This window comes from Squalius cephalus, assembly GCF_949319135.1.
Source record: "Squalius cephalus genome assembly, chromosome: 6".
Classification (NCBI taxonomy): Eukaryota; Metazoa; Chordata; class Actinopteri; order Cypriniformes; family Leuciscidae; genus Squalius; species Squalius cephalus.
The window spans coordinates 27,543,346-27,687,524 of record NC_137127.1 but is presented as its reverse complement, the minus strand read 5'-3'; the positions used below and the strand labels follow the sequence as shown (position 1 = coordinate 27,687,524).

The following is a 144,179-nucleotide window of genomic DNA, read 5'->3' as shown; positions in this document are numbered from 1 at the left end:
GTTTTCATTTACGCTTCTGAAGTTTTCGTTTACGCTCCCAGAGTTTTCGTTCGCCGTTCTGACACATTTCTCTCGTGGGGGCGGGGCTAGTAGCAGTGTGTTCTCATTGGTTACTGAGCTTTTGATTGACAGCTTCGTGACCTGGAAGTGAAGACGTCAGTGGTGTGTTTATGTGTGGATGTGAGCGTCTGTAATCGCAGCTTTCTATTTCATTTTAGTGATATTAAGTTTATATCTGTATTTATTTGCTGCTACACTATATTGTTGAGATGATCTCTTATAGAAGGAATAGTACAGACGAATGATATTTATCATTAGTCATCATCGCTATATCAGGAGGATACTGGATAACGTTAGCCTATTCGTGGTAAGTCTGAATTTTTTTTTTTTTTAAATACTATACTAATACTATTTATAATACAGTACTGGCTTTTTTCAGGTGGAGAGGCATTTTAGAGCTCAGTGAGAGCCCATAACATTATACAGCTGAGCTGTGTTGTCTTGATTTAACTGTTAGCCCAATCATTACATGACTTGTTTATCTACATTCGGTTACAGTCTTCGATTAGATCATATTTGCTTCGATTAGATCATATTTGCTTCGATTAGATCATATTTCCCCCCAGCCACCCCAAACAACATTGAGCTAGAGTACTGTACAGTATCTGTACTGTATCAGTCAATGACCGATGCCATAGGACCAGGGTGCTGTCAATCACTGCCTGATTCAACTTTGGCAATGTAAAGCCTTTTTTACCATGCCAATAAAGCTATTTAAACCTGAATTTCTCAATTGCTGATTAATTTGCGATGCAAAGTTTTTGAAAGAGGAGAGACACGACTTGACCACAGAACACGTCTCTGTTCGTAATATGTAAACACTCAATTATTTTGAAGTATCACCCTGGTTGCAATATTTATTCAAATTACTTTTGTGTGATAAAGATGACTGATAAAGCTATTATATGTATATGCAGTGACGGACTGGCCATTGGGCAATGTGGGCAAATGCCACTGCGGCCGCCTGGTCTCATCACTTGTTGTGGCCGCATCACAAACAAATAAATAGGCTAAATAAAGCGAGGAAGCGGCCGCCTATTGGCGCAATGGCTGCAAGCGGCAGCACCACCAGCGGCTCGCTCGCCGCTCATCACAACTTGTGGCGCACAACCATATAAAAAGGCTAAATAAATAAAAAAAGCGGAGATGCGGCCGCCTTTTGGCGGATTGGCCGCCCGCAACCGGCAGCACAGCCAGCGGCTCGCTCGGCGCTCATCACAACCATATAAAAAGGCTAAATAAATAAATAAAGCGGAGATGCGGCCGCCTTTTGGCGGATTGGCCGCCCGCAACCGGCAGCAAAAAGCGTCTGCCAAATGCATAAATATAAATGTAAATGTAAATATGAATAAAATAATAATAAATTAAGCGGAGCTGCAGGCGGCCACAAAAAAACAAGGAAAAAAGAAAACAAACAAACACCACGGCCTATCTCTGAAAAATAATAGCCCTATGAACTAAATAATAATAATGACTTTTTATTTATATTTTTCCTGTGAAGGACAAATAGCCTAAATGTATGTAATCTCTCTATTTATAAGGTATTTTGAATGTTTTTAGTCAGTGGAATTTCTCGCGATCATTGACCTGATGAGATGATAGATAATGACAAGTGAATGATGGGTAATGAGAGCATATCAACAACACGGAGTGAAAGAAAATGGATCGAGGAATGAGAAAACGGCGAGTAGAAAAGGGTGGAGCAGAAAAAAAGAGAGAGAAGAAGCGTAAGGCTTTATTGGCTGAAAGTGGGAAAAGCGCCAATATTGTGGAGTTATTTGCTAAAAAGCCTGTGCCCAGCAATGAGCCCGGTGGGACTCCTAGCTGCTCTGCAGCTGTTGCCGCTAGCAGCATGAGTGAAGGTGACATGGTGCCAGACGAGAGTGGGAGCCGGTCTGAAGAGGAAAAGAAAGAGGAGGAATTAGTGGAGGAAGAACAGTCACCAGCAAACACTGTAGGCCAAGAAATGGATGCTGCAGTTACACCTGCACCTGCTATTGCAAGTACAAGCAGAGCAACAGCTGCTCCAGTGACAGAGGTGATCCAGGAGGATGAATATAATTATTTTGAACGCCCAAAATTCACCACACTTGAATTTTTTTTCAAGTTTCATCCAAAACAGCCTTCTGATGCACAGGAATCTGTCAAGAAATGCTACAGCCATAAAGATGGATCCCAAAGAAAATGGGTGAGTTATGATGCTGAAAACCCCTCATTATTTTGTGCAGTTTGTATGGCATTTTCTAAAAAGACAGACACAAATGCCTTTATTCAAGGATGTAAGGATTGGAGACATACATCAGTGGCTCAACAGTCATGAAAACACACATATTCATCTAGAATGTGTGAATGCTTACCTTTCATGGTTAAATAAGGCAGACATTCCTAACCTGCTGGATTCAAATATGATGTCAGCTCACCGAGAACAGGTGCGCAAGAGGCGACAAGTCCTAGAGCGTGTCATTGATGTGGTAAAACTGATAGGAAAACGCGCACTCAGTTACCGTGGAAGTAAAAATGAGGCAGCTCACTCATTAGCAGACATGTCTGTGGATCATGGGAACTTTCTTGAAATTGTTCTGCTTCTTAGCAAATATGACAGCTGTTTGCAGCAGCATGTTCAAGACTGCATCCAAAAAAGCCAATCAAGCAAAGGAAGAGGCTCACTAGTGACATTAATGTCCAAAACTACTGTATGTTCAGTTGTGGAGGCTATCCGGCAACTCATCAAGGAAAGAATTGCGACTGAAGTAATCCAGGCTGAAATGTACACTGTACAGATAGACACAACTCAAGATATAACCTCAAAAGATCAGTGCAGTGTTGTAGTTCGCTACGTAACAGACAGCAGCATTCAGGAGAAGCTCCTTGCAGTTGTTGAATGCAAGTCATCAACAGGGGAGGATTTTCTTAAAGTGCTCAAGGAGACGTTGGCCACTTGCAAAATTGATGTGAAGAACTGCATTGGAAACTCAACGGATGGGGCTGCAAATATGCAGGGGCAATACAGGGGGTTCTCTGCCTGGCTGTCAAAAGAAGTCCCAACCCAAATGCACATATGGTGTTATGCCCATGTTCTAAACCTGGTTATGTCTGAAACCACAGGGGTTGTGATAACAGCAGCATCATTATTTGGGTTGATTAATGAGATTGCAGTGTTTCTTCGTGACTCATATCAGAGAATGAATGTTTGGGAAGGTGTAAGTCAGGACCCCCAACACAGAAGAATTTCCCTGATTGGGGAAACAAGATGGTCTTCAAAGGATGCTGCATTAAAGAAGATCTTTGGATCCTTTGCCCAGCCAAAGAATGCTTTGTATGTGGACTTAGTTGAAACATTGTCCAAAATTCAGGACAATTCACAGTTTAAGCCAGCTGTACGTGTAAAAGCACATGCCTTCATTGAGTCACTCCTCAAATATGAGACAGTTCTCACTGCACAGTTGTTCCTGCGTGTTTTCACACTCACATCGCCTTTGTCAAAGTATCTCCAAACCAATGCCATGGATCTCTTGACTGCCCATCGCATGGTGACAGAAACACACCACAAACTTAAAGACTTTGTCAGAGACTTTGACACAGTGAAAGACGCAGCAGACAATTTTGTGAAATGGGCTAATGGTGGATTCCAAAATGTGGATTCTGAGATGGAAGTGCAGGCTTCACTGCCATCAAAACGGATGAAAAAAAGAAAAACAATGCCAGGAGAGTCTACCGATGAAGAAAACACAACTGAAGACTCACTGACAGCTTACAGGATCAATGTTCACAACATCATTCTTGATACAGTCTCTGAATGTATGCACCGCCGCTTCCTGCAGCACGGGAAACTTTATGCTGACTTATCACTACTTGATCCGCTTCATTTTCCAGAAATAAATTCAAATGGACTCCCTCATAATGCACTTGAGGACATAAGTAAATGCCTCATTCCATTTGATGAAGATGCAACAGTTGAACATTTACAGTCTGAGTTGTGCAGTCTGGCCCTCCACTGGAACACTATTAAAAAGTCCCCTCTCAGTGAGTACACAACCAGAGAGTCACAGTCTCTTACCTCTGAGGAAGAAGACAATCAGGAGGACATGGAGGAAATTGATCTAGTTAGCAAAAGATGCACAGCCTGCAGGAACTGTGCTGTGTGTTGCTACTTCCTCCTCCAGCAGCTGAAGTTTTTTTCACATGCATACCACAAAATACAGTTGGCCTACAAATTTTTGTTGACCCTGTCCTGCACACAAGTGGCATGTGAAAGAAGCTTCTCGACACTGAAGTTCATCAAGAGTCGTCTAAGGAGCAGAATGCGAGAGGAAAATTTGGAAGCCTTCATGTTGATGGCAACAGAGAAGGAGATCCTCATGAGACTGGATACAGATGATGTGATTGACAGAGTGGCAGAGAAAAACAAATTATTGCGCAACCTGCTACTGTAACCACATGAAGGTAAAACATTTATTTTTCATGTCTTGGTTAAGCTATTATATTATGTTCTGTTGGAGTGTGTTGTTTGTGTAATGTTATGTTTCTTTGTTGGTTGCAGATGACTTGAGAAGACAAATGTGGCCTCTCTGCTAAAATTGCCAGGGCCTCTTTTTGGTGCCAGTCCGCCACTGTGTATATGAGTAACAAATTGCTTTTTCTGTGTCCATTTGACTAATAATAATGAAAAAAAGTGCACTTCAAATGAACATTTCTTTGACAAATGTTAAATCTTTAATAGTCTTTAATAATAAATATATGTCCACATTAAAAACTTAATACATGCAAGTAATTATGACTGAAAACATCCAGCAACTAGGGAATACACATCCATATGTTTATATATAGGGCAATACAGCCATCTACTGGTTACACAACAGTATTACAGATGATAAATGCCGCTTGACTCCGAGGTAAATATTTAGTACTGTAAAATCCCTTAAATATATATATAATAAATATTTTAAGTCTGCAACTTGTTACTGTATGGGGAGTTCAAAGCAGTTTGTATTGTTAGTTTATAATACATTTCTTCTCTCATTTTCCAGGGAGTGGAGCAACTTTTCCATAAACAAAATTCTGATGCTGACACAGAGGATGGAGTGATAGTACCAGAGATCCACTGTCCCTGTCAGACAATAATCTTACTTTGTTCAGACACATCACCTTTGAATGACTGGGATCTTGATCTTCAGACACCTGATTTATTTTAATATAAACTAGCAAATATTTCAATTTCCTCTAGATTAAAACAAACATAGTTCGCAAGTACACAAGAGGTGTAACTTTATTCTTATTAATCTATGCTGATCTTGGATTAGCATACCAATAGCATATGAATGTTGAGGGGATAGTTCACCCAAAAATACAATTCTCACTTATTTTACTCACCCTCATACTGTCCCAGATGCATTTTACTTTCTTTCTACAGATAAACACGAATTAAGATTGTAAGGAAAGTAATCCATCTCTGCGAGTCCTAAAGACGCTTTAAAAACCACACACAGTGAGCATGACGGTAATCCATGCGACCTCAGTGGATGAATCAATGTCTTCTGAAGTCAAACAATAGGCTAGATAAAATAATAATAATGTAAACTGTTTTAACTATTAAAAATCTTACAGGGGTTACAATCTACTTGTATTATATGGACTCAAGATGGATTATTTCCTTAAAACTCTGTCTATGTTTATATGAAGAAGAAAGTCATATACATCTGGGATGGCATGAAGGTGAGTAAATGATGAGAGAATGCTCATGTTTTGGGTGGACTATCCTTGCACTGCTTGTGTCCAGTCACTGCTTTGTTACTTGTACTGCAACAGGAACTGCTCAAAGAATCATTGCAACATTTAAAATGTATTCTGTATTTGTAATTGTGCATTTTGTATAGTAATGTATATCATGAGAATACTGTGCATTACATGTATATTATGCAGTTAATGTTTTGTGGATTCTGGTCTTTCCTGTCACAACATAATTGCATCCAAGACCTTCACTTCGATACTCGTGTATATGCTTTAGTGACAATAAAGAATGTACCCCAATGTACCCCATCTACCCCTAGTCCGGTCTGGATGACCCCAACCTCGACCACCCCTGGACTCACCAGCGTGCAGTGGATGTCTTTCCCCTCCCTCACCTGTTCAGCCCCCACAGTGGTTACCTGGACAAGCCCTTGATGCCGATAGATAGTCACAGGGTATGGCTGCACGTTTCTTGATATAGAATTCTTAATAATATAGAATTCATAGACAATTGGAAAAGTTTTTGGGGCAAACCTGACCTGTTGAAAAGAGATGGTATTCATCCATCCTGGGATGATGCTGCTCTTCTCTCTTATCATTTGGCTCATAGTCTTAGAGATAAAAAAAATATGACAAATTGGGCACCAGGTCAGGAAGCAGACAGACTGGCTTAACTGACCGTCTGCTAGCGGCCTCGCGTCACCAAGGTCAGATAAATCCCATCACATAAAGCCTCTTTCACCTAGATATCATCATATAGAGACTGTGTCTGTTCCCCGAATTTGGAAATCCAAAAAACGTCCAAACCCATCTAAGGTTAAAAATTTAATTGATGTTCAACAAATAAAAAACAGATATAATACAGATGAGCAAATGATAAAGCTTGGGTTGCTGAATATTCGATCCCTTACTCCAAAAGCACTTGTTAATGATATGATTTCAGATAATAACCTAGATGTAATCGTTTGGTTTTAGCCAGGTTTCTGTCAAACACAGCACATTACTTAGAATGAGTCAACCCCACAAGATTACTGTTATAAACATGAACCTCGTCTGAAACGCAAAGGAGGAGGTGTTGCTGTAATTTATAGTAATATTTTCAAAACCACTAAGAAATCAAGTTTTTAATATACTTCTTTTGAAGTGTTGGTGCTAAATGTAAAAATATAGTGTAAACGATAAATCATGTTTGAGATTTGTGCTGGCTACTGTATACAGGCCACCAGGGCACCATAAAAATTTTATCAAATAATTTGCTGACTTTCTATCAGAATTAATATTGACTGCAGATAAAGTACTAATTGTTGGTGATTTTAATATACACATAGATAATGTAAAGGATGCACTGGGATTGGCATTTAAAGACATTGTAAACTCTATTGGAGTTAGACAACACGTGTCAGGACCTACTCATTGTCGTAATCATACTCTAGATCTAATATTATCACATGGAATAGATGTTGATGCCGTTGAAATTCTGCAGCAGAGCGATGACATCTCAGATCATTAACTAGTCTCATTTAAATTACATTTAGCCAATGCTGCAAAGCCAACTCCATGTTATAAATATGTTAGACCTATCACTTCTGCCACTAAAGATTGCTTTATCAATAATCTTCCTCATCAGTTTCATCATCTCAGCATCCCGGATAGCTTAGAAGAACTTGATATTGCAACAGAAACTTTTAACTCTCTCTTTTCCAGCACTTTAGACACAGTTGCTCCGTTGCGCTTAAAGAAGATTAAAGAAAATAGTCCAATGCTGTGGTACAACGAGCACACTCAGGCCTTAAGAGAGCAGCCAGAAAAATGGAGCGCAACTGGAAGAAAACAAAACTAGAGGTATTTCGGATTTCATGGAAGGAGATCTCGATTACTTACAGAGAGGCTTTAAAAGCTGCTAGATCTGCTTATTTTTCAACCCTATTAGAAGAAAATAAACATAATCCTAGGTATTTATTTGAAACAGTGGCTAAACTAACGAAAAATAAAGCTTCAAACCCAGAAGTTTCCAAGCAGCACAGCAGTAATGACTTTATGAACTTCTTTCACTTATAAGATTGATAATATCAGGGACAAAATTATAACTGTGCAACCGTCTACTACAGTATCGCATCAGGGAGTGCATTCCCAGCTAGCAAAAATTGTGCGGGCCGAAAGCGGCCCGATTAAGGCTAAAACAATCGGCCAATCCTCGGCATGAATCTAGGTCCGATTGCTCTGCGAGCGCTCGGTTTTAACGCGGCCCGATTAAGGCTAAAGACACTCGGCCGAGCGCTCGGTTTTAACGCGGCCCGATTGCGGAAACCCGAGTGAGAGGACGTAAGCTCGCCTCCAATCCCGTTCCTTATTTGGGCTTATTTGAACTTTGAACTATGATTTCCATTCATATCAGGTTAATACTAAAATTGCTTAGCAGCCGTTATTTATGCAAGATAAACAAAGTAAAACAGCACAAGGAAGACAGGTTTCATGTTTAATGCATTTTTTATTGGACCACACTACAAAAATAGGATAAACACTTTTTAATAACAGATTTGAATAGAATATAAATAATATCACAGCATTAATGTAGAATCAAGGAGTTCAAATACCATTTTCCAATATCAACATTTTTAACTTTGAAACATTTAATTCTGGCCCACTGCATTTGAGTTGTCTACGCACACACACTTTTTAATAACAGATTTGAATTGAAAAGAATAGAATAGAACAGAATAGAATAGAAATAATATCACAGCATTAATGTAGAATCAAGGAGTTCAAATACCATTTTCCAATATCAACATTTTCACTTTGAAACATTTAATTCTGGCCCACTGCGTTTTTGAGTAGTCTACGCACACACTTTTTAATAACAGATTTGAATTGAAAAGAATAGAATAGAAATAATATCACAGCATTAATGTAGAATCAAGGAGTTCAAATACCATTTTCCAATATCAACATTTTTAACTTTGAAACATTTAATTCTGGCCCACCGCGATTTTTGAGTTGTCTACGTTGTCTGCCTGTTCGCCCTCTGGCTTCGGCCAGCGTCCCTATCAGAGGCTAGCCACAGCCACCTGGTGATGAGCAGCTCTGTTTCCTCTTCTGTAGAATCTTTGGTCAGGGCATTCCGGCGGACTGCATCTGAGAAAAACACAAGATAGAAGAGAGCAGCATGACCACGTGATGTTACTCAGCAACCACCAAAACTTAATTTGGATGCAGGGCTCTACACTTGCATTTCTTTTTAATTTAAAAAGTTTAGGAGCACAGTCAAAAATTTAGGAGCACCTTCTGATCAATGACAAATTAACCTACCCATTAAAAGGCGATATTTGATAAAATGACTTGCCGGGGCATTTTTTTTTTTAAAAGCGCATATTCTTAACTAAATCACAGCCTTTGTGATTTCATGATAGCACTATGCTATATTATGATTGTAAATGGTTTTAAATAGATCGCGTAGCCTTAGAAAACGGTGTAATAATGTTATTCATGGATTCTCGTCTGTGGAATGCGCCACTTCCGGTATTTTGCCGGTTACTCAACACGGGTAAATTGCAATTGAGGATTTTTTTTAAATCGAGTGCTCAACTTTAATCGAGGAATCGTTGCAGCTCTAGTTTCAATGGAGGGTGCACCCATAGAACCTGATCAGGTCAGTCGCACTGGTGCTCCTAAATACTTTGTCACCGTCACAGCCAGTAAATAAATAAATAGGTTGCACTGTAGAGCCCTGGGATGTCACCACAGAGCAGTTATCCAGCACTGACACTCACCCAGAACCACACTTTTAATGAGTCTCGCCAGCGAAGTGTTCATTGCTCTTTTCAGGACCCGCCCCACAGTGTCTTTAAGAGTCATGCCTCCGACCATTCCAAGGAGAACAGTCTGAAACAAAGACATGTACCTCATTAGTTATTTAAGGAATATAGCATGAGTGAGAGTGGGGACTGACTTTTAGGAATGATCTGATTAATGCATAATTTAACTCACCAAATTCTTCTTCTCCTCTGGATTCTTTAACGTCTCCTCCAAACATTGTAGCTCCTCAATAGTTGAAAGTGGGAACCCAAAATGTGTTGGGTCTGGCGTGAAGTCTGGAACTGCTGGAGATTTGTAGGAGCTGCATCAGGATGAGCAACTGCTGCTCTCTGATAGAATCAAGCTGGATGAGGATCTCCTTAGCAATTGCTGTAAGACACAAGAAAAAGCAGGCATAACAGATTAGTAGCAAAACATTGTACGTAGATCAGAGTAAACTGAGAGAGATCACTTTGTAGAATTCCTACCTGTAGGCACAGCCTCCTGAGAAGACCTGTCTTTTGTGTCTTCCATGGTGTTGCTTTCCATGGTTGTGTTGACATTTCTGCCTTTATAACTGAGGGGATTATAATCAGAGGAAGGTTAAGTTTAAAATAAAAATGTTGAATGTAATATATTTTTCTCCTGGTCCTTATTTTAAATAGGTCATAAAAAATATCAATATTATCGACTGATATGAAACACTTACATCATGATACAGTTTTCAGTCATATCGCCCAGCCCTAGGGTAGCTAATAAACTTTTCAAACCTGTCTGTACAGACCGCATTTAGCCAAAGGTAATGTTGATGTTAGCTATAAAGTGCGATTTCAGTTTGCGCCATAAAAGTACAACTAGAGGCCAATTCACACCGCAGACAAACACCAGCAAACACCAACAAAAAAAAGTCACCAACAAAAGTTGGTCGTTGTATTCAGAATGTTATGAAAAATAAGTGTCATGTTCACACTGCCCCAACAGACACCGACAAACTCAAGCACCCACGGAAAAACACGAGATATTCATTCATTTTAACCAATACAAGTAAAAGATTGCAGCTTTCAGACACAACTTTCTTCTCGTTTTATATTGTTAAATGTCGAGAGTGCATCTGTTACAGGCCCCTGTGCAAAAGGCCATTAAATGCACTTCACGACGTCATACACAGCGTTCACAAAATGGCGGACGGTCTGCACATAGATCTTCACAACCCAGAACATTAATACACAAAATATTTGCAGCATGAACATATGTTGTGTATCATACCTGTAAAACCAGGAGCAAACGTGTCAGCGTAATCATAATCCCCAGCAACTGTGAGGTCGCCGGCGCAGGCGCAGCTGCTCCTCTACCGTTATAAGAGTCCTCAGTTCATTTTCATAATAAGAGTCCCGATCTCACTCAGCAACAGACATGACCCAGCTTTCAGCAGACCAAAGTCCCACATCATTCCTCTATTTACATAAGTAAAATAAATATTTTCTTACAGGATCAAAATGTGCACATACTTTAGGACAAAACGTGTTTGTTGGCGTTTGTCTGTGCGGTATGAATTGGCCTTAAGCCAGCTAACATTTGTTCCACTTTATTTTCTTCCACAGATCAAAGACTGTGCTCGTAAATATTATTCACGTAAATTGCATTCAATAAAAATGGTGTCTAGCCTAGCAACTAATTCTTTGCCAACTAGCAGAACGAAAATATGAGCTGCTAGCGCAAAAACAGCGCAGCTAACGTTAGTCAATGTTAGCTTTGTTCGCGCCATAAAAGCTTTCATATTACCCCCATTTGCACTACTTTACTCAGACAAAAATTTTATATTGTTGTCCTAATTAATAGAATTCGAGTTCTGAATTCTTTCTTTTCGTTTCATCTAGGGAAGCACTGTCAAATGAACATGAACAAAGTTTAAACGGATCGATAATAATCAACATTTAATCAGCAACAGTTTGAAATATGTAGGTCGACGTAACTCGATTGAAAGCTCGGCGTGAAATGTTGATGCTTTTTAAGGAAATTGAACACAACTTACCTCAAGTTCACTGTAATGACGCAGGATCGAAAAGGGATGATTTTAAGTCAGGCGTTGAGTTTTATCTCACCGAAAGTTGTGCACACGTCTTGCGTGCTGACGCTCGCTGCAGCAACTGTTGAAATCGGCTTCATACCGGTAAACGCATCTGAGCCGAGCGCCCAGAGTTTAACCGTCACTGCTGGTAAACATTTGAAATAGCCAGTAAAATGAATTTTAGACTCAGTGTTAATTTTAGACTACCCAACTACTCAGCCGATGCGCGACTGCAATCACCGTGACTGTGCGAGTGATGTCAAGCGGCCATGCATTTTTAAAATACACGTAAAGAATCTTCATGACAACTAAATATTTTTGCTATGGTTATAAATATTAAAAATTGCTCTGTGCAAAATGACTCTATCATTATTATTATTTACCGCAGATATTTTGTTTTGGACAACGACATTCGACGAGTATAACATCCTAAGATACAGTCAGGAATTTACGTCAATTTTAAAATAATTTTTATGTTAATTATTGCTACATTAAAACCATCCTTGATTTAACCTAAGCCGAGTCATTTCCAGAAGTTGTCCAGATCATACAGCAGAGCCGAGTTACCAGTTACGGTGAACATGAATCGGCCCAGTGCTTTACAGCCGTAACAAAAATGCATGTGCCAGAGCGAGCTGCGGGCCACAATCGGCCCGGTTAACACACGCCGATGCCGAGTCTGAGCCGCAGGCGCCGCGGGGCAGCCGAGCTCGGGCCGATTATACATGCTATCTGGGTTTTAGTCTCCCTGAGGAAAAATTTGATTAATTTATTGCTATAGGAGAGGAAGAATTTTGCAAACTCATTAATTCATCTAAATCGACAACATGTATGTTAGACCCTATACCAACTAAGCTACTGAAAGAGATGCTCCCAGAGATCATAGATCCTCTTCTTAATATCATTAATTTGTCTTTGTCTCTAGGATACCTACCAAAAACCTTTAAGCTGGCTATGGTTAAACCGCTTGTTAAAAAAACGCAACTTGATCCTACAGAATTAGTCAATTACAGGCCGATCTCGAATCTACCCTTTCTGTCAAAGATACTAGAAAAAGCAGTATCCTCACAAATGTGTTCCTTTCTTGAAAGAAATGATATCTGCGAGGATTTTCAGTCCGGATTTAGACCGTAACATAGTACCGAGACAGCTCTCGTTAGAGTCACAAATGATTTGCTCTGATCCGATCGTGGTTGTATCTCTCTATTAGTGTTACTCGATCTTAGTGCTGCATTTGACACCATTGACCACAACATTCTTTTAAATAGACTAGAAAACTATGTTGGCATTAGTGGAATTGCACTAGCATGGTTTAAATCATACTTATCTGACCGTTATCAGTTTGTAGCAGTAAATGAAGAGATGTCTTATCAATCACAAGTTCAGTATGGCGTACCACAAGGCTCAGTACTAGGACCGTTGCGGTTCACTCTGTACATGCTACCCTTAGGAGATATCATTAGGAAACATGGAATTAGCTTTCACTGTTATGCTGATGATAGTCAGCTGTATATTTCTTCAAAACCTAACGAAACTTACCAATTCACAAAATTAACGGAATGCATAGCTGATATAAAAAATTGGATGACTCGTAATTTCCTACTTCTAAATTCTGAAAAAACAGATTCTAATTATTGGACAAAACTTCCTCACGTAATCTAGAATACTGTCTAACACTTGATGGCTGCTCTGTTAAGTCTTCGTCGCTGGTTAGGAACCTGGGTGTGCTCTTTGATACCAATCTTTCATTTTAAAGTCACGTGTCTAGTAACTGTAAAACCGCATTTTTCCATCTTAAAAATATATCTAAATTACGCCATATGCTCTCATTGACAAATGCAGAACAATTAGTTCATGCGTTCATGACCTCATGGCTAGATTATTGTAATGCTCTACTGGGTGGTTGCCCTGCACGCTTAATAAACAAACTACAGCTAGTTCAAAACGCAGCAGCTCGAGTTCTTACCAGAACCAGGAAGTATGACCATATTAGCCCGGTTCTGTCAACACTGCATTGGCTGCCTATTAAACATAGCATACATTTAAAAATATTGCTGATTACTTACAAAGCACGAAATGTTTTAGCTCCGCAGTACACGCATTATAGTCAAAGTGTGTAACTGTAACCCCACCATCCAGCTTGGAGCTCTTAACGCATTATAGTCCTTCACGTCTATTGTGATCTCAAAATTCCGGCCAGTTAATAATACCTAGAATATCAAAATCGACTGCTGGCGGTAGATCCTTTTCCTATTTAGCATCAAAACTTTGGAACAGTCTTCCTAACATTGTCCAGGAAGCAGACACACTCTGTCAGTTCAAAGCTAGACATATCTCTTTGACCTAGCATTCACATAATACATTATAGACTTCTATAATTCAATGTTAGGCTGCATAGATTAGGTCAGCCGGAACCGGGAACACTTCCCATAAATCCTGATGTACTCGTTACATCATAAGAATGGCATCTACGCTAATTTTAGTGTCTTTCTTTATCCCGAGGTTTTCCTGCATCCTGCCAGATCCAAGCCGTATCCAGATCTGACGAAGGACCTTCGCCTGGACCCGATGACAACGCAGTGCTGAAGTGCCAACTAGTCTCTCCCTATGGAGGATCCCTTTACCACTCTACAGATAAAGCATTGTCGGGAAAATTCGTTTTGCGTACCTACCCCGAAGTGACAAAATAAAATAAAATTCTGTATCAAAATTTATAAGGAAAAACCAGTACTTTGTTTAGGCTTGGTTTGTAGGGAATTACAAACCTGCACACATATATTCAAACGCACATAACTATAGAACCAATTCTTAATGTGCATGTGAACACCATCAGCGTTTATCACAGGTTCACGTTTAAAGTCTGTGTAGAGAGAATTGTGTCGTCTTAGCAGCCCCAAATTTAATAAATGATCGTTGCGACGGAAGCGAATCAATCAAAACTAACTTTAGCTGGAAAATAACTTTATTAAAGAACCGCTATAAAGCCAAAATAATCTCTGTTACTTTAAATTATACGTTTATCTCTGTAAAGCTGCTTTGAAACAATCTACATTGTTAAAAGCGCTATATATATGAAGATGACTTGACGTTTCGCACCCTCACTGGGACACGGCCCTGGTGCACTGTGGCAAGGGTGCGGGCTACCTCAATGTTTGAACTCCCACCATGCGGCCCCACGACCACGCAGTCATCCAGTCCATACGTTCGGGCTGGTAGTTTGGCCCAAATCAGTGCCTCACTGCAACCAGGGATGGTGATGAGAGAGAGGTTAGAGTGCGACATCCATCAAACTGACAGTTTTATGACCCTTAAGCCCCGCCCCCTTTTTGACGTGGGAATTTTCCCACGCTAGCCCCGCCCCCTTCTACCCCCCTCCCTCCCACCTCCGGACAGGTCACGTGACCGTGAGAATTTTCCCACGGTTGCTCCTCCCTTATGGGCGTGAACAGAACCAGGGAGATATTATAAATTAAATTATATATTAAATTATATATTTAATAATATAAAACGTTGTATAAAAGTTAAAATACACATGTGTTCTCACACATTTGTAAAACACATTAGTTGCACATTAAAAACTGTTAAAATGTCAATGACAAAAGTTTAATTTGCATTTTCTTAAAGATATCAAAATGTAAAAAAGCTATCAAACATTAAAACATATCAACCATTATGTTAAAAATCACAATATTAAAAAAACAAGTATTAAAAACTGACTTTGTTGAAAGAAGAACAAAAGTTTTTTTATCCGTCTCCAAAGGCTTAGAGCTTTTAACTCCAAAATCCGAAAAAAGCGAATAGTTCTATTTTCTAACATACATTTAAAGAAAAAGCTGTACTTTCACAATTACATTGTGTTTAAAGGTGTATAAAACATTGTTTAAAGTTTAAATTATATTTTCTTAAAGATATCAAATGTGTTAGTATTAAAACATCTAAAACAACATTTTATGTTAAAACATAAACCGTGGGAAATTTTCCCAAGATCCACATTAAAACATCTAAAACAACATGTATTAAAATTATACCGAGCAAATAGTTCTATTTTCTAATACATTTGAAGAAAAGTTGTACAATCACAATTACAAGAAAAAGCTGTACTTTCACAATTACATTGTTTAAAGGTGTATAAAACATTGTTTAAAGTTTAAATTATATTTTCTTAAAAGATATCAAAATGTGTTAGTATTAAAACACCTAAAACAACATTTTAAAGATGTTAAAAGTTTAAATTATATTTTCGTAAAGATATCAAAATGTGTTAGTATTAAAACATCTAAAACAACATTTTAAAGATGTTAAAACATTAATGAAAAAAGTTTAAATTATATTTTCTTAAAGATATCAAAATGTGTTAGTATTAAAACATCTAAAACAACATTTTATGTTAAAACATAAATGTTAAAACATTGAAAAAGCAATATTCAGCTCCGGACCGTGGGAATTTCCCATGGTCCCCTTCCCTACAAACATCCCCACCCCTCCCCACTTCTGTATTGTTTAACAGATAACATTATGACAATGTATATTAAAACTTTAAGAAATGTACAATAAAGACAACTTTGTTGAAAGAAGAACAAAAGTTTTTTATCCGTCTCCAAAGGCTTAGAGCTTTTAACTCCAAAATCCGAAAAAACGAATAGTTCTATTTTCTAACATACATTTAAAGAAAAAGCTGTACTTTCACAATTACATTGTGTTTAAAGGTGTATAAAACATTGTTTAAAGTTTAAATTATATTTTCGTAAAGATATCAAAATGTGTTAGCATTAAAACGTCTAAAACAACATTTTAAAGATGTTAAACATTAATGAAATAAGTTAAAATTGCATTTTTCTCTAAAAGAGTTATTAAAAATGAGTTAAGATGTTAAAAATCAATAATTTACAGAAAAGTAAGTGCATCCATCCATACAGTATTTGTAAAACTGTTACATAAAACACAAACTAGTTTAAAAAGTGTCTCAAACACATAATATTAAAACCACACCATGTTAAAAATCACAGTATCTAAAAATACTAATCCTTACGTTTTTGTAAATCCGTTTGTTGAAAGAGAGCCAAAAGGTATATCCGATGGTATTTACCACATCAAATGTATATCCAGAAGGTATATCCAAGACCAAAGGTTTATCCAACAACAAGGATATATCCATGACCAGAGGTATATCCAAATATATATCCAAAAGGTATATCCAAGACCAGAGGTTTATCCAACATTAAGGGTATATCCGGAACCATAGGTTTAGAGATTTTATTTACAAAAGTTACAAAGTCTCGTGAGGAGTTCAGCAAAAAGCGTCCACACGGTTACATCCCAAAAGTTAGACTGACCTCTGTGACATCTGCCCTGTAGCCACAGGTAGACCACTCCCACCCTAGACCCCTCCCACCCCTAGAGACCACCCACCCCTAGAGACCTCCCACCCCTAGACCCCTCCCACACCTAGACCCCCTCCTACATCAAGATCCCTCCCAAGCCAACTATGTTTTGCTTTAATTAAAAAAGAGTTTTGTTTTCCGCAATCATTTAAAAACTTTTTAAAAACAATGTATGTATAAAGTTAAAATACAACGGTTTAGTATTCGTACGTTTACAACGTTATCTGAAAAAGCTAGAATTAATAGCTAGATTTTAGTTAAAAATACATAGGTGTAGGCTAGTATTTAAAACGCTAGGCCTATCAGAAAAATGTAGACAATAATGTCTTCTTACGTATACAGATTTTAAACCCTGTTAAAAACAAAAAAGTCAACGTTAAATAATTTAAAACAAGTTATAGAATGTCTTTCACGAACAACTTTTAAAGATGCCAGAAAAATGGTAAATTATGTTTCAAACGTGAACAACATATCAAACAACAACAGTTAAAAAATAATACATAAAGTGAATAGTTTTAAGAAAAACTTTTTAACATTACAATTCGCTATAAACTTTTGTATAGATCTTAGCTAAAATAGATCTTTCACTGTCTCGCAAAGCATCCTTGCGCTCCGAAAGCACAACACGAATGAGAAATCGGTCTGTGAAGCGAGTCTCCGCCCACCTAAAAACTTTGCCAATGCAAATACACGTGTAGAGGTATAGCTACAGATTTAAATCTTGGTAAAAAAGGCTTAATCAAAACAACATTTTAAATTTTTGTACATTTAATTTAATTTAGTTATTAATCCGGTATTAGATCTTTCTAGCCTAATATTGTTTGATGTGTTATGCCTAGATAACGAAACATAGTCCATACATGTTGTGTTCGAGAAAAGTAATATTGATGTAATCTTTGTGAGATCATACCCACAAACACAGAACTTTGTGTTGGATGCTCGACTTTACTAAAAGAAAATATTATGGAAGTCATTTTCAAACTGTAATTATACCATATTTTATGTATTAATAGTATGGATCCATTGGGGTTTAATGTTTTAATGTTTGTTTGTTTGTTATTAACTAATACCTTTTTTAACTAAAACACTTCAACATCCTCCACAAATTAAAGAAACATATGAGGTAAGGCTAGTCTCAGACCCCAGATAAACAGATAATGGAATGTTCACAAGTAGGAGTTATTCTCCTACTTCGTATGTGTGTAAATAGTTGCGCTTATGGACTAACTTTAAAAAATCATCTTTATACACGAATCACGTGTGTCCAAACATTTGTGTAAGATTCAAAAGACCAAATCACTAGGGGAGACAACAAAGACACCCTATCGTGAAAAGTGACCGTTCAGCACAGTGTCCGAACTTAAATGACATATACATTAACGGGCCAGAACGTGACACAGACTCCACCCACTAACACGCCTCTCAAAGGTGAGAGGTCTGTTGCGATTTAAAGGTGTGCGTAAAAAAATGACGCCGATGGTTACATCACGTGGGAATTCCCTCCCACAGTGTGACAGAGTTTAAAAAGGAACTCAAGCACTACTAGAGATGCTTCTGATTTTGCATACCAGACAACCTGCAATGGCTACTGCGGCACCGAAAACACCTGAGAGAAGGATTACTGATGCTATGGAGGATTTGACTTTAGCACCACGAAAAAAACGGGAAACCCATGGGCCATGTTTAACGCGATTTCTTCACGAGCCTGCAGATTCTGTGAAATATACTTTTCACTTGTCTGAAGGACGTGCGTGTACATATGATTATGACAAAATCAACAGAGAAGTCAGATTTTTTAACGTGGATAACAATGAGAGATTCACCATGAATTCAACGGATGATCCAGCATTAAAATTCACTGAAAGAGATTGGTTTTTATTCTACTCAAAAGTATGGCCAGATTTACAGGAAGGTAAGGACACGCCCCTTTTTATTGGTGAGTGGGCAGGATTAACAATGGGTACTAGATACCGAATTCTGGCTGACCAGGTAAATAAACATTCGGACGACTATGTTTATATTCTGTGTAGCGACTTTGGAACGTACCCAGAATTCACCTGGCCGATATCTGAAAAAGATCATTTAAAATTATATGATCTGAAATTCATGTTCCAATGGAAGGATCTACCTGTGATGGCTGAGATTTTTTCCAAGATCAATCAGTTTTTCCAGTGGACCAGCGCGTATGAGCGTTACAGCAACATTAAAGTGAAGCTCTTGCATCCCGAGTGGGAGGTCCCGTGTAGGCGGGGCTCCCAGATAACACCTCCCACGATCTACAAACATTAAGAAACTACTCTCTGGACTAGCCGATTCATTCAAACGTATCGTGACTCAAGGAGGTGACTCTTCTTCATCATCATTCCAACCCCTGGGAGCTACGACGGATACGTACCAAAAGGATTACCGGATGCAGTAAATGGATTACCTATTATGACAAATGGATTACCTCAGAAAAGCGTCGATTGGCTAAATAAATTCTGTACTGAACTTGGATATCACAAACTGGTGTTCCTTACAAGGTATGGAGTTGGAAACACCTGCCACAGTGGCCGAGACCCCAGACACGTCTGTCGATGAGACGGTCGGATGCCATGGAACTCACAGGTCACCGGATTATCAAGTCTATTTTGCGTGTCATTCTAGAAATTTATTTTTTTGTGTGGATAATAGACTATATAATTTGTCAATGTAACCTGCTTTTTTAAAAAATACACGTATAAATTTGCCTTTTGTTTGGACAATATATAATATGTCCTTGAGTGTTTTGTAAAATGATTAAAAATGTTTGTAAAATGATTTTATATTTTAGGTGAATGCATCATGGAGAAGAATTTGAAATGTCTGTGAAATTAAATTTTGTTTGTTTGTGATATAATTCATATTATACATGTTTTTAACTTTCTACTTCTTACATTTTTGTTGTTTGGAAATGTTTTGTAACTTATGTAGTGAAAAATGTTTGTGACTTTTATATTGTGAAATAAAAATGTTTCTGACTTTTATATTCTAAAATAAAATAATGTACAACTTTGTAACATGATTGATTCTTATTGATTGAAATCTCATAGCGCCTACATGGCAGAACTAATAAAGATATTTGACTATCCTTCGGATTCTGGTGCTTATAAAGATAGATTAAAACAGACTGTGTTACAGGAATATGGCGTAAGATTATCAGATCTGTCTGTATACATGCATTCTCTAAAGAGAACGTCAATTTTAAATATATTCTAACTATTATTGATATTTTTCTTGAAATGTGGCTGTACGAGGTGTTACGAAATAAATCCACACCTGAAGTAGCTAAGAACTTTTTTAATATAGCCTACCTGTAAAGTTACAAACAGATAGGGTTCAGAGTTTTTAATAAACACATATCTTCCTAGTGTTGCACATACATGGCAATATGTCTATCTTTTTCAAAACATAGTCTCAAAATCAATTATTGTATTTTCGTTGTGTGAATCAGATTTAAGAACGCACAACGACTCAGACTACACTTGTATGGTTTTATTTTACCATAGGAAATCGTCACCCTATAAACCCTATAACATTTTTGAACAGAATTTTACATTTTACTTTTGTCGGGTACTTGTGATTTTTTATGTGAATTGTAACAGAAGACATTTATCTGAGACAATCAGAGCATTTTGTTTTGTTCAATGTAAATAATAATAATAAAAACATATTCAGAGTAGTGATCATCGTCATTTATTAAAGAAGACAGTTGTAATTTCATTGTGTTAAAATACATCAGTCTTATAGCATTTCATTCATTATGTAAAATGTTAAAACACCATTGAAATAAGTTAACACTAGAACTGCCGGAATTCCATAACAACTAGAACGACCATAGACCAATTTTGAGCCTGCATCACACCGACTCCACATGACTGTGACGTATGCCAACAAAGTACCGCGAGAGCTGCACTGCTATGGTTTCAGGGTTGAACCAGAGAATGTCTAATAGGAAGAGAATTGGCACTCTCTGCTTACTTCCGGTTTCTGGACTGGCTGCAGTTCCGTTAGAATTCCACTGGAGGTGATCACGGGCGAGATGCATGCTGGTTAGTAAACAACCATGATGTATTGTTCTCTTTTAAAAGGTTTGATTTTAATAAAACACTGATATTATGTTTTATGTGTATACGTTATGTGGTAATATTCCCAAACTATCTCAGTGCGATCTCTATGGGTTATGCAATGTAATTTTTATAAAAAAAAAAATAAAAAAAAAAAAAAAAAAAAAAAAAAACTGATAAACATGTATTTGGAATGGAATTAAATAAGTAGGCTACTTTCGGTGTCTTGTTGGCTCACAACACTATCAATGCTGCGGAGTTATCTACATTGGTTGATGTTCCCGGTGTGTCGGCCTACGAGGACATAACCCCATCTTCCACCCCTGAACAGTATGCCTACGGACAATCAGATCAGGAACCAACGTGCAGCTACGGGCCTATAACTTCTACCGAGCGCATGAATTTCCGTGTATCCGGACGAGGCGTGAAACGGCTACGAGATGTTTACGGAGAATATGATTCGATTAATGATAGCCAATTACACTATCCTGACGAGGGTACGTTATATTTAGGGTATTTATTTTTGTCTTATCATAATATTTTTATTCATTGAATTTTAAAATAATAAATGTTATTTTCCAGAACAAAGCATTCCTGTAGACCTACTGTCCACGTCTGATTACCATGGGGCTTCTGGAGATGCTTATAGAAAACGGATCGCGGGTTCACATTACCTGTGTTCCAGTCCCAGTGTAAACTCATCGGAATATACCGGTAAGTCGCTATACATTTATTGTATTTTATCTATTAAACATTTCATTTAATAAATTATTTTTATGTTTGATCCTAGAACAAAATTACGCCGAAAGAGAATTGGAAATATTCCTGGATTCCCAAGCAGCCGTGTTGTGTCAAGTCAGCGATTCTGTGTCGGAATCGTCAAACTCCGATGAGGATAACTCTGTACGGAACGATACCCCATTATTCAACGAACGAGATCTTCACAGACTGAGTTATGATACATTACGCAGTATCAATAGAAATGTTTTGGGTATTTTAGGTAACGTAGCACAACCATTAACCTACCAGCATATGGAGGAGATTACATCAGAATCGCAAAGAGACGTCGTAACGATTCTTCATAGAATTTTAGATCACCAAAATCAACACACGAATGAGTTAAGGAACAGTGTTGAATTTTTTGGGATCTGCCACGGGCAATTATTGGACGAAAACAGACAATTACGGAATGAGCTATTAAGCGTTCATCAGGAGATTGAACAGGTGAGAAGCGATCAACAAATGTTAACAATTGCATTGTCATTCATTTCTGAAAATCTAAACGTTGTTCAAAGAATATTGAGAGAATTACATGGTCCTTTTATGAGAAGGTAAATTTCGTTTTTTTTTTTAATTTGATTGTTGTTATTTTTAAAACAAACTCATTTGATTGATGTTATTTTCCATATGATTTCTGTACATGTTACGTGTATGTGTAACTGTATTTCTATTACATTTGTTATGTGTAAACATTAGTTGGTAATATTAGACTACTTGTGATGTACATACATTTTAAATATAACAAATCCAAACACACATTCTAAAGGTCGTACTCTTTTAGTGGAAAAGTATTATTGAAATGTTATTTACACTTGTCACCATGTGTTCAGTTATTTTCAGTTCTAGGAGCTTGTTGAGTTTTACGTGTTCCTAATTGTCACCGCTTGCCACTCCATCTGTTGGATTATTGTGAATAAACTTTGTGGTGGAATATATTTGTCTACCTTCCAGTTTGTCAGTTATAACAAAAAGAAAAGTTGGTTCTTTTAAGAATTCCTGGTAACATTTATTATAAGGTGACAAATTTATACGTTACTACATTTACTTAATAGTAATAACAGTAAATTACGTTACAAGTAACTAACCATAAGTCAAACCCTAACCGTAACTATATAACAGTTACAATTAATATTAAGCAATACAAGATTATATTGCTTTAGGCATAACACATCAAACAATATTAGGCTAGAAAGATCAAATACCGGATTAATAACTAAATTAAATTAAATGTACAAAAATTTAAAATGTTGTTTTGATTAAGCCTTTTTTACCAAGATTTAAATCTGTAGCTATACCTCTACACATGTGTATTTGCATTGGCAAAGTTTTTAGGTGGGCGGAGACTCGCTTCACAGACCGATTTCTCATTCGTGTTGTGCTTTCGGAGCGCAAGGATGCTTTGCGAGACAGTGAAAGATCTATTTTAGCTAAGATCTATACAAAACTTTATAGCGAATTGTAATGTTAAAAAGTTTTGCTTAAAACTATTCACTTTATGTATTATTTTTTAACTGTTGTTGTTTGATATGTTGTTCACGTTTGAAACATAATTTACCATTTTTCTGGCATCTTTAAAAGTTGTTCGTGAAAGACATTCTATAACTTGTTTTAAATTATTTAACGTTGACTTTTTTTGTTTTTAACAGGGTTTAAAATCTGTATACGTAAGACATTATTGTCTACATTTTTCTGATAGGCCTAGCGTTTTAAATACTAGCCTACACCTATGTATTTTTAACTAAAATCTAGCTATTAGTTCTAGCTTTTTCAGATAACGTTGTAAACGTACGAATACTAAACCGTTGTATTTTAACTTTATACATGCATTGTTTTTAAAAAGTTTTTAAATGATTGCGGAAAACAAAACTCTTTTTTAATTAAAGCAAAACATAGTTGGCTTGGGAGGGATCTTGATGTAGGAGGGGGTCTAGGTGTGGGAGGGGTCTAGGGGTGGGTGGTCTCTAGGGGTGGGAGGGGTCTAGGGTGGGAGTGGTCTACCTGTGGCTACAGTGCAGATGTCACAGAGGTCAGTCTAACTTTTGGGATGTAACCGTGTGGACGCTTTTTGCTGAACTCCTCACGAGACTTTGTAACTTTTGTAAATAAAATCTCTAAACCTATGGTTCCGGATATACCCTTAATGTTGGATAAAACAATGTTTTATACACCTTTAAACACAATGTAATTGTGAAAGTACAGCTTTTTCTTTAAATGTATGTTAGAAAATAGAACTATTCGTTTTTTCGGATTTTGGAGTTAAAAGCTCTAAGCCTTTGGAGACGGATAAAAAACTTTTGTTCTTCTTTCAACAAAGTTGTCTTTATTGTACATTTCTTAAAGTTTTAATATACATTGTCATAATGTTATCTGTTAAACAATACAGAAGTGGGGAGGGGTGGGGATGTTTGTAGGGAAGGGGACCATGGGAAATTCCCACGGTCCGGAGCTGAATATTGCTTTTTCAATGTTTTAACATTTATGTTTTAACATAAAATGTTGTTTTAGATGTTTTAATACTAACACATTTTGATATCTTTACGAAAATATAATTTAAACTTTTAACATCTTTAAAATGTTGTTTTAGGTGTTTTAATACTAACACATTTTGATATCTTTAAGAAAATATAATTTAAACTTTAAACAATGTTTTATACACCTTTAAACACAATGTAATTGTGAAAGTACAGCTTTTTCTTGTAATTGTGATTGTACAACTTTTCTTCAAATGTATTAGAAAATAGAACTATTTGCTCGGTATAATTTTAATACATGTTGTTTTAGATGTTTTAATGTGGATCTTGGGAAAATTTCCCACGGTTTATGTTTTAACATAAAATGTTGTTTTAGATGTTTTAATACTAACACATTTTGATATCTTTAAGAAAATATAATTTAAACTTTAAACAATGTTTTATACACCTTTAAACACAATGTAATTGTGAAAGTACAGCTTTTTCTTTAAATGTATGTTAGAAAATAGAACTATTCGCTTTTTTCGGATTTTGGAGTTAAAAGCTCTAAGCCTTTGGAGACGGATAAAAAACTTTTGTTCTTCTTTCAACAAAGTCAGTTTTTAATACTTGTTTTTTAATATTGTGATTTTTAACATAATGGTTGATATGTTTTAATGTTTGATAGCTTTTTTACATTTTGATATCTTTAAGAAAATGCAAATTAAACTTTTGTCATTGACATTTTAAAGTTTTTAATGTGCAACTAATGTGTTTTACAAATGTGTGAGAACACATGTGTATTTTATTTTAACTTTATACAATGTTTTATATTATTAAATATATAATTTAATATATAATTTAATTTATAATATATCCCTGGTTCTGTTCACACCCATATGGGAGGAGCAAGCGTGGGAATATTCTCACGGTCACGTGACCTGTCCGGAGGTGGGAGGGAGGGGGTAGAAAGGGGCGGGGCTAGCGTGGGAAAATTCCCACGGTCAAAAAGGGGGCGGGGCTTAAGGGTCATAAAACTGTCAGTTTGATGGATGTCGCACTCTAACCTCTCTCTGTGATGGCATAGCGACATGCTGTCAATCCGATGGCAGTCAGCTAAGACCGGCTTCCACTTCTTGTCTTCCAGAGTTCTTGCGCGGTGGGTCCCAGTTGGGCAGATATCTGGAAATAGATCTTTCTAATGCACGACCACCCCAACCTACTACCCTGAGGAGCAGACCACACCCACCAATACGGTTCAGAGGCCCACAAAATAATTTAAAACAAAGAATTTATTGAAGTCGAACAATTAAGAGCATCTCTAAAAGCAAGGCAGTCGCCCTTTGCCACGGTGTGTCTCTGGGCCTGGCTTTAGTCAGAAGTTCCCTCCACACTCCCCCACTAAGAAGGTGCCACTACCCGGCTGGAAGAGTCCCCCCCGGCAGATGAACTGGAAAGGTGAAACAAGAGGTTACTTCGGTGCAGCCCTGGCTGCCAATGGTTGAATTGCAATGATTCACTAGCACACTACATTGGCTATTACCTGGCGGTAAGGTGTGCCGGACTCGCTCCCAGGTACTTCAGCTGGCCGCTCGGTCTGACACGGCCCCGTCAATGAGGCCTGGGGAAATCCACTGCAAATGTGGAACACACTTTGAAAGAAAACACCACAACACACCAAGGTTCAAGTGAGACTTCACCACAATAAAAAAAAAAAAAAAAAAAAAAAAAAAAAAAAACTTCACACCAACAGTCAGCAGGCAGTTGACTCAGGACAGTGGCAGGCAGGAGGCGACGTTGGCGGTGCTGGAGTGCGATATTCAGTCGGGTACACACCAGGGGTGAGGCAAGCTGGATGGTGGGGTTACAGTTACACACTTGGAGCAAAAAGCTGGAGGCCTCAAGCTGTAATGCAAACTGGTAATGGCAAGGTACAATGATGCAAAGGCTTTATAGGACAATGCAACAGCACTCATGGAAGTTGGCTACGACACAGGCAAGGCAGCAATGAAGCACATCCAGTATGGAAGTCTCTAGAATAATACAATGGGGCTGGTGGGTCGCTGGCTACAACACAGGCAAGGCAGCAATAATGCACATCCAGTATGGAAGTCACTAGAATACTACAGTGGGGCTGGTGGGTCATTGGCTACAACACAGGCAAGGCAGCAATAATGCACATCCAGTATGGAAGTCACTAGAATACTACAGTGGGGCTGGTGGGTCGTTGACTACAACACAGGCGATCTGTCTATACTGGACATATACTAATTAACAAGACTTTGATCACAATAAACGAGGGGGGAGACAAGAGACGGGCAAGCACTGGCGGTATATATCAAATGTTCTTCAATTCAAACAGTCACATTAAGTGGGAGTGTTTACTTAGCTTGCAGTAGCCCCAAGTGATTCCTCGTCTCATCAGATGCGGTCGTCCACAGCCCAAGGCAATCCGGATCCCAATTCACTCGTGGTTGTTGTCAACTCCTCATTACAAGCTCTAAAGTTGCGTCTCCAGTGTATCCAGGCAGCACTATTCCTCGATAGGTAATCTGGAGCTCACCACAAATCCACGTCTCACCCCCACAAGGTCTGCCTGAAGACTAAAAGTCACAAGCTTAAAAACACATTGTCCATGCCTTGTTTACCAACCACCAAAACCCACACATTCCCGCTGCACACCTGTACATAGTTAACGATAAGGACATTAAGCGCAAATGCCAGCTTTGTATGGTCCATCTGTTAACGCCTCCTCCTTATGGGAAACAAACCACGGAATATTAGTTCCGCCATACTATGTGCCATCACCTGGGGACACTAACAGTGTTGCTCCATTTATAAATACCCACCTTCCACAACACAGCAGCAGCATGGCTACAAGAACTACCAGGACCAGCTACGCAGGAGCATCCAGCTGTTTCCACTACTCCGTTATTTTGTAACATAACTCACGCAATGTGATTGGGTTTATTTATAGTCTGACTCGGCTCTACTTCCGCTTTTAAGAATGTGAACTGCTAAAGAATGTGATAGAAGAATGTGATACAACAAAATGCATATATTTAATGTTACCACATGACTTAATATTTTAAAGCATTTTATGTCCATAGGAATGACAATTGTCACAAAACTGATGGAGACAAGACAGGTAAGTAGCAAACAGGTATCTTTTACTTGCAGGTATCAAAGAAGTAGCAGGAGAGATGAATGGGTGAGTATCAAGCAGTCTGATAGTTTGGTGAAACTTAGCTTGCTGGTGATTAAGTACTTTGTTTTGCAGATGCAGCGGATGACAGATGAGGAAGTGGATAAGTACCATGGAAGAAGGCTGCAAGAGGCTGGTGCAGAAAGACGGAGACAATGAAGACAGGTCGGTATTTCAGGTGAGTAGAACTGGTAGGGAGTCTGTGAGCGTTGGATGCAACAATGAGACTGAAGTGTGGATAGTGACTGCTTATAAAGGGAGTGCTAGTGATTAAATGCAGGTGCAGAGAATCAGTATTCCAGTGATTGTAAACGACAGGGTGAAGCTGAGTGATTCAATGTGTATAGAGTGGCTGGTGATGTGGTGGATCCTGTGAAACATATCACATATATCCTATGAGAATCTTTGATTTCTCTTTTTAATCAAATCAAGCGATTCTGACAAACAATCTTTACTCCTCATTTATTTATTACATCAAGCGTAAATTACATTTGATAATTCTGACAATATATATTAATATGTACATTTTAAAACTACTCACTTCAACATGCAAACTTTTTAGTTTCACAGGGATTAACATGTAAAAGATGTAAATGTAAATTGCTTGTTTACAGAGGTGAACATATAACATATTAATATATAATATATAAATATTAATAGTGATATAGTCAAATTTATATGTGTAGCGCTTTTCACAATACATATCGTTTCAAAGCAGCTTTAAAGTTGTATTGTTATGGCCTTAAAGCTTTAAAATGAAACAGTTTTTAGGCTGGGTGATATGACAATTTATGTTGATGATAAAGTTCTACCATTTGGAATTTAGCTATATTTTATCTATTAATTGTGAAGCATATAAATCAGTGCCACTTTAAGTGAGTAGGACTATGTGAAATTACTCACATCAGAGAGCAGCAGATAAGTTTTGATGGAATATGGCAGTCAAATGTGTCGAATAAATATAATAATATACCCAACCCAATAAAATAGTTTTAAATAGGAAGTCATCATTTTACATCACAATAATGCAAAACTATTTATTTTGTGTTTCTCTTCCCATTATGGCTTTTTTAGTGTTTCTCTCTGGATGTAAAAGTATGATATAGCACTTTGGAGCAAATATGGCCACCAGTAATCCAAAACTAGAAGCTAAAATGGCAAAAATCTCCACAGCCACTGCATATTTCCCTGGTGAGCTCACATATGCTGGAACAAACGCAATCCACACGGCACAGAAGACCAACATGCTAAAAGTGATGAACTTTGCTTCATTAAAATTATCTGGAAGATTTCTCGCCAGGAAGGCTAACATGAAGCTTACTGCTGCCAACAGTCCAATGTATCCCAGCAACATAGAAAAACCAGCCACTGAGCCAATAGCACATTCATAGACTATTATAGAGCGGATATAGTAACTATTTTTATGGGGTGTTGGAGAGGCAGTTGATAGCCAGGCTGCACATATCACGACCTGGATGGCTGTTAGGATCAGAACTGTGCATCTTTGTTGAGCTGCTCCAAACCATTTCATTGCACCTTTTCCTTCTGGCCGAGATGACTTAAACACCGCTATTACCACAATAGTCTTGACCAGGATGCTGGAAATGCACAGGACAAAGCTTATGCCAAACACAGCATGCCTTAATTGACATGTCCACAACTGCGGCTGGCCAATGAACAGCAGTACACATAGAAAACACAGTTTGAGTGACAACAGCAGCAAGAAGCTGAGCTCTGAATTGTTGGCGCGTACTATGGGAGTGTTACGGTGATGAGTAAAGACAATCATCACAAGAGCGCAGATGCAGGTGCCAAGCAGAGATGCAGTGGTCAGAGAGATGCCCAGAGGTTCCTCATAAGACAGAAACTCCACTTCTTTAGGGACACACTGATCCTTATCTGTATTGGACCAGAACTCATCTGGGCACACTGTGCACTCAATAGCATCTATAGGTGAGAATAAGAGAGAAGGTGAGAATTTAAGAAAAAATTTACATTTAAATTTTGCCAACAATAATCTGCTCACCTGTTGTATTAGAAATATCTCCATCTCCGCATGGCAGGCAGTCAAAACAGCAGACAGGAAGACCCTTTTGTGTGGCTCGTCTGGTTCCTGGTGGGCAGCTCTCACTGCACACAGACTGTGGGGCCTGAAAGAGACATCATCAGTTATGTCTTTTACACAATGAAAAGCTTGGCATTTCAATTAATATATTCTCATTTGTTTTACAGCTTTGACAATAATTTAAACTATGTCTGCAAAAAAGATAACATTAACATGCAATGTTAATTTACTTTTTTTGTCTCAAAGTTCCAGTATATTGCATCATCCTCCAGTGTGAGCACCATCCCTGTTTCTGGCCAATCATTTACAACACCGACTGTGTAGATACTTATTGATCCATCTGTCTTCGGCTGCCAGTTCAACACATCATAGATGGCCAAAGCATCTCCATTCTCATCAAATGACACATGATCCCCAAAGCCTGTGGTGAAGTTCACTTTCTGTAGGTAGTGGACCAGCTGTACAGATTGTGGATATGAAGGTTATTTGTTGCGCTTTTTTATTTTTGTGTCTAGTTGTAAAGATGTAAATCACTGTAGAGCTGCTTTGAAACAATCTGTATTGCATAAAGCACAATATAAATAAAGGTGACTTGACTTGATTTGACTAGTTCTTCTTCTATGTAAATCTGCGCTATATATTTGAGTCTTACCTGCCAGGGTTTCAAGTGTGTTATGTCAGCACAACTGTTCCCACTGAATGGTCCTCTCCCCTCTTCACACTGCATCAGGTTATGAAGCGCATGTGCTAGGGCATAAACTGCTTTATACACATTATAAGCTGCTCTCAACTCTGAAACATCAGTGTATGTTGTGTCTGTAATGCTCAGATCCTCCTGTCCTGTACACACTGTTTTCACTTGATCTCCATCTGTCTCTTTACCCCCTGTTTCAAAACTGCAACCAAACATGTTCTCCCAGAAGATCCTCAACATATTATTTATTGGATCATTTTTTGGACGAAGACATAACAGAAAGTCATAAAGCCCCTCGATCTCCCCACGTCTGATGGCAATGCCCAGTGTGCCCCCCAGGAAGGGCAGGAAACGTGGTGTGTGAAATACAGGTGAAGTGACCCAAGATTCACTCGCAATCCACTGTCTGCCTGTCATGTTCTGCAACACCACCTCATCCATCAAAGGTATCACTAAGGATGAAGGGGCGATAACAACCACCACTCTAGTTGTAGAGGCCTGAATTACTCCCAGTACACGTTGAATATCTCTGTGGTTGTTATCATAGGGTAAAATTTCAGAAAAAGCAACACAATGTCCAAACAGTTGCATTTCCTGCTGAAAGGACTGAGCAGCGTAGATGCCGTAGTCATCGTCACTGTAGAGAAGACCAACCCAGGTCCATCCAAAATGCCTCAAGATCTGAACCATAGCCCGTACCTGGAAGGCATCACTAGGGATCGTTCTGAAGAAAGAGGGGTACTTTTTCTTGTCACTCAAACAGGAGCAGGTGGCGTAGTGACTAACCTAATCAGGGGACATGGAGAGGGAGGACAAGGTGTTTGTGATGTGAATTTGTGATGATCAACATAAAAATGATCAGTGCCTTTATAATATTTGTAACACAAGCAGATGAGGCAGGACACACACACACACACACACACACACATACATACATGCATACATTATATATATACTGTATATATACATTGCCGTTCAAAAGTTTGGGATCTTTAATATTTTTTATGTTTTTATAAACATGTTTTTTATGTATCTTATGCTCACCAAGGCTGCATTTATTTGATTAAAAATACAACAACAAAACAAAACAGACAAACAAGACAAAACAAACAGAACAGAATAAAACAAAACAAAAAACAAAACAGTAATATTGTGAAATATTATTACAATTTAAAATAACCGTTTTGTAGAGGGGTGGGGGTGGGGGGGGTGGGGGGTAAAATAAATCAATACTTTTATTCAGCAAGGATGCATTAAATTGATCAAAAGTTACAGTAAAGATATTTATAATGTTACAAAATATTATTTTTCAAATAAATGAATTAGAGCTTTCTATTCATCAAAGAATCCTGAAAAAATATTTTCACAACTGTTTTCAACATTGATAATAATAATGAATGTTTTCTGAGCATCAAATTAGCATATTATGATGATTTCTGAAGGATCATGTGACGCCGAAGACTGGAGAAATGATGTTGAAAATTCAGCTTTGCATCACAGGAATAAATCTGTTAAAAATATATTCAAATAGAAAACAGTTATTGTAAATTGTAATAATAAACAATAGTATGTTTTATTATTATTATTATTATTATCAAATAAATGCAGCCTAGGTGAGCATAAATACAAATAAAACATTTAAAAGTCTTACCAATCCCAAACTTTGAACGGCAGTATGTATGTATGTATGTATTTATATATATATTATACATACTTTATTATTTTTATTTTTTTTTATTTTATTTTTTAATTTAGTTTTTTCATCCCATCTTACTATAGGTACTCGAAACAGCCCCAGAACACTGGAAATTGCAATGGATGGAGTTGAACTAGGATCCCCCACCACTCCAATAACCGGCGGAGGGCCATTGCAGTTTAGGCTGGAGAAGGACTCCTCTGTCCCACTAGCCAGGGATATGGCAGCCCGGAACGCCATTCCTAGCATCACACAGTTGTCATAAAGATGGTAACCAAGAGTGATATTAGGCAACAGATTGGGATTCTTATTGATCTCATTTATTGCAAAAGCCATAGTCTCTGCATGCTGAAAGCTTTCCATATTAAATCTAAGAAAAAAGCAAGATAAATGTTAACATTTAATTAGATTAAAAATAGATAAATAAATGACAAATTAATAGAATCATTAATACACAGTAAATACATCAGAGTTCACACTCATGGATCTCTTCTATGGTGCACACTTGGTTAAATATACAGTTGTTTTAATAGATATTTTTGTCAAGAAAGCATTACTGCTGTCAAAAAGTCATTTGAGCATATTAACATTCATATTTCTTCTTCTTCTTCTTCTTCTTCTTATTATTATTATTATTCTAGTATTATTGTTGTAATTATGTAAAAAATGTTTCTTATTTTATATTTATGCTGTCTGTCTGACTCACATTTCACAGTATGGTGGTTCTGGCTCTGTTCTGAAGCTCAGATCTGGGAACACTGTGAAAAAGTGAACCTCAAATAGTCCTCCAAGTATAACATCTCCATCCTGGTACATGCTGTTCAACTTGAAGTGTCCCTGGATCTGGCAGGTATCTGATCTAAGGACTGAAGCTGCAGTGATACAGTTAAAGAGTAAGTACATAGAAATATACAAAGTGATCCACATTTCTCTCTCTTTCTGAGCCACTTACCCTCTCAGCTTGTATGGGTTGTTCCTTTAAAAGAGCAGGCGGTGCCAAGTGGTCATCACTGGAAATCAGGACGTCACCTTAAGAGCCAATCACCAATAAATCCATTGTGTCACTGCAGCTGCTGTTAGAAGCTCTGGTTCCCATAGAAACAGTCAGTGTTCTGAGATGCACACTTAGGACTGCACATGCATATGGGCTGATCTAGCCTGAAAAATACTCTTTTTAATGGTATTTGAGCATAAGAAACAATATATATTTAATACTTATTTAATATGAATGGGGACAGTTTGTGCCAGATTTTGCTGCTATGTTATAAGTGTCACTGGCCCACTGGTGGGCCCACAGCCATTACATATTTAAAACAGTAATTTCCTATACTAAACCTAAACTAATATTGACAAACTATATATCATTTGAAAGCTTACAATCTCTAGTTATCATGATTTTCAATTTACAAAATAAATTACAGAGGAGCAGTATTTTATCAATTTGCAACCAGAACATTTTCATACTCCTAAGGCATGTTCAGACCTTTATTTTGAAATGAACATGAAACATCAAAAATCATGAAAGATTGATAGAAACCTCGTTTGTTTTCATGCCAAGAGTTCATATAGAGATAACATCCATTAAATTATTTTAGAAAAAAAGGTCTGAAAATGTTTTGAATATAAAAAAAATAATAATAATAGATTCACCATTTGTGATGCGGCGGCGAGCTATAATGTACCTGAGTGTTCTTTTTATAAGAGGTTGAATTCATATCCACATCTGCCAAACTTCCCATACTTCTGAATAGGATGTCTACTTCATAAATTGTATGAAAATAATGGAAATATATATTTCAGATCACTCAAACCATATGGAAATGGCGGCGCCCTTATATGGTCAGTAATGGAGCTTGGCTGTCATCTGGTGAAAAAGTTTGGTACTGCGCCCAAACAAAATCTTACTGAAAGCAAATTTTTTGAGATATCAACCTACAATTTAGAACACAACTTTGTGTTGGGGGCTTACACTTAAGGGGTTAAACGTGAGTTCAGCAAGCAGTTTGAGGATTCAGGATTTCCCCATTCAAATAGATAGAACTTGGTCTTGGGTGCCAAAAGTAGCTGCCCGAAGGTGTCGAAAGTATGGCCGCAGAGTGAACAGACTTTTCTTGAAAAGGACTTTGCTTTAGCTAAGCAGCATGTCATGGCACTACATAAATATTATTGTGCTTGGCTCGTTTTAATCGAACTCACTTGCTCTAAATATCGATGTGTGATTTTTTGTACTTACTAATGTTCCTCAATGTAAATTCACAAACAGCACGAGTGAATTAAGAATAATCTCTCTCAGACATGCACTCACTGTCACATGTCTTCCTCATCTGTCTCTGCACTACACTCCCCAGAATCCTCCTTGGCGCACACCTGCACTCACTCTTCTCTAAGTAGTAATCACCGTCACCTGGATCCCATCACCAGCTCACCTTTAAATTCAGCACTCAGTCACTCACTCTTGGTCTGGTCTCGTCAATACATGTCTATTCATGACACACAGACTCTCTACTTCACCTACCTGCATACTTACCGTCGATCCCGATCTTCTTCAGCCTGTCTTCAGTCCATCTTCAGAGAATCTTCATCATCTGCATCTGCAAGATAAAGAGAGACTTTGTTATCATTCAGTTAAGCTTCATCCAATTATCTACTTCCTGTTTACTCACCTTTCATGCTGTGTCCGATCCATTCTGCTATTAAAATATCAAACTTACCATCTTGCCTGCTTCGTTTGTACGATACCTGACACTCACATTGAGCTGTGTGTAAGTAAGAAATAATTTGGCTGTCCTTAAGAATAAAAGGATTAAGTCTCCAATACCTAGTTGGGTTTAAAGGGCCCTGCAATTTTAAATGTAAGAAAACAGCAGCAGTGTCTGATATTATAATATTTCCAGTGGTGCTGTGATCAATGATTTGTAATAACCTCTTAGAAAAAAAAAAAAAAAAGTCTATCCTTATATGACAACAATGATGTTTAGAAAAGAAAGAAAATTCTTTGTCAGCAGGATGTTGCACCCACCACACATCCACATAATCTAAATCCTCAAATAAATAATTAATGGATTTGCCTGAAATGAGGGAGCCGTAGTACCTGAAGGGAATTTGTCCATAAGTCGGTTCAACTGACAATTAAAATCTCCCGCCACAACAGAACGAGTGACATAATAATTTGCCACATAAAGTCACATTGATGACCAGGGGGAAAATATGCATTCATATTGGCAATTTCTACCTCGTACAACATAGAAAAACATGACTGGTGCTCAACTGTTGCAACTTAATATGTTCTTTATCATCAAGATGAGTTTCTTATAGAAGGGCCAGGGGCAGAGTGGCAATTGGGAGAGTCGGGACTTTTCCCGGTGGGCCGGTAGTGTTTTGATTCCGCGAGGGTCTGATAATAGTTATACATTGCAAGTTCTTAGCAACACCATCCGGTCAAACTGTGCAGCCTCTCTGCTAAACCCGTATGGCGGGCCGCATCAACATTGCAGCAACGCGCCGCAAATGAAGAAAATACATGCAGATAGAAAAACACCCGCAAATTAAGAAAACATCTTCATCAGTTTCACAACACATGTGTGCTCCAAATACTCAAAACACATCCAAATACAGAAACGCGCTGCAAAGGTTCACAACACAACCAAAAACAGAAACGCACTGCAAATAGCACAGAACACAACAGAAATGTTTCCAGGGGACCCCAATCAGTGACGAACACGGATGAGACATGCTTATTGCTCAATGTCTACTTTTTTTTTTTGTCTTGTTTTTTTTTTTTCTTGCAAAACATACAGAGATGACATGTTTATGACATACAACTATACAATATACACAATGTTTTAGAGTTAACAAAGAGCTGAAAAATAAAAATATAGAGAAAAGGAACATGAGGGTAAGATAATCTATAGCCTACATCAGTAACATTGTACACATTTTTGTAATGTTATGTTTAAATAAGTTTCATAGGTAAGAAATGTTGTTAGGTAATGTAGGGTCCAAAGATGAGACAGCAATTGTTAAAGTTGAGACACTCACACACATATAAATAATGCATATTATAAAAACTTTTTTGTATAAAATGTTTTGCAACAGTTATGTTAACAATAATAAGACATTTCTGTATTAAGAACAGCTATTCAGCTGATGGACGCCGTGCTGCGTCGTCATGGAAACATCCCAGGTGAAAATAATTAGGAAATTACGTTGGCTGAATGTGAAATCGCCCCCTAAACCCTCATTCACTAATCCCTACGTTAGTCCACTAATACAGTTCACTTGAAGCATATGTAAAAACAAATATTGCATCACAATAAGTGTAATTGTGATTGTCAAAACATTTGGTAACTAAATAGAATTTTATGAAGTTTAGTGACAACATGTTACAATGTTTACATTGTACAATGACTGGTAGGATACAGTTTTTATTATTGCTTGACAAAAATTTCAAGATTTCAATTCCATTCTTGTGATTTGATTCCGATTTTGATTCAATATTGACTAATTTGGATACATGTTTATTTTACATTTTATTTAAAAAAAAATCTCACCTAATGCTGTAAACGTAGAGGACCCAATCTGCTGGTATTATTAAAGGTTGAAAATAACAAATTAAATTAAATATAATGCAGTTTTTGTTATAATAACAATTATTTAATGACATAAGTAAAAATATAATAAATATGTAATATAGTGCTCAGCAAAATCTCCTCTCTAGCTATTTTTTCTATTCAATTAACATGATATGGTCATTAAATGGCTTTCCTGAGCTAAATGTAACGTTATGTGTTCTCCTGCTGTTACATTGACCTCTTTCCGTGGTTGAAAAACACTAATTGGTCGATATTATGTATACTTTCGGTAAGTTGTACTGCATCTTTAAATAAAAAAGTAACAGATGATCGATTCACGTGCACTTGAACTGAGGCGCTCAGCGATCTGTCACGTTACATTTACAAGCGCCAAACGTATTTTTGTCTGAATTTCGTAATAGAATTGACGGAATCTAAGAGCTGAGAATTAGTTTAATATTAAAAGTACCTCTTTGCTCCGCAATTTTTCTGTGCGTGAGAAAATGGATGTGTGGCGTGAGAGCGTGTGAAAAGTGTCAATTGCGTGAGTCTCACGCTCAATGCGTGAGAGTTGGCAGCCCTGCAAGGATTGCAAACACTGGTTTCCTACCACTGCCTAAACACCTTGGAAACAGATTTGAGGTATTAATGAATGTAGATGTGGAATCCCCAAACGCGATGAATGTGATCAAACAAAGATCGAATCAGCCAGTAGCTAACACTGATGCTAACTGGCGCTCAAGGTCGAGCAGACAGCAGCACTCAGCTCAGAGCACAGCCGAGTACAGGACTCTGATAGTAGGTGCGTTTCCATTACAGATTTGCACAAAACTTTTGCGTTTTTTTTCTAAATGTCGACAAAAAACTATTGCGAAATGACGGTGTTTCCATTAACCGATGTTATACGACTAAAACTTCATTTTTTCCTCTAGTGATAAGTAAAATCATTCCAAACACCATTCCAAACCTACCCACACAGATGTTGGTAGGTTATTTACTATATCCCAGCCACTGCACTAGCCATTATTATTAATCGAAGGAGATGTATGTGTGTTTTCCAAGCATTAATGGTAAGGAACGACCCTTATTATACTTGTGAGTGGCACATATGAGGTGTTTCTGGGTGTTTCTCCCTCATATCTGCTTCGAGGTCTTGATTGTGGCATTTATTTGAGGTTTAGAATCCATTATTCCTGTAATTCTTTTGTCTTATATGTATTTAATAAAGAACTCTGTCTCGTATTCTGTCCAAACATACCGCGCCATCTACATCAGGTGACCTGTAAATGCGCAAAAACTGTTTCTATTGCAGTTGTGCGAAATATTTATTTTTCAAATTGCCTGAAAAACCACCACATGCGAGCGTAAAAACTTTTTTGCGATAAATGGGAGTTTTTGCGAAATTGCCATGTTTCCATTGGGCATATTTTCAATTCGCAATTTCAATTTGCGCAATTTGAAGGGTAATGGAAACGCAGCTAGTGGGTGACTCCATAATCAGAAACATTAGGAGCAGGGATACAACTACGTGCTGCCTTCCACAAGCAACAACTTCTGATGAAACAGGGAACTTCAGAACATTCTGATGAAACATAAGACTGCAAATCGACTCATCATTCATGTAGAGAAGAATGATATTTATAAAGAGCAGTCAGAACTCCTTAATAAGGATTTCAATTAACTTTTTGAAACAATTAAAAAACTGAAAGTTAAGACATTCATCAGTGGACCACTCCCAGCAAAAGGAACACACAGGTTTTCATGGTTGCTTGGGCTTAATACATGGCTGCAAAAAACCTGCAATGTAAAAGGAGTGAACTTCATTGACAACTTCAATCCTTTCTGGAGTCAGAGACAACTGTTTCAACCTGATGGCCACCACCCAAACAAACTTGGTTCAAGAGTGCTAAACGACAATATCTACTTCTCCCTCCATCATCCTTCTGCAGTGTGTGCCAATTTACTCAATCTGAACGGCACACACACACCTGGACACAGTATGAATGACCACAGGACTTCACTTCAGCACCTGAATAGACATGCGGTTGACATATCGCACAAGGACAATGATAACACCATGAAGCCACAACAACCTCTGCTCCCGGACACAATCTCAGCTGAGCCCTGCTCACAGAGCTCACCCCAGACAGACTGTGACATATTATAACTGCTCCAAGATTCGGCACCCAAGGACAACTTCCTGGAAAACCAGGACAACATATCAAATCCTCCAATAACACCAGAGCAACAGCCCCTCTCACCAGACATATTATCCCTCTCTCCAGCATCTCCACTTCTGTGCTTCTCAGAGAAAATTGAAGAACTGGTGTATGCTGGAACCAAACTGTCCCACTCTTTTGCTGTGAGCCCTCAGATATCAACCAAAAAGCGTCAGGCCCCGCAAACACCAAAGCCTGCGGGCCCTGCTCGCCCTCCCCCTCCTCCTGTGAGAGCTCTTCGGCCTCTGCCACAACGCCAGGGCCCACACCCTCCTCCATCTGCTCGAGGTGAACCAAAAACAACTGATACCAGCTCTCAGTGATATGTGTCAGGTCCCCGCTATGATAACAGTAACTTTCTCAGTAAAAAATGTTTACAAAACAAGCAGGAACCCAGTGTGCCTGTATCTTTCTCTATTGCTGTTCTATTACATGATAGAAAGTCTAAGGCCTTCAATAGCCGTACAGCAAACCAGCTAATCTGGTGCCTATTGTTGGAAAGTTTTCTTTCATCGAAGCAGAGACCAGGAGACAGTTGGAATCGCGTTCAACAGAAGTTATTCTTTATTGAGAACTCCGCTGTACGTGGCTGCAGTACTTCCAACATTATCTAACTAAGGGAACTTTACATGGTATCTTATAGGCATTTTAGGAGGAGGGACTTTTGAAGGTGGAGACAAATTCAAACAAAGCATGTAACAGGTTTAGGTAACACCCTAGACTGAGGGTCTGGCCAATCTCAATCCAATCAGCATAACCATTCAAACGCATATGTGCTAATCCAATCAGCCCAACGATTCAATGTCTGGGCTGTGGCTCTGAGTGAAACTGGGACTCCAGAGCCATTAAAGACAATAAGGAGAAAACAGGAATTGCAACTTTGCTGAGCAGAAGCATTATCTCAACCTTAAACGCTAAATACAATATTCTTTACCGTGATGTTATGTATGGAAGCATATTTGAAATAGATTTAAAATTTGTAACCCTTCAGTCCCCCGTTTGAGAGTTCTTTAAAAAACTCTCACAAAATATACAAATTTAGACACTTAAAAGTTCATTCTTGTAACTTGAAAAAGTTACAGGCACAAGCAGGTTCTGTGTTGTTCATCTGTAATTGCATGCTGACACAGAAACATAACATGCAACTAGGGTCCGTGAAGTCCTTACGAGTAATAGTCTTTTCTGGTTGAAAACTGTTATTTCCTTGTGCTGGACGTGAGTCATTTGTTGGTTGACACACTTGATACCAACAGGTTTCCGAACCATGAAGAGTTATCTTCAGTCATATGGTGTAAAGATCAAGAATGTCTTGTTGTAGTTTGTTCAAGTTCTCTGATGGATGACTGAAGTTCCCGTAGGTCTCTGCGTTGTGTATTTTTTTCTTTTTCTTTTGTGATAGTTCGTTCAGCAGTTGTCGTCTTGAGGTTGTGGCTTCATATGCAGGTGTGACGGTCGTGGCACATGGGTCTCGGGACAAGTGTTTATCTGCACAGAGTAAGAAAGAAAAACAAGAGACGACAGAGCAGTATTTGTTCAAACACTAGGGATGTATCGTTTTGTATCGTGTATCGAGTCTGCTGTTGTTGTTTCATTCTTTCCCTATTTCTTAATAGGCTCCAAAAGTGGCTCCAGCATTCCGGAGCCCAAAAGGCATACACTTGAACTGGTAGAGGCCCATAGGTGTTATCACAGCCGTCTTGGCCTTACTGTCTTCGGACATGGCGACCTGCCAATATCCAGACTTCAAGTCAAGAAAAAGGCTGCACCATGCATAGACTCCAGTATCTCGTGGATAATAGGCATAGGGTAGGCATCTGGATGGGTTTTGGCATTGAGGTGCCTAAAATCCACACAAAATCGAAGGGAGTCATCTGGCTTCTTGACTAATACCACCGGAGCACCCCAGGCGGACTGTGACGGCTCAATAATGCCATCCTTGAGCATCTGCTCCACATGGTCAGCAATAATCTGCCGCTTAAAAGGCGAAACCCTGTATGCCCTGCAGCGAACAGGCACCTCGTCAGTGGTAAAGATACGATGTTCTTCAACCCTGGTCTTGCCCAGTGTCCCAGAACACACCCTCGGCCAGGCCTGGAACAGTTCTCTAATCTCTGAAGATTGGTCTGGAAAAGCAGAAGACACCACTCCCAATGGTGGTAATGGCCTCAAAGCCCCCGGGAAAGGAACAGCCACATATAGGCTGGCATTGGAACTAGTTTCAGGTTCCTGCATCAACATTTCCTCCAGCGGGTGAGACAGAAAGGGATGGAAATTATAGCCCCTGGGTCCTTTCACCCCATAAGTGTGGTCTCCCATATTAATGATGGTAGAGGTTTTTCTGAGGAAATCCAAACCAAGAATGATAGGGAAAGCCAAGTGGTTGTCAGCCATGACAAATATCTCCAGCGTCCATATCACCTCATGCCAGACGTACACCATCTGTGTCTTCCCCACAGCACCATAAGTCTTCCCATCGGCCAAGGCAAAGTTTTGATTGTCACTCGGCTTCAGTCGCTCACCATCGCGAGCCAGCTCCAGCCAGAGACTCTGCCGCATAAGTGAGTAAGTACATCCTGTGTCAAACACCGCATGACACTGCCTTCCCCTCACTTCTATTGGAACATGGAGGAGCACCATTGGAGATTTCCGTCCTAGCTGCACTACTGTCACCACATCAGCAGGTTTCTTGAACTCTTTAGCAGGTCCCTTGTCCTGGGTCTTCCTTAAGCCCTTTTCCTTGGCCTTTTGCTGGTCCACTTTCCCCCAGTATTCTTTAGACGATGTACAGTCTTTCTCCACCAAGGTGCCAGTCTGAACCAACTGGTCCATGTTTGTTACCGTACCCCGGAGACAACCAGCTATTCGAGGGTTGCAGTTATTAAGGATTTTGCGCACCAACTCGGTTTCTGTGATGTCTGGCTTCCACCGCAAACAGAGAGCACGGTAATCGTAAGCAAAATATCTCAGACACTGATCAGGCAACTGGACCATGTCCCTGAGCTTTTCTTCTACCTCTGTGAGGTAATCAGGGGGGAGAAAGGCATCCATAAAGGCTTTCTTAAACTCAGACCAGTTGTTCACCCTGTGTTTCGCCACCATCCACCAGCTATGTACTGGCCCTTTAAGAGTGTTAGATAGGGTGCCTATTAGCTCTGCATCAGACAATGGCCGTACTGCAAAGAATGTTTCGCAGCGATCAACAAAGTTGAGAACATCGGCCACCTCCCTAGATCCACTAAATGAAGGAAATTCCATCTGAATAGCTGGTCGTGAATAAACCACAGGTGGTCTGATGTCTTGACTACATGAAACACCCAACGAAGGTGAAATACTGGTGCTTGGCATGAAAGACTGTATAGGTGGATGAGAAAGTGCTCCATTGAATGGTGTCTGAAGCGGTGCACCAGGTGGAACTGGTGGGCACGGAATGAACACCCGAGCATAAGGATTTGAAGACTGATCAATATTGTCAGAACCAGCCGCCATGTCAGGAGCTGTCATGTTGTTAAGCCGAGATGGAGCTGCAGTTTGTGTGATAGCACTGGATGAAGCTTGGGCAGGAGTAGAGCGGCTATGGGGTGGAAGAAGAGTAACTCCTGTGCGTGGAAGAGACCTAGGGAGAGCAACACAGCTGGCTCGCTTCAGATGTTCATATTCTGCTTTCCACTTTTCATCGCCTTTGCAAGCAATCCACTAATTTTTCCTCAAACTGTTTTAATGTTGATATCATGCATTGCTCAAGCACCTCAACACTTCTGTTAACATAACTCCTTATGCCCACTTCTCTGTTCAATGCACTATTAATCGAATCTCTAAAGTCAGTCTCAAGTGTATTTAATCTGTCCATGACTGATCCCAAATCATTGGTAATAGTAGTAAGAACAGGAAGTGTGAGATAAGATGTGTCTCCCTCATCTCCAATGCTTTGTTCATTCTCTTCTGGATCTGAGATATAAAGTGAACTAATCAGGGATGTTACTTCCCCCACAGGATTTCTCCTAGTGACCCATGCATCTCCCCTTGCTTCATGGTGCTGTTCACTAGCCCCATGCTCTGACGTAGGTGTAGAGGCCCTGGTGTCATGCTCAGATATTTCATCCTGGACTTCATCAAGCTCCACAAGTTGTGCAACTCTTATTTCTGGCACGTCTGTCATTTTTTTTTTATCTTTTTTTTTTTTTTTTTTTGTGCTTAAATGCAAAATTAAACAGAGTATAATATGTGCAAAGATTGCTCAGGGGAAGTATTCAGCAAATATTCAAAATATAATTAATATATATATACCAGTAAACAATATTCACATAGCTCTGGTAATAAAGCAAAATCAACAAAATTACATTTCATTCCCCGTACGGGCCACCATCTGTAACAGTCCGCCCTCAACTATTCTTTTTAAACAGCAGTGTTACTATAAACGCACAAGGAGATTCTTTGGAATGAATACAATAATGGCGAATATCACCAAAACTTCAATACTGTCACCTACATCAATGCTTTCTCTAACATATAAATTAGCACGAGCAGATGTATGATAGTGAATAAGTCACACAGCATAAAAGATAACAATAATATTCAGACGGCGCTGAACACCCTAAACATAAAACACACAAAACAGATCAATTGAATGACGCGCTGAGCGCAGTATATTATAATGAAACAATTATCCCGTGCACTCACCACCTTCAAACATCCCGTACAGGAAAAATAAGTAAAAAAAATGTCCGGGTTGCCTCATGAGCTCGCTACAGTCTTTCCAACCGGGAAACGTTTAGTCCATTAGTCCATGGGAATGATCCTCGATCGGAACGAGACAAAAAAGTAATCCACACACACACCAAAAAAGGAAAGAATTAGTCCGTGAGAATAATCCGTTTGCCAGAGATGTGTACACGAGTGAAACATCCAGGTGGTTGAATAATTTTCTGTCCTCTCTCCACCATTAAAGCAGTCTCTTAAAGTAACGTTTGAAAATGCCATCAAACCATAAGGAACAAGCTTTAAATATTATAGCTGCAGCAAACATTGCTGGCGCCATGAATTCAAACACACCTCCGGCCCTTCCTGATTCACCCTCCATTCATAAGCTTAGGCACGCCTTCATAGTAAGTGCGGGCGGCCGAGCCTTAAAGAGACATCCCCTCTTACCAACGTACACAGTGGAAGCTAAGCATATCACACAGGAATACACAGGAGTATCATTCATCATACATAAACATTAGGTGAACCAATATAATACCTCCTGAGCAATCATAAGCATTTCTGTTTTCAAAGGAACACTTAAATTAATGTGACAGTGTCACAGATCCCCCCCCCCCCTAGCTGGAGGCTGAACCCCAAAGTAGGGCTTCAGATTGACCACATTAATCGTGTCCATCTTTTTGTTTTGGTCATTCCACTGTACATGGTAATTGATGGGGCCTAATTTTCTCATCACAGTGGCTGGACCCGACCACTTAGGCGCAAGCTTCGATGAGAAGTTTTCTGAGGCTTTAGAGAGTGGGTGAGTGCGGACCCAGACCAGGTCTCCCGGCAGGAGTTGTGCACTTCTCCTGTGGGTATTGTAATACCTGGCTTGTCTAGACTGACACACCCCAACTCTCTTCTTGACTTGATCATTCATTTGTTTCTGTCTTTCCAGTAGGGTGTATGGTAACTGTTGTGGAGTAGGAGGGGAACTAATGAGTCTTTCCAGTGGGCCTTTCAGGGACCTTCCGAGCGCCAGCTCTGCAGGTGTTTGGCCCGTGGTCTCATGATAGGCGGCATTGATGGCAAAACGGAATTCCCTGATCCACTGATCCCAGTTCTTATGTTGGTTCCCCACGTATGATGCAATCATCGTCTTGATGGACCGATTGGACCTCTCAGTAAGGTTAGCTTGGGGGTGATAACTAGTGGTAAATTTCTGCGTTACTCCCCAGGTCTTACAGAGGTTAGCCATTTCATGGCCAGTGAACTGCGGCCCCCGGTCAGACACCAACTCCCGAGGAACACCAAAGCGGGTGAAGATTTCATCCTTCAGAATTGACACAATGCGGTGTGCCTTGCCATCTTTTAATGGAAACATCTCCACCCACTTTGTGAAGTAATCCACAAGGACAAGAAGGACGGTGTTGCCTTTTTTACTCCGGGGAAATGGCCCCATGAGGTCAATCCCTAGCTTTGCCCAGGGTTCTTCCACAGGAGTAGCCTGCATGAGGCCAGCTGGCTTTTGATTTCCAGCCTTATAGACCTGGGAGATGGCACAAACCTTGACGTGGTTCCAAACGTCCTTTCGAATGGATGGCCACCAGGCGACCTCAAAGATCCTCAAGAGTGTTTTCAGCCTACCCAGATGCCCGCTCAGAGGATGATCGTGAAAGTAGGTCAGAAAGACCGGTACAAGAGACTTTGGAGCGACCAGCTGATATTTATCACCTCCTTCTTTTACAGGTGACCGTCGATACAGAAGGCCTTGCAGCTTTGTAAATCCTATCCGGCCAGGCATACTCAGAGCATCCGCCCCTTGGACCAGATCGGTGACCTCTGAATCTTTTTCCTGAGCTTCCCTTATTTCAGACAGAGAGGAAGGCAGATCAGAAGAAACATAGGCATTTGCTGCAGCATAAACGGCAGTTGAAGAAGGAGGTGTGACTGCTCGGGACAGGGCATCAGGCACAAGGTTATGTAGTCTTTTCCTATACTGGACTCTAAACTGAAACTGTTGAAGCCGCAGGATCCAGCGAGTCAGGCGAGAGCAGGTCTTCGGACAATTGAAGGCCCAGGTCAGGGCAGCATGGTCAGTGTATATGGTGAACTCAGCCCCCTCAAGATAGTGCTTCCACTTTTCAACCGCCCAAACGACAGCAAGACACTCCTTTTCAGAGGTAGAGTAATTACACTCTGACCCACGTATCATTAATTTAAGTGTTCCTTTGAAAACAGAAATGCTTATGATTGCTCAGGAGGTATTATATTGGTTCACCTAATGTTTATGTATGATGAATGATACTCCTGTGTATTCCTGTGTGATATGCTTAGCTTCCACTGTGTACGTTGGTAAGAGGGGATGTCTCTTTAAGGCTCGGCCGCCCGCACTTACTATGAAGGCGTGCCTAAGCTTATGAATGGAGGGTGAATCAGGAAGGGCCGGAGGTGTGTTTGAATTCATGGCGCCAGCAATGTTTGCTGCAGCTATAATATTTAAAGCTTGTTCCTTATGGTTTGATGGCATTTTCAAACGTTACTTTAAGAGACTGCTTTAATGGTGGAGAGAGGACAGAAAATTATTCAACCACCTGGATTTTTCACTCGTGTACACATCTCTGGCAAACGGATTATTCTCACGGACTAATTCTTTCCTTTTTTGGTGTGTGTGTGGATTACTTTTTTGTCTCGTTCCGATCGAGGATCATTCCCATGGACTAATGGACTAAACGTTTCCCGGTTGGAAAGACTGTAGCGAGCTCATGAGGCAACCCGGACATTTTTTTTTACTTATTTTTCCTGTACGGGGTGTTTGAAGGTGGTGAGTGCACGGGATAATTGTTTCATTATAATATACTGCGCTCAGCGCGTCATTCAATTGATCTGTTTTGTGTGTTTTATGTTTAGGGTGTTCAGCGCCGTCTGAATATTATTGTTATCTTTTATGCTGTGTGACTTATTCACTATCATACATCTGCTCGTGCTAATTTATATGTTAGAGAAAGCATTGATGTAGGTGACAGTATTGAAGTTTTGGTGATATTCGCCATTATTGTATTCATTCCAAAGAATCTCCTTGTGCATTTATAGTAACACTGCTGTTTAAAAAGAATAGTTGAGGGCGGACTGTTACATGTGTCCGTCCAGGAGATTGGTTTGCAGCGGTAGACCTGAAGGATGCGTACTTTCACGTCTCCATCCTGCTGCGACATAGGCCATTCCTGAGGTTCGCGTTCGAGGGTCGGGCGTATCAGTACAAAGTCCTACCCTTTGGACTGTCTCTGTCCCCCCGCGTCTTTATGAAGCTCGCGGAGGCGGCCATTTCTCCCTTGAGAGAACAGGGCCTTTGTTTCCTCAACTACCTCGACGACTTGCTGATACTGGCTCAGTCGCGGGAACAGTTGTGCGAACACAGAGACTTGCTGCTCCAGCATATCAGTCTATTGGGTCTTCAGGTCAACTGGGAAAAGAGCAAGCTCACCCCTGGGCAGAGCATCTCTTTTCTCGGTATAGAGTTGGACTCGGTCAAACAGAGGGCACGTCTAACGGAGGATCGTGCCCAGTCTATGCTGAACTGCTTGGATACGTTCAAGAGCAGGAAGGTGGTTCCACTGAAATACTTTCAGAGGCGATTTCTCGATCTTGACGGAAAACCTTCCAACCTTGGTCAGACGCTGTGTTTCTCCGGTCCGGTGTGTCCATGATACAAGCGTCCAGGCATGCGGTGGTGTTCACAGATGCCTCCAAGACAGGTTGGGAGGCCACGCACGACGGGTATGCAGTAGCAGGACGCTGGACAGGTCCTCAGCTGCATTGGCATATCAATTGCCTCGAGTTGTTAGCGGAACTACTTGCTTTGAGACGCCTCAAAACGCTGCTGCTCGGCAAGCATGTACTGGTCAGATCGGACAATACCACGACCGTGTCGTACATCAACAAGCAAGGTGGTGCACGTTCACGTCATCTGACACAACTCGTCCGTCTCCTCCTTTGGTGGAGTCAGAAGCATCTGAGGTCGCTTCGTGCCATTCATATTCCAGGTCTGCTCAATCGTGCCGCCGACAGGCTCTCACGACAGCAAATAAAGCCTACGGAATGGCCACCCCCAGTCGGTTCAGCTGATCTGGAATTGTTTCGGGGCCGCACAGGTAGACCTGTTTGCCTCTCCAGAAACGACCCACTGCCAGTTGTTTTATTCACTTACCAAGGACTCTCTCGGTGTGGATGCACTGGCACACAGCTGGCCGACGGGTCTACGCAAGTATGCGTTTCCCCCGGTGAGCCTAATTCCACAGTTACTGTGCAGAGTCAGGGAGGAAGAGGAGCAGGTCTTGCTAGTTGCCCCTTATTGGCCCAACCGGACCTGGTTCTCCGAACTCATACTCCTCTCTTCAGCCCCTCCCTGGCCCATCCCCCTGAGGGAGGACCTTCTCTCTCAGGGGCAGGGCACCATTTGGCACCCACGTCCAGACCTGTGGAGACTCCAGGTCTGGTCCCTGGACGGGAAGTGTAGGTTCTGAGGGGTCTACCACAAGCTGTCATAGACACTATCACCTCTGCTAGAGCCCCCTCCACGAGACTGGCTTATGCATCGAGGTGGAACCTGTTCATCGATTGGTGTTCTTCTCACGGAGAAACCCCCCGAGTTTGTTCGATCGGATCGGTGCTTTCTTTCCTGCAAGAGGGGTTGGAGCAAGGGCGTCTCCCTCCACCCTCAAAGTGTATGTTGCCTCTATTGCCGCACATCACGATGTAGTTGGTGAGAAAGCCCTGGGGAAGCACGATCTGATCGTCAGGTTCCTTAAGGGAGCAAGGAGGTTGAACCCTCCTCGCATCTGTAGCATATGGACAAACTCACGATGACTTCTCATTTTTAAAATTCAGAACTGCCTTTTAACCATTAACCTCTTAGGTGTAAATTACAGCATAGCGCCAGGAGTCTGGACTGAATTGATCTCTTTTGACACGTTTGTTACCTAGTAAAACTGAACAGAAACCACCTCCAAGCTCCTCGCTTGCACTTTCAAAGATCCGTTATCTGTTCTCCCTCTCTCTCTCTGTGAGGAAGAACTCCAGGTGGCCCCAGAAGATCTCCGGAATGCCATTCCACACACACAAACTCCTTTGTATCTAACACAGAATATAAATAATTCTGAAATGTATATCCCTGTATGCATTAATGTTATTCCTTTATATTGACATAGTTGTGATTTTATAGTGTGTAGCTTTGAAGTGTATTTTAAAAAAATGTTCCCCAATAGAACCATTGTCCTGTAACCCAACCTCTGGCTAGATCGATAAGAGTTTACAACCAAAAGGAATATGCAGAGGACCGGCAACAGCTCATTCAGTTTCTCTTTGAGGATTTTATATAAACCATGTAATCCTATATATTCTATACCACTTGAGAAATATATATATATATATATATATATATATATATATATATATATATATATATATATATGTGTGTGTATCTAATTTTCCCATCTAATGACTTTCCTGCTATGTGGTTTTGCCTTTGTGTTCATGTAAAGTTTTAGATCAATGTTTTAGACCCGGTTATATACTATGGTTAGACAAATCATATGTGTTCCATGTTTTAGTCTCCATAAAGTCCAATCTTCGTTCCCCATTTGTTAATGTACATCACATTTTGGGTTAACTTTATTCCTAGCTTGTTAGTTATGGAATTATTCTTGTGCCAATAATAATGAACATAGCTTTTCAAGAAACTAATGAAAATATAAATTGAAACGTTTCGGTTACTAACGTAACCTCTGTTCTCTCTAGAAGAGGGAACGAGTATTGCGTAAGTAGCTTACGCTGCGGGAAAGTCTTCTTTCTCGAGATACTGAAGCCAAAAATTATCCTTAATTTTTAATAATCTTGTCAACGCAGTGCGGCAGCCTGCAGACCTAGGGCAGGCTTACTAGCGTGCCCATTGGCTGCCCTGCGGCAACTGCAGCAGCCTACCGCTGAGCCCTTGGCGTGACGTCACGACCAATGAGCGCGCTTGGCGCGCTTAATGCGTCACAGCCCGCAAAAGGGGGTGTGGCTTAGCGTATATAAGCAGGGCTCAGAGGCTGCTTCACTGGTTTCTGTCGCATGAAGCGAATGAGCTCGTGGCGCGAGCACGGCGGGTTACGCAATACTCGTTCCCTCTTCTAGAGAGAACAGAGGTTACGTTAGTAACCGAAACGTTCTCTTACGAGAGGACCTGCCCGCGTCCAGCAGCTCTTGAAGGAAATACAATACTTGCGATACCCCACATGTCTGTGGATCGAGCCCCTTGGCAGTGCACCATTTGTTAAACACCGACCATTTTGACGTGTAGAGCCGCCTCGTAGAGGGGGCTCTGGATTGTATGATTGTGTTCATGACCCCTTTTGGCAGATCAACGTGTAATCGTTGAGGCTCCATGCATGCAGAGACCAGCGCTCTGGATGGGGATGCCAGATCGAGCCGCGGGCTTGAGAGAGAAGGTCTCTCCTCACCGGTATCGGCCAGGGGACTGAGTCTGCCAGCTGTATCAGTTCCGGGAACCAAGCTTGGTTCTCCCAGTATGGGGCTATGAGGAGCACTGTGTGGCGCGCTTCCCTGACTCTCTTGATGACCTGAGGCAGCAGAGAGACCGGGGGAAAAGCATATAGCGGGCCGCTGGGCCAGGTCTGGGCCAGCGCGTCCTCGTTCTTCGAGAAGAACTCTGGGCAGTGAGCGTTGTCTTTTGACGCAAAAAGGTCGACTTTCGCTTTGCCGAAACGGCGCCACAGTGACTGGACTGTTTGGGGGTGTAGAGACCACTCCCCAGAGGGAACGTTGTCCCTGGACAGTCTGTCGGGGCCCTCGTTCAGGTGGCCAGGCACATGCGCGGCTCTCAGTGAGCGCAGAGAGTGCTGAGCCCACACGAGGAGGCGTTCCGCCAGGGTGCAGAGCGTCTTTGATCTGACACCGCCCTGGCGATTCACATAGGCCACTACCGATGTATTGTCCGTGCGGACTAGAACATGGTGACCGTGGAGGAATGGGAGGAAGTGTTTGAGCGCTTTCTCGACCGCGAGCATCTCTAGACAGTTTATGTTTAGGAGATTCTCCTGGTCTGACCAGCGGCCACAGACCGGTCTGCCTTCGAAGAGCGCTCCCCAACCTAGGTTGGAAGCGTCTGTCGAGACAACTTTCCGGTGTGAGATCACCCCCATAGTCACTCCTGTGTGATACCATTTGGCTGCCAGCCAGGGCTGCAGGGCTGAGATGCAGCCCTGATTCACTCTGACTCGCGAGCCGCCGGCCGCCCAGGCTCGGTGGGGCACGCGCGCTTTCAGCCAGCGTTGAAGCGGGCGCATGCGCAGTAAGCCCAGCTGGAGCACTGCCGCAGCTGAGGCCATATGCCCCAGGATACGCTGGAATGCCCTCAGCGGAACCCGGCTGCCTATTTGGAAGGATGCGGCGAGGTGACGGATGCGACGCGCGCGTTGCTCCGACAATCTGGCCGTCATAGCCACAGAGTCCAGTTCTATTCCAAGAAAGGAAATTGACTGACGGGGCGATAGCGAGCTCTTGGTCCAGATGACCGAGAGACCCAGACCTTCCAGATGGCTGAGAAGCGCTGTTCTGTGAGACACAAGTTCCGTCTCTGACTGCGCTAGAATAAGCCAATCGTCCAGATAGTTCAGTATTCGCATTCCCTGTCTTCTCAGGGGAGCGCGAGCCGTGTCCATGCATTTCGTAAATGTACGGGGTGCTAAAGACAAGGCCGAACGGCAGGACTGTGTATTGATATACTCGACCGTCGAAGGCGAATCTCAAGAATGGCCTGTGACGGGGAGTTATCTGGATCTGAAAGTACGCGTCCTTCAGATCGAGAGAGATAAACCAGTCTCCTGGGCGAATCTGCGCGAGGATTTGTCTGGTTGTAATCATTGTGAACGTCCGTCTCATGAGGGCTTTGTTCAGATGTCTCAGATCTAAAATAGGTCTTAAAGCTCCGTCCTTCTTGGGTACGAGGAAGTAACGGCTGTAAAAGCCCGACTCGCTCAGAGAAGGATGAACCTGTTCTATAGCCCCTTTGCGCAGCAGCTTCGCTATTTCTGCTTGAAGCAGGTGCGCTGCTTCCAAACTCACTTTCTTCTCCGTCTGCGCTAGAAAGCGCGGGGGGCGACGAGCGAATTGAAGCGAATAGCCGTGTTTTATAGTATTCAGCACCCATTCTGACGCGCCCTGAATAGCTTCCCATGCTTTTGCACGCATAGCTAGGGGTCGAATGGTCTCTGGGTTCAGATCGCCGCGCTGCGCGGGATGGGGAACCTGTATCAGAGAGGATGGGGCGGCGTAAAAACGGCGTTTGTGTGCAGGCGAGCGAGTGGTGTTACTGGCTCGTTGGCTTAAGCTGCTGCAGTAGCCTGATCTGAGGGGACTGACAGAGCTGGACGCTTTGATGGCGGTCCGGCCGCAGCGGGACTCAACCATCTTTTCCTCCTTGCGGGTGCTAGGAGGACTTTGCGGGCTCAGACTTCAGCGCTATCTTGGGCCGCGGTCCCCGGGGGGGCGGCGGTCTGTGACGGCTGGTCGAGCGCGACCTAGGGCGGCCGCCCTGACGTCGCTGCGAAGCAATAGGTGGCCGAGACGAGCGCTGTGTGGAGCTGCGCACAGGAGGCTGAGCTTGAGAGCGGCCTGCGGCTGGGCTCGAGCGGCGGGGCAGGAAGAGGTTCATAGCCTGCGACGCCTTCTGCACTTCGGAGAAGCGATCCACAATCCCGCTGACCGCAGGGCCGAAGAGGCCAGTGGGCGAGAGCGGGGCATTGAGGAACACAGCGCGCTCTGACTCACTCATATCCGCCAGCGTCAACCATAAGTGTCTGTCGATGACGGTGAGCGCGGCCATAGATCTGCCGATGGCTTGTGCAGCGGTCTTAGTAGCACGGAGCGAAAGGTCCGTAGCGCTGCGCAGATCCGTTAAGGCTGTGTGATCCGGGCCCTTCTCATCCAGTTCACGGAGGAGGTCGGCTTGTAGGATCTGAAGTACAGCCATCGAGTGCAGGGCAGAAGCAGCTTGGCCGGAGGCGGCAAAAGCGCGGCCGGCGAGAGCTGAGGTGGTCCTGCAGGCTTTGGACGGCAGGGCAGACTTTGAGCGCCATCTAGCAGATGGCGGGCAAAGGTGCGTTGCCACAGCTTCCTCCACGGAGGGGATGCCAGCATAGCCTTTCTCGGCGGCCCCGTCCACCTGGGAGAGAGCCGAGGAGACTGAAGAGCGGAGTCTAGCGGAGAAGGGCGCATTCCATGACTTTGATAGCTCCGCGTGGAGCTCAGGCAGGAAGGGTGCTGACCTAGAGGCTGGCGCTTGGCGGCGGCTAGGCAGAAAACACCCGTCGAGCCGATTAGGTGCAGGCTCCTTCGGTGGGGACCAGTCCAGTCCCAGTCGGTCGACCGCTTTGGTGAGGAGGCGGATAAGCTCCGCGTCGACACTGGCGCGGGACCTGCTAGACTCTTGAGTCGAGGAGGCGGAGCGGTGAGAGCCCGACCACTCCTCGCTGTCTGAAGCAAGCAGAGAGCAGCTGTCAGCGGCGTCATCTGCTTCGTCCCCTGGGGCGACGGCAGTGCGGGCAGTGGCCGGCCGCTGCACGTCGGTGAAGGGCGGGGGAGAAGGAGAGAGCGAGGCTCGCGGGAGGGGCTCCGGCGAGCGCTCAGCTGTTGCATCCGGCTCGGGAAGCCTTTGAGAGCGGCGTTTCTTTTTACGCGGCCCGGAAGAGGCAGCCGGAGAAGGTGGAGGATCCTCAAACATGGCGAGTCGAGCCCGCAGGGTTCGAGAACTAAATAAAATATCTTTGAAACTGAAAAAGAATAAATCGCAGGCAAATTTTTTGACTTCGTTTTTAATACACTGCATGTTTTGCTAACTATTTCTCATATTTCAGTCGCTGACCTGAACTTACAAATGCGCTTCCAGAGTTTTCATTTACGCTTCTGAAGTTTTAGTTTATGCTTCTGGAGTTTTCATTTACGCTGCCTGAGTTTTCGTTCGCCGTTCTGACACATTTCTCTCGTGGGGGCGAGGCTAGTGACAGTGTGTTCTCATTGGCTACTGAGTTTTTGATTGACAGCTTCTTCACCTGGAAGTGAAGACGTCAGTGGTGTGTGGATTTGAGCGTCTGTAAGCGCAGGTTTCCAGTTCTTTTTAGTGATATTAAGTTATGTTTTTTTTTTTTATTTGATCTTTATTTACTTGCTGCTACTACTTAGTCGACAGAAGCTTTTAGGAGCACAAGAGATCTATTCAGTCTATTCAGGTGTAATTGTAGGCCTACATTAAAGTACTGTATATAATACTTAAAATGTTGTAGTGTCCAATGTTTTCGGAGAATATTTGTTTATTCCTGATGATTTTTTTGCATGTTAGGCTCTGATTAGGTTGAGCAGTTACAATTTAAAGAGAATACTAACAAACGTGTGTGATATATTCAGCCATCAAGAAAGTTTCACTTCAACCAGGTAATCAAGTTTGGCAACCATGGCCATCACACTACTCATTGTAAGCATGATATACATTTACACCATCAAAATTAATGATCACTTAAATAAGAGGAATTTAAACAATATGAAAATTACAATTGTGGCCTGCTGTCAGATGATACAGACCTCAAAGGGCATTTCATTACATATGTCACACAAAGAATGTTCTTGTTGCCATTTTTTTTAAATTGATAATTGCATTTAGTTATTTCATTTAATTAACACTATCTTAAACATTTTACATTTAAAATTGTAAAAATATTTTAACAATCATCAACCGTTTCAATTGTGAATTATACAACCAGTTAAATGAATGTAATTGAAAATATGAATTCAAATAAATTTACATTCTTTATTGTCACTAAAGCATATACACAAGTATCAAAGTGAAAGTCTTTAGTCTAGTAGCCAACTAGGTGAACCTGGAAATGTTGAGTACACCAAAGTTTTATTGCAGAAATGTGAAGTATGGGTCCCCAGCATACAGAAACTGCCAGATGCTAATTTGCATATGTTGAGCAATTTACAAAATTAGCATAATTAGCATTATTAGCTTAATCGTCCATTTTTACCTGATATTTTGCACTGTATGGGCAATTTTTACAATATGTGAGTGGTTTTAGAGGATGCTGATTTCATTTCTGGCATTTTCAGATTTCAAAGAGCTAATTTTATTACATATTTTGATTTATTTAGGCAAATTCGGATTACTTTCAGACATAATTTTAGGTTATTTTTATGGTAAACAAAATAATCTTACATTTCAGAATCATGAGTGCTCTTGTGAATGTTGATGCATTGTTTTCAGGATGTAGTGAGGCTGAATCCCCTCCTGACACTTTTGAAGATTCAAAATTGCTTTTTGGATAAACGATGAATCTTTGTTAGGCTGAATGTTATGCATTTCTGGAGGGAAAAGCAATGCAGGTATTTGACATAACTTGGATCCTGCAACTGTACGATACATATTAATGGGGTAGCTCTTTAAGACACCCAATGAGATGACATCACCCAAGCCCATCACCATGTGTGATAAATGAACTTTGTACAAATAGTCACTGTATACATGCCATACAAGACAGGCCACGCTAGTCGCTAGGGCAACGCCCAAATGAGTTAAAAACTGAGTCTGGGCAACCCGGGTCAGCCCGCCAGACGCAAGACTAACCAAGAGGGCCTCACCTCCGCACCACACAAAGCACACACTGGCTATCACCTTCAGGCAAACTGCTATGCCTCACAATTAATTAACAAAAGGCAGCCTCATCATCTTCACTATCCTCGTCTGTCCTGGTGAGTTGAGCAATGGTCCAAAGACACTTATAGTCTTCATTTTAGACACACCTTCATCACTGTGACGATCTTGCACAGGGGAAGAGGAGTAGAATGGAAGCATCATCCCTCCTCTGTGCTCTAGAAACCCTCTCTCGGATGCTCTCTTGGACAGTAGCTGTTCTTGGCACTCTTCAGAGCGGGTGGAGTCAGCTTCTTAGGGCCAGAATAATGTTCAATGGCAAGACTGCTGTTAGCTACCGGACAGAATTTCTCAGCTTGGAGCTTTGTCAGACGGGGTACTTTTAGTGATGTAATCCCACCGTCTGGAGTCGCCACTCCAGGGAACAGGATCCCTGCAGGATTTTGCACAAACTGAGTGGCCATGGCATGTCGTGTGCGGCAACCATTGGGTGTGAAGACTACAAGATCAAAATTATCACCCCAACTGTGAATAGGGCCAATGCACCTCTTCAGTCCATACCCGCAGGTACTTATCTGCATCATCTGAGGCATATTTGGCAGCTGATTTCCGGAACCGGAGGACCTCATCATATGTTACAACAAGACCATGCTCATTTAGGTTCCGAACCAGTTCTGAACTACCATGCTTATGATGAAGTTTTACAGCTAGCCCCAAAGTTGTCTGATTCCAGCTTTTACGGATGTGCTGCTGGATGCATTGAGCAAGTGTGAGGGCTGGTTTGGTCACCGTTTCTACCCTGGACACAAGACTGGAGACAAGTCTTAGGAGAGCTGGACTTGTATCTTGAATGACCCTTTCATACCTAAAGCTGCCAAGGTCGTATTCAAGAGGCAATGGAATATTTTGGACCTCTGCCTGCACTTTTCTGACAACCTTGTTGACATCATCGTTGTCATTGAAGAGGCCAGTTTGTCCTACTAATCTGAGTGATAAGCAACTTCTGCCCAATCATCCTGCCGTGCATCACATTTAGACAAAATCACATCTTTGAAGGGTGGAAGGCCTGGCCTATCTAAAGTCTGACATTTTTTTAACTGGATTCCACCTGTTAGGATTTTTAGAGTATTTTTATTCACAAATAAGACCACAGAACAAGCCCTGTTTTGAATACTCAAAGGCAGAGAGTTGAGAACGAATGATTCGCTTTCCGGGCTGACTCTGACATGAGTCTGACTTGCATTTGCTCAGGTTTCTAGAGCAGAAGTATATGAGCTGTAGCAAGATTTATGACATAGCACAGAAGCTGATGAAGCACCATCAGTAGCAATAATGTTTGACAAAGTCTCATGTATGGCTGTGTCTCCGAGCTCTTAATTAGCATAGTAGTGATTCCTTTGGACCCAGATATTTTAAAGTTACCATCTTTGCCACTGCAAGGAGCAAACAGACACTTCTTTCCCGACATTTCGACCTGATCAAACCATCTCTCTTTGTTTTGAAAGTACTTAACCCTAGAGTTGAATGGTTAAATAATCCTCCACAACAACTTGAGAAAGCAGCAATAACACTGAATATCGACTGTTTTTAATCATTTCCTTAAACCACAAGAGGTCAAAAAAGAAGAATCCAAAATTTTTAAATAATTGTAACTAATTTTAGAACACCAGATTCACCCACAAAATGGATCTGACTAGAAATTCATAATGTATTGAACAATACTGTCATTATAACTCTGTCCACCTTTTATCTTAATGTGAAAACATAAGTAATATCAACATTAAAATGTCAACATTAAGTCTCTTGACTGACTTTTGTACAAATATTAAGGTGATATAAGAAACAAATATTTGCAAGGTGAATTTCGACTTTAAAACTAGACTTTACAACATACTTATTACAGCTAGCTGCAACAGCTTATTTGTATAAAAACATGACCGGACCTCAAGAAATGTAAACAAATTTAGGTTGGCAACCCACTAAACATTGGACGTCGGATAGACGTGCAGATCAAGTCTATATTGGGTCCTCAATTCGACGTCCATCAATTCGAGGTCCAAACTAGGTCCACTATTTGGACGTCCAACCATGACCCAACTTGGACGTCATATTTACGTTCAACATTGGACTTTTGAACTGGGTAATTTTTTTCGACGTCCAAACTAGGTCCACTATTTGGACGTCCAACCATGACCCAACTTGGACGTCATATTTACGGTCAACATTGGACCTTTGAACTGGGTAATTTTTTTCGACGTCCAAACTAGGTCCACTATTTGGACGTCCAACCATGACCCAACTTGGACGTCATATTTACGGTCAACATTGGACCTGAACTGGGTAATTTTTTTGGACGTCATTTGGACGTCTATGACAGTGCAGGAAATTTACATGATTATTAATATTTTTTTAATTTACAAATGAAGAGCTCTTTTCCAAAACGCGAGTTTGTCATGTCATTTTGCTGTGTACTGAACCTATTCACTGCTCCATCCACGTTTCCAAATCGCTATATTTAAAATGTACTGCAAGATGCAGTTTCTTTCCAAACCGCGATAAGCGCCGAACCTATTTTTAGCCTAAACGCGAATCAGAAATTATCTCACTCTCTTCGTGTTTGGTGTGAACACATTTATCAACAATTTTGTTATTTGATTTAATAATCATTGTTCAACATGTTTAGAGTGATAACTGAAGACGCGTACAAAAGTCTGATGCTGTAGCTCAAACAGTAGAGTGTTGGCGCTTGTAACATAAGATCACGAGTTCGATTCCCAGGTAAAGCAAGAATGTGTTTGTGTGTGTGTTGTGTGTGTGTGTGTGTGTGTGTGTGTGTGTGTGTGTGTGTGTGTGTGTGTGTGTGTGTGTGTGTAGGAGAAGCCACTGTTTTGTTTGAGCGCACTGAGCGCGATTATTTTTTGAAAAAGACGTATCTAATAAAACACACAATCCACAGCAAGCCGACCCAGTCTCCTTCCTTGTTCCCACAAACAAACTTTTGTGGACGGACGTCAACATTAGACGTGCGGAAGACGTCGAAAAAAGACGTCGCCTGGCGTTACAAAACAACCCCTTCAATGGACCAAATTTGGACGTCCAAAAATTACATGAAAATGACGTCAATACGACGTCACATTGCGCAGTGGGAACATTCACATCAAAGAGCAAGAGCTCTTGTGATTCTGAAATGTGAGATTATTGTGTTCACCATGAAAATAACCTAAAATTTTGTAAAATTTTAATTTGTAAATTTATCCAAATTTGTTATAGAGTTACCATTTTGAAGTATACAGAATACATTTTAAAAATTCATATACATTTTAAATGTTGCAATGATTCTTTAAACAGTTCCTGTTGCAATACAAGTAACAAAGCAGTGACTGGATACAAGCAGTACAAGGATAGTCCACCCAAAAACATCATCATTTACTCACCTTCATGCCATCCCAGATGTATATGACTTTCTTCTTCACATAAACATAGACAAAGATTATAAAGGAAATAATCCATCTCTGTGAGTCCATAATACAAGTGGATTGTAACCCATGTACGTAAGACAGTTGGTCGGAAGTGATTTTTAATAGTTAAAACAGTCACATTATTAGTATTTCTTTTATCTAGCCTGTTGTTTGACTTCAGAAGGCAATGATTCATCCACTGAGGTCGCATGGATTACCATCACGCTCACTGTGTGTGGTTTTTAAAGCGTCTTTAGGACTCGCAGAGATGGATTACTTTCCTTACAATCTTAATTCGTGTTTATCTGTAGAAAGAAAGTAAAATGCATCTGGGACAGCATGAGGGTGAGTAAAATAAGTGAGAATTTTATTTTTGGGTGAACTATGCCCTTAACATTCATATGCTGTTGGTATGCTAATCCAAGATCAGCATAGATTAATAAGAATAAAGTGCAACCTCTTGTGTACTTGTGAACTGTGTTTGTTTTAATCTAGAGGAAATTAAAATATTTGCTAGTTTATATTAAAATAAAATAAATCAGGTGTCTGAAGATCAAGATCCCAGTCATTCAAATATGATGTGTCTGAACATGTGTCAGAATCAGAATTTTGTTTATGGAAAAGTTGCTCCACTTCCTGGAAAATGAGAGAGGAAATGTATTATAATCTAACAATACAAACTGCTTTGAACTCCCACATACAGTAACAAGTTGCAGACTTAAAATATTTATTCCAAACAAATTATATAAATGTTTTAAGGGATTGTACAGTACTAAATATTTACCTCGGAGTCATGCAGCATTTATCATCTGTAATACTGTTGTGTAACAAGTAGATGGCTGTATAGCCATATATATAAACATATATCCATGGCTGTGTATTCCCTAGTTGCTGGATGTTTTCAGTCATAATTACTTGCATGTATTAAGTTTTTAATTTGGACATATATTTATTATTAAAAACTATTAAAGTTTAAACATTTTTCTCAGAAATGTTCATTTGAAGTGCACTTTTTTTTCATTATTATTAGTCAAATATGGACACAGAAAAAGCATTTTGTTACTCATACTAGCTACATAGCTTTATCAGTCATCTTTATCACAAAGTAATCAGAATAAATATTGCGACCAGGGCGATGCTTCAAAATAATTGAGTGTTTACATATTATGAACAGAGACGAGTTCTGTGGTCAAGTCGTGTCTCTCCTCTTTCAAAAACTCTGCATCACAAATTAATCAGCAATTGAGAAATTCAGGTTTAAATAGCTTTATTGGCATGGTAAAAAAAAGGCTTTACATTGCCAAAGTTGAATCAGGCAGTGATTGACAGCGCTCTGGTCCTATGGCATCGGCCATTGACTGATACAGTACAGATACTGTACAGTACTCTAGCCCAATGATGTTTGGGGTGGCTGGGGGGAAATATGATCTAATCGAAGCAAATATGATCTAATCGAAGACTGTAACCGAATGTAGGCAGGTTACACGGCAGGTTACACAATACTCGTTCCCTCTTCTAGAGAGAACCGAGGTTACGTTAGGTAACCGAGTACATTCTCTTACGAGAGGTTCTCTCGTATTGCGTAAGTTGCTTACGCTACGGGAACCCCTTGTCAATGCGGTGCGCGCCGAGCATCCATTGCTTGAGTCCCAGGGGAGCCCGGGGAACACAACATGCGGGAACAGGCGGCCAGCAACGCGGGCCAGCACATGTAATAAGCACTTAATAGGAATACAGAGCGGCTCTGCCGGTCTATGTGTAACGTGTGGGGAAAGGCGGCCAGCAGCGCGGGCCAGCACAGTACATAAGCACATCATAGGGAGAATAAAGAGCGGCTCCGCCGGTCTATGTATAGAGAGTATCAACCCTTAGCGCAGCTGTGTGGAGAATAGGTGGCCAGCAACGCGGGCCAGCACAAGTGCACAGGCACATAGCGGGGAAAATACAGAGCGGCTCCGCCGGTCTGTGTATAGAGAATCTCACCCCTTAGTGCAGCTCACCAGAAGAGCTAGCAGTACATGAGAGTAGTCTGCACATGAACAAATGGGCAGAACGTACGTATCACTCATACTGATAACAGTTTAGCCTGCAAGGCGGGAACTTCCAGATTATAAAATCTCACGAATGTAGAGGGGGAGGCCCAGCCTGCCGCCATACAAACGTCGTGAATAGAAACCCCGCTGGACCACGATGAGGCCATGCCTCTAGTGGAGTGGGCTCTAATGCCCATAGGGCACTGCAGGTGTTTGGACGCATAAGCTGCTGCGATAGCATCCACTATCCATCTGGACAGGCTATGTTTCGAGGCAGCGAGACCTTTAGTGCGCCCACCAAACGAAACAAAGAGCTGCTCAGAACGCCTGAAGGTGGCGGATCGTGTGATGTAAGCTCTCAGCACCCTGACAGGGCATAGGAGGTTATCACTGTCCTCGCTATCGGATGCTGGCAGAGCCGATTGGGAGATGATCTGCACCCTAAAGGGAGTGCCAATCGCCTTGGGGACGTAACCGTGTCTCGGTTTGAGGATGACTTTAGAGTCATTTGGTCCAAACTCGAGACGTGGGGCTAACGGATAGCGCGTGAAGATCCCCCACACATTTTACTGATGACAGAGCTATCAGAAAAACGGTTTTGAGTGAGAGGTATTTCCGATCCACGGATTCTAACGGCTCAAAGGGAAAGCTTTCAGGGCCTCTAGGACCAAAGAAAGATCCCACATAGGAACCGATGGTGGCCGCGGGGGGTTCATCCTCCTGGCTCCTCTAAGGAAGCGGATGATGAGCTCGTTCCTTCCTATCGCATGGCTGCGCGTCGTCTCCACGAACGCTGCAATAGCCGTGACATACACTTTGAGCGTGGAAGGGAACCTGCCCTTGTCCAACAGCTCTTGCAGGAAGGAGAGCACCCACGAAACCCCACACGTGCGTGGATCCAGGCTCTTAGTAGCGCACCATTTGGAGAACACTGACCATTTAGACGCGTAGAGTCTTCTCGTAGAAGGAGCTCTAGGCTGCGTGATTGTGTTCATGACCCCTTCTGGCAGATCAGCGGGTATCCGTTGATTATCCACGCATGCAGAGACCAGCGCTCTGGATGGGGATGCTAAATTGATCCACCGGCTTGAGAGAGAAGATCTCTCCTCACCGGGATCGGCCATGGGGCTACGTGAGACAGCCTTACCAGTTCTGGGAACCAGGTTTTGTTCTCCCATCGCGGGGCTATGAGGAGCACTGAGTGGCGCGTTTCCCTGATCTTCTTGATTACCTGTGGTAGCAGTGAGATCGGAGGGAAAGCATACAGTGGGCGGCTGGGCCAGGTTTGGGCCAGCGCGTCCTCGCTCTTCGAGAGGAATCTCGGGCAATGAGCATTTTCTTTTGACGCAAAAAGGTCGACTTCCGCTCTGCCGAAAAGGCGCCACAGTGACTGGACTGTCTGAGGGTGCAGAGACCATTCTCCCAGGGGAATGTTGTCTCTGGACAGTCTGTCTGGGCCGACATTCATGTGGCCCGGTACGTGCGCGGCTCTCAGCGAGCACAACGAGTGGTGAGCCCACACGAGAAGGCGTTCTGTCAGTTGCAGAGATTCCTGGATCTGACACCGCCCTGGTGGTTCACGTAGGACACCACGGACATGTTGTCTGAACGGACTAGAACATGGTGGCCCCGTATTTGTGGGAGGAAAAGTTTGAGCGCGTTCTCGACTGCTATCATCTCCAAACAGTTTATATGGAGGCATTTCTCCTGGTCTGACCACAGGCCAAAGACCAGTCTGCCCTCGAAAAGAGCGCCCCAACCTAAGTTGGAGGCGTTCGTCGAGATAACTTTTCGGTGCGAGATGGCTCCCATTGTCACTCCCCGCTGGTACCAGTCGGCCGCTAACCAGGGTCTCAGTGCTGAAACGCAGCTCTGAGTCACTCTGATTCGTATGCCGCCGGACGCCCAGGCTCGGTGAGGCACTCGAGCGTTCAACCAGCGTTGCAGCGGGCGCATACGCAGTAGACCCAGCTGAAGTACTGCTGCAGCTGATGCCATACAGCCCAGCATCCACTGAAATGCTTTAGAGGTACGGCGCTGCCCATCTGGAAGGACCCGGCCAGGCGTTGAACACGGCGCGCGCGCTGTGTCGACAGCCGGGCCGTCATTGCCACAGAGTCTAGTTCTAAACCCAGAAAAGAGGCTGACTGACTGGGCAGTAATGAGCTCTTGGACCAGTTGACCGTGAGACCCAGGCTTTCCAGATGGCTGAGAAGCACTGTCCTGTGAGATATAAGTTCCATCTCTGACTGCGCCAAAATCAGCCAGTCGTCCAAATAGTTCAAAATCCGCATACCCTGACTTCTCAGGGGAGCGAGAGCCGCGTCCATGCACTTCGTGAATGTACGGGGTGCTAAAGACAGGCCGAACGGGAGGACGGTGTACTGATATACCTGACCGTCGAAGGCGAATCTCAAGAATGGCCTGTGACGGGGTATAATCTGGATCTGAAAGTATGCGTCTTTCAGATCGAGAGAAATAAACCAGTCCCTCGGGCGAATTTGCGCGAGGATTTGTCTGGTCGTGAGCATTTTGAACGGTCGCCTCATGAGAGCTTTGTTCAAATATCTCAGATCTAAGATAGGTCTGAGAGCTCCGTCCTTCTTGGGCACGAGGAAGTAACGGCTGTAAAAGCCTGACTCACTCAGAGAAGGATGTACCGGTTCTAATGCCCCCTTGCACAGCAGCTTTGCTATTTCTGCACGAAGTAGTTGTGCTACTTCCAAATTCACTCTCGTCCGGGTCCGTGCTCGAATGCACGGGGGATGGCGAGCGAACTGTAGTAATAGCCCTGAAACGCAGCTCTGTACAGTATTCAGCACCCATTCTGACACGCCCGGAATCGCTTCCCATGCTTTTGCATGTATAGCTAGGGGTAGAATGGCCTCTGGGTTCCGATCACCGCACTGCGTGGGGTCGAGAACCTGAATCAGAGGTATCGTTTCTGCACGCGCGCTCTCGATGCCTGAATACGGCGACTCGCTGACAGCGATAGCTGGCCGGTTTACACTCAATGACTCAATCACTTTGGACGGAGAACATTCTGTGGCGAGAAAAGCGGGACGCGTGAGCGGCGCCGGGGATTCAGTGTTTATCAGTAAGTGTGAGCACTCGTGTGCGGGCACAGAGCTTACGTTCACAACACGGCCGGTATGTGGCATTAAGGTTCCGTCCCCTGGGATAAAAGTGTAGCAGAGCGGGCAGTGAGTAGGTGTGGGCACTGTTTTGTGGGCACATTTCCTACATTTAACACTCGAGCGGCATATGCCAGCTCTAGAGTGGGCTCTGCATGAGTAAATGACACCGGGGAAACCGTGCTCGTGTGTAGGGGTGAACGCTGGGAAGCAGGCACATTTTCTACACTCAAGACACCATCGGCGCGAGCCGGATAACCAGAATTGTACTCTTATGAGATTTCTCTTGGGTGCCGTAAAGACGGTGTTTGGGTGCAGGCGAGCGGGTTGTGCAACGCGCTCGTTGGCTGCAAAATACACATCTGCAGTCGCCTTTTTAAGGGGACTGACAGAGCGAAAGCTTTGACGGCATAATTTTATCTGCCGGCAGACCCGGAATTCGAACACGGGTCTCTGGCTCGAAAAGCCTAAGATTCAGCCACAGGGGGAAACACATAAGCTTTCAGTTAGCGCGAGCATATAAGAGAGCGTCAACATTAGGGTGCAGGCGAGCGGGTTGTTGTACAACGCGCTCGTTGACTGCAAAATACACATCTGCAGTAGCCTTTTTAAGGGGACTGACAGAGCGAAAGCTTTGACGGCATAATTCTGTCTGCCGGCAGACCCGGGATTCGAACACGGGTCTCTGGCACGAAAAGCCTAAGATTCCGCCACTGAGCCACAGGGGGAAAACACATAAGCTTTCAGTTAGCACGAGCATATAAGAGAGCATCAATATGTCTTGTGACGGCGTTTGTTTGCAGGCGTGCATGTATTATAACAGGCTCGTTTACTGCAATATTAGTATTTCCAGCCGCCTGAACTTAGAGGGGACTGAGAAATGTGTGAGAATTGGAGGTTGGTCCGGCCTCGGCGGGACTAAAACACTCTTTCTTCCTCCTTTCGCCGGTGAGTGAGGCACGCAGGGTGCTGAACATTGCTCGTGACCGTCCGCTCTGACATCCCTTGAGAACGGCGCAGTTTGCGCGGCTCGGATAAAGGGAGAGAGAGCGGGAAGATGGGTTGTAATAGGCGAATAGCCAGAGAGCGTCATCATGTCTTGTGACGGCGTTTGTTTGCAGGCGTGCATGTATAACAGGCTCGCTTACTGCAATATTGATATTTCCAGTCACCTGAACTTAGGAGGGGACTGAGAAATGTGTGAGAAATGGAGGTTGGTCTGGCCTCGGCGGGTGACGCGCGCGAACGGGGCGGGGTAGCTTTCTTGTAACGTAAAGGAAGCTAGCCCGTGACCGTCCACTTCTGACATCCCTTGTGAGCGGCGCCGTTTGCGCGGCTCGAACAGAGGGGGAGAGCGCGAGAAGAGGGGCGCGCGAGGGCGGGGTAGCTTTCTTGTAACGTAAAGGAAGCTAGCCCGTGACCGTCCGCTTTCTGACATCCCTTGTGAGCGGCGCAGTTTGCGTGGCTCGAACAGAGGGAGAGAACGCGAGGAAGCTAGCCCCGTGACCGTCCACTTCTAACATCCCTTGTGAGCGGCGCAGTTTGCGCGGCTCGAACAGAGGGAGAGCGGGGAGAGAGGTGCGAGGCATTTGAAACAACGCCTCGTAGGAAATTTCTCTTTTAGACAGAATGTGTGTCGCAGCGGCGAACACACACAGCAGAAAAAGGATATGACGGCGTATAGCGTAGCAGGCACGGCAGGCTGAAGGCGGCGAAGACGACCAGCTTCTCCAGGCGCTGTCCTAAGCTTGCTGGTCGCTGAATTCAACGGCGGCGGCTTCTCTCAGAGTCCAGCGATGCGTAGAGCTTCGCTGAAGTTATGAAAATCAGATTTCCAGCCTGTGAGCCCTTCCTTTATACACGCTAGCCACACCCATTCTGGCAGGCTGTGACACGTGAAGGGCGCGCAGGGCTCACCGATAGGCTGCTGCAGTTGCTGCAGGTCAGCCAATGAGCACGCCTATACAGCCTGCTATGGTCTGCTGGCTGCCGCACTGCGTTGACAATAAATACAAAATTAAGGATAATTTTTGGCTTCAGATCTCGAGAAAAGATGACTTTACCCGTAGCGTAAGCAACTTACGCAATACGAGAGAACCTCTCGTAAGAGAACTCTGGAAGCGCATTTGTAAGTTCAGATCAGCGATTGAAATATGAGAAATAGTTAGCAAAACATGCAGTGTATTAAAAACGAAGTCAAAAAAATTGCCTGCGATTTATTCTTTTTCAGTTTCAAAGATATTTTATTCAGTTTCAATTTATATTTTCAATAGTTTCTTGAAAAGCTACATTCATTATTATTGGCACAAGAATAACCCCATAGTTAGTTGAACTTTTAATGCTTGTTTTAAAGAATAAGAATGTATCTCTATGTTTGTATCTCTCAAGTTTAGCAATCTTGGTCTCAAATTAAACCTCTCTGTGTGCTTAGGCTGAATATATGTATTAGGTTATGATAAAATGTGTTATACTGTGGTTTACCACCATTTTGGAGTAGAAATAACAAACTCCTAACACTGTCATAAAATATGCAAATGAAGCTGTGCGCTGAGACAAAGAAACTTTTTCCCGCTTAGAATGTCTTGTTCCGATTGGTCTGACTCCACAGGAAAGGAGTGGACTTTGAAACTCTTTAAAGGAGGAGACACATACCGGAATCTTTGCTTTAGCCTTTTTGTCCTTGTATGAGTTTGTCTCGTCGTCTTTCCATTTTGTGTTTTACTTTTACTTTGTTTTTGTATTAGTCGTACCTCCGACTTCTCGCTTTGTTTAGTCTCGTGTCATTCAGTTCCAACTACGAGTGAAACGAACTTTAAACTAAGTTTCTAGCAACTCTTACAAGCAGACCGTTTGAACTTCCCGCAACTGCACGAGTTCCGGAAGAACCGCCAGAACATTTCCAGCTAAAAGGACACGCAACGAAAAGGACAAGCACACGCGTCCGTCCCGGTTCAGCCACAAAGTTCAATGCAAGTATTAATCTTTTACCAAGATTTAAATGATTGAATATCATCTGCCCTGTTAAGGGAAATTGGTTTCTTTGTCTGGTTCTCAAAGGTTCATTCTTTGTGATTTGTTTGCTATAGGGCTTGGCGACGTGACGTCACGGCTCTAGCGCCGCGGTGGCTGATGGGTAGTGCCGCCATTTTGTGAGGCCATCGCCGTTCCGCTGTTAATCTGTCAATCTGTCAGACGCGAATCCGGACCGCTAATATATAACTAGTATACATTGATATTTCGATTAATTTTAAAGTTATGGGAAGAACTTGTTGTGTTGTCGGTTGTAATGTACGTTCACACGACCGACAAGGTAAGAAATTAGACAACGTATTGTCTTTCTTTAGCTTTCCCTCCTGGAGGCAGAATCAAGGAAGCTATGTGTCTGATGTGACAAAGAGACGCCGGCTGTCTTGGATATCAGCCGTAAGACGTACAGACATCAAGTTTTCCAGCATCCCAAGATCGTTAAAAGTGTGTTCCAGACATTTTTATTCAGGTGAGTGTTAAAGTATTAGGGACATTCTACCAGCAACGTACAAATCTACTTCTAAATATATTGGAGAAAAAAAGATCTTGGGAAACGCATATCGTGCCATTTTAGCATGTTTTTATTTTTGAATAAAATACATTTTTAAAAGCATTTTACACCTAAATTGTCAGGCCCTGTCACAGACAAATTTGTATATGTTAGAATGGTTTTCTAATGGATTAGTTTGACACAAATTACAGGAAATTACATGTCCCTGATTGTATCTAACATGGTATTATCATTTCTGTAAGAAATATAAGCAATGTTTAGGTCAAATGTAGTGAATGGAAATCCAGAATAACCACCAGGCACTTATATAGTTGTAAAAAAATCCCTACTTAGGAGATTTAACACATAATGGTGGGTATATACCACAGTTAAAAAAATGAATTAAACAATATTATCTCAAATATTACATTTTTATATCATAATATTTAATGTGACAGGAATGACTGTGGCGTGACAGGGCTGAACGGTGTTGTGACAGAGATATTTAGGACAAGATTTGTTTGTGTTCTTTAAGTATTAGTAAACATTCCTATTTTAATTTCTTATTATGATTTTAATGTTAAATAAGGTGTGATTTCTTTAATATGCATCTTAAAATGTATTTTCTATGTTGTTTAAAAATAAGTTGTTTAACTGCAGTAGTTCTCTTTTTTTTTTTCTTCTGTATTTATTTATTTATTGATGTCTTCTTGAAGGTAAACCAGCATATGAAATGGATGAGTCCAATCCTGACTGGGCTCCAACACTGCACCTGGGACACTCTGAAGTGCATGTTACAGAGTCAGACCGATATTCTCGTCGACTACAATGACAACAAATGACTGTGCCAGTAGCAGGAGACGACTCTGAATCCCAATTGCAGGGAGAAACCACTGCAGCACAAGAAAAGGAAGGTGATGACCAGGCAGAGGCAGAAGTGACAGCAGATGCGGGAGGTGGTGACCAGGCAGAGGTGGGAGCTATAGAAGATGAATGTGAAGAATGGGCGGATGTGGAAGCCGCAGAGGATGAGGAAGGTGAAAACCAGGCAGAAGATGAAACAACAGCTAAGAGACAAAGAACAGAATGTCAGTTCTGTGAGCGCAAGAGTGCAGAAATCAACCGTCTGTTGCAGGAGAACAGGGAGCTTAGGTGTGAGCTGAACAAGAGAAAGATGGATGAGGACTTCTTAAAGGGTAACACAAATAAGGTCAGGTACTACACAGGACTTCCATGCTTTGCCATTTTATTGTCATTGTTCACCAATGTTAAGGCTTTCCTGCCAGGTACCAAAAAGTTGTCATCCTTTCAAATGCTTTTGTTGACACTCATACGTCTTAGGCTTGATCTTCCTGTACAGCACCTTGCCCATCTCTTTAATGTTTCTCGTACAACTCTTTCCACTGCCTTTACTGACACCATAAATGTTTTGAATGCACGGCTTAATCCATTGGTGTGCTGGCCAGAGAGGCATTGCTTACAAGCTACAATGCCACATCAATTTTTGGAAGCTTTTGGGAAAAGTGTTGCTATTATAGTCGACTGCTTTGAAATACGCACAGAAAGGCCATCAAATCTAAAGGCACGTGCACAGGCCTTTTCTCATTACAAAGGTACACACACCATGAAATACCTCATTGGTATTACACCACAAGGTGCCATATCATTTATTTCCAAGGGATGGGGTGGGCGTGCCTCTGACAAGCACATAACTGAGAACTGTGGCCTTCTTAACAAACTGTTACCTGGTGACATAGTGCTAGCTGATCGAGGCTTCGATATCAAGGATAGTGTGGGGATGATGTGTGCAGAGGTCAAAGTTCCTGCGTTCACTAAAGGAAGATGTCAACTCGACGCTAAGGATGTAGAAAACACAAGAGCGATAGCACACCTGAGGATTCATGTTGAGAGGGTGATTGGCAGTATGCGCAACAAGTACACAATGTTACATAAGAGAATTCCAATTAGTTTGTTATTGCCATGTGAGGGGGAGGAGATGACACTTCTTGACAAGATAGTGAATGTTTGCTGTATACTTATAAACATGTGTCCCAGTGTGGTTGTAAAACCAGATGAAAATGAAAAATGTGCATGTTAAAATGGTTTCATTATAATGTTGTAAATATGTATATTACTGTTGTAGACATACATTAGTTTTGATGACGTGTGTATACTTAAATACTTCTATTGAAAACAGATGACACAATATGAATTTGTAGAAACTGGTTTAATAAAAATAAAATTAAGTACAAAAACAACAATTTTTTGGTGGTGGAAATTTTGTTAAATTTTTTCCAGCGATAAATGTAAACAATAAACATGTCTGTGTAAACACCTTCAGAAACTGCAAATATATATATCTATTATATACAGTGTAATCATGTTGAGAACAAACTTAATATATATAAATATATATATATATATATATATATATATATATATATATATATATATATATATATATATATATTATATACAGTGCAATCATGTTGAGAACAAACTTAATATATATATTATATACAGTGCAATCATGTTGAGAACAAACTTAATATATATATATATATATATATTATATACAGTGCAATCATGTTGAGAACAAACTTAATATATATCATATACAGTGCAATCATGTTGAGAACAAACGTAATGTATATCATATACAGTGCAATCATGTTGAGAACAAACGTAATGTATATCATATACAGTGCAATCATGTTGAGAACAAACTTAATATATATCTATTATACAGTGCAATCATGTTGAGAACAAACTTAATATATATCATATACAGTGCAATCATGTTGAGAACAAACGTAATGTATATCATATACAGTGCAATCATGTTGAGAACAAACGTAATGTATATCATATACAGTGCAATCATGTTGAGAACAAACTTAATATATATCTATTATACAGTGCAATCATGTTGAGAACAAACTTAATATATATATCTATTATACAGTGCAAGACCCAGACTACATGGCTGTTCAAGTGAGCTTATAGTACCTGTGGTGTATCCTTTGAGTAATATTTGGCTACAAGCTCTGGAAGGCAAACTTTCTCAAAGAACTTTTGTGCTTTCTGTAGACGTAGATCCCAGAATTCCTGGTCTGGAAAGACCCGTACTACAACAAAGTCCTCCAGAGTCCAAACAGCAAGGTCACAGTAGTTGGATCCAGTGACAAAGATTTGCGTCTGTGTCTGTGTGTAATAACTATGTGTTTTCTTAAGCTGAAGCTTTTCATTGGACAACTCGAGACAGAAGTCTTTGTCCTTTGTTTCTAAGGCCTGTTGGATGCTGTGAGATCTATATTTGAAAGGACATTTAACTTCAAGGCAGCCTTTCCCACAGCAATCACACATTGTAAGTCCATCAGGAGAGGCTCCAACTTCTGGAAACCTGGGGTTAATTATAAAACCACACTCTTCAACTTTTAGGTTTGTGTGATGTGGGGCTCTGGTGTGAAGGTAGGTCTTTTGAGCATCAATCTCATGCTCTATACCCCATCTGGTTTGTACAGTGGACACTGAGTGTTGTGGGTTGCACACCTTTTTAATAACAGTCAGAGCTGGCTTTTCCATACTAGTGGCAAAGACTGCATGCATGTTTGAGGCAGTAATTCTTCCAGTCCGACTTGCATACCAAGCAGAAGATTTATGCTGTTGTCTTGTGCACATCTCAATAGTTGATGCCTGCTCATCAGTCACATTTGCAGCATCTCTGTATTTCTCACAGTGTAGTTGGATAGCTGAAAGGTCATGGGAATCTATTCTTTTATCACACAGAGATGTTGCAAGGGACTCGGGCACTGCAGAGGGCTGTACTGTGTCTGTGTACAGTGTGTAATAGTTATTCATTCCTGACAAACCAACAGCCTTGCTATGCTGCAGCAGTGTGTCAAGAAGGGGTGACAACTCGTCAAGTTTAGCTAGGGGAATTTTCCTTTTTTTGGCACGACTTCTTATGCCTGGCGCAGTGGAGGGTGCAGTTATGCGCTGGTCAAGATTTTTTTTTTGCCTAGCAGATGAGGTGTAGTCAATCTTGTATCCCACTTCAGCTGTGATCTTGCTCAAATTGCTGGGCAAAACCCAGTATGCTGGTACATCGGTGACAGTTTTTTTCCCACGAATCCGAAAAGTAGCCTCCACTTTAAATAACAGCGCGCCTACATGGGTACATGTCTCCGCTACTCCTGCCATACATGTGCAGTGTGCACACTCCACCTTTCCACTGCTGCTGACGATCACCCATGGCTTTAAAGGCGGTTCATTCAGTCGCTGAGAGTGCATGACCTTAACAAAGACAAAAAAAAGTGAATATTGTAATGTTGTAATGTTAAAGGGATAGTTTGCCCAAAAATGAAAATTCTGTCATCATTTACTCACCCTCAAGTTGTTTCAAACCTTTATGAATTTCTTTTTTCTGCTGAACACAAAAGAAGATATTTTGAAAAATGTCTGTAACCAAACAGTTGATGGACCCCATTGACTTCCATAGTAGGAAAAAAAAAATACTATGGAAGTCAATGGGGTCCATCAACTGTATAGTTACAGACATTTTTCAAAATATCTTCTTTTGTGTTCAGCAGAAAAAAGAAATTCATAAAGGGTTGAAACAACTTGAGGGTGAGTAAATGATGACAGAATTTTCATTTTTGGGTTACACTTTATCTGTTGTTTAAGGCTATCTTTATTTATTTGTATTGTTATACAAGCTTGTGCTGTACAATGACAAATAAACAACCTTGTTGCTGGTGTCGTAGTCTACAACTATGCTAAAAGAACGAAAGCCGGTAAAGTTACTTTCGTTCGGACGACAGTGTTTTAATCGTTGATTTATTTATTTATTTTTAATTATCGGTATACAATCCTGTCTTGCATAATGACAAATAAGCAACCTTGTAGGCCTAATACCATTGTAACGTTGCCGGTTATAGAAAAATGCTAAAAGAAAGAAAGCTGGTAACTTACCTTTGTTCGGACGACAGTGTATTCTCCGTTGACAGGCTTAAAACTCTCCAGGTCATGTACCCAACCATTGGTAAACTGAACGTGGGCTTCCAGAGACTTATAATTGCGAAACTGATCAGCGGTATAGGCACTGACACCACAAACAAAATAGGTAAAAATATCAGGAAATGTGATGGGAGGTAAGGCGTCAGGGTCGCGGATCCACTCGTCTTTTGGGACTTCATAAGGATCGACATTTCCAATAAAGCTGATTTTTTCAACATAGCGTTTCTTGGCGTCCGGTAGTAGTTTGTCTCTGTACAATCCACCTTGTTTTAAACTATTTTTAAGCATACTCAAATAAATAATTCATACAACCAACATTGTGTGTCGCTCTAGTGGTGCTTGGTTACCGGCTTGTTTGTGGCCTCACAAAATGGCGGCAACCTCTTGTTTACGTTCCAGAATGCACTGCGCAGTGACGTCGGTTGCCAAGCTCTATTCTGTAGTCTTCCTTTCTTTCTTCATTTACTTTAATTTACGGTTCATGTGTATATATATTCTTTGTTAGATGTAGTTGTAACGTTACTTTTATAGTTTCATTCATTAAAAACCCATTATATGCTTGTTTGTCTCTGGTTTGCTGCTCACGGAACAAAAGCCTCTTAAATGTGTACGATCTTAGCTACGAGCTTTACAAAGTGTGATCAGCTCACAGGTTAATAATCTCTTAAACAAGAGAGTTATTCCTCGTGGCCAGAGGAATAGTCCTCCTTGAGAGTTGATAAGAAAATCGCATGATTCGTTTGGCGGAGAAACAAATTATTCCATGGGACATTAATTTTGTAGGCATTCACAAATTCGATATATAGCCCATCTGTATGTTCATAATTAATTGTAATTCATTGTGGTTAATTATTTATATATAGAGATACAAATATAGGGGCTTTGTATTCCATTTTTGGGCGATTTAAAGTGTGTAAGTGATAACCAGTATTATTAGTTATTGATTATTAATAATTAATGATTGATGATTAATAATCAATAATTGTCCATTCCCCTCATTTGAGCTGGTGTCGCTACACATCTCTTCCATACCCTCTTGGGACCTATCTCTGGTGTTAACAGCACTTCAGAGACCTCCCTTTGAGCCCCTGCGGACAGTGGAGTTAAAAATTCTGTCTCTCAAGACAGTTCTCTTGCTTGCACTGGCTTCTATCAAGAGGGTAGGGGACCTGCACGCTTTCTTGGTAGACGAATCGTGCCTGGAATTCGGGCCGGCTGACTCTCAGGTGACACTGAGACCTCGGCCCGGATATGTGCCGAAAGTTCCCACTACTTCCTTTCGAGATCAAGTGGTGAACTTGCAAGCGCTGCCCCTGGAGGAGGCAGACTCAACCCTAGCTTTTCTCTGTCCAGTCCGCACCTTACGGACTTATCTGGACAGAACACTAAGCTTTAGAACCTCAGATCAGCTCTTCATCTGTTTCGGAGGCCTGCAGAAAGGGAAGGCAGTCTCTAAGCAAAGGCTGGCCCACTGGATAGTGGATGCCATCATCTTGGCGTACGATACCCAAGGTGTACCTTGTCCTCCAGAGTTGCATGCCCACTCCACCCGCAGTGTTGCTGCTTCCTGGGTGCTGGCGCAGGGTGCCTCGCTTGCAGATGTTTGTAGAGCTGTGGGTTGGGCGACACCTAATACGTTTGCTAGGTTTTATAGCTTACGTGTTGAGCCAGTAGCTTCTCAGATGCTCTCTTCAAATAGAGGGCACCCTTGAGTCAAGCACGCTCATGTCAGCTTGCTACGTTCCCCCCACATTCGTTGAATTCTGAATTTTGCACACATAAGTTGAAAGCAATTTGTTTGTGGATAGTAAAAAAGATCTGCAACATTTATTAAGTTCACGGATAATTGTGCGTGCATTTATTAATCATTATGATAGTAAAATCATAATAAAGTATACTACAAAAAAATCAGATGAGTCCAGAATATGAACGCAATGCATTTAATTTCACGTTAAGCATTTTCCTCCCATAGAAAACCATTATAAGAAAGCTAAATGTGGCTTAATGCATATTAGAATGTCCCCTTATTATGTTGAAATAACAAGTTATTATGTCGAAATAACGAGATAATTATGTCGAAATAACGAGATAATTATGTCGAAATAATGAGATATTATGTCGAAATAACGACTTAATATCTCGAAATAACAAGATTCTTTTTTTTTTTTTGCCTTGTGGTTCAGGGCTTACGTACAGATGTGGCCTTTAAAAATGCGCGTCTCAGAGAGAAGAATGCTGCGAGCACTTCCGAAATTCTGCGGGATCGTGCAGAAGGGGGATTAGATGTTGGACGCAGGAAATAATAAAACCTGTAGATGGCAGTCGAGTTTCATGTGGCCATACTGAGTTGACGAAGTATGACGAATACAATGTTTTCTTTTGCCAGTTACATAAACAGTCACATATTCTTCATAAAAATCTGACTCAAACGCGCATCATTTGTCTTATTTTTTTTTTCTGTGTACTTACAGTAGAAGAGACGTGATGTAGGCTATGATAACTGAGTCTTATAACACAATAATTTGCGAAGACCTTTGAAGAGACCGAGATCATTTGCGCATTATCATTATCTAATTTTACATTTAGTTCATTTTTGCATCTTAACGTTTTAAATAGTTTTAACATGGTTGTAATGCGCTTTTCTGCATTACTGTACAGTACTTTTTATATTATCATGTTTCCCTTATAGGCGTCGATTTCGGTGGGGACGGTGGGTATGCACCCACCAGATTTCGTCATGAGTCATTTTGTACCCACCACTTTTAACTTCAGTCCATAATAATTTGACTTTGGGTTCTATTGACCGTTTTCAGTGGTTATGAGGAGCTTAATTAATTTAACCTGAGATGTGCGTTATATCGCCTTTTGATCATTCTTTGTGTTGTCGATTTTTGACACAGTTTCATTAGCCTATATGTTCATAATAATTTGATTCATAATTATGTCATTTTTTTCTAAAAGTAAAAAAAAACTAAAAGATTTTCTAAAAGCAATATTCTAAAGAGATACAAAGACAGTGTACGCCACCAGATTTCGTCATGAGTCATTTTGTACCCACTACTTTTAACTTCCGTTGACCGTTTTCAGTGGTTATGAGGAGCAATATGAGAGAAATTTTTTTGTAATCATTGTCTGACACAACAAAAAAAAAATTATAATATTCATTTTATTTTAATTTTCGTGTTCGCATTTATGAGGGGAAAAAACAACGTGTCAGTTTACGGTTATGGACGTGAGCGCTCTAAAAGCGGCACTAAAAGACTGCTTTAAAACTTTCACAGAGACCTCAAACAGAACAACTGCCTTTCTTTAAATTGAATTTCGTTTTGTATTAATTATATCTTAATTTTAATCAGTGTTTCGTGAACCATTTGCCTGGATTTAAGAAGTAAATATAGCAGACAATCACGACATTGGAGGCCCCGGCGATATCTCATAAATGAACCGAAACTCAGCGTGTAATGAACATTCACATTTACAGTGTATTTAGACACATTTAGACGCATTCATAATCATTACTTTTACCGGTTCTTTGTGGCAAGCTTTATGCGTGCGGTCGTGCGCAGTGCGGCTATATTACGTAAACACTCATGATCCATATAAGTAGGCTAATTAAATTAATATAAAGGGGCGATTTGTCCATGAATTACTTAAATGAACAACTAGCCTAGTATACTAGTCGACTAGAAAAAAAAAAAAAAAAAACCTTTTAGTCGAAAGCAGCCCTTATTCCACATATTTTCGAACCAGGCAACATGACATCTGTGTTGAGCGAGCGACCGGAATGAATAGCGGAGCGGAATATTCAGAAATGCGCTCTCCACTCACGAGCTCTGATCGGAACAAACCCGAACCTCACTGTCTGCTGAACTTGCAGAATCATCAAAATATAATATTTTCTAAAGAAGAATTTTAAAACTTTATTGGTGGTAGTTGAGAAGAATTCCTCTTTCCATATCTAAATCATTTCGAGTGCAATATAAATGTACATTACTGTTATTCTTATTATATAAGAATAATACGTATTTTTTTACAACATTTTTAACATAATAGAGAATATAAGTTAAGCGTGTTGTGTGTATTTCCTAATTATAAGCTTTTGGTGAAATTGCAACAAAACTAAAAGAGTAAAAGTGCATAAAAACATGGCGTCGTCTCAAGAAATATCTGCGTACACACGAAACCACTGAAACCGATTTTAAAACGATGTATACCAGACCAGGCACTGTAATTCTGCCACAGTATACTAAAAACGTAGAAGACTTAAAGCATGCGCATAAACCTTGCGCGCTATACAACAATAATATTAGGCACAGTAGCTTCTTTTTTTCTTTTCTTTTTTTATCAAGAACTTTGTTGAACAATATGAACAACCATAAATGGTCTGGTACAAAATATGAGTCACGATATTCGATAGTTAACGGATGCATAAAGCTTGCCACAAAGAACTGGCAAAAGTAATCATGTGTCAAGTATAGCAAGGAGACATTTTAATTGTTTACTAATAATCTAGTGTTTTATGTGTCAGTCAAAGATGTTGACAATGCTGACTCGTCATCTTCGCAGATATTGTGAACGTGCCTATAGAGAGAAATGCACACTTACATAAGAGAGTTGTCTGTTTCTTTTCGTTTTGAATTGTTTTGTTTAAAAGTGGACATTTCAAGCTTTCTAGATACATTTCTGAGTTTCGGTTCATTTATGAGACGAGCTCAGTTCACGAGCAATGCAAGTTATATCGCGCCGGTGCCTCCATTTCCTGATTAAATAGTCTTAAATGCGTCTTCGTGGACAGAAACCAATATAATCTTCCTGATTTAATCACGTAAAACATAAGTCTAAACACAAGCACCACTCTTCTGAATGATGGTAACCACAAACCTCCAAGAGTTTGTAAACCAATTGTTTGTAAAACATATTTAATACTTACAAATTCAAAAAAAAAAAAAAAAAAAAAAAAAAAAAAAAAAATGTTTGCAGTGTATAGGCTAAATAAAACGACATTAAGAAAGTTATTTCCAAAATGTAATTAATTGCACAGTCTTTGTTTTAGCTGCTTGTTTTAACTGCTAACAATTGCACAGAGTCAAGAAAGTACAACCACCCACCCCCCAGGTCTGCCGATTCAACCCCCAATGCTAATCGATCTCCTTACAGGGAATCAAAAGAAAACCGTTTTTTCCAGTTTTCACCAGCGTGTGGTTGGGGTTTTAATCCCTTGCAGTTCCTTTGTTTAAATGCTATTTAAGCAAATCTACTATACGCTTTAAGTTATTTCAAATTAATGTTTATAGCTTAATTTGTTGATATCGCGTAACTTAATTTGACATATGTTGATATAACCAACTGACATTGTAGATTCCATTGCATGCCAGGAAGAGGCTTATGCTTTGTTTTAAGTAATGAGCATTTACTATAATATAGCCGCACTCATGCGCACGACCGCACGCATAAAGCTTGCCACAAAGAACCGGTAAAAGTAATGATTATGAATGCGTCTAAATGTGTCTAAATACACTGTAAATGTGAATGTTCATTACACGCTGAGTTTCGGTTCATTTATGAGATATCGCCGGGGCCTCCAATGTCGTGATTGTCTGCTATATTTACTTCTTAAATCCAGGCAATTGGTTCACGAAACATTGATTAAAATTAAGACATAATTAATACAAAACGAAATTCAATTTAAAGAAAGGCAGCTGTTCTGTTTGAGGTCTCTGTGAAAGTTTTAAAGCAGTCTTTTAGTGCCGCTTTTAGAGCGCTCACGTCCATAACCGTAAACTGACACATTGTTTTTTCCCTCATAAATGCGAACACGAAAACTAAAATAAAATGAATATTATATATATAATTTTTTTTTTGTGTGTCAGACAATGATTACAAAATTTTTCTCTCATATTGCTCCTCATAACCAAAACGGTCAACGGAAGTTAAAAGTAGTGGGTACAAAATGACTCATGACGAAATCTGGTGGGTACACGTACACTGTCTTTGTATCTCTTTAGAATATTGCTTTTGAAAAACTTTTAGTTTTTTTACTTTTAGAAAAAAATGACATAATTATGAATCAAATTATTATGAACAAGTAATGAAACTGTGTCAAAATTCGACAACACAAAGAATGATCCAAAAGCGATATAACGCACATCTCAGGTTAAATTAATTATAAAAAACAGGGAACATTGTGTAAAAGCAAAACTGAACAAAATGCATAATTAAAATAATTGTATTAGGCTATGTGTTACCGAATATTTAATACCACTTCCCCATAATGTTGTAATTATTTTTTTTAAACAACATCTGTCAAACTGTCAATCAGATACCTCTTATCTGGTCATTTTTATTTTATTTTAGAAGTCATAACTGTTGATCACCCTTTATATGGATTTTGTGAATATGAATATTTAGAATATTTACAAACTGTCGGCAAGACCTCAAGCCAACCCCGGACATTCTGAGACTAACGTGGAAAAATATTTATGCTTAATGCATTAAGACAGTTTAATTAAAATATTTATTAATAATTAAATGGCAAATCAGATGCGCCCAACGTATGCTACGCGTTGTGCTGCGACATTACCTCACAAGAAATATCTGCCCAAGAACAATCACACAAGAAATATCTGCACGAATTAAGAATCTGGGTAAGTCGCATTATTTAAGCCTTGCATTATGTTAGGATGATTTTGTGTATATATATAAAAAAATACTGCTGGGTTTTTACAGGCAGAGCCACGTGCATTATGCTCACACTAAATTCTCTGTTGCGCTTAGTATAAATGCGCATTGCATGCACAATCATCTTAATAGTTGTACAAAAAAGTTATGCGCTGGCAAGAACGTCACTTTGCTGTTTTAATAAAAGCAATGTTAAATATTCTGCATGCACTCATCTCCTGGAAACCACAGCAATGACAAAGCATATAAAAATTCGTAAACGTTGTCCAATACCCCTTCTTGTCTTAATGAACCTTTTGCATTTACAAATATTTTCAAATGTCTGTATAATACAGTAGCCTACTGTAAATATTTGTGTCTATTACTATTTATAATTTATATTTTATTGTGGATGTTTTCTCACAATCATGACGTAATGTGAAGTAAAATAAAAAATCTAATGTAAAGTTGTTTTTTATGCGCCACCTGGTGGATATTCTGTGAAGCGAAACACATTGAGGGATTTTTTTAAGTAGGCCCCCCCGAAGCACTTGCAGAATTCTGCGAGACTCTACGAGACGAATTGCCGAATGCCGCGGGAGAAAACGCGCGTTTTTAAAGGCCAGATCTGTAGGTAGAAGAGGTGGGGGTGTATCTGCTCTTTTTTAAGATGTCTATCAATGTAAGCAAATATCATTTGGGAATTGCCCATCTTTCGAATATCTGGGTATTGTGTTAAAAGGTGCTCCACGCATTTAACTTATCATTATTTACAATCCTCCAAAATACTCTCCAGCCTTTGCTGAGGACTTTACTGAACTGTTATCAACAATTACCTCAGAGTTTGACTGTTTTGCTATTGCTGGAGATTTTAACATCCACATAGATAATGCAGAAAACAATATGGCAAAAGAAATCAAAACTGTTTTAAAAACTTTTGATCTGACTCAGCATGTACATGGACCCACACATAATAGTGGACACACTCTAGATTTACTTATCAGTAAGGGTCTAAACATTTCAGCGATTGTTATTAAGAATGTAGCACTGTTTGATCATTTCTTTATTTTCTTTGATATATTGATCTATCCTGCCATTGAAGCTAGATCTGTGTTTTATCAAGAAGAGATGCTTAAATGAGAACACTAGTGTACTATTTATGAAGGCTATATCTTTAACACCAAGCATATCTGCTGACTCTGTTGATTTTCTCCCTTATTCTTTTTACTCAAAAGTTAAAAGTGTAATTTATGATATTGCCCCTGTGAAAGTCAAGAAGAAGAGTGTTAGACTAAAAGCACCTTGGAGAAACTCAACAGCAGTGCAAAATATGAAAAGACAATGCAGAAAAGCAGAGTGCATGTGGCTGAAGACAAAACTTGTAGTCCATTATAACATCTACAAAGACAGCATCCATGATTTCAATATGGAACTAGGCAAAGCTAGACAGACTTTCTTCTCGAATATTATAAACACCAACTTAAACAACACACGCACTCTTTTTGCTACTGTAGAGAGACTGACAAACCCCCCAAGCAAGATTCCCAACAAATCTTTGCTCTCAGACAGCAAATGCAGTGAGTTTGCTTACTTCTTCTCTGAGAAAATCAATAATATCAGAAAGGTGATCAGTGCATCCTTGAGTTCCGCTGGGGTCAGAAAGATCAGACCACAACCTGAGAAAGTAGTTACTATGTCTGATTTCGAAGAAATTGATTGCAAATTTTGGAAGAAACCGTACAGCACCTTAAAACATCAACCTGCGCCCTTGACACACTTCCCACATCTTTTTTTCAAAAGTGTGTTAAACTGTTTAGAAGCAGATCTCCTAGAAGTGGTAAACTCCTCACTTCTCTCTGGGAATTTTCCAAACTCCCTTAAAACTGCAGTTGTCAAGCCCCTCCTGAAAAACAGCTATCTGGATAAGACCATATTAAGCAACTGTAGACCAATCTCAAATCTTCCTTTCATAGGCAAGATCATTGAAAAAGTTGTCTTCAATCAGCTGAACAAATTCTTAAGCTCTAATGGATACTTTGGAAAATTGGACAATATTCAATCTGGTTTCCGACCGCATCACAGCACAGAGACAGCACTCATAAAGATAATAAACGATATTCGCTTAAATACTGATTCAGGCAAATTATCAGTGCTGGTACTACTCGACCTCAGTGCTGCATTTGACACTGTCGATAACACCATACGTCTTGACAGGCTGGAAAACTGGGTCGGGCTTTCTGGGATAGTCCTAAAATGGTTCAGGTCATACTTAGATGAGAGAGGTTATTATGTGAGTATAGGAGACATAAGTCTGAGTGGACATCCATGACATGCGGAGTCCCTCAAGGCTCAATTCTTGCACCACTCCTGTTCAACCTGTATATGCTCCCACTGAGCCAAATAATGAAAAAGAACCAAATTGCTTACCACATATGCATATGACACACAGATCTACTTAGCCCTATCGCCTAACGATTACAGCCCCATTGACTCCCTGTGCCAATGCATTGATGAAGTGAACAGTTGGATGTGCCAAAACTTTCTTCAGCTAAACAAAGACAAAACTGAAGTCATTGCGTTTGGAAACAAAGATGAAGTTCTCAAGGTGAACGCATACTTTGACGCTAGGGGTCTAACAACTAAAAAGTCAGGAATCTCGGTGTGATTCTGGAGTCAGACCTTAGCTTCAGTAGTCATGTCAAAACAATAACTAAATCAGCATACTATCATCTCAAAAATATTGCTAGAATTAGATGCTTTGTTTCTAGACAAGACTTAGAGAAACTTGTTTATGCTTTCCTCACCAGCAGGGTGGATTATTGTAATGGACTCCTCACTGGCCTTCCCAAAAAGACCATAAGACAGCTGCAGCTCATACAGAACGCTGCTGTCAGGATTCTGAGCAGAACCAGAAAATATGAACATATCACACCAGTCCTCAGGTCTTTACACTGGCTCCCAGTTACATTTAGGATTGATTTTAAAGTATTATTACTGGTATATAAATCATTCAATGGCCTAGGACCAGGGCCGGCCCTGACCAATTTGCTGCCCTAGGCAAGATTTTACCTGGTGCCCCATACATCACAGCCTATTTCACCCCGTCATTGTGTTCATGATTATTTAGCATATATATATATATATATATATATATATTATAGTCAAGTCCCCATTATCTTTATAGCGCTTTTTACAATACAGATTTAATGTGAATTTTACATAAAACTTTGCTATTTTTAATAAACCTGTATATAAATATCATTACTAATTTTGCCAAATAAATTTTAAAAATGCCATATATCCCCCCCAAAACTGCACAACTGTAGAGTAAAACATTAATTTAAAAAAGTGATAAAAAATGCGTCTAAAAACTGACATGATTGTTACAAAATCACACTGTCTGGGGCCTTTGGAGAACTCAGAACATCTGCTATAGCATAAAGTTTAAGGTAAAAATAACTGCCATTAAATTATAGTATCTTACTACTATGCAATTAGATAAACTGTTCCTTCATTACATCACTTTACCTCTGTCTTTATCCCCTTTTATCCACTTCTCTTCGTTTTGGCACTGTATCTATCGCAGACTATAGGCTAATGCTAATTTATAATGTGTCATGTAAATTCGGCCATCCGTCACAATCAGGTAACTTTCACCGTGTCTAGACCTGGCGCGAGCTGCCAGGCCCGTTTCTACAGGGGAGCCTGAGTGTGTTAAGTGCCCTCAAACAAAAGCAATGCTGTCTACATTGGATGTGGCGAGGGGTGACGCTACACAACAAATTACCAACAACTGATCGTGCGCGCTCTATTTCTGACGCACTTCAAGCACTCGCTGGGCGGGGGAAGATTGATGTACCGGACCGGAGTCGGGGGACTTAGTTAAGTTTTTGTGGAGTTTTTTGTGGTAGTATTTCGAATTAATGGTTTTAAAATAGTATTATTAAAAGAAATCTTGCAAGTCAGAGGCATAGCGGTTTGTTTCCTCCACAATTTCTCCGATGACATCTTCTGTGAGGAACAATTTAAAACAATTGACCTCACTGGGCGATTCTGGTGGATTTTGCACACCACGCAGCTGGTTGTCAAAATTGCCTGGGCCAGGAGGATTAAAAAGGTTGGTTGGCTTCCATGACGATGAGTTTACCTCTTCTGCCACATTTGACATGGTTAAAACATGGTCTGGTGTTGTCTCTTCACCTTCGATGTTGTCAAGAGCTTTAAGGTTTGGGGGAAGGTCTTCACCACTGTCACTCTCTGCCTCGCTGTCAAAAATCTCCTCATCAGAATAAAAAAAAAATGTCCACAATTTCCTCATTTGTCAATTGTCTTCTTTTATATACATTTTCTGTCATTTTCTCTGTAGAAGTTAAAAACTGGTGAATTTTATTAAAGTTGTGTCTCAGATTAGAACAAAGGCGAGTGTGAGGTAACGGTGATGTCAGCTCTACATCACTTGTCAGCGGGGAAAAAAAGACTCGCCAACCAGAAACTGTACCTCATATTTTTTGGCACTGTCAATATACAATGAAGTTATGGTGGGGAGTTTCTAAATTTATAAATGACAAATTGGAATGCAACTTTCTTTTGTTATACGAACATGTAATATATATATATTTTTTTTCAAGTATGAAAAGAGTGGAAAATGAAGCGTATATTATCCATCTTGTGATTATATTTGTTAAGTTTCATATTCATTGATGTAAATTTAGTAATCAGAAACCTATTTTTTGTGGTATGGAAATAATTAGAAAATGATATGGTTTCCAGGACAGTACAAACAAAAAAGCTGTTAAAACCATTCATTTATTGAATACATTTAAGATTTTGTGAAATATCAACGCCTTTTATTGTTTGTTTGGTCTATTATTTTAGCCTGGCATGCCAGACCCACATCAAGATGTTGGGTCTAGGAACTCACCATTGGCAGGACTCAATTCGAGGGGCGGGATAAATGGTTGTCTTTCAAATTCCCTCTGCACGCAATAGGATAGCGCTACAACCAACCAGAGTGTTTTCCCACCAGCGGAGCTAGTTGATAGATTAAACTTTTGGCATATCTGATCGGCAAAACTATGAACACATCTTCTTTTTTTAAGAATGTAAGTGCCGTTCTTTGTTCTTTTCTCAAAGAAAAGCTTAACTCCAAGTCCTCCAGAGTAGTGGCCAAAGCCGATTCGAAAGACCGCTGTTCGCCAGCAGCAGCAGCCATTCTTTGTTTTCAAGTAGCAGGGAATTCACACGGAACCATCATAACTCTGTCGTCATTATGTTAAGCCCGCCCACCAACTCTATACACAATATGATTCGCCTGACTAGAGTTTGTTTTTTCCAGCTCGAAAGTCAATGGAGAGTTGCTAGACTACCCTGGCTGCAAAATAAAATTTGCTGCCGCTAGGGTGTGTCTAGATTTCTAGGCTACTATTATTTAGTTTTGTCTTTACGCACTTTCTTGTATTTTATATTTTCTATCCTTAACCCTGCCATTTTTTTTATTTATATATTATTATTTTATTTTTTGTTCCTGTTTTGTTGTTGTTCAAGCAATAAAAAAAAGACTCGCAATGCATGACAGTTAAAATCTTTTTTATATTTTTATACAAAATATTTACAAACTTATATCTAAGGGAACTCCAAATGTGGTCTTAATACTTGGAGAAAAAAAGATCATGTTAGTAGGTCAGTAAGTTATCACGGGCTATGAGCGCCGCCATTTGTTTACAAGACTGATGGAGTCGGACTCGGAGCCTGCTGGATTTACAACATGCAAGATCATCCATGTCTCCCGAAATACAGTATATGACAGTAACCCCCGCTTCACTGCTGCTCACACGACGCTCCTGCTTGACGCTCACGCGCTGCTCCTGCTCCCGGTGTGAATGCATGGTGTGAAAAAAAATACCCTGCTCACGCACCGCTGACGCTTGCGGTGTAAAACGGCCGTTAGAGTTATCTACACGATGTGTGTTTGACTCAAATAAAATAATATTACATAATGTTTAAAGGGTTATCTTGCTGTTATAGATATTAGTGTGCAATACCAAACTGTATTTAGTTTTTACTAGTATTTCTGTTATTATGTAATTAAAGTGTATGAAACCTAAAATAAACATTAAAATACACTGAACAGGTGTGATAAATGACAAGCGCTGATCGCGTCTGTGTCTGGCTCAGTGCCAGTCAAAGCACGAAAGCAGATTTGAAATTTTGAATTTAGCAGTTGATCACGTGACTCACTGAACGTTCTAATTACACCGGTGTGATCGTACACTCCAGGGACCAGCCAAGACTGATCACACCGGTGTGATCGTATGTGTCAAAGGGTTAAACATACACAACATGTATATATAAAAGAGAGCCTAATATAAAACAGAGCGGGTCAGAGAGAATAACTAAACATAGGTGCAAAGTCACTGTCAAAAAGATGGGGAAATCCCCTCCAATGGTGACAAGTACTTGTCCACTTCGGATGGAAGAGAGCCAGGAAAAAGCTGTGCATAAGTAGCCCTGGCTTTCTTGACCTCGTAAAATAGCTTGCATTTACAGACCTACCCGGAACGCAATGGGCTATTTCAATCTCCATTCGGACCGGTTCTGTTTGAATGCCCAGAGGGTTCGGCAGCCAGGATTCGAAAAACTTAACAGGGCGATCACCTACTGCATTCTCAGGAAGTTCAACAATACGTATGTTTTTTTATTTTCCCTTTATTTTCTAAATCATCCAAATGATCCGTTAGCTCACTAACTCTTTTGGTTATGCCTCCTATTTACGTGAGTTTTTAGTGCTCCGGTGAGGCATGTTGATCGAAAAGTAAGAGTCTAGATTCACAGTAAATTGTTCAGTAAGCACAAAATAAAATAGTGGGCTCTTCCATTGAAAATAATTATAATTGAATGCAATGCTCCGCACAGTCTGATCATCCCATATGGAAAAGGTTGGCTAAAAACACCTGTGATTCTTATATGGTCCAACAGAATATTGTAAGGGACATATATGTTGCAAAAAACACATATAAATTGCATAATGTTAATGTATTTTTAATCATATTATGTCATATATGTCCTACATACAACTAAAGCCATATAGATTTTCATGATGTAAAAACATAGGAAAATAATGCTAATTTAATATGAATGTCCAGCATGGACGTGTATAAAACACAGTGCAGTTTACCAATCAGCTGTACTTCACTCATGCTTGTTCTTATCTTGTCCTAAGTCGAGCCCTATGCCTGTAGTCAATCATGGTTATATACTGTATAATCAGCCTTAGATGAAACACAACATTTAAACTACACACACAAGCACACATTTTAATTACAAAATTATTTATTAGAGTGTATTCTACAAGATACAGTTGCATATTTCACATATCAATAGTTTTCATTTTAAATCCTGCATCACCAGATTTCATTTTCATTTGTGACAAATTCTCTAAACTTTATCACAGTATTACTATGGTATACAACAGTTCTATTCTTAACCTACAAAAATAAAACTTTCCTAAATGTCGAAGTGATTCTTATGCTTATCACTCTAAAAAATAATTCAGTGGCTTAGTAAATATCACAGTAATAATTAACTTTATTAACTTAATAAAATCTCTGAATATCATTTACTTGAAAGTTTGAGTTGAACATACTGAAATAATTGACTAAAACTCCAACAATTAATTTTGTCTGAAATTTACAGTTATATTTAAGTTTGAAGTTTTTCACTAAAATAATTTAGTATTTGACTAACCAATTATTTATTTAAAATACACTTAGCTAATATATTTGTGAAATTTTCATCACAATATTTGAGAATGGATAATTAAACTGATCTGTTTCAAGAACCACAAATATTACTTAAATAAAATCAATATTATTAATATTTAACACGCATAAGAAATTGATTAAGTTTACTCAATTAAAACAATGCACCCTTCCCCCACCCTCTGACGTGATGACAACTCGCACTGTTTGAATTCTCTTCAGTCTCCAGAACGGTTCTCCTCTTCTCTTCTCAGTGTCGCAGAATTGGTGCATTTCCTCTGTGAAATTCAGGTGTGTGTATGTTTTATTTTATCTGTATAATCATTAATGTGCTTTAAATCATTTGATTTAATGCGAAAGAACATACAGAGAAGCAATGTTACTCACCTTAAACAAGTTAAACGAGACTCGCGCCTGTCTTTTAGCGTGATTGTAACACCTTGTATAAAAAACACACGACTATATTCCTAAAGATAATGAATATAACTAATTTGGATGATAAAATGTCCTCAGAACTGTGCACTGTTTGTTTATTGGCAGGTTATGGAGTCAGTCGCATCACAGCATATTTCGTCTATGAGTGAAATGCAGGACGGCAGTCTAAAGTTAGAAGTTCACTTGCAGAGGCGAGTCCATCTCCGGCACGGGAACCAGCGCTGATCCGGTGGATATTGGATAACAGACCGGTTGATTACACTTGAATTACTTGAATGTTTAGGCCTAAATGTTTAATTTTTACTTCGAAAATGTTTTTTACGTGAGTTTAAATGTAGGCAATATTGTATACGTGTTAAAAATAGTATAAAATATGCTGCATTGCTGTAGGCTACTCATCGACAATGAAGGCCAGTGTCATGCAGAGCCGGATTATCCATAAGGGCACTTGGGCCAGTGCCCAGGGGCACCAACCATTCACAACCACTAGGGGGGCACCACATGACACAAGCTTTAAAAATATTTTTCGTAAATTGTTATATTATTAACTTGAAATTCTTGAAAGACCACACATAAGTCGTTTATGAACACTAATTTAACAAAAATAATAATAATAAATTATAAATAAAGATTACATGACCACTATCTCTCCCCCCCTCCCTCCCCAATCTGTCAGAGTTGAGTTGGTCCACAACAAGTACGCACAAATGTGTCATTTTTTTTTTTTTTTTAACGGCTACAGAAAATGAATCTAAATCCAAAATGGACAGATGTCAATTGAGTGGTTTTGCAGTTGTTATATATGTGTTAAAGATTTTATTTTGGATGTGTTCATTGTGATTATATTGGCTGGTTTTATGAAAGTTTATAAAATTGAAAGGATCTTTGCTTGGTGCATTTGGAAACAAATCTTGTCTATTTCTAGCCTAAATGTAATCGCGTGCATCGCTGATGATTATACTGTCCGTGTGTTCTCTGTTGAAAAAAACTTAGATTAAACACACTCGCAACCAAAGCGGAGACGTTATAGCGTTGCCAGTGGCACTGAGCGGAGTTTTGCCGCTGTAGTGGACACGCACCGTTACTGCCAATGTTAGTATACTAGGCGTCGGCGATGACCACCAGGCGAATGAGGATATTCTTCTTGGGGTAGACAGGAGCGAGGAAGACTCAGGTGAGGAAGAGGACATTAATGAAGGTTTTTTGGGCAAACGTGAATTGACGCTGTCAGTGAATTGATGTACATTTTGAATTGAGGTATGCTTTGAGGTATAGTGTCCAGGGGCACCACACTGTCTTAATACGGCCCTGGTGTCATGTAGTTATACTGGTGGTTGTATGGAATATTTTTACAAAGGAAAATTTGGAAAATAAAAAAGTTAATATTACTCGCATATAAACACAGTTAATATTACTCATAAATATTTGTTTTTAAATGCCCCCCCCCCCCCCCCCCCCCCAATTATTTCTACTCAATTGTATTTGTTAATGTAGGCAAGGCAAGGCAAGTTTATTTATATAGCACATTTCATACACAATGGCAATTCAAAGTGCTTTACATAGAAGAAATTAAAATAATAAAAAGAGATAAGAATAATTAAAACAGTTTAGAAAAATAAAATACAGTACAGTACAGTACAAACAGTCGGACGAACAGCAGCACAGTACTCATTCAGTAAATGCATAGCTAAACAGAAGTGTTTTGAGTCTAGATTTGAAAGTGACTACAGTAGGAGCACATCTGATCTCCTCTGGAAGCTGGTTCCAGCTGCGGCTGGCATAATAGCTAAAAGCGGACTCGCCATGTTTAGAGTGAACCCTTGGTATTTCTAGCTGATATGATCCTAATGATCTGAGTGATCTGTTGGGTTTATATTCAGTGAGCATATCTGCAATATATTGAGGTCCTAGGCCATTGAATGATTTATATACCAGTAATAATACTTTAAAATCAATCCTAAATTTAACTGGGAGCCAGTGTAAAGACCTGAGGACTGGTGTGATATGTTCATATTTTCTGGTTCTGCTCAGAATCCTGGCGGCAGCGTTCTGTATGAGCTGCAACTGTCTTATGGTCTTTTTGGGAAGGCCAGTGAGGAGTCCATTACAGTAATCCACCCTGCTGGTGATGAAAGCATGAACAAGTTTCTCTAAGTCTTGTCTGGAAACAAAGCATCTTATTCTTGCAATATTTTTCAGATGATAGTATGCTGATTTAGTTATTGCTTTGACATGACTACTGAAACTAAGGTCTGACTCTAGTGTCACACCGAGATTCCTCACTTGATGTTTAGTTGTTTGACCCCTAGAGTGAAGGTATGCGTTCACCTTGAGAACTTCATCTTTGTTTCCAAACACAATGACTTCAGTTTTGTCTTTGTTTAACTGAAGAAAGTTTTGACACATCCAACTGTTGACTTCGTCAATGCATTGGCACAGGGAGTCAATGGGGCTGTAATCGTTAGGCGATAGGGCTAAGTAGAGCTGTGTGTCGTCTGCATAGCTGTGGTAAGCAATTTGGTTGTTTCTCATTATTTGGCTCATTGGGAGCATATACAGGTTGAACAGGAGTGGCGCAAGAATTGAGCCTTGAGGGACTCCGCATGTCATGGATGTCCACTCAGACTTATGGTCTCCTATACTCACATAATAACTTCTCCCATCTAAGTATGACCTGAACCATTTTAGGACTATCCCAGAAAGCCCGACCCAGTTTTCCAGCCTGTCAAGAAGTATGTTATGATCAACAGGGGGGGTGAGGTCGAGTAGTACCAGCACTGATAATTTGCCTGAATCAGTATTTAAGCGAATATCGTTTATTATCTTTATGAGCGCTGTCTCTGTGCTGTGGTGCGGTCGGAAACCAGACTGAAAATTGTCAAAGGATCCATTCAAGCTCAAGAATTTGTTCAGCTGATTGAAGACAACTTTTTCAATGATCTTGCCTATGAAAGGAAGATTTGAGATCGGTCTATAGTTGCTTAATATGGTCTTATCCAGATTGCTCTTTTTCAGGAGGGGCTTGACAACTGCAGTTTTCAGGGAGTTTGGAAAACTCCCAGAGAGAAGTGAAGCATTTACCACTTCTAGAAGATCTGCTTCTAAACTGTTTAACACACTTTTGAAAAAAGATGTGGGAAGTGTGTCAAGGGCGCAGGTTGATGTTTTAAGGTGCTGTACGGTTTCTTCCAAAATTTTGTCATCAATTTCTTTGAAATCAGACATAGTAACTACTTTCTCAGGTGGTCTGATCTGTCTGACCCCAGCGCAACTCAAGATGTGCTGATCACATTTCTGATATTATTGATTTTCTCAGAGAAGAAAGAAGCAAACTCACTGCACTTGTTGTCTGAGAGCATTTCACTGGGAATCTGGCGTGGGGGGTTTGTCAGTCTCTCTACAGTAGCAAAAAGAGTGCGTGTGTTGTTTAAATTGCTGTTTATAATATTTGAGAAGAAAGTCTGTCTAGCTTTCCCTAGTACCATATTGAAAGCATGAAGGCTGTCTTTGTAGATGTTATAATGGACTACAAGTTTAGTCTTCTGCCACACGCACTCTGCTTTTCTGCATTGTCTTTTCATATTTTGCACTGCTGTTGAGTTTCTCCAAGGTGCTTTTTGTCTGCCACTCTTCTTCCTGACTTTCACAGGAGCAATATCATCAATTACACTTTTAACTTTTGAGTTAAAAGAATCAAGGAGAAAATCAACAGAGTCCGCAGATATGCTTGCTGTTAAGGATATAGCCTTCATAAATAGTACACTAGTGTTCTCATTTAAGCATCTCTTCTTGACAGACACAGATCTAGCTTCAGTGGCAGGAGAGATCAATATATCAAAGAAAATACAGAAATGATCAGATAGTGCTACATCCTTAATAACAATCAGTGAAATGTTTAGACCCTTACTGATAAGTAAATCTAGAGTGTGTCCACGATTGTGTGTGGGTCCATGTACATGCTGAGTCAGATCAAAAGTTTTTAAAACAGTTTTGATTTCTTTTGCCATATTGTTTTCTGCACTATCTATGTGGATGTTAAAATCTCCAGCAATGGCAAAACAGTCAAACTCTGAGGTAATTGTTGATAACAGTTCTGTAAAGTCCTCAGCAAAGGCTGGAGAGTATTTGGAGGCCTGTAAATAATGATAAGTAAAATGCGTGGAGCACCTTTTAACACAATACCCAGATATTTGAAAGAAGGGTAATTCCCAAATGATATTTGCTTACATTGATATATATCTTTAAAAAGAACAGCTAGACCCCCACCTCTCTTAACAGCTCTGCAGACACTCATAAAAGTAAAGTTAGGAGGGGCTGCTTCATTGAGGATTGTTGCACTGCAGCTGTCTTCTAGCCAGGTTTCATTTAGAAGCATAAAATCCAGGTTGTTTGTGGTTATTAACCCCCTGAGGTCGGCTATCGCGCCGGCGCGATAGGCTCGTTTTTTTCCGTATGAGTGCAAAAAAAAAAAAAAAAAAAAATTTTTTTTTTTTTTATCTTATATGCTTGTGTTATACATCAATCGATCCTGTTTAGTGTGTATTTTTTTTTGTGTATGCTCATAATAAAAACAAAGTGTTGTGCTTTTCGCCAAATAAAGAAAAATAAACATGATGCGAGTTCTGCCTACTCTCCGTCAGTGAAGTCAATTCTGAAACGCGTCCAAAAATGAACTGTAACTCAGCGAATACTCAGTCAAACAGGCATACAGTCACACAGGCATGAAGCTTGAATTCTCTTCTTTCAAATGAAGTAAGTTTTATAAAAAACAAATATTCACAGTTTATATAATATGTATGTAAAGAGAGAGATGTCAGTCGTTCTCATCTCAGCTAATTAAGTTTTAATGTGACTCCGCCTACGGAGACCGCGCTATTCAAACGCAAATGTGAGGCGATCCATACAAACCTGTGAAACGTCCACATCCGCTGGATAAGGCCGGTGAAACACTGGATGCGTGGCGTTGTCTCAGCTGCGTGGCGTGTCCGTTTTTATTTCGGCTCCCATGTTAACAGTTTAGAGTTTGCACACTGCCTGTGTGAGCCGCGCGTCTCAGGCGCTGCACGAGCCGCGTGGAAAACGCGTGCATTCTAGAAATAGAACCGACGCCTATTTTTCACGCGACACGCAAGCGTCTTGGAAGCGTTTCAATGCAAAATTGAATAGGAAAATCTGTTTATTTGTCATTTTGACACGAATACATATTAATAAATGTCCTTTTGATGTTTAAAAGTGTCTAGGTTTTGACATAAATGCAAATATAAATGTAATTTTACAAAATATGATCGATTTTCAAATACTGCTGTATTGAATGAACAGCTTTTAGCAAACTCTATTGCTATACTGAGATGAGGAATATATACTGTATGTGTTTTGTCAAAAATAAAGTCATCAACTAACTAATGAATCCTTTACTTTGAAATACGTATGATAAAATGTATACTTTAGTTTTGAAAGACGTTGACTAGTTTTGAAAAGATTATAAAGTATGTATGTGCATGCATATATATATGTGTGTGTGTATATATGAAGAGTTCAGATGCAAAAGCCTCTAAATGCCATCTGAAATTTTCTCCTAGAATGATCAGTTTTATGAAGCTTGTATATTTAAGTTAGCTATAGGTGTCAGGCTTCTGGAAGGTGGATGAAGTAGGAGACGAACACGAAGATTATGAATTCCAAGGTTTTAATTCTCAATATTAAACAAATACAAACAAAAGGGAGCGTGTGCTCAGAACAATGAAAACCTAACATTCAACATTGACCGACAAGTGAAGACTGAAACACTCAGGGCTTAAATACAGGGGAGAACAGATCAGGGAAACAAGACACAGCTGACAAGACTAACGAGGAAACAGGTGTGACAAATTAACTAAATGACAGTTACCATGGAAATCAAGAAATGGCGGGAAACAGAACAAAGACAGACATGTGATCAGTGACAAAAACACTCAAACAGAACAGAACTGTGACATAATTCCCCCCTCCCGGTAGGCGCGTCCTCGCGCCGTAGACAGACCAACAAATAGGGTGGGAGGGTGGGCGCCCTGGAGGCTGACAAGGGGCGTGGCTTGGCAGGACAGGGAGCCTCCAGGGCGGAGCTGGCAGATCAGGTGACCAGGGCGAAGACAGCCTTTCAGGCGGCCATGGCGGAGAAGACCCCTTGGGTGGCCATGGCGGTGCGGACCCTTCGGGCGGCCATGGCGGAGACGACCCCTCGGGCGGCCCTGGCGGAGACGATCCTTCGGGTGGCCATGGCGGAGACGACCCCTCGGGTGGCCATGGCGGAGACGACCCTTCGGGTGGCCACGGCGGTGAGGACCCCTCGGGCGGCCATGGCGGAGAAGACCCTTCAGGTGGCCACGGCGGTGAAGACCCTTCAGGTGGCCATGGCGGAGAAGACCCTTCAGGTGGCCACGGCGGTGAAGACCCTTCAGGTGGCCACGGCGGTGAAGACCCTTCAGGTGGCCATGGCGGAGAAGACCCTTCAGGTGGCCACGGCGGTGAAGACCCTTCAGGTGGCCATGGTGGTGAGGACCCCTCAGGTGGCCAGGACGGAGCCCTATGGCCCCCCCCCAAAAAAATACTTGGGAAAAGTCCCGGGTACCAGAGAGGGCTCGGTGCTGGGCAGCGACGAGGGCTCGGTGCTGGGCAGATCCAGCGACGAGGGCTCGGTGCTGGGCAGATCCAGCGACGAGGGCTCGGTGCTGGGCAGATCCAGCGACGAGGGCTCGGTGCTGGGCAGATCCAGCGACGAGGGCTCGGTGCTGGGCAGATCCAGCGACGAGGGCTCGGTGCTGGGCAGATCCAGCGACGAGGGCTCGGTGCTGGGCAGAACCAGCGACGAGGGCTCTGTGCTGGACGGGACCAGCGATGAAGCCTCTGGGCTGGACGGGACCAGCGGTGAAGGCTCTGGGCTGGACGGGACCAGCGGTGAAGGCTCTGGGCTGGACGGGACCAGCGGCGAAGAAGGCTCTGGGCTGGACGGGACCAGCGGCGAAGAGGGCTTTGAGCTGGGCGGGACCAGCGGCGAAGAGGGCTTTGAGCTGGGCGGGACCAGCGGCGAAGAGGGCTTTGAGCTGGGCAGGACCAGCGGCGAAGAGGGCTTTGAGCTGGGCAGGACCAGCGGCGAAGAGGGCTCTGAGCTGGGCAGGACCAGCGGCGAAGAGGGCTCTGAGCTGGGCAGGACCAGCGGCGAAGAGGGCTCTGAGCTGGGCAGGACCAGCGGCGTAGAGGGCTCTGAGCTGGGCAGGACCAGCGGCGAAGAGGGCTTTGAGCTGGGCAGGACCAGCGGCGAAGAGGGCTCTGAGCTGGGCAGGACCAGCGGCGAAGAAGGCTCTGAGCTGGGCAGGACCAGCGGCGAAGAGGGCTCTGAGCTGGGCAGAACCAGCGGCGAAGAGGGCTCTGAGCTGGGCAGGACCAGCGGCGAAGAGTGCTCTGAGCTGGGTGGGACCAGCGGTGAAGAGAGCTTTGAGCTGGACGGAACCAGCGGCGAAGGGAGCTTCAAGCTCGGCGGAATAAAAGAAAACAAAATCTCTGCGGGCATGACGCTGTCAGTCTTTAGCTCGGCGGGCATGATGCTGTCAGTCTTTAGCTCGGCGGGCATGAAGCTCACTGTCTCAGGCGCGGCGGGCATGACGCTCACAGTCTCAGGGGCGGCGGGCACGACGCATACTGCCTTGGTCTCGGCAGCTCTGACATGAAGTGCGGGCTCGGCTGGACTGGCGTGAAGTGCAGGCTTGGCTGGACTAGCGTGAAGTGCAAGCTCGGCTTGACCGGCGTGAAGTGCAGACTCGGCTGGACCGGCGTGAAGTGCTGGCTTGGCTGGACTGGCGTATTCAATGGCTTTTCTGACTGACATGAAGGCTGGGTCGAACATCTTTAAAGCCAGGTCTGCACTGTTCGACACCAGCTTACGAGCTCTGGGGACGAAGAACCCCGCAATAAATCTCCCCATCCTCTTTCTTCTTTTTGGTCGGTCAATCTGTCAGGCTTCTGGAAGGTGGATGAAGTAGGAGACGAACACGAAGATTATGAATTCCAAGGTTTTAATTCTCAATATTAAACAAATACAAACAAAAGGGAGCGTGTGCTCAGAACAATGAAAACCTAACATTCAACATTGACCGACAAGTGAAGACTGAAACACTCAGGGCTTAAATACAGGGGAGAACAGATCAGGGAAACAAGACACAGCTGACAAGACTAACGAGGAAACAGGTGTGACAAATTAACTAAATGACAGTTACCATGGAAATCAAGAAATGGCGGGAAACAGAACAAAGACAGACATGTGATCAGTGACAAAAACACTCAAACAGAACAGAACTGTGACAATAGGTGACACACCTGAATGAATGGCTCATTAAGTATGCAGGGACGTAGTCTCACCAGGTGTGAACTACTAAATATGCATGATGCTGTTGGAGCGTTTACGCCCCATCCGCATATTGGCTTTCCAAACTAAAAGTGTTTCACAAAACTAAAATCAATGTATCGTTTTTTTGTGGATGATTAGGCAGGATGATTTTCATATCATTTTGAAGAAAAAACACTAGGCGATGACATCCATTAGTCAAAAGTCTTATTGCTACATATTTAGTATGTGTTTTGTGGCCTTATTTCAGAAACTTTAATTTTTAGTTTTTTCGATAACCATGCATAAACATTATTCTCTCAAAAATGAAAACATGTACATACATGTGGCTCACATATTATGGAAGTCCTGTTTGTGCTATATAGAGTGAATTTACACCTTTGCCATTAATATGTTTATAAGCAACTGAAAAAAGCACAAATGTCAGGGCATGTCAGAACATCTCAAGGACCCCAAAAACACCCCAGACCCCAGAGGGTTAAGTCGTTGACTAGAAGTGATTTATTTTTAAGTGAACGAATGTTTAAAAGTGCTAACTTAACATTCTTACTTTTTGTCCCCACATCAATCTTAGTTTGACGTGTAATAGGCACCAGATTAGTTGGGTTTGCTGTACGGCTATCAATCAATCAATCAATCAATCAAAACACTTTATTCATCCCCAAGGGGCAATTAAATGACACAGAGAGTAACATCTGCATTATAGCGTCAGTAAAAAATAAGTATATAGCTAATTAAACAAACAAAAAAAAAAAAAAAAAAATAAATAAATAAATAAAAAAAAGTTAAAATGACATGAGTGTATAAGTCTGTATATGACATGTTTCATTGCAGATTAAAAATTAGAGGGGTTGGTGTGGGCTTGGGAGTTTAAAAGCAGGACAGCCCTGGGTACAAAGGTCACCTTTCTCCTCTGAGTCTTACACGCTTGACAGCGGAGTCTGCGCCTTGAGGGAAGCCACTCAAACGTGGTGAACGCAGGATGTGATGGATCATGTAGGATTCTACTGGCAGTTTTTAGTGTTTGTTGTTCACAAAGGGTGGATAGAGTTCTCAGTGGGTGTCCAATAACTCTGGAACACACTTTAACAATTTGATGCAGACAATTCCGGTCTTTAAGACTAATTGAATAAAACCAACAGGTGAAGGAAAAGGTAATCACACTTTCAATAAATGAATAATAAAATGTAGATAAAATGTCCTTATCTACATCAAATGATCTCAATTTCCTGAGCAGGTACTGCCGCTGATTGCATTTTTTCATAATTTCTTCTGTGTTTGAGGCAAATTTCAGCTGGTTGTCAAAAATAGTTCCTAAGTACTTATACTCCTCTACAAACTCTACCAGCCTTCCCTGAATGCTAGTAGTGACTGCCTCAGTCAGCTGCCTTTGCCTTGGTGAGAAAGTTATTATCATCTCCTTGGTTTTCTCCACATTCAGCTCTAAACAGGATTTTTCGCACCACTTCACAAACTCCTTCACAGCTGAATTATGATTGTGAGGGCGGCCTGAAAGCAGAGACAAAACGACTGTGTCGTCTGCAAATTTCACGATATGACAGTTTGACTGAGTAGACCTGCAGTCATCTGTGTAGAGGATGTAGAGGAGAGATGACAGGACACACCCTTGTGGCGAACCCGTCGAAGTAGTTCGAACATCTGAGAAGGTATCGTTGACCAGAACCCTCTGTGTCCTATTGGTCAAAAAGTTTATAATCCACAGAATGAGTTGATGATTCAAGTGAAAGCGGTTAGTGAGCTTCTCTGCCAGGATATATGGCTGCATGGTGTTAAATGCCGACGAAAAGTCAGCAAACAGAAGTCTGGCTGTTGAGTTAGGGGTTTCCAGATGTTTGTGGATCTTGTCTAGAATGAAAATCTTTGCATCATCGACCCCCCTGCCCATCCGATATGCAAATTGAAGTGGATCTATCATTGGAACAGATACCTTGGTGATGTAGTCCTTAATAAATCTCTCCATGGTCTTCATTACCAGTGAGGTTAAGGCCACTGGCCTGAGGTCATTAAGAATTTTGGTGGTACCCTTCTTTGGTATGGGAATCACCGTTGAGTGTTTCCATAGCTGGGGGACTGTGCTGCGGTTCATGGAGCATTGGAAGAGATCTTTAAATACACCCCCCAATTGCTCAGCACAGTACCTAAGGGTCCGCCCACAGATATTATCTGGGCCTGGCGCCTTATTTACTTTGATCCTCTTAAGGGCATTGACCACTTCTTCAGCGTCGAAAGTAATACCACAGTCATCAGGATCAAGTGAGGAGATTAACCTTTTAAAATCAAAGCTGTTATCTTCCTCGAATCTAGTGAAAAAGATGTTTAGGTCATTAGGCAGTGAGGTGGAGCAGCTTCCTGCAATCTGGACGGGCTTGCGACCATCAGGACTTGAATTCACTGCTGCCATAGTTTTAAGGCCCTGCCATGCATTGCGGAGGTTCCCCTGGGCAAATGTTTTCTCCACCTTGTCTTTGTATCTCAATTTTGCATTTTTTATGGCACGCTTCACCTCTCTATTGACATCTTTCTTTTCCTGCTCCGAGCCGGTAAAGAAGACCCTCTTTTTTTTATTCAAAATTTCCTTCAGATCCTTAGTCACCCAGGGTTTGTTGTTAGGGAATATTGTGACCCTCTTGGTCGGTATGATACTATCCACGCAGAAGGAAATGTAGGATGATACTGAATCCACTTGCTCATTCAGGTCGCTGGAAGATGTAAATATGGACCAGTCAGTGGTCTCAAAGCATCCTTGTAGCTCCATGATGCTGTCAGCAGTCCACTGCTTAATGTTCCTTATTATTTTCTCTGACCTTTTCACAGCTGGTATATAAGCTGAAGCTAATAAAATAGCGAGGTGGTCAGCAGAACCAATAGGGGGCAGAGGGACAGCTTTATATGCTTCGGGTATTGATCCATAACATTTATCCAGTATCTTTCCTGAACGGGTGGGGCAGGTAATATATTGATAAAAGCCTTTAAGAGATCTGTCCATTGAGCAATGATTAAAATCACCTAAAATAAATTTGGGGGCGTCTGGAGAAATAAGTTCAAGTTTCTCTAATGTTTTCCTAATAAAGTCAGTGGCTACTGACTCATTAGCTCTAGGATGAATGTAAGTTAAAATTAGAAATAATTGTGGAAATTCCCTTGGTAAGTAGAAGGGACGCAGGGAAACAGCCAGCAGTTCAATGTCAGCATTACACAATTCCTCCCTAACAACAATTGTTGTACACCAGCTCTTGTTGACATACAAGCAAACACCACCTCCCAACTTTTTGCCTGTAAGCGTGGGATCACGATCGAGACGTATGGGAGATCCAAAGCCATCAATGTGCAGTTTATCATTTGCATCATTGCCATTAAGCCATGTCTCGGTAAATGCCAAAATAGATGCAGTCCGATATTCATACATATAATTGACATTGGCTTGAAGTTCGTCAATTTTTTTTCGCAGAGAGCGCACGTTAGCTAGTATCATAGAGGGGAGTGCGCAATATTTATTTTTTCCCTTTTTAAGTCTAGCTCTAGTTCCACCCTTCTTTCCTCGCCTTTTTACCTTCCTCCTGTCGGTAGTGTCTTTGTTGTTCTGTTGTTCACGCTGGATCTCGTCTGGAAGCCTCACAGAGAACGCAACTTCATGGGAATGATGTTGCATTTGCAGGAGAATGTGCCTCGAGTATGTAATCCGCTGTCCGTACGGAGTGTATAATCCATGTGTGAAGCGGGAGAAGAAATCCAGGTAATATAACAGGAATGCCGTTAGCCGCAGGAGAATTGCAATATCCATTTCTCTCTTGTTAGCTTGTGAGCAAGTGAGCTAGTTAGTGTTGATTAGCTCAGTCGGCTACTGCAGGTAGCCTCCTCAGCCAGCGAAATGACAATTCAAAAAAAAAAAAAAAGAAAAAAAAAGAAAACAACACAAACAAGCAAGCAGCATGAACACTCTCTGTGTCGTCAGGTCGCCACACGAGCAGCGCCCCCAGTAAGTAAAGAAGGCTATTGAAGGCCTTAGACTTTCTATCTTGTAATAGAACAGCAATAGAGAAAGATACAGGCACACTGGGTTCCCGCTTGTTCTGTAAACATTTGAGAAAGTTACTGTTATCATAGCGGGGACCCAACACACATCACTGAGAGCTGGTATCAGTTGTTTTTGGTTCACCTCAAGCAGATGGAGGAGGGTGTGGGCCCTGGCGTTGTGGCAGAGGCCGAAGAGCTCTCACCGGAGGGGGAGGGCGAGCTGGGCCCGCAGGCTTTGGTGGTAGCGGTGCATGTCGTTTTTTGGTTGGTATCTGGGGGCTTGCATCAAAAGAGTGGGATAGTTTGGTTCCAGCAAACACCAGTTCTTCCATTTTCTGTGAGAAGCACAGAAGTGGCGATGCTGGAGAGAGGGAAAAAAGTGTCTGGTGAGAGGGGCTGTTGCTCTGGTGTTATCGGAGGCTGTGATATGCTGTCCTGGCTTCCCTGGCTGTTTTCCAGGAAGTCATCCTTGGGTGCCGAATCTTGGAGCAGTTCTAATATGTCTGTCTGTGGTGAGCTCTGTGGGCAGGGCTCAGCTGAGATTGAGTCCGTGAGCAGAGGTTGTTGTGGCGGAGTGGTGTTATCATTGTCCTTGTGTGATATGTCAACCTCATGTCCATTTTGCTGCTGAAGTGAAGTCCCGTGGTCATTCATACTGTGTCCAGGTGTGTGTGTGCCGTTCAGATTGAGTGGATTGGCACACACTGCAGAAGGATGATGGAGGGAGAAGTAGATATTGTCCTTTAACACTCTTGAACCAAGTTTGTTTGGGTGATGGCCATCCCGATGAAAAAGTTGTCTCTGACTCCAGAAAAGATTGAAATTGTCAATGAAGTTTACTCCTTTTATATTGCAGGTTTTTTGCAGCCATGTATTTAGCCCAAGCAACCGTGAAAACCTGTTTGTTCCTCTTGCTGGGAGTGGTCCACTGATGAATGTTTGAACTTTCAGTCTTTTAAGTGTTTCAAAAAGTTCATTGAAATCCTTCTTAAGGAGTTCTGACTGCTCTTTATGAATATCATTCTTCCCCACATGAATGATGAGTCGATTTGCAGTCTTATGTTTCATCAGAATGTTCTGAAGTTCCCTGTTTATATCAGAAGTTGTTGCTTGTGGAAGGCAGCACGTAGTTGTATCCCTGCCGCTAATGTTTCTGATTATGGAGTCCCCCACTATCAGAGTCCTGGGCTCGGCTGCGCTCTGAGCTGAGTGCCGCTGTCTGCTCAACCTTGAGCGCCAGTTAGCATCAGTGTTAGCTACTGGCCCATTCAGTCTGTGTTCGATCACATTCATCACATTTGGGATTCCTCATTTACATTCATTAGTACTTCAAATCTGTTCTCAAGATGTATAGGCGGTGGTAGGAGACCAGTGTTTGCAATCCTTGTCAGAGCTGTATCTGGGGTAGAGGATGCTACTGCGGCAATGTCATAATTCATGAAGCGGAAGCAAATATGCAAGTACTCTTTTATTGAGGGTCAGAAGACACAAGGCAAAATTCACGGGTGGGCTGGTGGCGCAGGGACTTGATGGTCAGCGTGATGGTGAAGACAGGTGACGGTGAATCCAGTGAAGTGAACATCCAACGCGACGAACACCACGAGAACACCGAACAGGAACAAGATCAGGAACAGGAACAGGACTGGAATGACACACGACGACACACACTGAAGACACCAAAACAACGATCTGACAAAGAAAGGAGAGTGCGATGAATCTATATAGATGAATGAATAGGCAGCAGCTGGTGAGGGGAATGAGATCAGCTGGCGCGCTGATCAGCTGAAATGAGCAGCCACGCCCACTCACACACACCCACACACACAGAACAACAAATACACGAGACACGAAGAAAACAGTGAATTCATGAACCGTGACAGGCAATATGTGATGCTCGTGACAATCTGATGTCTCGAGTGCCTTTGGGTCTGTTTGTGCCATCGATTTATAAGTCGATCGGCTTGTTTCTCTACCTGTCGAGGAGCACTAGTTTCATGGGACTCACCGGTATGCTGAGGATGTCCATGACGAAGCTCTGTTGTGTGCTCCGTCTGGTTTGGTGGTCCCGTAAGTAACTTTGTTTCAAGAACTGCAATCCTTTGTAAAAGTCTGTGGCAGTTGGTGCAGCAAGTAGATTCTTGAACCAGAAGAGGCATTTTCTCTTATCCTTGTAGGCAGTTGTGTTTTCCTTTCCCGGAATGTAAGCTGGTCGGGTAAAAGAATTCTGCGTTTTTGTAGTAATCCAAACTTTGTCGTATGAGCACTGTGCTGATTTGCTGAAGTTAAAATTAGGTGATAAAAGGAAATAAAATATAAAAATATAGGAGATAAAATGTAAAAGCGATAGAGCAAAGCGCGGAGCAGTAAGCAAGGGCGTCCGAACAGTAGCTGAACAGCTTTAACATTTCAAATGTACCAAATGCAGTTACTCAGATCTATTTAATTTGTTTTACTTACATTTACTCAGTTAATACAGTGTATGTAATTGATTTCACTGCTTAAAAATTCAATCAATATTCTGAGTGTAAAAATGTTTCACCCAAAAAATTGAGTAAATCATATTAAACGTTTTTAGAGTGCATCACCACCAGAATTCATGTCACATATACAAAAATATATTCCAGCCAATTTTCAACATTTTAATCACTGTTCTAGAAACATATTTTACTCAACTTTGTTCATTTGCAATAATATGTTATGATTTGTTCACAAACAACAGGCCCAGACAGATCACAATTAATGTAAATACACGGTCTTACAATGTCATTGCTTTTCAACTGCTCTTTCAAATCCTGTAGGAAAATGAACAGTCCTCATAAAGGTCAGTGATATTTTGACAGTACATCCTCGAACCAGCTTCTGCACTGTACAATTTCAAAATTTGCCAACTGCATATAAGTGAATCAGATGTTGGTCGTCAAAACATGAAATCTGTGTGAAACACATAAACAAATGACACAAAATGTGTATAAATTCTATATGACTTTAATTTGACTAGCATATGATTCAATATAAGAACTTTAAATGATTTATATATGAATATCAGTTATTTTCTACTAATACCATACACATTTGCATACTTTTGTCATGTAAAACTCATATAAGACTTTTTACAGTATTCATATATAACGCAAAAATCCCCTACAAGTTGTATGTGTGCTATTTAGTATGAAAGTGGCCATAATCGGTCTGATTTTGTATAGGACATGTATTGGCCTTACATGAAACACAGAAGGTAATTCTGGCTGATTTAAGTAAGGAAGATATATGGTTGCTGTATATGAAGCATGCAGGTTTTTTTCATATAGGATTGCAATCGTTCTCTAAGCTGCCATCTTGGATCCCCCCGACCCCCCTTTTTTGACAACCAAAGGGATTGTCATGGCCATGCAAAATCATAACCTTATCGTTTATAGAAAATAACTGAAAAATCTAAAGCAAATCTGAAGCAAAAACTAAAGTGGAAAGTAATAAACATTTCTTAGGCTGAAGTTGAATTCTAACAAGTAACAGAGGCTTGATGTCAACTGAATCTGAAAGACCCTGTTCAGTTATGGGCTACTCCCTTTCTCCAGGCTCGTCCACACTCAGATGTTAGGTGGAGGGGGACGGACTGACCGATCATGCTGAGAAGACCAGGTTTCTGTCAATGGAGGAGTTCTCCTCTGACTTGAAGTATTTGAGGGCTTTAAGAAGTCTCTCTGCTAAGTTCTCAGCATTCTTATTTTCAGTCCCTCTAGATTGCCTACTTTTTTACGACTACTCTGTTTTTGGCCATTTTCAGAGTTATCTCTACCCTTCTTCTGTCTTTTCCCTCTGTTCTCCCACTGCCTGCTCTACTTTCTGGGGGCATGCCTGTGATTGTTATGTCCCCTGTAACCCGAGAACATAGGGCTTTGGGTGCTCTTCTGGAAATTGCTGCAATGGACAAACCTGTTTTGGGGAAATCCTGACTCTTCCATTTGAACGGGAGTTTACTGTTATTTCCAGATTCAAGCACAGATGCACATGGCTGTCTGTCTTTTCTGTATGTGCCTACCTTCCCACTGTCCCAGGCTTGCATAGTAGGGCTGCACAATAAATCGAAATTATCGAAATATCGCAAATGTATATATCGCAATATGCATATCGCAACGGCTTGCAATAACTGGGGTCATGAACAAAAGACAGAGAAAATCACTTACTGCTCTTGGCTGAATAACTTTTGTAGCTTTAATAAGAATCAGTATATATATATTTAGCTCATACAGTGAAAACTAAGCAGTGTTTTATTTTTACATTTGATTATTCAGTTTCTGTTGTTAAATAACCCTAATGTAGGATAACCTGAACCCCTAAACCCTGTGGTTTACACTGATGTTAAAATAACACTTCTTATGCAACAGTAAAACACTGATGTTCACTTTCAGAAGTTGTAGGGATGTTTTACTGTAGGGCTGTTTTACTTTAACATTACCCCTAAGATTAGGCAGGCCCTTGGGGGTCTATCATCCTCTGACCGCAGTGACATAAGAAATCTGGGTGTCATTTTTGACAGATCGATGTGTTTTAACAGTCATGTTAAGTCTGTGATTCGCACCTGTTTTTTCTATCTCAGGAACATTGCTAAGATTAGATCTATGGTTTCAAAAAAAGAGATGGAGATGCTTATTCATGCCTTTATTTCTACACGATTGGACTATTGCAATGTGCTGTACACTTGTTTGAATAAATCTTCTATAGATCGACTGCAAGTTGTACAAAATGCAGCTGCTAGGCTTTTGACTAGGACCAGCAGGAGGTCACACATTACTCCTGTGCTGAAGGCCCTTCATTGGCTTCCTGTTGGTTTTAGAGTACATTTTAAAATTTTGGTCATTACTTTCAGAGCCTTGAATGGTCAAGCACCCTCTTACGTCCAGGATCTATTACATATGCATACTCCAAGTCAGTCTCTGAGGTCTTCAGGCCAAGATCTTTTAACTGTTCCCAGAACACGCCTTAAGACAAGAGGTGACCGTGCTTTTTGTGTTGTGGTTCCAAAGCTCTGGAACTCGCTCCTTTTAGCTCTGAGAACTATGAGTTCTGTGGAATCTTTTAAAAAACACTTTAAGACTCATCTTTTTGGACAAGCTTTTAACTAACAATTTGATTTGTTTGTTATTGAATTTTTATGGAATCTGATGGTAGTACAGTTGTGGAGTTGTACTAGGTTTGTACAGTTATTATTTTATTTTATTGTTTATTTGTATTACTGTGCAGCACTTTGTGACCCTTCCTTGTCTGTGAAAGGTGCTATACAAATAAACTTTACTTACTTACTTACAAAAAGAATGTGAAACACGTATGTAGGTTATATAATTTTAAATACATTTTAAAGATAATTTGGTAACACTTTATATTACGACCCGCAAACAACTGCCTAAGTAAACCGAAATAACGGTGTACGTTTCTGTAATTATAGTGTAGGTATAAGGGAACAATATGTTAAGTTTTGGGTAATAAAGGGGTAATAAGCAGATATACAACCTGCAAAGAACTTCGTAAGTAAACCGAAATTGCGGTGTACGTTTCTGTAATTATAGTGTACCTCCGTGTAGGTATAAGGGAACAATATGTTAAGTTTTGGGTAATAAAGGGGTACAACCAGATATACAAGCAAATTATTTATAATGTAATTATTTTAAAACTAACATGTATCTATTCTGTTAATATATTCCAGGCAAAAATTGTACGTCTGTTGTATATAAAAGTTTTTATCACATTTCTGGCAAAATATGCTCTTGTGCAATGTAGTTACAGGGTAATTTTGACATCTGTGGGTTGTAAATTAAACTTATATATATATATATATATATATATATATATATATATATATGTATATATATATATATATATATATATATATATATAGCCTATATATATATATAGCCTATATATATATAGCCTATATATATATATATATATATATATATATATATATATATATATATGGCTGTATGTAAGCACAGTATGATAAAAATTGAATCTGAAACAATTTTATAAACAGCTGATTTCGAAAAACATTGGCAATGCTATTTATTGGCTTTTCTTACTAAACTACTTAACGTTAAGCCAAAAAAATTAGTTTCTGCTATGATTTTAATCTAGAACGTACCATGTTGTACTTAGTACTTACCTTATCACGTCGTATTGCAATGACACTTAAATGTCAGGGCAAATATACTGTTTAATTAAAAGTTTTTTTTGTTTTGTTTTTTTAATAAGAGTACCTTTCTCTGTAATTACTGTGCAAATAGTGTTGTTTCGTATTGTTACATAGTAAGTAGATAAAAACTATATACAACAGACGTACAATTTTTGCCTGGAATATATTAACAGATAAGGTGTTAGTTTTAAAATAATTACATTATAAATAATTTGCTTGTATATCTGGTTGTACCCCTTTATTACCCAAAACCTAACATATTGTTCCCTTATACATACACGGAGGTACACTATAATTACAGAAACGTACACCGTAATTTCGGTTTACTTACGAAGTTCTTTGCAGGTTGTATATCTGCTTGTTACCCCTTTATTACCCAAAACTTATCATATTGTTCCCTTATACCTACATGGAAGTACACTATAATTACAGAAACGTAGGCTACACCGTAATTTCGCTTTACTTACGCAGTTGTTTGCAGGTCGTAATATAAAGTGTTACCGATAATTTAATTTAATTTTACACACTTTAAGCATTATCGTATCGCATATCGAATATCGCATTTCTTTTCAATATCGTGCAGCCCTATCGCATAGCGACCTGCCTCAGTTCTCCTACAGACATGTTTTCAACATCTACCAGGAGTATGAGTGGTTTCCTAACAGTGGAATAAAGGTTACTTACCAATAGGCTCTTAAACATGACATCCCCCTCTGCCCTAGGGTCATTTTTGTAAAGAAAATGGGGTCTGAGGTGTTTTCTGGGCCCTGGGGGTGTTCTGACATGCTCTGACATTTGTGCTTATTTCTGTTACTTGTGACATTTTCATGGCTAAAGTCTGATTACACTGTATTCAGCACAAACTCTGCTACAATAATACGTCAGCAGCATGTATGTAAAAGTTTGTAGTTTTGAGAAGATGACATTTATGTGTGGTTTGTGAAAAGAAATTAAAATAAAATTGTCACTGAAATAAGGTCATGAAACCCATACTGATTATTTCTTCACAAGACTTTTGAAAATTGTATCACGTAGCCTAGAATATTTGCTTCAAAACTATGTGAAAATCATCCTGCATACTCATTCAGATAAAACAATATGGTAACACTTTACAATACGGGTGCACTAATATGCATTAATTCATGCTTAACTAATGCACAGATAATCATGTGTTAATGTATGACTCATGAAGAACCATTAATTAATGATTACTGCATCAGTAACTAATAAAGATTGTAAATGATTAATAGATTAATTAATATATGAATTGTTATTAATTAAATGTGTCATAATGTATTAAATCCTTAATAACTTATTTTATTAACTAATAGTGTAAATTAATGTGTTAATTACCACAATGGGTTGAAGTCATGTACTTCAACTTCGAATTGTCTGCTTTACAGAGGTGGGGGACTCGAGTCACATGACTTGAGTCGAGTCGGACTTAAGTCGCAAATTTTAGGACTTGAGACTTGTTTGACAAATATTTATAAAAGACTTGACTTGACTTTGACTTTATATTCATGACTTGAGACTTGACTCGGACTTGAGTTAAATGACTCGAAATAACTTGTATTCTGTTTAATAAATATCTGTTTTTGAACGCACCACAACCTAACCACGTGACGCAGCAGGCAATCAGAGAGTGCTAACAGGCTTGTTCGACTTGGAACTGGCGCTGCACAGACTAGGGGTGAAACGGTACATGTTTTCGTATTGAAGCGAAACGGTACAGGTGTCACGGTTGGTGCATAAATTTACACGGTATAAAAATAAATAACACTCACGTGCAAATTAGTGAATGTAATGCGTTGTAACGTAGACGGCTGAAGCAGATGCAGAAGCAGAATCCAAGTGCAGCAGGTTTTATTAAAGAAACTCAAAAGATAACAAACTCAGACAGAGACTCAGGAACAGGAACAGCCAACATACAATGTCAAGAACTCACAAAGACTGAAACAAGACACAGGGCTTAAATACACAGACAGACAAGCTAAACAACCCAGTGGGCATTTGATGTCAATTTAATTTAAATTTTTAATTTATGTCAAAATTACGTCACGGAATAGGTCAAAAATGAAAGTCATATTGACGTCAAAGTGTCGATGTCAATTTGATGTTATTTTGATGTCAGTTCAACATTTATTTGACGACAAGATGTCATGATGTTGATGTCTTTACAATGTCAAGCTTTGTTAGCATTTGATGTCAATACTACATCTATTTGACGTCAGGATGTCATGACGTTGGTGTCATTTTAATGCTATTTTGATATTCAATATCAAGCTTCGATATCAATTTAACATCAATGTGACATCAAACATTGATGTCAAAATTACGTCACGAAATAGGTCAAAAATGAAAGTCATATTGACGTCAAAGTGTCGATGTCAATTTGATGTCAAGATTTTGACCTCTGCTGATGTTATTTTGATGTCAGTTCAACATTTATTTGACGTCAAGATGTCATGATGTTGATGTCATTACAATGTCAAGCTTTGTTAGCATTTGATGTCAATACTACATCTATTTGACGTCAGGATGCCATGACGTTGATGTCATTTTAATGCTATTTTGATATTCAATATCAAGCTTCGATATCAATTCAACATAAATGTGACAAACATTAATGTCAAAATTACATTAAAATTTATTGACATTTTGATATCATTTCAATGTCAAGTATCACTCAATTTCAACCTAAATGTACAATGAATGACAACATACACATACTTTGAGATCTGATATGTTTTTATTTAATTTTTTTGAGCAGTGTAATACAGTCGGGGCGCTATGGATTCACACTTCCAGAGCTCTCAAGTGCCTGTAAAAGGGAACAAGAGAACAAGAAAGCAAACATTAAAATGGGCCCTGTCCATTAACATAACTAACACTTAGTACCCATCAGTAGTAGGCTACTCTACAGTATATAGACAACTAAAAGATAACCCACATTATAGCTTTATCACATGTAGTAGTCAGACGTGCAGATGTGTACTAATATATGATAATGGATCGAGTCAAACCTTTTGTTAATATCTGTTAATAGTGTCATATGTCAGGATCTCATTTCACTGCTAGTAATCAGTCCACATTTTGTACTGAATTGTAGAATGTGAACATTCATTCAAAGCCAGAGAGCAGCAATTTCAAAACATCACATTCGTTCGGGCTCTTCCCTATGTAGGCTAGTGGTGTCTCATTTCCATGGGGAATATTTTTACCCCTATGCCTTGCCACTCTGTTTCGAAGGACATGGTGTAGGGGTAAAACGAAGGGGAAGGGTAAAAAAAGAGAAATGGGATTGGGCCGAAATCTACATTGTTGTTTGCAGCAGCTCCTACCTTCCGGCGCCCAGTGCCCCCTCTTCTGTCCGGCGCAGCACGCAAATGGTTGGCCATCAGGCTACCAATGGAAGCTTCAGTGATGCCGGGTTGTGACTTCTGGATGGCAACTGAAAAATTTAACAGTAATTGCCATTTATCTTGCACATACTGATCAAAATAAAAATCATGTAGAGAATAGAGCTAAAGGTGCACAAATAGAACATATAGGCCCGGTTTCACAGACAGGGCTTAGACTAAGCCAGGATTAGACCATAGATCAATTAGGACATTTAAGTAATTTTTATAAACATGCTTAGAAAAAAACATTACCGATGTGCATCTTAAAACTAAAAAGGCACTGATATATTTTTAAGATCAGTCAGTGCAAGTTTATTTCAGTGGAAACAGCTCAGACTTACATTTTAGTCTAGGACTAGTCTTAAGCCCTGTCTGTGAAACCAGGGGCCAATTACCCATCATGACCTTATAAAGGTCCATTCTTCTGAATGGCAGCTTGTCACCAGTCCCATCCATGTTTATTATGGACATGAGGCTATTTGTGAGCACTCTGTCAATAAAAATGGGAATAAACAAAGTTATACATGCTGTACAGCAAGAAATGTGAAAATGTCCAGAGGTACAGGCCTGTGTGCACACATGTGTGTGGCAAACAGCTAGGCTAACAGTGGGTGCGTCAGACTGAGTTACTGCACACAGACACGAGAAGAGCGTTTCATCGTATCTAGCTCTAACTCTGACTGTGAATAAGATATTTCTCAAAAAGGTTGGCATACTCATTTAAGAAAAAAAGTCCATAAATTAAGATATTAACAGCACAACTTCAGAGACTGACCTTTTCATCACATTGTTGACATTTTCAGGGTAGCTCCACCAATTTTTGACATCTGAGCTGTCTGAAGGAAGAATTTAGCAAATATGCAGAAATGTATATGAGGTACAAGAATATGTGAATAAGATATTGTATGTGGAATAATTACATCTGTTTGCAAAGGTTTGTTTTCCTTTTTCGTAGTAACCTACCATGAGTTGTCGTTTTTCCTGGCTGGTTAGCTGTCTGTTAAGCTGTTGAAGTTGGTCTACGGAGTCGATAAATTCTAAGTGGAACTGGGAATGCGGGGGCTCGTAAAAACGCCCAGCTTCAGAGAGCTTTGCTCTCATGTCAGCTAGCAAGAACAGCACTCGCTTTTGGAACTCTGAATGTCAGACCAAAGAGAGCAATATCACATCATATTCTGTACAATATTTTTTGGTAACACTTTATTTTGATAGTCCGTTCGTTGAGACTATACTAGTTATTAGTAGCCATTCAGTAGCTTGTCAACAGTGCATCAGTTGACATTCAACAACACTGTTTCAACTGACAAGTAACATACGTTCAACTGACTGCCTATAGACTATAAGGTACAATTCAAGTGTTAATCTACAGATTTTACGAAAAAGTGCCTGTTGACTGTCAATGTTATTTAGCAACAGGTTATTAACCAATTGTCGACTAACTTTCGTACCAACAACTCAAGATCAATCTGTCAGTTAAATGTCAACAGTCATGTCAGCATATGAAGAATATGATACTGTATATCCTACTCAAGGGGTCTCATATGCATCAAATTAATGATTATTTTAGCTGATTTAAAACTGTTTTTAAAAATGTTTTAACCATTTATAGATAATCTGTTGATAGTCAACTAAAGATTACATGTAGTTGCTTATTTGTTGCTTGTTAACAAAGAAATTGTTTATGATCAGTAGACTATTATTAGACATTCTCAACTAAGCGTTAGTAGATATATTTTAGGACTATATAATTAAAGTGAAAAACAGTTTATATCAGTAGAAAGTCTATAACCTATCAACAGATTAATATATTGTTTATGATCAGTTGACTATTAATAGACATTATCCACTAAGTGTTAGTAGATATCTTTTAGGACTATCTAATTAAAGTGAAAGACAGTTGATATCAGTAGAAAGTCTATAACCTATCAACAGATTGCATACCTAGGCCTAACCTGACTGAAGTAGAACAAACACTATGGCCAGCACATCAGAGAAAAAAATAAAAAAACTTTTATTAAATAATAAATAAAAAATAAAAAAATAATAATACAACCCTATTATTTACTAGGATATCACGATCACATCTGAACCATCTGATTATGTGAAAAAAAGTATATTGAGCATTCCAAATGAGAAAACTCTCAATAGTCTACAACATTTCAAATGCCCGAGGCCAAGATCAAAAGTTATAAACAACAAATAACAATAATTATTAATTAATACATTTAGTCTTTCATGACAGTAAGTTTTACAGAAAATCGCATTTATTAAATGCAGTTTAACGTTATAACAGTTACTCATTTAAGAAATAATCTCTGTTCCTGTTGCAAACTCGCTTCGGAGGATTAACAGACAAGACTATAGTTTAAACTCTTACCAATACCTTCTTTAATCGTTTAACCATTTTGTAACATTTAGTTTATTTAACGTTACGGTGAGACACAAAATGCGTTTTCTCCTATAGAACCATAATACACCAAAACACAATATAAATGAACAAAATACATAATTTGTATTAGCTAACGTAACGTTAGATGTAATCCAAATCTTTATAATCCATACGCAAGCAAGAAACAGATCCAAATTCAGCCCTTCATCCACATCCAGCAATCTCCATCTCCATTCTCAGCAGCGACCGTAAATGTCAAATCCCGCGCTCGTGATGAATTTAAATTCAAAAATTGCGCCCTCAAGAAGCGTTACGACATGTTTTACGGCAGTGATATCAAACGCTCATTGGCTCTCGCCTGCTTCGTCACAGATTGCAGCATGCCGTGTTTCAGTTGAAACAACATTGAAATGCAGAAGCGCGCGCGCCGTCTTCACGCAGAGGGAAGCTGGGTTAACATTTTCATGGATTAATAACTTAAATTCCGCTCTGTCCCTTATACAAAACTATTATATACTGCCAGAGAGGACTGCAACACATCGTCATTTGAGCGACTTTTGGTACCGATTTACATTTTCGCAATAAATTATTATGATTACACATCTGTTGTTTTTCTTCATAATTTTAGCCTGCATAGTTTTAAGAAATGGTTATGGGTAGGTTTAGGGGCAGGAGTAGGATTAATGTTAGTGGCTCAAAATATATTTTAATGCTATTAATAAAACTGGCATTTCCCTACACATCTCTGTCCATAAAGTGTTTTATTCTTTTTATATTCTGTATAAAATGAGTAATTTATATTTAGGTTTGGGAGTAGGGTTAAGGGAACTTACATTTATCTATAAAACAGTATAAGGGAAATGATACAGATATCTTTATGATTCGTAAACGTTTTGTAGCTGTGAATTCGTAATATTTCTACGTTGCAGACATGTCTGTATCATACGTTTCAGCATCTATCCAAACGTACAAAAAAAGTGTGTTTTCAATCTGTTGATAGGTTATAGACTTTCTACTGATATAAACTGTTTTTCACTTTAATTAAATAGTCCTAAAATGTATCTACTAACACTTAGTGGATAATGTCTATTAATAGTCTACTGATCATAAACAATTTATTTGTTGACAAGCAACAGATCTAATCTTTAGGTGACTATCAACAGATTATCTACAAATGGTTAAAACATTTTTAAAAACAGTTTTAAATTAGCTAAAATAATCATTAATTTGATGCACATGAGACCCCTTGAGTAGGATATACAGTATCATATACTTCATATGCTGACATGACTGTTGACTTTTAACTGACAGATTGATCTTGAGTTGTTGGTACTCAATCTACAGAAAGTTAGTTGACAATTGAGAGTTAGTCGACAATTGGTTAATAACCTGTTGTAAAATAACATTGACAGTCAACAGGCACTTTTTTGTCAAATCTGTAGATTAACACTTGAATTGTACCTTATAGTCTATAGGCAGTCAGTTGAATGTATGTTACTTGTCAGTTGAAACAGTGTTGTTGAATGTCAACTGATGCACTGTTGACAAGCTACTGAATGGCTACTAATAACTAGTAAAGTCTCAACAAACGGACTATCAAAATAAAGTGTTACCCTAAAAAGAAATAATGAAGGTTGCATTCGCAGATGAGAGCAATTCAATTCCAGGAAGGTTTATGGGACGATTCAAACAAAAAGAACCAGTGACTGTGTGTTGTCATCTCAGAAGAGGCTTGAACCTTGATCAGCAAAGTGACATTTGAGTCCATGGCTCTCAACTTAAAATACACCAAAAGACTCCAGGAACCCCCCACACAGCAAGTGAGGGTTCAAGGACATGCTGACAATGACCTTCCCTTGCCAATGAGAGAAAAGGAAAAAGCGAATTGCAACAACTCACAATGACCAACAAGCCTCTACTCTCCACAACAGGAAGTGAGGGATCAAGAGGGCTCGTGCTAGTAACAGCCCCCCTCGCCTCCGAGGGAAGTCCATGCAACGGCTCGTAAAGAGTCACCCTGGTGAAACTGAATGAAAAGAATGATAAAAAGACCAGAAACACATGAATGAAAAGTTGCAGAATGTGGAAACTTACAAGGAGTTGTGCAAAGAAGAGAGAATCAACAGAGATGAGTACAAGTTCAAATAATAGTCAACATCAACCAAACCTTCTTTAAATTTAATGTTAAAGCCCTTGAATACACTAGTAGCAACTTAATAATAACCCCACAGGAAGGGAAAAAATATTGAATTAAAGAATATATCAAAAACAACGTAGAAACGATAATGAAAAATCAGAAAAGTAATACAAATAATGAATGATAAGCGACTAATTCAAGTAACTGTCACAGCACAGTGCGAATTAAGACAAGTCATGAAGGAAAATACAAATCGACCTAAATGACATTTTAAAAAGATCATAATGGGTACTCGGACGCAATTTGTCAATAAAACGGGTATACATAATTAATTTAAGACTACAGAAGAAAATTAAAGAAAAGATTAACACTGACTATTAACAAATATGTGATTTCATTTATGATTTGAATTATGATTTGATTCAATATGCTATTGACTGATTTATGGTGCTAATGGAACGACCACCTCAATTGTAAGTTGTTCGAACTCAATAACAAACAGGCCCTATGAACAATTTATATGGTACCAGAGGTGGGTAAGAATGACAGGTTATTGCACAAAAACATACTTTTTGAATATTCTCAATCCAGATGCGCATGGTATTCACCTGTGCGCAAGGGGGGAGTAAGGAGGGATTAAAAGAATAAGGAAGGAGAATAATTAAAAGGCTAAATTAAGAATAAGGAAAAAGAATAAGGAAAATTAAATAAAAGGCATTTTTTGCAATTTTTGACTGTACACAAGAGAAATTTGTGCCAAAAATAAAGGTAGGAAAGGAACAGTGACACAAATAGGCCATATATCAGTACCAGAAGGACTAATAAAACACTTGGTAATGGATTATATGAACAAGATAGAGATGGGTAAAGGCAATGAAATCAGCAGAGGAGGGTCAGGAGAAGTAATTAACATTGCCAGAGAAGTATTCCTTAGATTTTAAATTCTATCAGAAATAAGTTTAGATAATGGTTTAGCAGTCATTCCAGAAAAATTGAAGATTAAAATTATTTGTATGCAAAAACTTAAATTACAGAAAAGGAAGTTTTAACAATAATTAAGTTATAATGCTTTATGTTTGAAATGGTTAAGGAAAAATCTTAGATATACAGAAAAAGAAATGACCGTACAATGAATATGTAAGATAGTATAAAAAGTTATTTTCGAGAGTTATTTTTTCTAATTGTCTAATGAGTTTATTGAATGACTTTTATGAAGTAAATGTAACATTGCTCTTAAAGCTTTCTTAGTTTGAGTGATTACATGTGACATAATTAAGTTTATTCATGATAGTTCATTTAGAAATTAGTAGAATGGAAGAAAAGGTATTCAGTTAAGGTATGCTTGAACTAAGGAGCTATAATGAGAAAAAGCTGCAACACGTGAGATATTTATTGTTTAAATTTGATAATGAAGTAGACAGAATTTGAAATGTAAAACGTTATAACAAAGAAAATTGTGATTTAATGTAGCTGCACTACAGTGCTATGTTTGTTCATCAACTAAAAATGACTGACTAAAAGATGGATTCTTCAAATTTAAGAATTGATATTCCTTCATAAAAATAAGAAGCGAATAAAAAAGAGAAAAAGTTATTTTTACCCAGCCCTATTTTAAATCAAAATTCATATGGATTATGCAAAATAAACATGCAAACTAAATCATTTATTCTTCTATAATTAGCAGAGATTTATTATAATGATTTGCCTTTATTATAATGAAAACAATTACATGAAAAAGTAGAATGACTTATGTTTGGAGATTAATTACGATTGAGTCAAAAAGTTAAGGAAAATTGATTTAAAGAATTAGGAATGTTTTTTGGAGTTGCAATAATTAAAAGGGGTTATTATTCTGTTGTGTACTTCCCATATTAAGAAGATAATGAAAACTAATTTTAGAGGGCAAATAAATCATATATTATTAAGATTGAGCTTATAAACCAAATTAAGATTTACAATCATTGGACATTGATTGAAGTACCTCGAATAAGGATGAAGAAGAAAATGAATAAGCCAGATCCTGGGTATCTGGGTCGAAGAAGATATCTACACCGCAAGAAGAACTATATAGTATAAGGGATTTTTGTGTTTGACATATTCTACATAACTGTGACAATAAGACAATGCTGAACCAATTTCATCCACACACTTGTAACAATGTTTGATGGTTGATTAGGGAGGATTCGAGTCTTTTACTTTCTCCATTGAAAAAGAAAAAACAACTGAAAGAAAGAAAAATGTATGGAGAAAGATGTTTGGCTCGATTGCTCCTCCGGAGTGTGGTGGCATAATTTCAGTCATTGAAAATAAGAATGAGTGACTTAATTTAGTCACTAAGGTAGTATAACTGAGGGGACTGGATTTTGAAACTACACTCTGGAAAGGATAGCGAATGCGGGGCTTAAATAAGCCCCAGAGGAGGGAATGTTGAAGATTTTATTATTTAGAAAATAAGTAATTTAACTGTTTTTTGTACACTATTATTTCCTTGTCTGTGGGTGACTTTTGCTTGACTTTGGAACCTGAGAGCAGAAGGTGTTGTTGCAGCAGATAATTCTATTTCAGTAATGTCACATGGTACAAAACTATTTCTCAAAATAATCTATAGAATGCATTACCATATTTGGGAGAAGGATGTAGGTATATACGTTTGCTGGAGGGCCTTTCTGGAAGGGTCTTTCTGCAGAGGGGCACTCGGCTTTGTTTGTTAATAAAGTCTAATTTTTCTGGCATCAAAAAATCTCTGAAGTCATTCCCCTGAAAAGAATTGAACCACAACACTTGCCATCCACAAATGTGTGATATGCACTGATCTATATAAATTACTGGATTGCTCATTGCATTCTAAACTGCCAGCAGTGAAGCCACCGGAAGTGTTTAAATTGCCGTCTAACAATTCCTTACTGACAGATGGCATCATTGACTTACAGCCAAAACACTGACCTAAAATTATTTTAGGCAGGATAAGCTATATATAGAAATCGTTAAAATGGGTGTGTCTACTGCACAAGGATGACAAGGATATTTAACTAAATATATTTCTTAATGTACTTAATGAAGCAGGAAATATTAAGCATGAACTTCTGGGATTATTAACAGAAATGTATTTGAATATACATTAAATATTACAATACATAGAATCCTCTATTACTAAATTGCATTATATTGCATTGATAAGGTTTACCATGCATCATCTTGCTCGTATAAGTATAGCGACAGTGTAAATGCTTGAAAATAACGTTTTATGTCTTTAAATCCATAAGCAGTCAGCATAATTACTCTGAATAAGTTAAGTTTATATTATTTTCCGGTGTCTTTTTGTTGACCACCATCCACTTCAGTCTCTTGGAGATTTTGGAAACCGTTTAAAAGACACAGGTCAGCTCATATTCTATGTCAATCCCGGGCCTGTAATTACTCGTCCGACCTAACGGGCAAGACTTACGGAGCTAGTGGTCCAGGAACTCCATCTCTGGTTGTGCCTGGTCTCCTAGGCCGGCCTCTTCGGCGACACAGTCGAAAACTTTGCTCAGCAGTTCTCGGCTGCACAGAAGCAGACGGAGGCGATTAAACATATCCTGCCCCGGTGGACAGCTGCTGCCTCCACCTGACTGCCGGTGGCAGCCCCCCTCCTGCGACTGCCCCCGCTCCAGCGCAGCATCAGCAGAAGCCTCTACCCAAGAAGCGCCATGTATGCGGGCAGGATGCCCAGCCCGTCCAGGCCCCCACTAAACTTAGCGGCAAGCAGAAGAGCAAGAGGCCCTGCTCAGCTATGCGATTCGATTCAAAATGGTAACGCAGAAATGTGGTTTCGAATGCATCCGTCCCCAAGTTTGGTTTGCAGGGATCGACCTGAAGGACGCATACATTAATGTCTCAATTCTCCCTTGACACAGGGAAGGTACAAGGTCCTGACCTTCGGGGTGTCGTTGTCTCCCCATGTCTTCACGAAATTCATGGAGGCGGCCCTTGTTCCCATGAGAGAATGCGCCGTTCGCATCCTCAAATATCTCGACGACTGGCTCATAGCACAGTCCCGAGATCAGTTATGCGAACACAGGGACCTACTGCTCAGTCATCTCAGTCAGTTGGGTCTTCAAGTCAACTGGGAAAAGATCAAACTCTCCCCCGTGCAGAGGATCTCTTTTTTCGGTATGGAGTTGGAATCGGTCGCTCAGACAGCACGCCTCACAGAGGAATGTGCTCGGTCAATGTTGAAGTGCTTGAATTCGTTCAAAGGCAGGATGGTGGCCCTACTGAAATTATTTCAGAGGCTCCTGAGGCATATGGCAGCCGCGACCGCAGTAACGCTGCTCGGCTTGCTTCATTTGAGGCCGCTTCGGCACTGGCTTCACGGCCGAGTCCCGAGATGTTGCAACTCGCCCGCCATCTCCTTCTCTGGAGTCAGAAGCATCTGAGGTCGCTTCATGGTATTCATATTCGTGTGAGTGCTCAATCATGCAGCCGGCGAGCTCTCACAACAGTATGCACTGAATGGTGACTCCATCTCCAGGTGGTCCAGCAGCACAAATATGCATTTCCCCCAGTGAGCCTTCTCGTACAGACACTGTGCAAAGTCAGGGAGGAAGAGGAGCAGGTCCTGTTAGTGGCACCTTATTGACCCAACTGGACCTGGTTCCCAGAACTTTCACTCCTCACGACAGCCCCTCCCTGGTGCATTCCTCTGAGGAAGGATCTTCTCAGAGAAGGGGAACTCTATGGCACCCACGTCCAGACCTCTGAAAATCCATGTCTGGTCCCTGGATGGGAAGCGGAGGCTCTAGGTGATCATACCATCACTTCGGCACGAGCACCATCTACGAGACACACTTACGCCTTGAAGTGGAACCTGTTCGTCGAGTGGTGTTCTTCTCATCAAGAAGACCCCCGAACTTGCCTGATCAGGCCCGTGCTTTCCTTCCTGCAGCATGGGTTGAAGCGAAGGCTGTCTCCCTCCACCCTCAAAATCTATGCTGCTTTGATGTCTGCTCATCATGACCACATAGGAGGTAAGTCGGTTGGGAAGCATGACCTGGTCATCAGGTTCCTTAGGGGAGCAAGGAGGTTGATTCCTTCTCACCCTCCCTCCATACCCTCTTGGGATCTAGCTCTAGTGCGTAGAGCACTCCAGAATGCCCTGTTCGAGCCTTTGCAGTCAGCCGAGTTAAAAGTCCTGTCTATGAAGACGTTACTCCTAACTGCATTGGCCTCCATTAAGAGGATAGGTGACCTGCAAGCTTGTTCGGTCGAGAAATCATGCCTAGAATATGTACATATGTAGCAGGCAGACCCAGCCCTGACTTTGCTCTGTCCCGTCCATGCTCTGCGACTGTACGTGGTTAGAACACAAAGCTTTTAGACCAGCTCTTTGTCTGTTATGGAGGCCAGCAGAAGGGAAAGGCTGTCTCCATATTAAAAATATATATATATATTTGTGCATCTGTGAATCTTGTTTTGAGTATGTTAATTAATTTGAGAGTCACATTTTGTGAATTTTATTTGAGATATTTATGAATTCAAGCCTTAATAGTCTTTAAGTAGTCTGAAGTATTAAATTCTTCACTTGACTGTGGTTCATCATAAAGACCTGCCTAATTATCTTGTGGTTAACACAGTGGGCATTGCCCATTCAGAACTGAAGAAATGTCTAAAGAATCATGTGTGTCACCACTGTTTTCTGAATTACTAGTAGGCGTCAGCATTCTCATAAGGCAAATACACGAGAAACTATTAGTGGTGACTGTGTCACGATTTGGTTATGTTTCATGTTCCTGTTTCATGTCTGTCATGTGATCCCCTGTTCAAGTCATGTGTTCCCTTGTCTGATGTGTCATGTTGTCTTTGGTTCATTGTTTCATTATTCACAGGTATCTTGTAATTAGTCTTGTGTGTATTTTTGTCCTCATTGTTTGCCATGTGTCTCTGTCAAGTTTTATTTCACTGTAACCACGGTTGGTAAGCGTCACATCAATGTTCATGTTTTTGAGTTCATGCCACGCCATGCTTTTGTTTTATGTTTGATCTTGTTATGTTTGTAAATAAACTGCACTTGGGTTCTCTCTACAACTTGCCTTCAGTGGAATACTTTACAGACTGTCTTGTCCCAAAGTATAATTATTATGTTATGTTGGATTATTATTTTGAAATAAGACATCAGTAAAGCATTTCCTATAGTGAAAAACTAGCTTGTGAGCAATGGTTGCTTTGAATCTGCATATTTTCTTTATAGCCTACCTGTTTATTATTAATTAGGGGATGATCATGGATCATCTCTTCACAAGTCACATTTCACACATTTTTCTTAAATATTGATATGAAGCATTTGGTATGGTAATCAATATTATTGTAATTTTATATATATTAGTAAACATACAAAGTAATAGAGGGAGAAACAGACAGTGTTTAAAAGTATAATGGTGCATATCTGACTATTAAAGCTCCTACAAGCTGGATATTCAAAGGCAGAAATACCAATGTAAGAAAGTTTTACAGTCAGCATATAAAATTATTTATTTTTGCCTGTTCTTCCCATGATGGCTTTTTTAGTGTTTCTCTCTGGATGTAATATAATGATGTAGCACTTTGGAGCAAATATGGCCCCCAGTAATCCAAAACTAGAAGCTAAAATTGCAAATATCTCCACAGCCATGGCAAATTTCCCTGGTGAGCTCACATATGCTGGGATAAACGCAATCCATACAGCACAGAAGATCAGCATACTGAAGGTAATAAATTTAGCTTCATTAAAGTTATCTGGAAGATTCCTTGCTAGAAAAGCTAACAGAAAGCTTACTGCAGCCAGGAGTCCAATGTAACCCAGCAGAATGGCAAACCCAGTCACTGAGCCAATAGCACATTCATATACTATTTTAGACCTGATATACAGGATGTTTTTATGGGGTGTTGGAGAGGCAGTTGAGAGCCAGACTGCACATATCACAACTTGGACTGCAGTGAGGACCACCACAGTGCCTCTTTGTTGAGCTGCTCCAAACCATTTCATGGCACTTTTACTCTCAGGTCGAGATGACTTGAACACTGCTATTACCACCATAGTCTTGACCAGGATGCTGGAGACGCACAGGACAAAACTAATACCAAACATGGCGTGTCTTAATTGACACGTCCACAATTGTGGCCGGCCAATGAACAGTAGCACACACAGGAAACACAGTTTGAGTGACAACAGCAGCAGGAAGCTAAGCTCTGAATTGTTGGCACGTACTACAGGAGTGTTACGATGATGAGTAAATATGACCAACACAAGAGCGCAGAAGCAGGAGCCAAGCAGAGATGCAGTGGTCAGAGAGATGCCCAGAGGATCCTCATAGGACAGAAACTCTACTGCTTTGGGGATACAGCGATTTTTTTCTGGACTGGACCAGAATTCATTTGAACACACTGTGCATTCAGTAGAATCTGTGAGAAATGTATATAGAAAAAGATTTGTGTAAGAGTTCTGCACAAAACATACATATTTCTTTTTGAATATCACTCATCACCTGATGTATTGGAAATCTCTCCATCTGCACATGGCAGGCAGTCAAAACAGCAGACAGGAAGGCCCTTCCTTGTTGCTCTTCTGGTTCCTGCGGGGCAGCTCTCACTGCACACAGACAGTGGGGGCTGAAAGAGACATCATCTGTTATCACTCATGGGTTTGTATGTTTGTGACTATCTCTGATGCATAATAAATAGCTTGGCCTTTTCATTTTATTTGTTCTAATTTGTCTTATCTTAGCTTTGTACAGTATTAAGACTACACATCAGCAAAAAGGATTAAGTTGAAATGGTAGTTACTTTTTTTGTCTCAAAGTTCCAGTATATTGCATCCTCTACCAGTGTGAGCACCTTCCCTGTTGCTGCCCCTTCATTTACCACACCAACTGTGCGAACAACAATGGACCCATCAGAACTTGGGTGCCAGTTCATCACATCATATATGGCCAAAGCATCTCCATTCTCATCAAATGACACATGATCCCCAAAGCCTGTGGTGAAGTTCACTTTCTGTATGTAGTGAACCATCTGCACAGGTTATAAAAACAAATATTACTCAAACATTTCTGTCTTTTTTCCATTTAGAATGTAATTTATGAGACTTTGTAGCACAGTAAGCTGTGGGCCCTATTCCTGTGGGTTTTACCTGCCATGGCTGTAGGTTGGTTATGTCAGCACAGCTGTTATCACTGAATGGTCCTCTCCCCTGTTCACACTGCATCAGGTCATGAAGAGCATGTGCCAGGGCATAAACTGCCTTATACACATTATAAGAGGCCCTCAGCTCTGATACATAATTATATTCATTAACTGTGCTGTTCAGATCTTCTTGGACTGTACACATTTTTTCTCCATCTTTGCTTCCATTCTCAAATTTGCACCCAAACATGTTCTCCCAGAAGATTCTCACCAAATGATTTCTTGGATCACTGTCAGGATGAAGACGTAGCAGAAATTCATGAAGTCCCTTAATCTCTCCTCGACGGATGGCAATGCCCAGCGTGCCTCCAATAAGGGGTACAAAACGTGGAAGATGGAGGACAGGTGAGATGCTCCAAGCCTCACTTGCAATCCACTGCCTGCCTGTCACATTTTGCAGTAACAACTCATCCATCAGGGGTAACAGATCAGTTGAAAATGCCACCACTACTCTGGCTGTAGAGGCCTTAATCACTGTCACTATGCGCTGAATGTCCCTGTGATTATCATAAGGCATTATTTCAGAAAAAGCCACACAACCTCCAAACCGCTGCATTTCCTGCTGGAAGGACTGAGCAGCATATATGCCATAGTCATCGTCACTATAGAGGACACCAACCCAGGTCCATCCAAAATATTTTAAGATCTGTACCATAGCCCGCACCTGGAAGGCATCACTGGGGATTGTTCTGAAGAAGGAGGGGTACTTTTTCCTGTCACTCAAACAGGAGCAGGTGGCGTAGTAGCTAATCTAATTAGGAAAGACAGAAAGGCAGCAGATGAGTTAGGGTGGCTAGAAAACAAAGAAAGAATTTCATTATTATATTATCATTGTTATTATATTCATATCATATCTTACCATAGGAACACGAAACAGACCCAATACACTAGAAACTGCAATAGAGTGAGTTGACCCAGGATCCCCAACGATAGCAATTACTGGTGGTGAGCCAGTGCAATTGAGGTTTGAAAATGTCTCCTCTGTCCCACTAATAAGAGTTATAGCAGCCCTGAATGCTACTACAAGCTTCAAACAGTTGTCATAAAGATGGTAACCAAGAGTGATGTTAGGCAGTAATTTTGGATTCTTGTTTATCTCATCTATAGCGAAAACCATGGTCTGTGCCTGCTGGAAACTTGACATATAAAATCTAGAAATAAACACATATGTTTTCAGTGACAATGTACATTTAAAAATAAATCATTGGATTTACACATTCAACCACAATATGAAATAATCTGCATTTATTTTAACACTATACACATTCTATTAAGTAATTGATTTTGGTATGTAATGCATATTGCATGTAATCAAATAAAAAAATACAAAATAATTAAATTTTTCCTGTTATTATCATCCTTTTTTTTCTTCTCTCTCATTTTGGTCTTTCACAATCTTCAGTCTGTATAATTTCTCATCATTTGCTTTCCACACTCACTCCTCACACTTGGGCTGTTCTGGCTTCATTCTGAAACTCAGTTCTGGGAAGACTTTGAGGTGCTGAATCTCAAACAAGCCTCCGATGATAAAGTTTCCATCCTGGTACATCCCATTCAACTTGAAGTGTCCCTGGCTTTGACAGGAGTCTGAGTTGAAAGAAGGCATAAATGTAAAGGACAGATACAGGCAGAAGTTTAGAGTGATCAGCATCTCTCTCAGTTATTCTCTGTATAAGCCACATCATCCTATCCATGCCCTAATTTATTATTGTTCTCCCCTTTTCTATAGAACAGGTGGTCACATGGACCTTCCTGGGAATTAATACGTCATTGTGGGTTCATTTATGTTTTTGAAATATCATTGATGAATGCCAGTGCAGGATGGAACATTTTTGTATTAGCTTTTCTGGTGTCAAATCACACACACACACACACACACACACACACACACACACACACACAAAATGAACATTTCTTTTAACTCTAAAACACAGTACAATACTATGCATGATTCAAGTACATTTGGGACCTTTTCTTACGGACTTTACAGTACATACATCAGAAATTAGTACAGTATTTATAGCATTATTATCTGTTTATATTATAACCAAATGGGCTGTTCAAATAAGCAACTGCATTTGCATGTACAGTGTATTTTAAAAAAAATTCAGATCAGATTAATTGGGTTAATTGATACTGGGCTTGAAGACCTGAGCTGGTGTGAGTCAGCCAGTAGTTTTGTAGCTTCTGTGTCTTCTGATGGAGAGCATGTTACACAGGATATCATGTAGGTGGCAGTCATGCATTGGACACCATTTTGTACTTCTTGTGGTTATCATGAGAGCTTTGCATACTCTCTAATCCCTATTCAGCAGTGCTAATTAACAAAGAACTGAAACACATACATATTTGTATTGATATGCAGCACCTTTGCTAACAATGCGCAGTGGAATAAATCAAATAATATGTATTATGTATTAATAGCAATGTAATAATATACATTATTAACTAATGAATTAATGAGTGTCACCCTTGGTAATAGTTAATAGTTACATGCATATGATATTTGTGAATAACATCATTTTAATTCATATTGACAGAGAAAACCCAAACAAAATAATCTAAAATTCAAACACTGCCAAAACAACCTAAGAAATCTGTTAGAAACCTGTTACCTGTTGAACACACCAAATGTAGAAATTGTTATAAATTCCTACATGTTAAATAAACTTGTACAAGCAGGAGAGTGAGACTTGGTACGGGATCTTACTGCAGATAATAATTGATGTGGTCAGCATGTAAAACTATTTCTTTTGGGTTGGTCTTTCCATGATGGCTTTTTTAGTGTTTCTTTCTGGGTGTAAAATAATTATGTAGCACTTTGGGGCAAATATGGCCACCAGTAATCCAAAACTGGAAGCCAGGATGGCAAATATCTCCACTGCCACTGCATATTTCCCTGGTGAGCTCACATATGCTGGAATAAATGCAATCCACACAGCACAGAAGATCAACATACTAAAAGTGATGAACTTCGCTTCATTAAAATTATCTGGAAGTTTCCTTGCCATGAAGGCTAACAGGAAACTTACTGCTGCAAGGAGGCCAATGTATCCCAGCAGCATAGAAAAACCAGCCACTGAGCCAATAGCACATTCATAGACTATTTTAGAGCGGATATAATGACTGTTTTTGTGGGGTGTTGGGGATGCAGTGGATAACCAGACTGTACATATTGCTACCTGTGTAGAAATTAAGGCCAACACTGTCCATCTTTGCTGTGCTGAACCAAACCACTTTATGGCAGATTTGCCCTCTGGTCGAGATGACTTGAACACAGCTATTACTACCATAGTCTTAACAAGGATACTGGAGATGCACAGGACAAAGCTTATGCCAAACACAGCATGTCTCAACTGACATGTCCACAACTGCGGCCGGCCAATGAACAGTAGCACACACAAAAAACACAGTTTGAGTGACACCAGGAGCAGGAAGCTGAGCTCTGAATTGTTGGCGCGTACTATGGGAGTGTTTCGGTGAAGAGCAAAGATGACCATCACAAGAGCGCAAAAACTTGTGCCTAAAAGGGAGGCAGTTGTCAGAGAAATTCCCAGCGGATCTTCATAAGATAGAAATTCCACTTCTTTGGGTATACAATTGTCATTTTCTGGACTCGACCAAAACTCATCTGGACACCTGAAACATTCAGATGAATCTGTGAAAGAAAGAAAGAAAGAAAGAAAGAAAGAAAGAAAGAAAGAAAGAGAACAAGAGCACAGTATAATTTTAGGGAAATTTATTGCTAATATATAATATATATTTATTTCATTTGTAGACATGAATCTCCTCACCTGTTGCATTAGAAATTTCTCCATCTCCGCATGGCAGGCAGTCAAAACAGCAGACAGGAAGGCCTTTCCTCCTGACTCGCCTTGTTCCTGGGGGGCAGCTCTCACTGCACACAGACCGTGGGGGCTGCAGGGGTATCATTTTATTTAAATTTATGGGTATTTGAATGTACTTAAAAAAATATATGTATGAATTTATTTAATCATATTCATGTATATTTGTCAGTGTATAGAGTTGATCCAGTAATCCAGCTTGAAAACAACTAATTTACTAATTTATTGTTATTCATCAGCCAATGAAATGTTACAGATTTTTATGAAACGTTCAGACATCTTCATCAAGAGTTTAAGTAACATGCTATATGCTAATTGCCTTTTTTGTCTCAAAGTTCCAATATAATGCATCGTCATCCAGTGTGAGCACCTTCCCTGTTGTTGCCCCTTCATTTACCACACCGACCGTGCGGACAACGATCGACCCGTCAGACTTCGGGTGCCAGTTCATCACATCATAGATGGCCAGAGCATCTCCATTCTCATTAAATGACACATGATCCCCAAAGCCTGTAGTGAAGTTCACTTTCTCTAGGTAGTGAACTAGCTGTACAGTTTGTAGACAGGACAAGTGTCATATGAAATATAAATATATTACTTATATTACTATATATATACAGTATGCACTATTTATTTATCTTACCTGCCAAGGTTTCAGGTTGGATATGTCAGCACAGCTGTACTTACTGAATGGTCCTCTCCCCTTCTCACACTGCATCAGGTCATGAAGCGCATGTGCTAGAGCATAAACTGCCTTATACACATTATATGAGGCTCTCAGCTCTGATACATCAGTGAATACTGTATCTGTACTGCTCAGATCCTCTTGCCCTGAACATTTGTTTTCCCCTTGTTCTTGCACTTGAGCTATATTTTTGCCCCCAACCTCAAACCTGCACTCAAACATGTTCTCCCAGAAAGTTTTTATTGTACTGTTTTTTGGATTATTGTCAGGATGGAGACCTTTCAGAAAGTCATGAAGTCCCTGAATCTGTCCACGACGGATGGCGATGCCCAGCGTACCACTCAGTAAGGGCAAATATTGTGGAGTTTGTAGGACAGGTGTTGTTGTCCAAGCCTCACTTGCAATCCACTGCTTGCCTGTCACATTTTGCAACAACAACTCATCCATTAGGGATGACAGATCAGTTGAGAATGCTAGAACTACCCTGGCTGTAGAGGTCTGAATAACCTCTACAATTCGTTGAATATCCCTACGGTTGTTATCATAAGGCAGAATCTCAGAGAAGGCCACACAACCCCCAAACCAGTCCATTTCCTGCTGAAAGGACTGAGCAGCGTAGATGCCATAGTCATCATCACTGTAGAGGAGACCAACCCAGGTCCATCCAAAATGCTTCAAGATCTGAACCATAGCCCGCACCTGGAAGGCATCACTGGGGATTGTTCTGAAGAAAGAGGGGTACTTTTTTCTGTCACTCAAACAGGAGCAGGTGGCATAGTAGCTAACCTAATACAAAGCAGGAGAAACAAAAACAAACATCGGGCTTCTCAGGTCATTTTACATGTTAAATGTAAATAGCAAGGAAATGAGAACAACATTATAATTTGTTTGTTTGTTTGTTTTTGTTATTTATGTTATTTGGAAGCAAATATATTATATGGAGAAATAAAAACACATATCATATCTTACCATAGGAACTCGAAACAGTCCCAGCACACTGGAAATTGCTATAGATTGAGTTGAACCTGGATCCCCCACAATCCCAATCACTGGAGGAGGGCCAGTGCAGTTGAGGTTTGAGAAGGACTCCTCTGTACCACTAACCAGGGATATGGCAGCCCGGAATGCCACTCCAAGCCTTAAACAGTTGTCATAGATCTGATAACCAAGTGTGATAGGCAGCAGGTTGTTATTATTAATCTCATTTATGGCAAAAACCATGGTCAGTGCCTGCTGGAAACTTGCCATATAGAATCTGGAAAAAGCAAAATGAATTGTATGACTAAGTAGAAATGTATGTAATCTACTGTATATTTGATATAAGATATCGATAATAATATATATCATAAAATTACAAATACATTCCCTTTTTTTTCCCTTGTGCTTTTCTTCTGTTAGTTTGATAAACAGTAATTGGTTTGCAATTTCAACGCACACTATATTAGTTAAGTGGAATAACTATACTGAAGTCACAAGGAACAGATAATTTAGAAAAATAGTGTGAGCAGAAGTTACAGTAGCTGTGATCATTCTATTGTCATCCTTTTCTTTAAATCTCATTTAACTTTTCTTTCACACTCTTTGTTCAGCATAGCTGTTCTCATCTTGCACAGTCCAAACTCACTCCTCACAGTGGGGCAGTTCCGGCTTAGTTTTAAAGTTAAGTTCTGGGAAGACTTTGAGGTGCTGAACCTCAAACAGGCCTCCAATGATAAAGTCTCCATTCTGGTACATCCCGTTCAATTTGAAGCGTTCCTGGAGCTGACAGGAATCTGAGATAAAAACAGCAGAATTATAATAAAAGGACAGATACAGACAGATGTTTAGAGTGATCCACATCTCTCTCCTTCTTTCTTTTTCTTTATGGCGAACTCAGCTACTGAATTCACTGCATGACCCAGTGTGATATTCTTTTATAGAAAAGGAGGTGTCACTTGAGAAATGAGGACATCCTTCTGGGTAACTCTACCTTGTTATTTTCAAATCATGAGTGGAGAGCAGGGCTTAAAAAAAAAAAAAAATTAAATGTTAAATAGGTTCTCTCCGTGCAGAATCAGTATTTTAACGTTTCTGTTCTTGCGTTTCTCATTAATCATTAACGATCCAAAAATGGTTTGATTAGAAAAAATACTGGTTAATAACGTTATTTTAATACTTTAAACAAATGTATATAAAGACATTTTTTACATACATTTTCACTAAAAAATAACATAACACATGATAATTTAGCTTTAACATTTAATGCATAACATTGCTAAAACCACAACAGAAATACTTGCATTGATTACAAAGCATAAACGCTCGAAAAAAAAAATATATATATTGACCTGTTTCATTCATTGACGACCTCAGTGGGGAAAGAATGTACTTGAGGCATGAAAATGCGCACTCTACGATGACTTGCGTTGCAGGCAGTGCAATTACATTCATAGCAAGTTTGTGCAAATCTGGGTTAGTAGGAGCAACACTTGCCCAGCACTTAAAAATACACTCACTCCTCTTAAGGTGTGCTTCTCTCGAATACATATCCAAAACAGATGAGATTGAAACACTAGTATGTTTTACTGTTGTCCTTTCTTTTTCTTTGCCATCAACAGCTGTTCTATCTCGTCGTCTGATGACTGGGATGGAGTGTGCTGTGTAGTTGCGTTGCTGCCAGATAAATTCTGAATAGCTTCCCAGGCACGAAATAAGTGAATTTTCGTGCTTTCGCTGAAGTTCGCTAAGAAAAAGTCTGTATCGAGGATCAAGAAATAAAACAGCCACAAAGGTGTCATTGTCAAAGAGCGCTGTTTGCCGTGATTTGAGACACTGAACTAGTCGTTTTGCAAAGGGATTGTTAATTCTGTCGGTGCACAGTACACACTAAAGCCAAACACCGTAGAAGTCACCTGATGTGAGCTGGTCCGACTGGAGGCTTTTTGTAACAATTTTCGCAGGATTTAAACCACTCACCAAGTTGGATATTGCCTCCCATTCATTCTCACTTAAATTTACTTCATCAATGGTTGGTGACATGTCCTCGCAAAAACTCTTGAGCTCCAAAAGTCACTCCAGCATATTGTGTGTTGAATGCCAGCGTGTTGGGCAGTCAACAATGGCCCTCTTGTGCCCCATCCTTTTAGAGGGGTGACAACATTATGTGTGCGTAACTTTTTTGCAACACGCCTCGCTTTAGAAATCAAATTGGATGACCGTTACTCTTTTAATGCATAATCAACTGCTAATTCTAAGGTATGAGCCGAACAATTCACACTGCACAACACATGTCCTTGCATCACAGAATCAAATTCGATTTACAAATTCGGACCTTCGCCATGGACCACAGCTACCTCATCCATTCCTGTGTTTCCATGGGATCAGTTTAATTCACTTCATTAGACAGGGTGCCCTCTTGTATACCGGATACTAATGACACTGCCTTTATCATGTTAGCGCCATTATCTGGTGTAACTGAGTAAACTTGTCGTAATTCAAAATTATATTTGTGCAAGACATGCTTCACAACTGATGAAATGTATTCAGCCGTGTGTCGTTCAGTTAGCTCCCTTACTGCCAAAGTGGTCAACACAATTGTGTCTCCATCAGTGTAATGTACATTTCTGCCAAGAACAGATCAGTCTCTGTATGTGGCCTGTCACAGACAGACTGTGACCTATTACTCTTATTTTGAAAGGACTGCTGAAGTGCATGTACAACCATGAACAGTTTACACCAATATACACACACACACAATCTAGATGCCAGAAAAATAGCATCATATATACTAGATGTGTGGTTATTTTTCTGTTTAGGTGGTGTAATAAGCCCTCTGCTTAGTTCCATGGTTTTGTTTATATAATTTGATTTTCTTTTCTTTTTATGTTTAAACTGTTTATTTGTTTTGTCTCAGTGCTTAATGTTTTGTTTTGTTATATGATTTAACATTCAAAGAAACCACACCAAACTATTTTACAAATGTTAACAGTTTAAAACCCCTGTAACAAACTAACATATTTAAAATACTGTTGTACTCACATTGTGGGTCACTTCTCAACTGGCAAACCTATGTGCAGCGACGGCTATCCATTTTAAAGCCTCCATTTGCCCAGTAGGAAGGGCACTTTCATTGTCAGTGACATCACAGGGGGAAGTCAGGGAAAATATAATTTCTCAGGCATTTTTCTTTGCAATGTTTAGACATCACTTTGTAATTAATAGTGATGCATATGTTGCATATTAATACCATTTGTTTTGAGTACTCTTGTAGTTTTATCTTGCTTTAAAATTATCATTTACTTCTCCATGGTATGTTCCAGAAGTGGGAGGAGCCTAACTCTATAAAAGGGCTCCTGTTAGCCATTTTAAGAAAGAGCCGAGGTGATTCTGTTTGATGACTGAGTCTGGAAAGTTTGAACGCCGACGGTAAAATCCAATAAACTACTCACAGTGAATGTAATTTGGACAATGGCTGAGACATCTGGTGGATCTTTTATATCGTTAAGCCTAGATAATATGCTTGATGAAGGTAAAATGTTTTGGGATGAGGTTGTTACTGGCAACAAGAAGAATGTACGGCAAAGATCAGAGGGTGAAGGGGATTACATAGAATCAGTAGTTGTGGCGAAAAAGACCAAAACAGCTGGTAACAGGTCCTTGAGGCCTCAGGTTGATGTTTGGAAAGTTATTTTGGTGTTTGATCAAAAGGGAGGGCCAGATCTGCATCCAATACATATCACGAAAGCAATAGAGAAGGAAATAGGCAAGATTAATCACGTGCGTTTCATGGGGAATGGGAGGATACTGATCTTTGCAAATTCTAAGGAACAACAAAGTAATATTCTCAAGAAAACCACACTCAATAACCTCAAGGTAATGTCACATATTCCGGGTGCAGCATCTAAGGTCAGAGGAGTAATATCTGGAATCCCAACTTCAGATTCAATAGAGGAGATCATGGAAAGTTTAAAAGATTATGATTTAGTTGAAGCTAAGCGATTGACAAAAGGTAAAGATAAAATAGAAAGCCTGTCTATTTTATTAGGCTTCAAGAAAGAACTACCCAGCAGGGTTCAAATGGGATACATGTCATACTCGGTGAGAGAATATATCCCGCTGCCGTTAAGATGTTTTAATTGCCAACGGTATTGTCATGCTGCTAGCCAATGTCGAGGAAAAATTAGATGTGCGAAATGTGGAGGAGAACATGAGTATGGCAAATGTGAACAAGATGCTGTGTTAAAATGTTGTAATTGTGGTGGCAATCATAGTGCAGCTTATGGAGGTTGTGAGAAGCACAAAGAGGCAAAAGAAGTACAGAAATACAAAATTATTCATAAAGTTTCCTATGCTGAGGCTGTTAAGAAAATTGAAATGGAAAAGAAAGGTGCTAGCCTAATTGTCCCCCCTATACACCAGAGCAAGCTCAGGGAAACAAATACTAGCAACCCAGTAAGCAGAGTAAACCACAGGAGCCATCCTAACGAGAGAGTCCAACAGGTCAGTATGCCTAGACTTAATTCTCAACAGTCAGAGTGCTGTGAATTCAAAAAGAAAATGTCAGAAGAAATATTGTTGGTCAAGAAAAATGACTTCCTTGCCTTCATTTGCGCAGTGATCAGTAAAGCAACTGAACGTCCTCAGGGAAGTAATAAGGTAAAATCAATTGTGGATATTTCAAATGACTTTTTAGGATTTAGCTCACAAGCTAGTAAAATTCAAGAGATACTGAATTGTAAATATGAGGGTCAAAATAGTGATTAAAAGCCTTATGGTACTTTTCACTCTTCAGTGGAATGCCAGAAGTCTAATAGCAAATGGTCAAGAATGTAAGAGACATATACACAATCTGAAAGAAAAACCTGAGGTCATATGCATTCAAGAAACATGGTTAAAACCACACCTTGATTTTGTATTGAAAGGATATAATGGCATTAGATATGATAGAGGAAAAGGCAGAGGAGGAGGGTGTATGACATTTATTAAATTAGGAATAACATATAGGTTTATTAATTCCAAGGATCATGAATGTGTGGTAACTGAAATATTTAATAAAGGTAGTGGTAATTTTACTATCATTAACTATTATAATCCATGTAAAGCATTAAATAGTGAGTTATTGAAAAGTATTGTTAAGAGAAGCCACAGAGAGATTTGGTGTGGGGACTTCAATGCTCACAACAGTTTATGGGGTAGTAAACAGACAGATTTGAATGGTGAGGCAGTGGAAGAAATGATGAATGATAGAATGTTAGTGTGTATAAATAATGGTTATGGTACTAGAATTAATGTTTATAAAAATGAAACTTCTTGTATAGACTTAACTCTAGTTGATAGGAAAATTGCCAGTAGATGTGAATGGGAAATAGATCAAAGCACAAGCATGGGTAGTGATCACTTCCCAATTACATGTGAAGTGGATATTGAATTTAAGATTGAACAGAGTTATGTGCCCCAAAGATGGAATTTTAAAAAAGCAGATTGGGAGAAATTTGTAGAAAGCTGTGAGAATGGGGAAAGAATATCAATTAATAATGATCAGACAGTTGATGAAATGAATAGTAGTATCAGTTCTTTTATATTGGTTGCTGCCAGCCAAAGCATTCCTGTTAGTCAAAACCAAAAGAAGCAAACCAATGTTCCATGGTGGAATGATAAATGTTCTAAGGCTATCAAGGACAGGAATAGAGCTTTTACGAATCTGCGTAGAACATTAACAATGGACAATCTTATTAATTACCAAAGGAAGAAGGCATTAGCCAGGAAGGTTATTAAAGAGGCTAAGAGAGATTCATGGAGACAGTTTTGCTCAACAATAGGAAGAGAGACCACTTTAAATAAAGTATGGATGACAGGCAAATTTAAGCCTCCTCAGGTTTCTGTATTAATTAAAGATGGGACCCATGCAATCTCAGTTATGGAAAAAGCCAATATGCTTGCTAGAGCTTTTGCAGACATACACAAGTATAGCCACCTGGAGGAGCGGTATAAGAAAAGGAAAGAAGAGGTACTGAAAATAAATAGGAATATCTTAAATACAAAAGAGTCAAATATGTCTATTATGGATTCTGAAATTAATATGTCAGAACTTAAAAGGGCATTGAGTAATACTGCATACTCTGCACCAGGGACGGACAACCTGTGTTATGCTATGTTTAGAAAATTGCCTGATAATATATTGGAGAAAGTTCTTAAGCTGTTTAACAAAGTATGGAATGAAGGTAAATTACCAAGCATGTGGAAATGGACAAGAATCCTTCCATTTTGTAAGCCAGGTAAAGACTCAAGTGACCCAGGAAACTATAGGCCTATTGCACTCACTTCACATTTTGGAAAATTAATGGAAAAAATTATAGTTGGGCGTTTGAATTATTTTCTAGAATACATAAATCCACTTAAAGGGTCTCAAACTGGATTTAGGAGGTGCAAGTCAACAACTGATGCTCTGGTTAAAGTATGCAATGAAATTGAAAAAGTCTTTAATAATGAAAGAAGTAATGGCGGCAGTTTTCCTGGATATTGAGAAAGCCTATGATACTATGTGGAGAGAAGGTTTGTTGATTAAATTAGGAAAATTGGGAATTAATGGGAAAATGTATAATTACATACTTGACTTTCTCTCTCAACGTTCCATCAGGGTCAAAGTGGGTGATGCAGTGTCTGATGAGTTTATTGTTGAAAATGGAATTCCTCAGGGGAGTGTTATCAGTCCTATCTTGTTCAACATAATGATTAATGACATATATGAAAAACTGGGAGATAGTAACGAAGGTCTATTATATGCAGATGATGCTGTCATTTGGGGAAGAGGACGTAACATTTCATATGTTAATGATAAGATTCAAAAGGACATTCATGTACTTGAACAGTGGGGAATTGATTGGGGTTTTAAATTTTCTATCTCAAAGTCACAGGTTGTTTATTTTACTAGGAAAAAAGTCCCTGAAACTTATAAAATTATGCTTTATAATCAGCAACTTGAAAGAAATGAAAAATGTAAGTACTTAGGAATATGGTTAGATGCCAAACTTACATGGAAATATCACATTGAATATATTGAAACAAAGTGTAAAAAGGTAATTAACCTTATGAGAATGGTCACTGGGCATAATTGGGGAGCTGACAGGCTGTCTCTGATTAACATATATAAAGCATTGATAAGATCAACTATTGAATATGGCTGTATAATGTATAGCTCAGCATGTAAGACATCAAATTGAAAGAATGCAGTTTAAGGCTTTGAGGATTGCCCTTGGTGCTTTTAAAACAACTCCTACAAGTGCTTTATTAGTTGAATCTAAGGAAACCCCTATTAATTTAAGGTATGAGAAATTGTCAATAACTTATTGGGTAAGGTTAAAAGGAAGTTTCTACAGCCCAGCTCTGTCAGTGCTTAGTGATTGTTGAGAATATTTTAAAAAGTCCAGTGGGTTTGGTTGGAATATTGACAATTTAGTGAATCATTATGGATTAAAAGAGTTGAAGTATGGCCCAGCATTAGCTTTAAGTTGTGTTCCTCCATGGCTGCTTCCTGTTCCAGAGGTAAATATTGAGTTATTAGCGGGAAAAGGTGAGCATCACACTAAGCAAAGTTTTACTGAAGCCTGCTTAAGTTATTTAAATACTTCATATTATGGATATTTGAAAATATTTACAGATGGTTGGAAAGAACCCAAAGGTCATTGTGGTATTGGTATTTATATTCCAGAATTTGAAAAAAGATATGGGTATAGAGTGAGTGACCATTTATCAGTATATTCAAAAGAGATGACTGCAATAATAACTGCCCTTAGGTGGGTTGAAGAGACTAAACCTCTTAGATCAGTTATATGTACTGACTCTATGGCAGTATTACAAAGTTTTATAACAGATAATGCAATACGTGAAGATTTGGTATTAGAGGTAAAGCATCTTCTTTTAAATCTTATAAATCTTGGACTAGCGGTGCAGTTCTGTTGGATTCCAGGCCATTATGGAATTGATGAATTGATGGTAAAGTAGATGCTAAAGCTTTAATTAAATCACAGATTATGCTAAGGTGGCAAGATGAATGAGAGTCAGAGAGTAATGCCAGACACTATCATAGGAACCAGAACTGTGTTGGAGGGAAAAGAATCACCTCATTGGGTCTTAATAGGCACGAAGAAGGTATTATAACCAGATTGAGGTTGGGCCACACAGGCCTTAATTCCACTTTATCCTTAATAGGTAAAAGTAATGGCATATGCTCTGAATGTAAAGTCTTGGAGGATGTCACCCATGTTTTATTTAGATGTAAGAAATTTGACCAACTCAGACAGAAATGGAAAGACTCTGATGCAGAAAATGACATTCATAATATTTTACAGGAGCAAGGAATGCAGGGACAAAGAAGCAAGTATTTCATTATGTATCTTAACCCTCTGGGGTCTGAGCTGTTTTCTGGGCCCTGGAGGTGTTCTGACATGCTCTGACATTTGTGCTTATTTCTGTTACTTGTGACATTTTCATGGCTAAAGTCTGATTACACTGTATTCAGCACAAACTCTGCTACAATAATATATCAGCAGCATGTATGTAAAAGTTTGTAGTTTTGAGATAATTACATTTATGCAAGGTTTGTGAAAATACAAAAAAAAATTCTCACTGAAATAAGGCCATGAAACCCATACTGATTATTTCTTCACAAGCCTTTTGAAAATTGTATCACGTAGCCTAGAATATTTGCTCCAAAACTATGTGAAAATCACCCTGACTGCTCATTCAGAAAAGACAATATATTGATTTAAAATCTGTACGACGTGTTTTGTGTGAGAAAGCTCTATGCGGGAGATGTGATCACGTCATTAATATGTAAGCTTTTCACACCTGAGAAAGACAAAGACCCTCCCCTAACGGCCCTATTAGGAGCCATCAGGCCCTATCATTCTGAGCAACCTTGCACAAAGAATGAGGAGATTTAAAAAAGAATGTCTTTTTGATTGTTTGGATTTATTTACAACACAACATAATCCAAAGATACAAAACAAATGACAAAAAAGCACTTATTGAAAACAATGATCCAAAGACAGTGACCTTTGTGCCATTCCTAAAAACATTGTACATACCTTTCATTTCCAAGGTGTTTGATTTTCACTTTACCATGTTCATGTACAGAGACTCATGTGAATGTTGAAGTCAGCAGGACTCAGTGGCATCTGGGCCCTGAAAGAATAAAAAAAAGTGAACATACTGATATCAAGAGAAAGGCCTGCACGATTTTGGGAACACATTTTAGATTTTTCTGGTTAAAATTGCTTTTTAAAATTCACAGAATACACACACACACACACACACAAATGTTTCCAACAATATATAATATAATGAACACCAGGTTTGTTGTGCCTTGTAGGCATAGGCTATGCGCAGTGCTGCATAAAATAATAATAACAATAACCTATAGCAGCCTGTAAATCTTCCAAAAGATTTCAGTAACAACTAAGCTAGAGAAAAATATATTGATTATCATATGTTACTTCAAATGTTTCCATTCGTTATGATGATATGAAATGAGATAATAGTAAAAACATGAAGCCGTTTGGTGTGTTTTGCTTTTCAAACGCGATCGCGTTCCAAAATATTAAACATTATGGTTACCATATCATACATATCTACGTTTGAGCAGATATCCACAAACACAGTAACAGTAAACACGGGTCTAAATATTATAATATTCACCATATATCTAGCAACAGTTCAACTGCAATGTGAAATTTATGCAACAATAACAAACTAATATGTAAGAATTTCTTACCTTACATCTTTCTTGTCTTCAAATCGCGTTCTTTTTCTTCTGAGGTAAATCCAATGTAAGCTCACGGCGCGTCTTTCAAACTCGACGAAAAGCAGAGACTTGTGAAGTTTTTTCGTGCTTTGTTTTTGAGGTAATGAGCGCGTTCGCGTTCCATGTGGAGATTTGCATGTGAATCTCTTTTGCGCGCGTGGGCGTGGTCAAATTAAAAATAATGAGGAAGCGTTTGAGAAGCTGGACATCTTGTTGGTTTTATACAAATTACTTAAACAGAGAATATTTGTTTTCAGTTTGAATCCGATCATTTAAAAGTACACACTTAAATGTTTATAAAGGTATATGGCTCATAAATGTGTGACAAGTATTCGCTGAGTTTGGTTTCAGTTTATAGACGTGCTCAAGAAAAAAAAGTTCACAGCGACGGGGAGGCAGAAAGCACACCCTGTTTATTTTCTTTATTTGACAAAAGCACAATGTTTTGATTTGATTGTAAGTGGACACATACAAAAGTAGAAATATCACAGATTCTTTTTTTATATTTCTTTTTTCTGTATGACCATAAATGACGGAGTAATTTAAGTTTATTGTGCTACAATGTGACGAAAATCCAGCAAAACGCGCGGGCGCGTTTGTCGACCCCAGAGGGTTAATGATACTGGTTTAAGTAGAAGAATTTAGTTATTTTTTATTTATTTATTTATTTATTTTTTTTGGAGGAGGAGGAGGAGGAGGAGGAGGAGGAGGAGGGGGTGGGGGTGGTTTTGTTATTGTTTTATGATTTTATGATTTAATGTGTCATTTCCCAACGTCCTTTTTACACACTCCTGTGTAGTAGTCCAGCAGGTGGCGGTATATATCGTAAAGATATGATCCGCCATTAATTAGAAGAAGAAGAAGAAGAAGAAGAAGATTTTAAGAGTGTTTGGAACAAGCGTGCCGCACAAGTGCTGAAAAGTGAAGCCAAAGCTAGTGGTGGGCAGATCGTGGCTTCGTGAAACAATGAAACAGTTGAAGCAAATGTGCCATATTGTGTCGAGGCTTCGAAACAAACCTAGTGGTCACTTGCAGGTGTTGATCTGAAACAACCTTGACAACGAGCCATTAAAAAATTTGTTGTTGTTTTATTATTGTATTTTTCTAATATGTGAAGCTTGTAACCTGTAGGTTCTTCATTGTGCATAATGTTATTTTGGTCATGAAAAAAGAATATTAATAAAAGAAATCAAGCCAATGCTGGCATGCAAAGATATTTTTTAGCAAGGACATACAAATGAGGAAAGATTACTGCTCTCTCTTTCCAGTAAGTTAGGGGATCATGAGTTCTGGGCAAAAATGCATCGTTGAGGTATTTTTTCACTTCCACTGTGGCATCAGCTGTAGCATTGTGTATCATCTGGGTTTCACGGATACAATTATCAAAAAGTTCCCATAAACTGTCCTGTGTTTCTACTGGTGTTGATGGTGATGATGATGATGATGATGGGCCTGATGTTGACATTTTTTGGCTCTGAATGAAAATGAAAACAGCAATTAGAAACAAATCCTAAACTGACGGCATATATGAAGTATAAATTACATGAATCAGATTACATAACATAACATAGACTGAAACTGCTCACCAGGAGTTGTGTTTGAACGCATCAGCGAAGCACACTCCAGTGTGATGTGCTTTTCAGCGTCCTGGGCTTTGGCAGGATTTCCAAATGCCACATTTTTTAACCATGGGTCCAGCAGTGTAGCCAGTGCCAAGGCTCTAAATGTCTCATAACCTGCACATCTGGAGTGCAGACCTTCTTGCAGATGTGAGCCTATGAGCCAAAACAGGAGAAAACCATATTAATTATAATAATGACAACAATATGACAGTTATGGCCAATTACATGGGTAGTATGGTCATTGTGGCCTACCTAATTGTACAGTTGATTTCTGCGTTGCATGTCCTTTTTTCTGTGCAAGCTTGTGCTGCAACATCCTGTAGAGTGGTATAAGCTTTGAAGCAGATACTCTCTGTTCCTCTGACATCTCTGTTGTTGCTAGTTTGAATGGTTGCAGTAGTGACAATGATTGTTGAATAATGTCATACTCAAGACTTGTCAGGGGATCAGTATCACTGTTTAAATTGGAAAGTGCAGCACCCACTAGCTCATGTTTCTCATACAAGCGTTGTAGCATGTTGAATGTGCTGTTCCATCTCGTCTCAACCTCCTGTATCAGTTTCAGAGTTGGTCTGCCCATCAAGCCCTGCATCTCCACAAGCTTGTCCTTTGCTTTGCAGCTGGATCTGAACAACCCCACTATCTTTCTGGCTTTCTGGCGTATTTCATTGATGACTGGGGTTTGATCTAGGGCCTTTTTCACAATCAAATTTAAATTATGAGCAAAAAATGGGACATGGCGAAGGTGGAGTAGCTGCTCGCTTAGTGCATCGTTGGATGCATTGTCAGTCACCATGCACTGAACTTTGGAGGTTATTCCCCACTCAGCCATTAGCAAGGCTTTAGCCTCCATGAGATGCTGGGCTGTGTGGGTTTTATAAAACCTCCTTACACCCAGTACAACAGTTACCATTTTTGCCTCTGGTGTTATGTAATGGCAAGTTACACCAAGATATCCGTCCATATTAATGGAGGACCACATGTCAGCCGTAAGGCTAACAAATTTGGCCTTTTGTAGGTCCTCCATTGTCTTCTCCTTGGTTTTATTGTACCTTTTGCAGACCATTGTTTTAAGCACCTTCCAGGATGGGAGGACATAGCTTGGATCAAACTTGCTCACAAAGGCCCTGAAACCCTCATCCTCCACGATGGTGAAGGGCTGCAGATCCTTCACCACCATGTTTAGAGGAGCCTCATCCAATTCCCTCTGTCTGCCTTTTAAAAGAGAAGATAAAACATACTTTCAGACAAATACATTGAAAAAATACAGCCTCAAATAGTGCACAGCTATTAAAAGTAGCCTACTGGTTTATTATTTGGAAACCTTCCTAAACAAAGTTATGTTATGAACGTTTATGCTCAGTGTGCAGAGAAAGATAAAATGGAATGTTGAACTACAACAATTAGGAAAACCAAAATGATGTCTTCACTGGCTGTAGATTAGGTACTCATATGTAGACCTATAAAATGTATATTCACAAAATATTATATTATATTGACAACATATTATATTATATTCACATTGAAGCTGTTTTTAACATGATTGGCAGTTGTGATTGGGACGTTAGGTTGTAGGGCTTAGGTTGACACAGGCATATGGACTTTCTAAACAGTGTCCCAACAGTTTATTATATTTCAATTATAATTATATTTCAAACAATGCATACCTTGCTTAGATGGCCCAGCACTGTCAGTAGCAGGCCTAGGTACAGGGGGAATGCTACCAATCCTCTGCACCCTGCAAATGGCTCCTCAAAATGGCGCATCATGGATGATGTATTGTTGCAGTAGGCTAGCTGCCAAACACAATACATACATCTCACTTTATTTGGGGTTTCCAAATGGAAATGCTCCCACACCACAGATGTACGACATCTCTTCTGTGGAGCCTCCATTTTTATTTATCTATCTATCTATCTATCTATCTATCTTAATCTAATCTATCTATATTAATCTATATATGTATCTATATATGTATCTATCTTTTAATCTATCTATGCATCTATATATGTATCTATCTATTAATTTATCTGTCTATATATATTTCTATCTATGCATCTAGTAATGTGTCACTATATGTATACTCTGTCTGTCTCTAGCCTATCAGTCAATGTGTAAATTTAAATGTAAACCTAAATATAACTAAACAAATCGCACTATAAATGTCACTGTATCACCACAATATAGTCATTTTTGCTTTATTTGAGGTTTATGTATAAAAAATATATATATACCATAGACATTTCATAATTCTTGTCACCAAGTTAATATCACAAAATAAAAAAACTCAAGCTTACTTGAAGACATGTCCAGGTGAAACTCGAAAAATTAGAATACCGTGCAAAAGTTAATTTATTTCAGTAATTCAACTTAAAAGGTGAAACTAATATATTATATAGACTCATTATATGCAAAGTGAGATATTTCAAGCCTTTAGTTGTTATTATTTTGATGATTATGCTTATGAAACAGCTTACAGCTTATGAAAACCCCAAATTCAAAATTAGAATATTGTGAAAAGGTTTTCATAAGCTGTAATCAAAATTATAACAAATAAAGGCTTGAAATCTCTCACTTTGCATATAATGAGTCTATATAATATATTAGTTTCACATTTTAAATTGAATTACTGAAATAAATGAACTTTTGCATGATATTCTAATTTTTCGAGTTTCACCTGTAAGAGTCAGGGATACAATAAGAACAAATAAATTAATTACAAGCAATAGGACAAAAAAAACTACAATAGAGCAAAGACACAACAAAAATAGACCTACCTGAAATGCTACATAAATTGTATAAAGCAATCAAATGCATAAAAAAAACAAGGCAAGGAACCCAAAATCTATCAGGTGACAGAAATGGAGAAGAAAAAAACCTTTGGGAGAAACCAGGCTCAGTCAGGGGACCAGTTCTCCTCTGGCCAACGAACAAACGTGGTGTGATTATGAGTCAGGCTGCATCACAAGTCAGATTGTGGATTAGTGTAATTCAGAATATTTCATCTGGTTCCATCAACTTGAAGATCAGGATACAACACGCCGGCTTGGAGTTGAAGCTGGACGTAGGGGTCTGTGAAGAGGACTTGTCTGGTTCTTGTGGCCTTTGCTGTGGATCTGTGCCTATGGTGGTTAACAAGGTCCTCACAGGGGATCCGTCTCTAGGGCTGGTCTAGTTGACATGGTCTCAGCTGACATTTAGGGCTGTGTTGTGGTCATGCCTAGGTGCAGGTCCACCATCTGATCTAGATTTGGACCAGATCCGGCTGACAATAGTAACCTCGGGATAATGAAACAGACAGATTGTTAGCGAAGAAATAAACCATTACTGTAACTTATCTGGGCCACAATATATATATATATATCAGGGGTGGAATGGTACATGTATTCGTATTGAATGGAAACGGTATGGGCGTCACGGTTCGGTGCATGAATATACACGGAGAATACACGGTATAAAAATAAATAAAACTTGCATGCAAATTAATTAATGTAATGCAGAACCACTGTTAGATACGCGGGTTCTTTAGGGACACATAATCTGTAGCTCCGCCTTAGTTCTGAAGCTCTGTGGCTATAATGAACAGGCTGCGATGTCAAGATTGTAATGCTGGAATATGTTGTGTGTGTGCGTGCATGCGTGTGTGTGTGTGTGTGTGAGAGAGAGGCGCGGGTGCGATCAAACAGTGGAAACATAAAAACATACTCCGTCATTTTGTTCATACAAGGACATCATTCGAACTGCAAAGTGTTTAGGGCTGCTCGATTATGGAAAAAATCATAATCACGATTATTTTGGTCAGTATTGAAATCACGATTATGTAACACGATTAAATATAGTATTTATAGGTATTTTAATTTTCCCGCATCATAGGTCTACCACTTATAATGCGTGAAATTCCCCCACAAACATTGATTCACTTTAGCAAGTAGATTGTATGAGTAGCCTAAATTAATCCACACAGATTATAAAATCGAATCTATAATTTTAAAACTTTCGCAAAGACGCAATTTTACAAACCGCGTGAATGTTCAGCGGTGCTGCGTCTTCTCTCTCTGTCTCTCAAAATTGGTTGGACAAAGCAAGCATCGAAACTACACTCTCGCGTTTAGGAGTCGGGACATGACGGAATTGTCACTTGCACAATCGGGCCAGTATTGCATTGTAACTAGAGTTGATCATTAATCTTTAAGTCTTATTAGTTTAAACATTCAAGCTGAGAGAGTAAACGGCTCGGGAGGGGCGGAAGTGCGCGTGTCATTCAGAACACAAGACAAAATAAGAGTGTTCTTGCAAAACAGAACATGGCAAAATAATCGTTTTTAATCGTTGGGAGCCAAAATCGAAATCGAAATCGAAATTCAATTAATTGCACAGCCCTAAAAGTGTTTACTTATATTTGTGTACACTCACAATAAAACACAACATTGTGCTTTTGTCAAACTGTAAACTTGTCAAACTGTAACCTACAACTGTCACCCAACCAAAACACACACACACACACACACACACACACACACACACACACACACAAACTGTTTAAAAGCAAAAAATATTTATCCAACCCCATTTAAAAACAGTCTGTCGGTGCCATCTTTTGGACATTCATCATATTGCATTGGTTTTCATTTCTTGTCTTCAAACAGAGCACTAATCTGTTTATTTTTAAGTTACACATTCTACATTGATTAAAAAAGAAAATCAAATGTGTTTTTAATTGTAGTATTATTTTATACAGAAATAAATTATTTATAATTAAGATGAGAATAAAGTTAGTGTTAATTAAAATTTTAAGAAAAACAAATATATTGATCTGAAATATAGCAAATTAATTTTAAATTCATTCAGGTACAATTACCAAACATATCTCAAGGTCTTTTTGTCTTTTTATTAATTTAATTAATAAACTAATTATATAAAACTATTGTCAAAGCACTACAACAAATAAACTGGTTCTATGCCTTTACTTTATAAATAAAACTTATTTAAAAAATACAAGGCTTAAGACATTTATTTTCCTTTGGTGGTATTGCCTTCTACATTTTTGTTTTGCTTTTCCCTCCATTGTACCGAACTCATACCGAACCATGATGTCTGAACTGAGGTATGAACCGAACCGTGACTTTTGTGTACTGTTCCACCCTTAATATATATATATATATATATATATATATATATATATATATATATATATATATATATATATATATATATATATATATATAGTGCGGTCACATACTGCATTTCAAAACTTAATCTTAGAACATTTGTTTTCCATAGAGATTTTAAGCTTTCGATAGATGTATTTCTCATGTCTGTGAGGAAAGTTCAA

The 144,179-nt window shown here is 39.9% G+C and overlaps 4 protein-coding genes and 1 long non-coding RNA gene across 5 annotated transcripts; all 5 read right to left on the bottom strand.

Moving 5' to 3' along the window:
- Window positions 1–8,556: 8,556 nt before the first annotated feature.
- LOC307160606 lies at window positions 8,557–9,981 on the bottom strand. The gene is made up of 3 exons (XR_013821570.1): window positions 9,772–9,981; window positions 9,555–9,666; window positions 8,557–8,919 (listed from the first exon to the last, which is right to left on the bottom strand). It is a non-coding gene; the product is annotated as an uncharacterized lncRNA (long non-coding RNA).
- Window positions 9,982–28,581: 18,600 nt separating this feature from the next.
- LOC307160421 (extracellular calcium-sensing receptor-like) lies at window positions 28,582–128,284 on the bottom strand (the record flags this gene model as incomplete). Its single annotated transcript, XM_079874535.1, has 7 exons — window positions 28,582–29,495; window positions 29,575–29,698; window positions 29,844–30,071; window positions 30,266–31,093; window positions 32,082–32,336; window positions 127,664–127,700; window positions 128,070–128,284. The coding sequence occupies 7 exons, from the start codon at window positions 128,282–128,284 to the stop codon at window positions 28,582–28,584; spliced, it is 2,601 nt and encodes an 866-aa protein (XP_079730661.1).
- On the bottom strand, window positions 120,222–123,566 carry LOC307160422 (extracellular calcium-sensing receptor-like; the record flags this gene model as incomplete). Its single annotated transcript, XM_079874536.1, has 6 exons — window positions 120,222–121,135; window positions 121,219–121,342; window positions 121,517–121,744; window positions 121,863–122,666; window positions 122,775–123,066; window positions 123,355–123,566. 6 exons carry the CDS (start codon window positions 123,564–123,566, stop codon window positions 120,222–120,224), a joined length of 2,574 nt encoding a protein of 857 aa, XP_079730662.1.
- LOC307160530 (vomeronasal type-2 receptor 26-like) lies at window positions 124,660–125,467 on the bottom strand (the record flags this gene model as incomplete). Its single annotated transcript, XM_079874689.1, has 1 exon — window positions 124,660–125,467. Exon 1 carries the CDS (start codon window positions 125,413–125,415, stop codon window positions 124,660–124,662), a length of 756 nt encoding a protein of 251 aa, XP_079730815.1. The 5' UTR covers window positions 125,416–125,467.
- On the bottom strand, window positions 126,065–127,599 carry LOC307160529 (extracellular calcium-sensing receptor-like; the record flags this gene model as incomplete). The annotated part of the gene is made up of 3 exons (XM_079874688.1): window positions 126,065–126,307; window positions 126,404–127,231; window positions 127,591–127,599. 3 exons carry the CDS (start codon window positions 127,597–127,599, stop codon window positions 126,065–126,067), a joined length of 1,080 nt encoding a protein of 359 aa, XP_079730814.1.
- Window positions 128,285–144,179: the final 15,895 nt, after the last annotated feature.